Raw genomic sequence first — 144,179 nt, forward strand, 5'->3', positions numbered from 1 at the left:
TAGCTGTGCAGAAGAAGAACAACAAGAAGAAGAAATATCTCGAAATATGTCCGTCAGGCCCCTTCCCTTGAGATAAATCTGCAAATATCTCGGAAACGAAGCGAGCTATGGTAAAATGTTAAGAGACTTTTTTGTAGAGAATTAAGTTTCCTACTTTTTATGTTCTATGATATTTTTTGATCAGATGCGTAGTTCTCGAGATATATCAAGATATTTAAAAGTTCCGAAGCCGCACCAACATAATAGAGATACAGAAACACCGTGGCCCCTTTCTTTGAGATAACTCTGCACTATTGCGAGCTGCAAATGCCACTTCCAGCTTAGCTGTGCAGAAGAAGAACAACAAGAAGAAGAAATATCTCGAAATATGTCCGTCAGGCCCCTTCCCTTGAGATAAATCTGCAAATATCTCGGAAACGAAGCGAGCTATGGCAAAATGTTCACAGACTTTATTTGTAGAGAATTAAGTTTCCTCCTTTTTATGTTCTATGATATTTTTTGATCAGATGCGTAGTTCTCGAGATATATCAAGATATTTAAAAGTTCCGAAGCCGCACCAACATAATAGAGATACAGAAACACCGTGGCCCCTTTCTTTGAGATAACTCTGCACTATTGCGAGCTGCAAATGCCACTTCCAGCTTAGCTGTGCAGAAGAAGAACAACAAGAAGAAGGAATATCTCGAAATATGTCCGTCAGGCCCCTTCCCTTGAAATAAATCTGCAAATATCTCGGAAACGAAGCGAGCTATGGCAAAATGTTAAGAGACCTTTTTCGTAGAGAATTAAGTTTTCTACTCTTTATGTTCCATGATATTTTTTGATCAGATGCGTAATTCTCGAGATATATCAAGATATTTAAAAGTTCCGAAGCCGCACCAACGTAATAGAGATACAGAAACACCGTGGCCCCTTTCTTTGAGATAACTCTGCACTATTGCGAGCTGGAAATGCCACTTCCAGTTTAGCTGTGCAGAAGAAGAACAACAAGAAGAAGAAATATCTCGAAATCTGTCCGTCAGGCCCGTTCCCTTGAGATAAATCTGCAAATATCTCGGAAACGAAGCGAGCTATGGCAAAATGTTAAGAGACCTTTTTTGTAGAGAATTAAGTTTCCTACTTTTTATCTTCTATGATATTTTTTGATCAGGTGCGTAGTTCTCGAGATATATCAAGATATTTAAAAGTTCCGAAGCCGCACCAACATAATAGAGATACAGAAACACCGTGGCCCCTTTCTTTGAGATAACTGTGCACTATTGCGAGCTGCAAATGCCACTACCAGCTTAGCTGTGCAGAAGAAGAACAACAAGAAGAAGAAATATCTCGAAATCTGCCCGTCAGGTCCGTTCCCTTGAGATAAATCTGCAAATATCTCGGAAACGAAGCGAGCTATGGCAAAATGTGAAGAGACCCTTTTTGTGGAGAATTATGTTTCCTACAATTTATGTTCTATGATATTTTTTGATCAGAAGCGCAGTTTTCGAGATATATCGAGATATTTAAAAGTTCCGAAGCCGCACCAACATAATAGAGATACAGAAACACCGTGGCCCCTTTCTTTGAGATAACTCTGCACTATTGCGAGCTGCAAATGCCACTTCCAGCTTAGCTGTGCAGAAGAAGAACAACAAGAAGAAGAAATATCTCGAAATATGTCCGTCAGGCCCCTTCCCTTGAGATAAATCTGCAAATATCTCGGAAACGAAGCGAGCTATGGCAAAATGTTCACAGACTTTATTTGTAGAGAATTAAGTTTCCTCCTTTTTATGTTCTATGATATTTTTTGATCAGATGCGTAGTTCTCGAGATATATCAAGATATTTAAAAGTTCCGAAGCCGCACCAACATAATAGAGATACAGAAACACCGTGGCCCCTTTCTTTGAGATAACTCTGCACTATTGCGAGCTGCAAATGCCACTTCCAGCTTAGCTGTGCAGAAGAAGAACAACAAGAAGAAGGAATATCTCGAAATATGTCCGTCAGGCCCCTTCCCTTGAAATAAATCTGCAAATATCTCGGAAACGAAGCGAGCTATGGCAAAATGTTAAGAGACCTTTTTCGTAGAGAATTAAGTTTTCTACTCTTTATGTTCCATGATATTTTTTGATCAGATGCGTAATTCTCGAGATATATCAAGATATTTAAAAGTTCCGAAGCCGCACCAACGTAATAGAGATACAGAAACACCGTGGCCCCTTTCTTTGAGATAACTCTGCACTATTGCGAGCTGGAAATGCCACTTCCAGTTTAGCTGTGCAGAAGAAGAACAACAAGAAGAAGAAATATCTCGAAATATGTCCGTCAGGCCCCTTCCCTTGAGATAGATCTGCAAATATCTCGGAAACGAAGCGAGCTATGGCAAAATCTTAAGAGACCTTTTTTGCAGAGAATTAAGTTTCCTACTTTTTATGTTCTATGATATTTTTTGATCAGATGCGTAGTTCTCGACATATATCAAGATATTTAAAAGTTCCGAAGCCGCACCAACATAATAGAGAGTCAGAAACACCGTGGCCCCTTTCTTTGAGATAACTCTGCACTAGTGCGAGCCGCAAATGTCACTTCCAGCTTAGCTGTGCAGAAGAAGAACAACAAGAAGAAGAAATATCTCGAAATATGTCCGTCAGGCCCCTTCCCTTGAGATAAATCTGCAAATATCTCGGAAACGAAGCGAGCTATGGCAAAATGTTAAGAGACCTTTTTTGTAGAGAATTAAGTTTCCTACTTTTTATGTTCTATGATATTTTTCGATCAGATGCGTAGTTCTCGAGATATATCAAGATATTTAAAAGTTCCGAAGCCGCACCAACATAATAGAGATACAGAAACACCGTGGCCTCTTTCTTTGAGATAACTCTGCACTATTGCGAGCTGCAAATGCCACTTCCAGCTTAGCTGTGCAGAAGAGGAACAACAAGAAGAAGAAATATCTCGGAATATGTCCGTCAGGCCCCTTCCCTTGAGTTAAATCTGCAAATATCTCGGAAACGATGCCAGCTATGGGAAAATGTTAAGAGACCTTTTTTGTACAGAATTAAGTTTCCTACTTTTTATGTTCTATGATATTTTTTGATCAGATGCGTAGTTCTCGAGATATATCAAGATATTTAAAAGTTCCGAAGCCGCACCAACATAATAGCGATACAGAAACACCGTGGCCCCTTTCTTTCAGATAACTCTGCACTATAGCGAGCTGCAAATGCCACTTCCAGCTTAGCTGTGCAGAAGAAGAACAACAAGAAGAAGAAATATCTCGAAATATGTCCGTCAGGCCCCTTCCCTTGAGATAAATCTGCAAATATCTCGGAAACGAAGCGAGCTATGGCAAAATGTTAAGAGACCTTTTTTGTAGAGAATTAAGTTTCCTACTTTTTATGTTCTATGATATTTTTTGATCACATGCGTAGTTCTCGAGATATATCAAGATATTTAAAAGTTCCGAAGCCGCACCAACGTAATAGAGATACAGAAACACCGTGGCCCCTTTCTTTGAGATAACTCTGCACTATTGCGAGCTGCAAATGCCACTTCCAGCTTAGCTGTGCAGAAGAAGAACAACAAGAAGAAGAAATATCTCGAAATATGTCCGTCAGGCCCGTTCCTTTGAGCTGAATCTGCAAATATCTCGGAAACGAAGCGAGCTATGGCAAAATGTTAAGAGACGTTTTTTGTAGAGAATTATGTTTCCTACTTTTTACGTTCTATGATATTTTTTGATCAGATGCGTAGTTCTCGACATATATCAAGATATTTAAAAGTTCCGAAGCCGCACCAACATAATAGAGATACAGAAGCACCGTGGCCCCTTTCTTTGAGATAACTCTGCAGTATTGCGAGCTGGAAATGCCACTTCCAGTTTAGCTGTGCAGAAGAAGAACAACAAGAAGAAGAAATATCTCGAAATATGTCCGTCAGGCCCCTTCCCTTGAGATATATCTGCAAATATCTCGGAAACGAAACGAGCTATGGCAAAATCTTAAGAGACCTTTTTTGTAGAGAATTATGTTTCCTACAATTTATGTTCTATGATATTTTTTGATCAGATGCGTAGTTCTCGAGATATATCAAGATATTTAAAAGTTCCGAAGCCGCACCAACATAATAGAGATACAGAAACACCGTGGCCCCTTTCTTTGAGATAACTCTGCACTATTGCGAGCTGGAAATGCCACTTCCAGTTTAGCTGTGCAGAAGAAGAACAACAAGAAGAAGAAATATCTCGAAATATGTCCGTCAGGCCCCTTCCCTTGAGATAGATCTGCAAATATCTCGGAAACGAAGCGAGCTATGGCAAAATGTTAAGAGACCTTTTTTGTAGAGAATTAAGTTTCGTACTTTTTATGTTGTATGATATTTTTTGATCAGATGCGTAGTTCTCGAGATATATCAAGATATTTAAAAGTTCGGAAGCCGCACCAACATAATAGAGATACAGAAACACCGTGGCGCCTTTCTTTGAGATAACTGCACTATTGCGAGCTGGAAATGCCACTTCCAGTTTAGCTGTGCAGAAGAAGAACAACAAGAAGAAGAAATATCTCGAAATATGTCCGTCAGGCCCCTTCCCTTGAGATAAATCTGCAAATATCTCGGAAACGAAGCGAGCTATGGCAAAATGTTAAGAGACTTTTTTGTAGAGAATTAAGTTTCCTACTTTTTATGTTCTATGATATTTTTTGATCAGATGCGTAGTTCTCGAGATATATCAAGATATTTAAAAGTTCCGAAGCCGCACCAACATAATAGAGATACAGAAACACCGTGGCCCCTTGTTTGAGATAACTCTGCACTATTGCGAGCTGGAAATGCCACTTCCAGTTTAGCTGTGCAGAAGAAGAACAACAAGAAGAAGAAATATCTCGAAATATGTCCGTCAGGCCCCTTCCCTTGAGATATATCTGCAAATATCTCGGAAACGAAACGAGCTATGGCAAAATCTTAAGAGACCTTTTTTGTAGAGAATTATGTTTCCTACAATTTATGTTCTATGATATTTTTTGATCAGATGCGTAGTTCTCGAGATATATCAAGATATTTAAAAGTTCCGAAGCCGCACCAACATAATAGAGATACAGAAACACCGTGGCCCCTTTCTTTGAGATAACTCTGCACTATTGCGAGCTGCAAATGCCACTTCCAGCTTAGCTGTGCAGAAGAAGAACAACAAGAAGAAGAAATATCTCGAAATATGTCCGTCAGGCCCCTTCCCTTGAGATAAATCAGCAAATATCTCGGAAACGAAGCGAGCTATGGCAAAATGTTCAGAGACTTTATTTGTAGAGAATTAAGTTTCCTCCTTTTTATGTTCTATGATATTTTTTGATCAGATGCGTAGTTCTCGAGATATATCAAGATATTTAAAAGTTCCGAAGCCGCACCAACATAATAGAGATACAGAAACACCGTGGCGCCTTTCTTTGAGATAACTCTGCACTATTGCGAGCTGGAAATGCCACCTCCAGTTTAGCTGTGCAGAAGAAGAACAACAAGAAGAAGAAATATCTCGAAATATGTCCGTCAGGCCCCTTCCCTTGAGATAAATCTGCAAATATCTCGGAAACGAAGCGAGCTATGGCAAAATGTTAAGAGACTTTTTTGTAGAGAATTAAGTTTCCTACTTTTTATGTTCTATGATATTTTTTGATCAGATGCGTAGTTCTCGAGATATATCAAGATATTTAAAAGTTCCGAAGCCGCACCAACATAATAGAGATACAGAAACACCGTGGCCCCTTGTTTGAGATAACTCTGCACTATTGCGAGCTGGAAATGCCACTTCCAGTTTAGCTGTGCAGAAGAAGAACAACAAGAAGAAGAAATATCTCGAAATATGTCCGTCAGGCCCCTTCCCTTGAGATATATCTGCAAATATCTCGGAAACGAAACGAGCTATGGCAAAATCTTAAGAGACCTTTTTTGTAGAGAATTATGTTTCCTACAATTTATGTTCTATGATATTTTTTGATCAGATGCGTAGTTCTCGAGATATATCAAGATATTTAAAAGTTCCGAAGCCGCACCAACATAATAGAGATACAGAAACACCGTGGCCCCTTTCTTTGAGATAACTCTGCACTATTGCGAGCTGCAAATGCCACTTCCAGCTTAGCTGTGCAGAAGAAGAACAACAAGAAGAAGAAATATCTCGAAATATGTCCGTCAGGCCCCTTCCCTTGAGATAAATCAGCAAATATCTCGGAAACGAAGCGAGCTATGGCAAAATGTTCAGAGACTTTATTTGTAGAGAATTAAGTTTCCTCCTTTTTATGTTCTATGATATTTTTTGATCAGATGCGTAGTTCTCGAGATATATCAAGATATTTAAAAGTTCCGAAGCCGCACCAACATAATAGAGATACAGAAACACCGTGGCGCCTTTCTTTGAGATAACTCTGCACTATTGCGAGCTGGAAATGCCACCTCCAGTTTAGCTGTGCAGAAGAAGAACAACAAGAAGAAGAAATATCTCGAAATATGTCCGTCAGGCCCCTTCCCTTGAGATAAATCTGCAAATATCTCGGAAACGAAGCGAGCTATGGCAAAATGTTAAGCGACCTCTTTTGTAGAGAATTATGTTTCCTACAATTTAGGTTCTCTGATATTTTTTGATCAGAAGCGTAGTTTTCGAGATATATCGAGATATTTAAAAGTTCCGAAGCCGCACCAACATAATAGAGATACAGAAACACCGTGGCCCCTTTCTTTGAGATAACTCTGCACTATTGCGACCTGCAAATGCCACTTCCAGCTTAGCAGTGCAGAAGAAGAACAACAAGAAGAAGAAATATCTCGAAATATGTCCGTCAGGCCCCTTCCCTTGAGATAAATCTGCAAATATCTCGGAAACGAAGCGAGCTATGGCAAAATGTTAAGAGACCTTTTTTGTAGAGAATTAAGTTTCCTACTTTTTATGTTCTATGATATTTTTCGATCAGAGGCGTAGTTCTCGAGATATATCAAGATATTTAAAAGTTCCGAAGCCGCACCAACATAATAGAGATACAGAAACACCGTGGCCCCTTTCTTTGAGATAACTCTGCACTAGTGCGACCCGCAAATGCCACTTCCAGCTTAGCTGTGCAGAAGAAGAACAACACGAAGAAGAAATATCTCGAAATATGTCCGTCAGGCCCCTTCCCTTGAGATAAATCTGCAAATATCTCGGAAACGAAGAGAGCTATGGCAAAATGTGAAGAGACCTTTTTTGTAGAGAATTAAGTTTCCTACTTTTTATGTTGTATCATATTTTTTTATCAGATGCGTAGTTCTCGAGATATATCAAGATATTTAAAAGTTCGGAAGCCGCACCAACATAATAGAGATACAGAAACACCGTGGCGCCTTTCTTTGAGATAACTCTGCACTATTGCGAGCTGGAAATGCCACCTCCAGTTTAGCTGTGCTGAAGAAGAACAACAAGAAGAAGAAATATCTCGAAATATGTCCGTCAGGCCCCTTCCCTTGAGATAAATCTGCAAATATCTCGGAAACGAAGCGAGCTATGGCAAAATGTTAAGAGACCTTTTTTGTAGAGAATTATGTTTCCTACAATTTAGGTTCTCTGATATTTTTTGATCAGAAGCGTAGTTTTCGAGATATATCGAGATATTTAAAAGTTCGGAAGCCGCACCAACATAATAGAGATACAGAAACACCGTGGCCCCTTTCTTTGAGATAACTCTGCACTATTGCGACCTGCAAATGCCACTTCCAGCTTAGCAGTGCAGAAGAAGAACAACAAGAAGAAGAAATATCCCAAAATATGTCCGTCAGGCCCCTTCCCTTGAGATAAATCTGCAAATATCTCGGAAACCAAGCGAGCTATGGCAAAATGTTAAGAGACCTTTTTTGTAGAGAATTAAGTTTCCTACTTTTTATGTTCTATGATATTTTTCGATCAGAGGCGTAGTTCTCGAGATATATCAAGATATTTAAAAGTTCCGAAGCCGCACCAACATAATAGAGATACAGAAACACCGTGGCCCCTTTCTTTGAGATAACTCTGCACGATTGCGAGCTGGAAATGCCACTTCCAGTTTAGCTGTGCAGAAGAAGAACAACAAGAAGAAGAAATATCTCGAAATATGTCCGTCAGGCCCGTTCCTTTGAGCTGCATCTGCAAATATCTCGGAAACGAAGCGAGCTATGGCAAAATGTTAAGAGACGTTTTTTGTAGAGAATTATGTTTACTACAACTTATGCTCTATGATATTTTTTGATCAGAAGCGTAGTTTTCGAGATATATCGAGATATTTAAAAGTTCCGAAGCCGCACCAACATAATAGAGATACAGAAACACCGTGGCCCCTTTCTTTGAGATAACTCTGCACTATTGCGAGCTGCAAATGCCACTTCGAGCTTAGCTGTGCAGAAGAAGAACAACAAGAAGAAGAAATATCTCGAAATATGTCCATCAGGACCCTTCCCTTGAGATAAATCTGCAAATATCTCGGAAACGAAGCGAGCTATGGCAAAATGTTGAGAGACCTTTTTTGTAGAGAATTAAGTTTCCTACTTTTTATCTTCTATGATATTTTTTGATCAGATGCGTAGTTCTCGAGATATATCGAGATATTTAAAAGTTCCGAAGCCGCACCAACATAATAGAGATACAGAAACACCGTGGCCCCTTTCTTTGAGATAACTCTGCACTATTGCGAGCTGTAAATGCCACTTCCAGCTTAGCTGTGCAGAAGAAGAACAACAAGAAGAAGAAATATCTCGAAATATGTCCGTCAGGCCCGTTCCTTTGAGCTGCATCTGCAAATATCTCGGAAACGAAGCGAGCTATGGCAAAATGTTAAGAGACGTTTTTTGTAGAGAATTATGTTTCCTACAACTTATGCTCTATGATATTTTTTGATCAGAAGCGTAGTTTTCGAGAGATATCGAGATATTTAAAAGTTCCGAAGCCGCACCAACATAATAGAGATTCAGAAACACCGTGGCCCCTTTCTTTGAGATAACTCTGCACTAGTGCGAGCCGCAAATGCCACTTCCAGCTTAGCTGTGCAGAAGAAGAACAACAAGAAGAAGAAATATCTCGAAATATGTCCGTCAGGCCCCTTCCCTTGAGATAAATCTGCAAATATCTCGGAAACCAAGCGAGCTGTGGCAAAATGTTAAGAGACCTTTTTTGTAGAGAATTAAGTTTCCTACTTTTTATGCTCTATGATATTTTTTGATCAGAAGCGTAGTTTTCGAGATATATCGAGATATTTAAAAGTTCCGAAGCCGCACCAACATAATAGAGATTCAGAAACACCGTGGCCCCTTTCTTTGAGATAACTCTGCACTAGTGCGAGCCGCAAATGCCACTTCCAGCTTAGCTGTGCAGAAGAAGAACAACAAGAAGAAGAAATATCTCGAAATATGTCCGTCAGGCCCCTTCCCTTGAGATAAATCTGCAAATATCTCGGAAACGAAGCGAGGTATGGGAAAATGTTAAGAGACCTTTTTTGTAGAGAATTAAGTTTCCTACTTTTTATGTTCTATGATATTTTTTAATCAGATGCGTAGTTCTCGAGATATATCAAGATATTTAAAAGTTCCGAAGCCGCACCAACATAATACAGATACAGAAACACCGTGGCCCCTTTCTTTGAGATAACTCTGCACTATTGCGAGCTGCAAATGCCACTTCCAGCTTAGCGGTGCAGAAGAAGAACAACAAGAAGAAGAAATATCTCGAAATATGTCCGTCAGGCCCGTTCCTTTGAGCTGAATCTGCAAATATCTCGGAAACGAAGCGAGCTATGGCAAAATGTTAAGAGACCTTTTTTGTAGAGAATTAAGTTTCCTACTTTTTATGTTCTATGATATTTTCTGATCAGATGCGTAGTTCTCGAGATATATCAAGATATTTAAAAGTTCCGAAGCCGCACCAACATAATAGAGATACAGAAACACCGTGGCCCCTTTCTTTGAGATAACTCTGCACTATTGCGAGCTGCAAATGCCAGATCCAGCTTAGCTGTGCAGAAGAAGAACAACAAGAAGGAGAAATATCTCGAAATATGTCCGTCAGGCCCGTTCCTTTGAGCTGAATCTGCAAATATCTCGGAAACGAAGCGAGCTATGGCAAAATGTTGAGAGACCTTTTTTGTAGAGAATTATGTTTCCTACAATTTACGTTCTATGATATTTTTTGATCAGAAGCGTAGGTTTCGAGATATATCGAGATATTTAAAAGTTCCGAAGCCGCACCAACATAATAGAGATACAGAAACACCGTGGCCCCTTTCTTTCAGATAACTCTGCACTATTGCGACCTGCAAATGCCACTTCCAGCTTAGCTGTGCAGAAGAAGAACAACAAGAAGAAGAAATATCTCGAAATATGTCCGTCAGGCCCCTTCCCTTGAGATAAATCTGCAAATATCTCGGAAACGAAGCGAGCTACGGCAAAATGTTAACAGACCTTTTTTGTAGAAAATTAGGTTTCCTACTTTTTATGTTCTATGATATTTTTTTATCAGATGCGTAGTTCTCGAGATATATCAATATATTTAAAAGTTCCGAAGCTGCACCAACATAATAGAGGTACAGAAACACCGTGGCCTCTTTCTTTGAGATAACTCTGCACTATTGCGAGCTGCAAATGCCACTTCCAGCTTAGCTGTGCAGAAGAGGAACAACAAGAAGAAGAAATATCTCGGAATATGTCCGTCAGGCCCCTTCCCTTGAGCTAAATCTGCAAATATCTCGGAAACGATGCCAGCTATGGGAAAATGTTAAGAGACCTTTTTTGTAGAGAATTAAGTTTCCTACTTTTTAGGTTTTATCATATTTTTTGATCAGATGCGTAGTTCTCGAGATATATCAAGATATTTAAAAGTTCCGAAGCCGCACCAACATAATAGAGATACAGAAACACCGTGGCCTCTTTCTTTGAGATAACTCTGCACTATTGCGTGCTGCAAATGCCACTTCCAGCTTAGCTGTGCAGAAGAAGAACAACAAGAAGAAGAAATATCTCGAAATATGTCCGTCAGGCCCCTTCCCTTGAGATATATCTGCAAATATCTCGGAAACGAAGCGAGCTATGGCAAAATGTTGAGAGACCTTTTTTGTAGACAATTATGTTTCCTACAATTTAGGTTCTCTGATATTTTTTGATCAGAAGCGTAGTTTTCGAGATATATCGAGATATTTAAAAGTTCCGAAGCCGCACCAACATAATAGAGATACAGAAACACCGTGGCCCCTTTCTTTGAGATAACTCTGCACTATTGCGACCTGCAAATGCCACTTCCAGCTTAGCTGTGCAGAAGAAGAACAACAAGAAGAAGAAATATCTCGAAATATGTCCGTCAGGCCCGTTCCTTTGAGCTGCATCTGCAAATATCTCGGAAACGAAGCGAGCTATGGCAAAATGTTAAGAGACGTTTTTTGTAGAGAATTATGTTTCCTACAACTTATGCTCTATGATATTTTTTTATCAGAAGCGTAGTTTTCGAGATATATCGAGATATTTAAAAGTTCCGAAGCCGCACCAACATAATAGAGATTCAGAAACACCGTGGCCCCTTTCTTTGAGATAACTCTGCACTAGTGCGAGCCGCAAATGCCACTTCCAGCTTAGCTGTGCAGAAGAAGAACAACAAGAAGAAGAAATATCTCGAAATATGTCCGTCAGGCCCGTTCCCTTGAGATATATCTGCAAATATCTCGGAAACGAAGCGAGCTATGGCAAAATGTTAAGAGACCTTTTTTGTAGAGAATTAAGTTTCCTACTTTTTATGTTCTATGATATTTTTTGATCAGATGCGTAGTTCTCGAGATATATCAAGATATTTAAAAGTTCCGAAGCCGCACCAACATAATAGAGATACAGAAACACCGTGGCCCCTTTCTTTGAGATAACTCTGCACTATTGCGAGCTGCAAATGCCACTTCCAGCTTAGCTGTGCAGAAGAAGAACAACAAGAAGAAGAAATATCTCGAAATATGTCCGTCAGGCCCGTTCCTTTGAGCTGAATCTGCAAATATCTCGGAAACGAAGCGAGCTATGGCAAAATGTTGAGAGACCTTTTTTGTAGAGAATTATGTTTCCTACAATTTACGTTCTATGATATTTTTTGATCAGAAGCGTAGGTTTCGAGATATATCGAGATATTTAAAAGTTCCGAAGCCGCACCAACATAATAGAGATACAGAAACACCGTGGCCCCTTTCTTTCAGATAACTCTGCACTATTGCGACCTGCAAATGCCACTTCCAGCTTAGCTGTGCAGAAGAAGAACAACAAGAAGAAGAAATATCTCGAAATATGTCCGTCAGGCCCCTTCCCTTGAGATAAATCTGCAAATATCTCGGAAACGAAGCGAGCTACGGCAAAATGTTAACAGACCTTTTTTGTAGAAAATTAGGTTTCCTACTTTTTATGTTCTATGATATTTTTTTATCAGATGCGTAGTTCTCGAGATATATCAATATATTTAAAAGTTCCGAAGCTGCACCAACATAATAGAGGTACAGAAACACCGTGGCCTCTTTCTTTGAGATAACTCTGCACTATTGCGAGCTGCAAATGCCACTTCCAGCTTAGCTGTGCAGAAGAGGAACAACAAGAAGAAGAAATATCTCGGAATATGTCCGTCAGGCCCCTTCCCCTGAGCTAAATCTGCAAATATCTCGGAAACGATGCCAGCTATGGGAAAATGTTAAGAGACCTTTTTTGTAGAGAATTAAGTTTCCTACTTTTTAGGTTCTATCATATTTTTTGATCAGATGCGTAGTTCTCGAGATATATCAAGATATTTAAAAGTTCCGAAGCCGCACCAACATAATAGAGATACAGAAACACCGTGGCCTCTTTCTTTGAGATAACTCTGCACTATTGCGCGCTGCAAATGCCACTTCCAGCTTAGCTGTGCAGAAGAAGAACAACAAGAAGAAGAAATATCTCGAAATATGTCCGTCAGGCCCCTTCCCTTGAGATATATCTGCAAATATCTCGGAAACGAAGCGAGCTATGGCAAAATGTTGAGAGACCTTTTTTGTAGACAATTATGTTTCCTACTTTTTATGTTCTATGATATTTTTTGATCAGATGCGTAGTTCTCGAGATACATCAAGATATTTAAAAGTTCCGAAGCCGCACCAACATAATAGAGATACAGAAACACCGTGTCCCCTTTCTTTGAGATAACTCTGCACTATTGCGAGCTGCAAATGCCACTTCCAGCTTAGCTGTGCAGAAGAAGAACAACAAGAAGAAGAAATATCTCGGAATATGTCCGTCAGGCCCCTTCCCTTGAGCTAAATCTGCAAATATCTCGGAAACGATGCCAGCTATGGGAAAATGTTAAGAGACCTTTTTTGTAGAGAATTAAGTTTCCTACTTTTTAGGTTCTATCATAGTTTTTGATCAGATGCGTAGTTCTCGAGATATATCAAGATATTTAAAAGTTCCGAAGCCGCACCAACATAATAGAGATACAGAAACACCGTGGCCCCTTTCTTTGAGATAACTCTGCACTATTGCGAGCTGTAAATGCCACTTCCAGCTTAGCTGTGCAGAAGAAGAACAACAAGAAGAAGAAATATCTCGAAATATGTCCGTCAGGCCCGTTCCTTTGAGCTGAATCTGCAAATATCTCGGAAACGAAGCGAGCTATGGCAAAATGTTGAGAGACCTTTTTTGTAGAGAATTATGTTTCCTACAATTTACGTTCTATGATATTTTTTGATCAGAAGCGTAGGTTTCGAGATATATCGAGATATTTAAAAGTTCCGAAGCCGCACCAACATAATAGAGATACAGAAACACCGTGGCCCCTTTCTTTCAGATAACTCTGCACTATTGCGACCTGCAAATGCCAGTTCCAGCTTAGCTGTGCAGAAGAAGAACAACAAGAAGAAGAAATATCTCGAAATATGTCCGTCAGGCCCCTTCCCTTGAGATAAATCTGCAAATATCTCGGAAACGAAGCGAGCTACGGCAAAATGTTAACAGACCTTTTTTGTAGAAAATTAGGTTTCCTACTTTTTATGTTCTATGATATTTTTTTATCAGATGCGTAGTTCTCGAGATATATCAATATATTTAAAAGTTCCGAAGCTGCACCAACATAATAGAGCTACGGAAATACCGTGGCCTCTTTCTTTGAGATAACTCTGCACTATTGCGAGCTGCAAATGCCACTTCCAGCTTAGCTGTGCAGAAGAGGAACAACAAGAAGAAGAAATATCTCGGAATATGTCCGTCAGGCCCCTTCCCTTGAGCTAAATCTGCAAATATCTCGGAAACGATGCCAGCTATGGGAAAATGTTAAGAGACCTTTTTTGTAGAGAATTAAGTTTCCTACTTTTTAGGATTTATCATATTTTTTGATCAGATGCGTAGTTCTCGAGATATATCAAGATATTTAAAAGTTCCGAAGCCGCACCAACATAATAGAGATACAGAAACACCGTGGCCTCTTTCTTTGAGATAACTCTGCACTATTGCGCGCTGCAAATGCCACTTCCAGCTTAGCTGTGCAGAAGAAGAACAACAAGAAGAAGAAATATCTCGAAATATGTCCGTCAGGCCCCTTCCCTTGAGATATATCTGCAAATATCTCGGAAACGAAGCGAGCTATGGCAAAATGTTGAGAGACGTTTTTGTAGACAATTATGTTTCCTACTTTTTATGTTCTATGATATTTTTTGATCAGATGCGTAGTTCTCGAGATACATCAAGATATTTAAAAGTTCCGAAGCCGCACCAACATAATAGAGATACAGAAACACCGTGGCCCCTTTCTTTGAGATAACTCTGCACTATTGCGAGCTGCAAATGCCACTTCCAGCTTAGCTGTGCAGAAGAAGAACAACAAGAAGAAGAAATATCTCGAAATATGTCCGTCAGGCCCCTTCCCTTGAGATAAATCTGCAAATATCTCGGAAACGAAGCGAGCTATGGCAAAATGTTAAGAGACCTTTTTTGTAGAGAATTAAGTTTCCTACTTTTTATGTTCTATGATATTTTTTGATCAGAAGCGTAGTTCTCGAGATATATCAAGATATTTAAAAGTTCCGAAGCCGCACCAACATAATAGAGATACAGAAACACCGTGGCCCCTTTCTTTGAGATAACTCTGCACTATTGCGAGCTGCAAATGCCACTTCCAGCTTAGCTGTGCAGAAGAAGAACAACAAGAAGAAGAAATATCTCGAAATATGTCCATCAGGACCCTTCCCTTGAGATAAATCTGCAAATATCTCGGAAACCAAGCGAGGTATGGCAAAATGTTAAGAGACCTTTTTTGTAGAGAATTATGTTTCCTACAATTTATGTTCTATGATATTTTTTGATCAGAAGCGTAGTTTTCGAGATATATCGAGATATTTAAAAGTTCCGAAGCCGCACCAACATAATAGAGATACAGAAACACCGTGGCCCCTTTCTTTCAGATAACTCTGCACTATTGCGAGCTGCAAATGCCACTTTGAGCTTAGCTGTGCAGAAGAAGAACAACAAGAAGAAGAAATATCTCGAAATATGTCCGTCAGCCCCCTTCCCTTGAGATAAATCTGCAAATATCTCGGAAACGAAGCGAGCTGTGGCAAAATGTTGAGAGACCTTTTTTGTAGAGAATTATGTTTCCTACAATTTACGTTCTATGATATTTTTTGATCAGAAGCGTAGGTTTCGAGATATATCGAGATATTTAAAAGTTCCGAAGCCGCACCAACATAATAGAGATACAGAAACACCGTGGCCCCTTTCTTTCAGATAACTCTGCACTATTGCGACCTGCAAATGCCACTTCCAGCTTAGCTGTGCAGAAGAAGAACAACAAGAAGAAGAAATATCTCGAAATATGTTCGTCAGGCCCCTTCCCTTGAGATAAATCTGCAAATATCTCGGAAACGAAGCGAGCTACGGCAAAATGTTAACAGACCTTTTTTGTAGAAAATTAGGTTTCCTACTTTTTATGTTCTATGATATTTTTTTATCAGATGCGTAGTTCTCGAGATATATCAATATATTTAAAAGTTCCGAAGCTGCACCAACATAATAGAGGTACAGAAACACCGTGGCCTCTTTCTTTGAGATAACTCTGCACTATTGCGAGCTGCAAATGCCACTTCCAGCTTAGCTGTGCAGAAGAGGAACAACAAGAAGAAGAAATATCTCGGAATATGTCCGTCAGGCCCCTTCCCTTGAGCTAAATCTGCAAATATCTCGGAAACGATGCCAGCTATGGGAAAATGTTAAGAGACCTTTTTTGTAGAGAATTAAGTTTCCTACTTTTTAGGTTCTATCGTATTTTTTGATCAGATGCGTAGTTCTCGAGATATATCAAGATATTTAAAAGTTCCGAAGCCGCACCAACATAATAGAGATACAGAAACACCGTGGCCTCTTTCTTTGAGATAACTCTGCACTATTGCGCGCTGCAAATGCCACTTCCAGCTTAGCTGTGCAGAAGAAGAACAACAAGAAGAAGAAATATCTCGAAATATGTCCGTCAGGCCCCTTCCCTTGAGATATATCGGCAAATATCTCGGAAACGAAGCGAGCTATGGCAAAATGTTGAGAGACCTTTTTTGTAGACAATTATGTTTCCTACAATTTATGTTCTATGATATTTTTTGATCAGAAGCGTAGTTTTCTAGATATATCGAGATATTTAAAAGTTCCGAAGCCGCACCAACATAATAGAGATACGGAAACACCGTGGCCCCTTTCTTTGAGATAACTCTGTACTATTGCGAGCTGCAAATGCCACTTCCAGCTTAGCTGTGCAGAAGAAGAACAACAAGAAGAAGAAATATCTCGAAATATGTCCGTCAGGCCCCTTCCCTTGAGATAAAACTGCACATATCTCGGAAACGAAGCGAGCTATGGCAAAATGTTAAGAGACCTTTTTTGTAGAGAATTATGTTTCCTACAATTTATGTTCTATGATATTTTTTGATCACAAGCGTAGTTTTCGAGATATATCGAGATATTTAAAAGTTCCGAAGCCGCACCAACATAATAGAGATACAGAAACACCGTGGCCCCTTTCTTTGAGATAACTCTGTACTATTGCGAGCTGCAAATGCCACTTCCAGCTTAGCTGTGCAGAAGAAGAACAACAAGAAGAAGATATATCTCGAAATATGTCCGTCAGGCCCCTTCCCTTGAGATAAATCTGCAAATATCTCGGAAACGAAGTGAGCTATGGCAAAATGTTAAGAGACCTTTTTTGTAGAGAATTAAGTTTCCTACTTTTTATGTTCTATGATATTTTTTGATCAGATGCGTAGTTCTCGAGATATATCAAGATATTTAAAAGTTCCGAAGCCGCACCAACATAATAGAGATACAGAAACACCGTGGCCCCTTTCTTTGAGATAACTCTGCACTAATGCGAGCTGTAAATGCCACTTCCAGCTTAGCTGTGCAGAAGAAGAACAACAAGAAGAAGAAATATCTCGAAATATGTCCGTCAGGCCCGTTCCTTTGAGCTGCATCTGCAAATATCTCGGAAACGAAGCGAGCTATGGCAAAATGTTAAGAGACGTTTTTTGTAGAGAATTATGTTTCCTACAACTTATGCTCTATGATATTTTTTGATCAGAAGCGTAGTTTTCGAGATATATCGAGATATTTAAAAGTTCCGAAGCCGCACCAACATAATAGAGATTCAGAAACACCGTGGCCCCTTTCTTTGAGATAACTCTGCACTAGTGCGAGCCGCAAATGCCACTTCCAGCTTAGCTGTGCAGAAGAAGAACAACAAGAAGAAGAAATATCTCGAAATATGTCCGTCAGGCCCCTTCCCTTGAGATAAATCTGCAAATATCTCGGAAACGAAGTGAGCTATGGCAAAATGTTAAGAGACCTTTTTTGTAGAGAATTAAGTTTCCTACTTTTTATGTTCTATGATATTTTTTGATCAGATGCGTAGTTCTCGAGATATATCAAGATATTTAAAAGTTCCGAAGCCGCACCAACATAATAGAGATACAGAAACACCGTGGCCCCTTTCTTTGAGATAACTCTGCACTATTGCGAGCTGCAAATGCCACTTCCAGCTTAGCTGTGCAGAAGAAGAACAACAAGAAGAAGAAATATCTCGAAATATGTCCGTCAGGCCCGTTCCTTTGAGCTGAATCTGCAAATATCTCGGAAACGAAGCGAGCTATGGCAAAATGTTGAGAGACCTTTTTTGTAGAGAATTATGTTTCCTACAATTTACGTTCTATGATATTTTTTGATCAGAAGCGTAGGTTTCGAGATATATCGAGATATTTAAAAGTTCCGAAGCCGCACCAACATAATAGAGATACAGAAACACCGTGGCCCCTTTCTTTCAGATAACTCTGCACTATTGCGACCTGCAAATGCCACTTCCAGCTTAGCTGTGCAGAAGAAGAACAACAAGAAGAAGAAATATCTCGAAGTATGTCCGTCAGGCCCCTTCCCTTGAGATAAATCTGCAAATATCTCGGAAACGAAGCGAGCTACGGCAAAATGTTAACAGATCTTTTTTGTAGAAAATTAGGTTTCCTACTTTTTATGTTCTATGATATTTTTTTATCAGATGCGTAGTTCTCGAGATATATCAATATATTTAAAAGTTCCGAAGCTGCACCAACATAATAGAGGTACAGAAACACCGTGGCCTCTTTCTTTGATATAACTCTGCACTATTGCGAGCTGCAAATGCCACTTCCAGCTTAGCTGTGCAGAAGAGGAACAACGAGAAGAAGAAATATCTCGGAATATGTCCGTCAGGCCCCTTCCCTTGAGCTAAATCTGCAAATATCTCGGAAACGATGCCAGCTATGGGAAAATGTTAAGAGACCTTTTTTGTAGAGAATTAAGTTACCTACTTTTTAGGTTCTATCATATTTTTTGATCAGATGCGTAGTTCTCGAGATATATCAAGATATTTAAAAGTTCCGAAGCCGCACCAACATAATAGAGATACAGAAACACCGTGGCCTCTTTCTTTGAGATAACTCTGCACTATTGCGCGCTGCAAATGCCACTTCCAGCTTAGCTGTGCAGAAGAAGAACAACAAGAAGAAGAAATATCTCGAAATATGTCCGTCAGGCCCCTTCCCTTGAGATATATCTGCAAATATCTCGGAAACGAAGCGAGCTATGGCAAAATGTTGAGAGACCTTTTTTGTAGACAATTATGTTTCCTACTTTTTATGTTCTATGATATTTTTTGATCAGATGCGTAGTTCTCGAGATATATCAAGATATTTAAAAGTTCCGAAGCCGCACCAACATAATAGAGATACAGAAACACCGTGGCCCCTTTCTTTGAGATAACTCTGCACTATTGCGAGCTGCAAATGCCACTTCCAGCTTAGCTGTGCAGAAGAAGAACAACAAGAAGAAGAAATATCTCGAAATATGTCCGTCAGGCCCCTTCCCTTGAGATAAATCTGCAAATATCTCGGAAACGAAGCGAGCTATGGCAAAATGTTAAGAGACCTTTTTTGTAGAGAATTAAGTTTCCTACTTTTTATGTTCTATGATATTTTTTGATCAGAAGCGTAGTTCTCGAGATATATCAAGATATTTAAAAGTTCCGAAGCCGCACCAACATAATAGAGATACAGAAACACCGTGGCCCCTTTCTTTGAGATAACTCTGCACTATTGCGAGCTGCAAATGCCACTTCCAGCTTAGCTGTGCAGAAGAAGAACAACAAGAAGAAGAAATATCTCGAAATATGTCCATCAGGACCCTTCCCTTGAGATAAATCTGCAAATATCTCGGAAACCAAGCGAGGTATGGCAAAATGTTAAGAGACCTTTTTTGTAGAGAATTATGTTTCCTACAATTTATGTTCTATGATATTTTTTGATCAGAAGCGTAGTTTTCGAGATATATCGAGATATTTAAAAGTTCCGAAGCCGCACCAACATAATAGAGATACAGAAACACCGTGGCCCCTTTCTTTGAGATAACTCTGCACTAGTGCGAGCCGCAAATTCCACTTCCAGCTTAGCTGTGCAGAAGAAGAACAACAAGAAGAAGAAATATCTCGAAATATGTCCGTTAGGCCCCTTCCCTTGAGATAAATCTGCAAATATCTCGGAAACGAAGCGAGCTATGGCAAAATATTAAGAGACCTTTTTTGTACAGAATTAAGTTTCCTACTTTTTATGTTCTATGATATTTTTTGATCAGATGCGTAGTTCCCGAGATATATCAAGATATTTAAAAGTTCCGAAGCCGCACCAACATAATAGAGATACAGAAACACCGTGGCCCCTTTCTTTGAGATAACTCTGCACTAGTGCGAGCTGCAAATGCCACTTCCAGCTTAGCTGTGCAGAAGAAGAACAACAAGAAGAAGAAATATCTCGAAATATGTCCGTCAGGCCCCTTCCCTTGAGATATATCTGCAAATATCTCGGAAACGAAGCGAGCTATGGCAAAATCTTAAGAGACCTTTTTTGTAGAGAATTATGTTTCCTACAATTTATGTTCTATGATATTTTTTGATCAGATGCGTAGTTCTCGAGATATATCAAGATATTTAAAAGCTCCGAAGCCGCACCAACATAATAGAGATACAGAAACACCGTGGCCCCTTTCTTTGAGATAACTCTGCACTACTGCGAGCTGTAAATGCCACTTCCAGCTTAGCTGTGCAGAAGAAGAACAACAAGAAGAAGAAATATCTCGAAATATGTCCGTCAGGCTCCTTCCCTTGAGATATATCTGCAAATATCTCGGAAACGAAGTGAGCTATGGCAAAATGCTAAGAGACCTTTTTTGTAGAGAATTAAGTTTCCTACTTTTTATGTTCTATGATATTTTTTGATCAGATGCGTAGTTCTCGAGATATATCAAGATATTTAAAAGTTCCGAAGCCGCACCAACATAATAGAGATACAGAAACACCGTGGCCCCTTTCTTTGAGATAACTCTGCACTATTGCGAGCTGTAAATGCCACTTCCAGCTTAGCTGTGCAGAAGAAGAACAACAAGAAGAAGAAATATCTCGAAATATGTCCGTCAGGCCCGTTCCTTTGAGCTGCATCTGCAAATATCTCGGAAACGAAGCGAGCTATGGCAAAATGTTAAGAGACGTTTTTTGTAGAGAATTATGTTTCCTACAACTTATGCTCTATGATATTTTTTGATCAGAAGCGTAGTTTTCGAGATATATCGAGATATTTAAAAGTTCCGAAGCCGCACCAACATAATAGAGATACAGAAACACCGTGGCCCCTCTCTTTGAGATAACTCTGCTCTATTGCGAGCTGGAAATGCCACTTCCAGTTTAGCTGTGCAGAAGAAGAACAACAAGAAGAAGAAATATCTCGAAATATGTCCGTTAGGCCCCTTCCCTTGTGATATATCTGCAAATATCTCGGAAACGAAGCCAGCTATGGCAAAATATTAAGAGACCTTTTTTGTAGAGAATTATGTTTCCTACAATTAATGTTCTATGATATTTTTTGATCAGAAGCGTAGTTTTCGAGATATATCGAGATATTTAAAAGTTCCGAAGCCGCACCAACATAATAGAGATACAGAAACACCGTGGCCCCTTTCTTTGAGATAACTCTGCACTAGTGCGAGCCGCAAATGCCACTTCCAGCTTAGCTGTGCAGAAGAAGAACAACAAGAAGAAGAAATATCTCGAAATATGTCCGTCAGGCCACTTCCCTTGAGATAAATCTGCAAATATCTCGGAAACGAAGCGAGCTATGGCAAAATGTTAAGAGACCTTTTTTGTAGAGAATTATGTTTCCTACAATTTATGTTGTATGATATTTTTTGATCAGAAGTGTAGTTTTCGAGATATATCGAGATATTTAAAAGTTCCGAAGCCGCACCAACATAATAGAGATACAGAAACACCGTGGCCCCTCTCTTTGAGATAACTCTGCTCTATTGCGAGCTGGAAATGCCACTTCCAGTTTAGCTGTGCAGAAGAAGAACAACAAGAAAAAGAAATATCTCGAAATATGTCCGTTAGGCCCCTTCCCTTGTGATATATCTGCAAATATCTCGGAAACGAAGCCAGCTATGGCAAAATGTTAAGAGACCTTTTTTGTAGAGAATTATGTTTCCTACAATTTATGTTCTATGATATTTTTTGATCAGATGCGTAGTTCTCGAGATATATCAAGATATTTAAAAGTTCCGAAGCCGCACCAACATAATAGAGATACAGAAACACCGTCGCCCCTTTCTTTGAGATAACTCTGCACTATTGCGAGCTGCAAATTCCACTTCCAGCTTAGCTGCGCAGAAGAAGAACAACAAGAAGAAGAAATATCTCGAAATATGTCCGTCAGGCCCCTTCCCTTGAGATAAATCTGCAAATATCTCGGAAACGAAGCGAGCTATGGCAAAATGTTAAGAGACCTTTTTTGTAGAGAATTAAGTTTCCTACTTTCTATGTTCTATGATATTTTTTGATCAGATGCGTAGTTCTCGAGATATATCAAGATATTTAAAAGTTCCGAAGCCGCACCAACATAATAGAGATACAGAAACACCGTGGCCCCTATCTTTGAGATAACTGTGCACTATTGCGAGCTGTAAATGCCACTTCCAGCTTAGCTGTGCAGAAGAAGAACAACAAGAAGAAGAAATATCTCGAAATATGTCCGTCAGGCCCCTTCCCTTGAGATAAATCTGCAAATATCTCGGAAACGAAGCGAGCTATGGCAAAATGTTAAGAGACCTTTTTTGTAGAGAATTAAGTTTCCTACTTTCTATGTTCTATGATATTTTTTGATCAGATGCGTAGTTCTCGAGATATATCAAGATATTTAAAAGTTCCGAAGCCGCACCAACATAATAGAGATACAGAAACACCGTGGCCCCTATCTTTGAGATAACTCTGCACTAGTGCGAGCCGCAAATGCCACTTCCAGCTTAGCTGTGCAGAAGAAGAACAACAAGAAGAAGAAATATCTCGAAATATGTCCGTCAGGCCCCTTCCCTTGAGATAAATCTGCAAATATCTCGGAAACGAAGCGAGCTATGGCAAAATGTTAAGAGACCTTTTTTGTAGAGAATTAAGTTTCCTACTTTTTATGTTCTATGATATTTTTTGATCAGATGCGTAGTTCTCGAGATATATCAAGATATTTAAAAGTTCCGAAGCCGCACCAACATAATAGAGATACAGAAACACCGTGGCCCGTTTCTTTGAGATAACTCTGCACTATTGCGAGCTGGAAATGCCACTTCCAGTTTAGCTGTGCAGAAGAAGAACAACAAGAGGAAGAAATATCTCGAAATATGTCCGTCAGGCCCCTTCCCTTGAGATAAATCTGCAAATATCTCGGAAACGAAGCGAGCTATGGCAAAATGTTAAGAGACCTTTTTTGTAGAGAATTAAGTTTCCTACTTTTTATGTTCTATGATATTTTTTGATTAGATGCGTAGTTCTCGAGATATATCAAGCTATTTAAAAGTTCCGAAGCCGCACCAACATAATAGAGATACAGAAACACCGTGGCCCCTTTCTTTGAGATAACTCTGCACTATTGCGAGCTGGAAATGCCACTTCCAGTTTAGCTGTGCAGAAGAAGAACAACAAGAAGAAGAAATATCTCGAAATATGTCCGTCAGGCCCCTTCCCTTGAGATAAATCTGCAAATATCTCGGAAACGAAGCGAGCTATGGCAAAATGTTAAGAGACCTTTTTTGTAGAGAATTAAGTTTCCTACTTTCTATGTTCTATGATATTTTTTGATCCGATGCGTAGTTCTCGAGATATATCAAGATATTTAAAAGTTCCGAAGCCGCACCTACATAATAGAGATACAGAAACACCGTGGCCCCTTTCTTTGAGATAACTCTGCACTATTGCGAGCTGCAAATGCCACTTCCAGCTTAGCTGTGCAGAAGAAGAACAACAAGAAGAAGAAATATCTCGAAATATGTCCGTCAGGCCCCTTCCCTTGAGATAAATCTGCAAATATCTCGGAAACGAAGCGAGCTATGGCAAAATGTTAAGAGACCCTTTTTGTAGAGAATGAAGTTTCCTACTTTTTATGTTCTATGATATTTTTTGATTAGATGCGTAGTTCTCGAGATATATCCAGATCTTTAAAAGTTCCGAAGCCGCACAAACATAATAGAGATACAGAAACACCGTGGCCCCTTTCTTTGAGATAACTCTGCACTATTGCGAGCTGCAAATGCCACTTCCAGCTTAGCTGTGTAGAAGAAGAACAACAAGAAGAAGAAATATCTCGAAATATGTCCGTCAGGCCCCTTCCCTTGAGATAAATCTGCAAATATCTCGGAAACGAAGCGAGCTATGGCAAAATGATAAGAGACGTATTTTGTAGAGAATTATGTTTCCTACAATTTACGTTCTATGATATTTTTTGATCAGAAGCGTAGTTTTCGAGATATATCGAGATATTTAAAAGTTCCGAAGCCGCACCAACATAATAGAGATACAGAAACACCGTGGCCCCTTTCTTTGAGACAACTCTGCACTATTGCGCGCTGCAAATGCCACTTCCAGCTTAGCTGTGCAGAAGAAGAACAACAAGAAGAAGAAATATCTCGAAATATGTCCGTCAGGCCCCTTCCCTTGAGATAAATCTGCAAATATCTCGGAAACGAAGCGAGCTATGGCAAAATGTTAAGAGACCCTTTTTGTAGAGAATTAAGTTTCCTACTTTTTATGTTCTATGATATTTTTTGATCAGATGCGTAGTTCTCGAGATATATCAAGATATTTAAAAGCTCCGAAGCTGCACCAACATAATAGAGGTACAGAAACACCGTGGCCACTTTCTTTGAGATAACTCTGCACTATTGCGAGCTGCAAATGCCACTTCCAGCTTAGCTGTGCAGAAGAAGAACAACAAGAAGAAGAAATATTTCGAAATATGTCCGTCAGGCCCCTTCCCTTGAGATATATCTGCAAATATCTCGGAAACGAAGCGAGCTATGGCAAAATGTTAAGAGACCTTTTCTGTAGAGAATTAACTTTCCTACTTTTTATGTTCTATGATATTTTTTGATCAGAAGCGTAGTTTTCGAGATATATCGAGATATTTAAAAGTTCCGAAGCCGCACCAACATAATAGAGATACAGAAACACCGTGGCCCCTTTCTTTGAGATAACTCTGCACTAGTGCGAGCCGCAAATGCCACTTCCAGCTTAGCTGTGCAGAAGAAGAACAACAAGAAGAAGAAATATCTCGAAACATGTCCGTCAGGCCCCTTCCCTTGAGATATATCTGCAAATATCTCGGAAACGAAGCGAGCTATGGCAAAATGTTAAGAGACTTCTTTTGTAGAGAATTAAGTTTGCTACATTTTATGCTCTATGATATTTTTTGATCAGACGCGTAGTTCTCGAGATATATTAAGATATTTGAAAGTTCCGAAGCCGCACCAACATAATAGAGATACAGAAACACCGTGGCCCCTTTCTATGAGATAACTCTGCACTACTGCGAGCTGCAAATGCCACTTCCAGCCTAGCTGTGCAGAAGAAGAACAACAAGACGAAGAAATATCTCGAAATATGTCCGTCAGGCCCCTTCCCTTGAGATGTATCTGCAAATATCTCGGAAACGAAGCGAGCTATGGCAAAATATTAAGAGACCTTTTTTGTAGAGAATTAAGTTTCCTACTTTTTATGTTCTATGATATTTTTTGATCAGATGCGTAGTTCTCGAGATATATCAAGATATTTAAAAGTTCCGAAGCCGCACCAACATAATAGAGATACAGAAACACCGTGGCCCCTTTCTTTGAGATAACTCTGCACTATTGCGAGCTGGAAATGCCACTTCCAGTTTAGCTGTGCAGAAGATGAACAACAAGAAGAAGAAATATCTCGAAATATGTCCGTCAGGCCCCATCCCTTGAGATATATCTGCAAATATCTCGGAAACCAAACGAGCTATGGCAAAATCTTAACAGACCTTTTTTGTAGAGAATTATGTTTCCTACAATTTATGTTCTATGATATTTTTTGATCAGAAGCGTAGTTTTCGAGATATATCGAGATATTTAAAAGTTCCGAAGCCGCACCAACATAATAGAGATACAGAAACACCGTGGCCCCTTTCTTTGAGATAACTCTGCACTAGTGCGAGCCGCAAATGCCACTTCCAACTTAGCTGTGCAGAAGAAGAACAACAAGAAGAAGAAATATCTCGAAACATGTCCGTCAGGCCCCTTCCCTTGAGATAAATCTGCAAAAATCTCGGAAACGAAGCGAGCTATGGCAAAATGTTAGGAGACCTTTTTTGTAGAGAATTAAGTTTGCTACTTTTTATGTACTATGATATTTTTTGATCAGACGCGTAGTTCTCGAGATATATCAAGATATTTGAAAGTTCCGAAGCCGCACCAACATAATAGAGATATAGAAACACCGTGGCCCCTTTCTTGAGAGCTGTGCAGAAGAAGAACAACAAGAAGAAGAAATATCTCGAAATATGTCCGTCAGGCCCCTTCCCTTGAGATAAATCTGCACATATCTCGGAAACGAAGCGAGCTATGGCAAAATGTTAAGAGACCTTTTTTATAGAGAATTAAGATTCCTACTTCTTATGTTCTATGATATTTTTTGATCAGATGCGTAGTTCTCGAGATATATCAAGATATTTAAAAGTTCCGAAGCCGCACCAACATAATAGAGATACAGAAACACCGTGGCCCCTTTCTTTGAGATAAATCTGCACTATTGCGAGCTGCAAATGCCACTTCCAGCTTAGCTGTGCAGAAGAAGAACAACAAGAAGAGGAAATATCTCGAAATATGTCCGTCAGGCCCCTTCCCTTGAGATAAATCTGCAAATATCTCGGAAACGAAGCGAGCTATGGCAAAATGTTGAGAGACCTTTTTTGTAGAGAATTAAGTTTCCTACTTTTTACGTTCTATGATATTTTTTTATCAGATGCGTAGTTCTCGAGATATATCAAGATCTTTAAAAGTTCCGAAGCCGCACCAACATAATAGAGATACAGAAACACCGTGGCCCCTTTCTTTGAGATAACTCTGCACTATTGCGAGCTGCAAATGCCACTTCCCGCTTAGCTGCGCAGAAGAAGAACAACAAGAAGAAGAAATATCTCGAAATATGTCCGTCAGGCCCCTTCCCTTGAGATAAATCTGCAAATATCTCGGAAACGAAGCGAGCTATGGCAAAATGATAAGAGACGGTTTTTGTAGAGAATTATGTTTCCTACAATTTATGTTTATGATATTTTTTGATCAGAAGCGTAGTTTTCGAGATATATCGAGATATTTAAAAGTTCCGAAGCCGCACCAACATAATAGAGATTCAGAAACACCGTGGCCCCTTTCTTTGAGATAACTCTGCACTAGTGCGAGCCGCAAATGCCACTTCCAGCTTAGCTGTGCAGAAGAAGAACAACACGAAGAAGAAATATCTCGAAATATGTCCGTCAGGCCCCTTCCCTTGAGATAAATCTGCAAATATCTCGGAAACCAAGAGAGCTATGGCAAAATATTAAGAGACCTTTTTTGTAGAGAATTAAGTTTCCTACTTTTTATGTTCTATCATATTTTTTTATCAGATGCGTAGTTCTCGAGATATATCAAGATATTTAAAAGTTCCGAAGCCGCACCAACATAATAGAGATACAGAAACACCGTGGCCCCTTTCTTTGAGATAACTCTGCACTACTGCGAGCTGTAAATGCCACTTCCAGCTTAGCTGTGCAGAAGAAGAACAACAAGAAGAAGAAATATCTCGAAATATGTCCGTCAGGCTCCTTCCCTTGAGATATATCTGCAAATATCTCGGAAACGAAGCGAGCTATGGCAAAATGTTAACCGACCTTTTTTGTAGAGAATTAAGTTTCCTACTTTTTACGTTCTATGATATTTTTTGATCCGATGCGTAGTTCTCGAGATATATCAAGATATTTAAAAGTTCCGAAGCCGCACCTACATAATAGAGATACAGAAACACCGTGGCCCCTTTCTTTGAGATAACTCTGCACTATTGCGAGCTGCAAATGCCACTTCCAGCTTAGCTGTGCAGAAGAAGAACAACAAGAAGAAGAAATATCTCGAAATATGTCCGTCAGGCCCCTTCCCTTGAGATAAATCTGCAAATATCTCGGAAACGAAGCGAGCTATGGCAAAATGTTAAGAGACCCTTTTTGTAGAGAATGAAGTTTCCTACTTTTTATGTTCTGGGATATTTTTTGATTAGATGCGTAGTTCTCGAGATATATCCAGATCTTTAAAAGTTCCGAAGCCGCACCAACATAATAGAGATACAGAAACACCGAGACCCCTTTCTTTGAGATAACTCTGCACTATTGCGAGCTGCAAATGCCACTTCCAGCTTAGCTGTGCAGAAGAAGAACAACAAGAAGAAGAAATATCTCGAAATATGTCCGTCAGGCCCCTTCCCTTGAGATAAATCTGCAAATATCTCGGAAACGAAGCGAGCTATGGCAAAATGATAAGAGACGTATTTTGTAGAGAATTATGTTTCCTACAATTTAGGTTCTATGATATTTTTTGATCAGAAGCGTAGTTTTCGAGATATATCGAGATATTTAAAAGTTCCGAAGCCGCACCAACATAATAGAGATACAGAAACACCGTGGCCCCTTTCTTTGAGACAACTCTGCACTATTGCGCGCTGCAAATGCCACTTCCAGCTTAGCTGTGCAGAAGAAGAACAACAAGAAGAAGAAATATCTCGAAATATGTCCGTCAGGCCCCTTCCCTTGAGATAAATCTGCAAATATCTCGGAAACGAAGCGAGCTATGGCAAAATGTTAAGAGACCCTTTTTGTAGAGAATTAAGTTTCCTACTTTTTATGTTCTATGATATTTTTTGATCAGATGCGTAGTTCTCGAGATATATCAAGATATTTAAAAGCTCCGAAGCTGCACCAACATAATAGAGGTACAGAAACACCGTGGCCACTTTCTTTGAGATAACTCTGCACTATTGCGAGCTGCAAATGCCACTTCCAGCTTAGCTGTGCAGAAGAAGAACAACAAGAAGAAGAAATATTTCGAAATATGTCCGTCAGGCCCCTTCCCTTGAGATAAATCTGCAAATATCTCGGAAACGAAGCGAGCTATGGCAAAATGTTAAGAGACCTTTTCTGTAGAGAATTAACTTTCCTACTTTTTATGTTCTATGATATTTTTTGATCAGAAGCGTAGTTTTCGAGATATATCGAGATATTTAAAAGTTCCGAAGCCGCACCAACATAATAGAGATACAGAAACACCGTGGCCCCTTTCTTTGAGATAACTCTGCACTATTGCGAGCTGGAAATGCCACTTCCAGTTTAGCTGTGCAGAAGAAGAACAACAAGAAGAAGAAATATCTCGAAATATGTCCGTCAGGCCCCTTCCCTTGAGATAAATCTGCAAATATCGCGGAAACGAAGCGAGCTATGGCAAAATGTTAACAGACCTTTTTTGTAGACAATTAAGTTTCCTACTTTTTATGTTCTATGATATTTTTTGATCAGATGCGTAGTTCTCGAGATATATCAAGATATTTAAAAGTTCCGACGCCGCACCAACATAATAGAGATACAGAAACACCGTGGCCCCTTTCTTTGAGATAACTCTGCGCTATTGCGAGCTGGAAATGCCACTTCCAGTTTAGCTGTGCAGAAGAAGAACAACAAGAAGAAGAAATATCTCGAAATATGTCCGTCAGGCCCCTTCCCTTGAGATAAATCTGCAAATATCTCGGAAACGAAGCGAGCTATGGCAAAATGTTAAGAGACGTTTTTTGTAGAGAATTAAGTTTCCTACTTTTTATGTTCTATGATATTTTTTGATCAGATGCGTAGTTCTCGAGATGTATCCAGATATTTAAAAGTTCCGAAGCCGCACCAACATAATAGAGATACAGAAACACCGTGGCCCCTTTCTTTGAGATAACTCTGCGCTATTGCGAGCTCGAAATGCCACTTCCAGTTTAGCTGTGCAGAAGAAGAACAACAAGAAGAAGAAATATCTCGAAATATGTCCGTCAGGCCCCTTCCCTTGAGATATATCTGCAAATATCTCGGAAACGGAACGAGCTATGGCAAAATGTTAAGAGACCTTTTTTGTAGAGAATTATGTTTCCTACAATTTATGTTCTATGATATTTTTTGATCAGAAGCGTAGTTTTCGAGATATATCGAGATATTTAAAAGTTCCGAAGCCGCACCAACATAATAGAGATACAGAAACACCGTGGCCCCTTTCTTTGAGATAATTCTGCACTAGTGCGAGCCGCCAATGCCACTTCCAGCTTAGCTGTGCAGAAGAAGAACAACAAGAAGAAGAAATATCTCGAAATATGTCCGTCAGGCCCCTTCCCTTGAGATAAATCTGCAAATATCTCGGAAACGAAGCGAGCTATGGCAAAATGTTAAGAGAGGTTTTTTGTAGAGAATTATGTTTCCTACAATTTATGTTCTATGATATTTTTTGATCAGAAGCGTAGTTGTCGAGATATATCGAGATATTTAAAAGTTCCGAAGCCGCTCCAACATAATAGAGATTCAGAAACACCGTGGCCCCTTTCTTTGAGATAACTCTGTACTAGTGCGAGCCGCAAATGCCACTTCCAGCTTAGCTGTGCAGAAGAAGAACAACAAGAAGAAGAAATATCTCGAAATATGTCCGTCAGGCCCGTTCCTTTGAGCTGAATCTGCAAATATCTCGGAAACGAAGCGAGCTATGGCAAAATGTTGAGAGACGTTTTTTGTAGAGAATTATGTTTCCTACAATTTATGTTCTATGATATTTTTTGATCAGAAGCGTAGTTTTCGAGATATATCGAGATATTTAAATGTTCCGAAGCCGCACCAACATAATAGAGATACAGAAACACCGTGGCCCCTTTCTTTGAGATAACTCTGCACTATTGCGAGCTGCAAATGCCACTTCCAGCTTAGCTGTGCAGAAGAAGAACAACAAGTAGAAGAATTATCTCGAAATATGTCCGTCAGGCCCCTTCCCTTGAGATAAATCTGCAAATATCTCGGAAACGAAGCGAGCTATGGCAAAATGTTAAGAGACGTTTTTTGTAGAGAATTATGTTTCCTACAATTTATGTTCTACGATATTTTTTGATCAGAAGCGTAGTTTTCGAGATATATCGAGATATTTAAAAGTTCCGAAGCCGCACCAACATAATAGAGATACAGAAACACCGTGGCCCCTTTCTTTGAGATAACTCTGCACTATTGCGAGCTGCAAATGCCACTTCCAGCTTAGCTGTGCAGAAGAAGAACAACAAGTAGAAGAATTATCTCGAAATATGTCCGTCAGGCCCCTTCCCTTGAGATAAATCTGCAAATATCTCGGAAACGAAGCGAGCTATGGCAAAATGTTAAGAGACGTTTTTTGTAGAGAATTATGTTTCCTACAATTTATGTTCTACGATATTTTTTGATCAGAAGCGTAGTTTTCGAGATATATCGAGATATTTAAAAGTTCCGAAGCCACACCAACATAATAGAGATACAGAAACACCGTGGCCCCTTTCTTTGAGATAGCTCTGCACTATTGCGAGCTGTAAATGCCACTTCCAGCTTAGCTGTGCAGAAGAAGAACAACAAGAAGAAGAAATACCTCGAAATATGTCCGTCAGGCCCTTCCATTGAGATATATCTGCAAATATCTCGGAAACGAAGCGAGCTATGGCAAAATGTTAAGAGACCTTTTTTGTAGAGAATTATGTTTCCTACAATTTATGTTCTATGATATTTTTTGATCAGAAGCGTAGTTTTCGAGATATATCGAGATATTTAAAAGTTCCGAAGCCGCACCAACATAATAGAGATACAGAAACACCGTGGCCCCTTTCTTTGAGATAACTCTGCACTAGTGCGAGCCGCCAATGCCACTTCCAGCTTAGCTGTGCAGAAGAAGAACAACAAGAAGAAGAAATATCTCGAAATATGTCCGTCAGGCCCCTTCCCTTGAGATACATCTGCAAATATCTCGGAAACGAAGCGAGCTATGGCAAAATGTTGAGAGACCTTTTTTGTAGAGAATTATGTTTCCTACAATTTATGTTCTATGATATTTTTTGATCAGAAGCGTAGTTTTCGAGATATATCGAGATATTTAAAAGTTCCGAAGCCGCACCAACATAATAGAGATACAGAAACACCGTGGCCCCTTTCTTTGAGATAACTCTGCACTAGTGCGAGCCGCCAATGCCACTTCCAGCTTAGCTGTGCAGAAGAAGAACAACAAGAAGAAGAAATATCTCGAAATATGTCCGTCAGGCCCCTTCCCTTGAGATAAATCTGCAAATATCTCGGAAACGAAGCGAGCTATGGCAAAATGTTAAGAGAGGTTTTTTGTAGAGAATTATGTTTCCTACAATTTATGTTCTATGATATTTTTTGATCAGAAGCGTAGTTGTCGAGATATATCGAGATATTTAAAAGTTCCGAAGCCGCTCCAACATAATAGAGATTCAGAAACACCGTGGCCCCTTTCTTTGAGATAACTCTGTACTAGTGCGAGCCGCAAATGCCACTTCCAGCTTAGCTGTGCAGAAGAAGAACAACAAGAAGAAGAAATATCTCGAAATATGTCCGTCAGGCCCGTTCCTTTGAGCTGAATCTGCAAATATCTCGGAAACGAAGCGAGCTATGGCAAAATGTTGAGAGACGTTTTTTGTAGAGAATTATGTTTCCTACAATTTATGTTCTATGATATTTTTTGATCAGAAGCGTAGTTTTCGAGATATATCGAGATATTTAAATGTTCCGAAGCCGCACCAACATAATAGAGATACAGAAACACCGTGGCCCCTTTCTTTGAGATAACTCTGCACTATTGCGAGCTGCAAATGCCACTTCCAGCTTAGCTGTGCAGAAGAAGAACAACAAGTAGAAGAATTATCTCGAAATATGTCCGTCAGGCCCCTTCCCTTGAGATAAATCTGCAAATATCTCGGAAACGAAGCGAGCTATGGCAAAATGTTAAGAGACGTTTTTTGTAGAGAATTATGTTTCCTACAATTTATGTTCTACGATATTTTTTGATCAGAAGCGTAGTTTTCGAGATATATCGAGATATTTAAAAGTTCCGAAGCCGCACCAACATAATAGAGATACAGAAACACCGTGGCCCCTTTCTTTGAGATAACTCTGCACTATTGCGAGCTGCAAATGCCACTTCCAGCTTAGCTGTGCAGAAGAAGAACAACAAGTAGAAGAATTATCTCGAAATATGTCCGTCAGGCCCCTTCCCTTGAGATAAATCTGCAAATATCTCGGAAACGAAGCGAGCTATGGCAAAATGTTAAGAGACGTTTTTTGTAGAGAATTATGTTTCCTACAATTTATGTTCTACGATATTTTTTGATCAGAAGCGTAGTTTTCGAGATATATCGAGATATTTAAAAGTTCCGAAGCCACACCAACATAATAGAGATACAGAAACACCGTGGCCCCTTTCTTTGAGATAGCTCTGCACTATTGCGAGCTGTAAATGCCACTTCCAGCTTAGCTGTGCAGAAGAAGAACAACAAGAAGAAGAAATACCTCGAAATATGTCCGTCAGGCCCTTCCATTGAGATATATCTGCAAATATCTCGGAAACGAAGCGAGCTATGGCAAAATGTTAAGAGACCTTTTTTGTAGAGAATTATGTTTCCTACAATTTATGTTCTATGATATTTTTTGATCAGAAGCGTAGTTTTCGAGATATATCGAGATATTTAAAAGTTCCGAAGCCGCACCAACATAATAGAGATACAGAAACACCGTGGCCCCTTTCTTTGAGATAACTCTGCACTAGTGCGAGCCGCCAATGCCACTTCCAGCTTAGCTGTGCAGAAGAAGAACAACAAGAAGAAGAAATATCTCGAAATATGTCCGTCAGGCCCCTTCCCTTGAGATACATCTGCAAATATCTCGGAAACGAAGCGAGCTATGGCAAAATGTTAAGAGACCTTTTTTGTAGAGAATTATGTTTCCTACAATTTATGTTCTATGATATTTTTTGATCAGAAGCGTAGTTTTCGAGATATATCGAGATATTTAAAAGTTCCGAAGCCGCACCAACATAATAGAGATACAGAAACACCGTGGCCCCTTTCTTTGAGATAATTCTGCACTAGTGCGAGCCGCAAATGCCACTTCCAGCTTAGCTGTGTAGAAGAAGAACAACAAGAAGAAGAAATATCTCGAAATATGTCCGTCAGGCCCCTTCCCTTGAGATAAATCTGCAAATATCTCGGAAACAAAGCGAGCTATGGCAAAATGTTAAGAGACCTTTTTTGTAGAGAATTAAGTTTCCTACTTTTTATGTTTTATGATATTTTTTGATCAGATGCGTAGTTTTCGAGATATATCGAGATATTTAAAAGTTTCGAAGCCGCACCAACATAATAGAGATACAGAAACACCGTGGCCCCTTTCTTTGAGATAACTCTGCACTATTGCGAGCTGCAAATGCCACTTCCAGCTTAGCTGTGCAGAAGAAGAACAACAAGAAGAAGAATTATCTCGAAATATGTCCGTCAGGCCCCTTCCCTTGAGATACATCTGCAAATATCTCGGAAACGAAGCGAGCTATGGCAAAATGTTAAGAGACCTTTTTTGTAGAGAATTATGTTTCCTACAATTTATGTTCTATGATATTTTTTGATCAGAAGCGTAGTTTTCGAGATATATCGAGATATTTAAAAGTTCCGAAGCCGCACCAACATAATAGAGATACAGAAACACCGTGGCCCCTTTCTTTGAGATAATTCTGCACTAGTGCGAGCCGCAAATGCCACTTCCAGCTTAGCTGTGTAGAAGAAGAACAACAAGAAGAAGAAATATCTCGAAATATGTCCGTCAGGCCCCTTCCCTTGAGATAAATCTGCAAATATCTCGGAAACAAAGCGAGCTATGGCAAAATGTTAAGAGACCTTTTTTGTAGAGAATTAAGTTTCCTACTTTTTATGTTTTATGATATTTTTTGATCAGATGCGTAGTTTTCGAGATATATCGAGATATTTAAAAGTTCCGAAGCCGCACCAACATAATAGAGATACAGAAACACCGTGGCCCCTTTCTTTGAGATAACTCTGCACTATTGCGAGCTGCAAATGCCACTTCCAGCTTAGCTGTGCAGAAGAAGAACAACAAGAAGAAGAATTATCTCGAAATATGTCCGTCAGGCCCCTTCCCTTGAGATAAATCTGCAAATATCTCGGAAACCAAGCGAGCTATGGCAAAATGTTAAGAGACCTTTTTTGTAGAGAATTAAGTTTGCTACTTTTTATGTTCTATGATATTTTTTGATCAGACGCGTAGTTCTCGAGATATATCAAGATATTTGAAAGTTCCGAAGCCGCACCAACATAATAGAGATACAGAAACACCGTGGCCCCTTTCTTTGAGATAACTCTGCACTATTGCGAGCTGCAAATGCCACTTCCAGCCTAGCTGTGCAGAAGAAGAACAACAAGAAGAAGAAATATCTCGAAATATGTCCGTCAGGCCCCTTCCCTTGAGATAAATCTGCAAATATCTCGGAAACGAAGCGAGCTATGGCAAAATGTTAAGAGACCTTTTTTGTAGAGAATTAAGTTTGCTACTTTTTATGTTCTATGATATTTTTTGATCAGACGCGTAGTTCTCGAGATATATCAAGATATTTGAAAGTTCCGAAGCCGCACCAACATAATAGAGATACAGAAACACCGTGGCCCCTTTCTTTGAGATAACTCTGCACTATTGCGAGCTGCAAATGCCACTTCCAGCTTAGCTGTGCAGAAGAAGAACAACAAGAAGAAGAAATATCTCGAAATATGTCCGTCAGGCCCCTTCCCTTGAGATAAATCTGCAAATATCTCGGAAACGAAGCGAGCTATGGCAAAATGTTAAGGGACATTTTTTGTAGAGAATTAAGTTTGCTACTTTTTATGTTCTATGATATTTTTTGATCAGACGCGTAGTTCTCGAGATATATCAAGATATTTGAAAGTTCCGAAGACGCACCAACATAATAGAGATACAGAAACACCGTGGCCCCTTTCTTTGAGAGAACTCTGCACTATTGCGAGCTGTAAATGCCACTTCCAGCTTAGCTGTGCAGAAGAAGAACAACAAGAAGAAGAAATACCTCGAAATATGTCCGTCAGGCCCCTTCCCTTGAGATATATCTGCAAATATCTCGGAAACGAAGCGAGCTATGGCAAAATGTTAAGAGACCTTTTCTGTAGAGAATTATGTTTCCTACAATTTATGTTCTATGATATTTTTTGATCAGAAGCGTAGTTTTCGAGATATATCGAGATATTTAAAAGTTCCGAAGCCGCACCAACATAATAGAGATACAAAAACACCGTGGCCCCTTTCTTTGAGATAACTCTGCACTAGTGCTAGCCGCAAATGCCACTTCCAGCTTAGCTGTGCAGAAGAAGAACAACAAGAAGAAGAAATATCTCGAAACATGTCCGTCAGGCCCCTTGCCTTGAGATAAATCTGCAAATATCTCGGAAACGAAGCGAGCTATGGCAAAATGTTAAGAGACCTTTTTGGTAGAGAATTAAGTTTGCTACTTTTTATGTTCTATGATATTTTTTGATCAGACGCGTAGTTCTCGAGATATATCAAGATATTTGAAAGTTCCGAAGCCGCACCAACATAATAGAGATACAGAAACACCGTGGGCCCTTTCTTTGAGATAACTCTGCACTATTGCGAGCTGCAAATGCCACTTCCAGCCTAGCTGTGCAGAAGAAGAACAACAAGAAGAAGAAATATCTCGAAATATGTCCGTCAGGCCCCTTCCCTTGAGATAAATCTGCAAATATCTCGGAAACGAAGCGAGCTATGGCAAAATGTTAAGAGACGTTTTTTGTAGAGAATTATGTTTCCTACAATTTATGTTCTACGATATTTTTTCATCAGAAGCGTAGTTTTCGAGATATATCGAGATATTTAAAAGTTCCGAAGCCGCACCAACATAATAGAGATACAGCAACACCGTGGCCCCTTTCTTTGAGATAACTCTGCACTATTGCGAGCTGCAAATGCCACTTCCAGCTTAGCTGTGCAGAAGAAGAACAACAAGTAGAAGAATTATCTCGAAATATGTCCGTCAGGCCCCTTCCCTTGAGATAAATCTGCAAATATCTCGGAAACGAAGCGAGCTATGGCAAAATGTTAAGAGACGTTTTTTGTAGAGAATTATGTTTCCTACAATTTATGTTCTACGATATTTTTTGATCAGAAGCGTAGTTTTCGAGATATATCGAGATATTTAAAAGTTCCGAAGCCACACCAACATAATAGAGATACAGAAACACCGTGGCCCCTTTCTTTGAGATAGCTCTGCACTATTGCGAGCTGTAAAGGCCACTTCCAGCTTAGCTGTGCAGAAGAAGAACAACAAGAAGAAGAAATACCTCGAAATATGTCCGTCAGGCCCTTCCATTGAGATATATCTGCAAATATCTCGGAAACGAAGCGAGCTATGGCAAAATGTTAAGAGACCTTTTTTGTAGAGAATTATGTTTCCTACAATTTATGTTCTATGATATTTTTTGATCAGAAGCGTAGTTTTCGAGATATATCGAGATATTTAAAAGTTCCGAAGCCGCACCAACGTAATAGAGATACAGAAACACCGTGGCCCCTTTCCTTGAGATAACTCTGCACTAGTGCGAGCCGCCAATGCCACTTCCAGCTTAGCTGTGCAGAAGAAGAACAACAAGAAGAAGAAATATCTCGAAATATGTCCGTCAGGCCCCTTCCCTTGAGATATATCTGCAAATATCTCGGAAACGAAGCGAGCTATGGCAAAATGTTAAGAGACCTTTTTTGTAGAGAATTATGTTTCCTACAATTTATGTTCTATGATATTTTTTGATCAGAAGCGTAGTTTTCGAGATATATCGAGATATTTAAAAGTTCCGAAGCCGCACCAACATAATAGAGATACAAAAACACCGTGGCCCCTTTCTCTGAGATAACTCTGCACTGGTGCTAGCCGCAAATGCCACTTCCAGCTTAGCTGTGCAGAAGAAGAACAACAAGAAGAAGAAATATCTCGAAACATGTCCGTCAGGCCCCTTGCCTTGAGATAAATCTGCAAATATCTCGGAAACGAAGCGAGCTATGGCAAAATGTTAAGAGACCTTTTTGGTAGAGAATTAAGTTTGCTACTTTTTATGTTCTATGATATTTTTTGATCAGACGCGTAGTTCTCGAGATATATCAAGATATTTGAAAGTTCCGAAGCCGCACCAACATAATAGAGATACAGAAACACCGTGGGCCCTTTCTTTGAGATAACTCTGCACTATTGCGAGCTGCAAATGCCACTTCCAGCCTAGCTGTGCAGAAGAAGAACAACAAGAAGAAGAAATATCTCGAAATATGTCCGTCAGGCCCCTTCCCTTGAGATAAATCTGCAAATATCTCGGAAACGAAGCGAGCTATGGCAAAATGTTAAGAGACGTTTTTTGTAGAGAATTATGTTTCCTACAATTTATGTTCTACGATATTTTTTGATCAGAAGCGTAGTTTTCGAGATATATCGAGATATTTAAAAGTTCCGAAGCCGCACCAACATAATAGAGATACAGAAACACCGTGGCCCCTTTCTTTGAGATAACTCTGCACTATTGCGAGCTGCAAATGCCACTTCCAGCTTAGCTGTGCAGAAGAAGAACAACAAGTAGAAGAATTATCTCGAAATATGTCCGTCAGGCCCCTTCCCTTGAGATAAATCTGCAAATATCTCGGAAACGAAGCGAGCTATGGCAAAATGTTAAGAGACGTTTTTTGTAGAGAATTATGTTTCCTACAATTTATGTTCTACGATATTTTTTGATCAGAAGCGTAGTTTTCGAGATATATCGAGATATTTAAAAGTTCCGAAGCCACACCAACATAATAGAGATACAGAAACACCGTGGCCCCTTTCTTTGAGATAGCTCTGCACTATTGCGAGCTGTAAAGGCCACTTCCAGCTTAGCTGTGCAGAAGAAGAACAACAAGAAGAAGAAATACCTCGAAATATGTCCGTCAGGCCCTTCCATTGAGATATATCTGCAAATATCTCGGAAACGAAGCGAGCTATGGCAAAATGTTAAGAGACCTTTTTTGTAGAGAATTATGTTTCCTACAATTTATGTTCTATGATATTTTTTGATCAGAAGCGTAGTTTTCGAGATATATCGAGATATTTAAAAGTTCCGAAGCCGCACCAACATAATAGAGATACAGAAACACCGTGGCCCCTTTCCTTGAGATAACTCTGCACTAGTGCGAGCCGCCAATGCCACTTCCAGCTTAGCTGTGCAGAAGAAGAACAACAAGAAGAAGAAATATCTCGAAATATGTCCGTCAGGCCCCTTCCCTTGAGATAAATCTGCAAATATCTCGGAAACGAAGCGAGCTATGGCAAAATGTTAAGAGACCTTTTTTGTAGAGAATTATGTTTCCTACAATTTATGTTGTATGATATTTTTTGATCAGAAGCGTAGTTTTCGAGATATATCGAGATATTTAAAAGTTCCGAAGCCGCACCAACATAATAGAGATACAGAAACACCGTGGCCCCTTTCTTTGAGATAACTCTGCACTAGTGCGAGCCGCCAATGCCACTTCCAGCTTAGCTGTGCAGAAGAAGAACAACAAGAAGAAGAAATATCTCGAAATATGTCCGTCAGGCCCCTTCCCTTGAGATAAATCTGCAAATATCTCGCAAACGAAGCGAGCTATGGCAAAATGTTAAGAGACCTTTTTTGTAGAGAATTAAGTTTGCTACTTTTTATGTACTATGATATTTTTTGATCAGACGCGTAGTTCTCGAGATATATCAAGATATTTGAAAGTTCCGAAGCCACACCAACATAATAGAGATACAGAATCACCGTGGCCCCTTTCTTGAGAGCTGTGCAGAAGAAGAACAACAAGAAGAAGAAATATCTCGAAATATGTCCGTCAGGCCCCTTCCCTTGAGATAAATCTGCACATATCTCGGAAACGAAGCGAGCTATGGCAAAATGTTAAGAGACCTTTTTTGTAGAGAATTAAGTTTCCTACTTTTTATGTTCTATGATATTTTTTGATCAGATGCGTAGTTCTCGAGATATATCGAGATATTTAAAAGTTCCGAAGCCGCACCAACATAATAGAGATACAGAAACACCGTGGCCCCTTTCTTTGAGATAACTCTGCACTATTGCGAGCTGGAAATGCCACTTCCAGTTTAGCTGTGCAGAAGAAGAACAACAAGAAGAAGAAATATCTCGAAATATGTCCGTCAGGCCCCTTCCCTTGAGATAAATCTGCAAATATCTCGGAAACCAAACGAGCTATGGCAAAATCTTAACAGACCTTTTTTGTAGAGAATTATGTTTCCTACAATTTATGTTCTATGATATTTTTTGATCAGAAGCGTAGTTTTCGAGATATATCGAGATATTTAAAAGTTCCGAAGCCGCACCAACATAATAGAGATACAGAAACACCGTGGCCCCTTTCTTTGAGATAACTCTGCACTATTGCGAGCTGGAAATGCCACTTCCAGTTTAGCTGTGCAGAAGAAGAACAACAAGAAGAAGAAATATCTCGAAATATGTCCGTCAGGCCCCTTCCCTTGAGATAAATCTGCAAATATCGCGGAAACGAAGCGAGCTATGGCAAAATGTTAACAGACCTTTTTTGTAGACAATTAAGTTTCCTACTTTTTATGTTCTATGATATTTTTTGATCAGATGCGTAGTTCTCGAGATGTATCAAGATATTTAAAAGTTCCGAAGCCGCACCAACATAATAGAGATACAGAAACACCGTGGCCCCTTTCTTTGAGATAACTCTGCGCTATTGCGAGCTCGAAATGCCACTTCCAGTTTAGCTGTGCAGAAGAAGAACAACAAGAAGAAGAAATATCTCGAAATATGTCCGTCAGGCCCCTTCCCTTGAGATATATCTGCAAATATCTCGGAAACGGAACGAGCTATGGCAAAATGTTAAGAGACCTTTTTTGTAGAGAATTATGTTTCCTACAATTTATGTTCTATGATATTTTTTGATCAGAAGCGTAGTTTTCGAGATATATCGAGATATTTAAAAGTTCCGAAGCCGCACCAACATAATAGAGATACAGAAACACCGTGGCCCCTTTCTTTGAGATAACTCTGCACTATTGCGAGCCGCCAATGCCACTTCCAGCTTAGCTGTGCAGAAGAAGAACAACAAGAAGAAGAAATATCTCGAAATATGTCCGTCAGGCCCCTTCCCTTGAGATGAATCTGCAAATATCTCGGAAACGAAGCGAGCTATGGCAAAATGTTAAGAGACCTTTTTTGTAGAGAATTATGTTTCCTACAATTTATGTTCTATGATATTTTTTGATCAGAAGCGTAGTTTTCGAGATATATCGAGATATTTAAAAGTTCCGACGCCGCACCAACATAATAGAGATACAGAAACACCGTGGCCCCTTTCTTTGAGATAACTCTGCACTATTGCGAGCTGCAAATGCCACTTCCAGCTTAGCTGTGCAGAAGAAGAACAACAAGAAGAAGAAATACCTCGAAATATGTCCGTCAGGCCCTTCCATTGAGATATATCTGCAAATATCTCGGAAACGAAGCGAGCTATGGCAAAATGTTAAGAGACCTTTTTTGTAGAGAATTATGTTTCCTACAATTTATGTTCTATGATATTTTTTGATCAGAAGCGTAGTTTTCGAGATATATCGAGATATTTAAAAGTTCCGAAGCCGCACCAACATAATAGAGATACAGAAACACCGTGGCCCCTTTCCTTGAGATAACTCTGCACTAGTGCGAGCCGCCAATGCCACTTCCAGCTTAGCTGTGCAGAAGAAGAACAACAAGAAGAAGAAATATCTCGAAATATGTCCGTCAGGCCCCTTCCCTTGAGATAAATCTGCAAATATCTCGGAAACGAAGCGAGCTATGGCAAAATGTTAAGAGACCTTTTTTGTAGAGAATTATGTTTCCTACAATTTATGTTGTATGATATTTTTTGATCAGAAGCGTAGTTTTCGAGATATATCGAGATATTTAAAAGTTCCGAAGCCGCACCAACATAATAGAGATACAGAAACACCGTGGCCCCTTTCTTTGAGATAACTCTGCACTAGTGCGAGCCGCCAATGCCACTTCCAGCTTAGCTGTGCAGAAGAAGAACAACAAGAAGAAGAAATATCTCGAAATATGTCCGTCAGGCCCCTTCCCTTGAGATAAATCTGCAAATATCTCGCAAACGAAGCGAGCTATGGCAAAATGTTAAGAGACCTTTTTTGTAGAGAATTAAGTTTGCTACTTTTTATGTACTATGATATTTTTTGATCAGACGCGTAGTTCTCGAGATATATCAAGATATTTGAAAGTTCCGAAGCCACACCAACATAATAGAGATACAGAAACACCGTGGCCCCTTTCTTTGAGATAACTCTGCGCTATTGCGAGCTCGAAATGCCACTTCCAGTTTAGCTGTGCAGAAGAAGAACAACAAGAAGAAGAAATATCTCGAAATATGTCCGTCAGGCCCCTTCCCTTGAGATATATCTGCAAATATCTCGGAAACGGAACGAGCTATGGCAAAATGTTAAGAGACCTTTTTTGTAGAGAATTATGTTTCCTACAATTTATGTTCTATGATATTTTTTGATCAGAAGCGTAGTTTTCGAGATATATCGAGATATTTAAAAGTTCCGAAGCCGCACCAACATAATAGAGATACAGAAACACCGTGGCCCCTTTCTTTGAGATAACTCTGCACTATTGCGAGCCGCCAATGCCACTTCCAGCTTAGCTGTGCAGAAGAAGAACAACAAGAAGAAGAAATATCTCGAAATATGTCCGTCAGGCCCCTTCCCTTGAGATGAATCTGCAAATATCTCGGAAACGAAGCGAGCTATGGCAAAATGTTAAGAGACCTTTTTTGTAGAGAATTATGTTTCCTACAATTTATGTTCTATGATATTTTTTGATCAGAAGCGTAGTTTTCGAGATATATCGAGATATTTAAAAGTTCCGACGCCGCACCAACATAATAGAGATACAGAAACACCGTGGCCCCTTTCTTTGAGATAACTCTGCACTATTGCGAGCTGCAAATGCCACTTCCAGCTTAGCTGTGCAGAAGAAGAACAACAAGTAGAAGAATTATCTCGAAATATGTCCGTCAGGCCCCTTCCCTTGAGATAAATCTGCAAATATCTCGGAAACGAAGCGAGCTATGGCAAAATGTTAAGAGACGTTTTTTGTAGAGAATTATGTTTCCTACAATTTATGTTCTACGATATTTTTTGATCAGAAGCGTAGTTTTCGAGATATATCGAGATATTTAAAAGTTCCGAAGCCACACCAACATAATAGAGATACAGAAACACCGTGGCCCCTTTCTTTGAGATAGCTCTGCACTATTGCGAGCTGTAAAGGCCACTTCCAGCTTAGCTGTGCAGAAGAAGAACAACAAGAAGAAGAAATACCTCGAAATATGTCCGTCAGGCCCTTCCATTGAGATATATCTGCAAATATCTCGGAAACGAAGCGAGCTATGGCAAAATGTTAAGAGACCTTTTTTGTAGGGAATTATGTTTCCTACAATTTATGTTCTACGATATTTTTTGATCAGAAGCGTAGTTTTCGAGATATATCGAGATATTTAAAAGTTCCGAAGCCACACCAACATAATAGAGATACAGAAACACCGTGGCCCCTTTCTTTGAGATAGCTCTGCACTATTGCGAGCTGTAAAGGCCACTTCCAGCTTAGCTGTGCAGAAGAAGAACAACAAGAAGAAGAAATACCTCGAAATATGTCCGTCAGGCCCTTCCATTGAGATATATCTGCAAATATCTCGGAAACGAAGCGAGCTATGGCAAAATGTTAAGAGACCTTTTTTGTAGAGAATTATGTTTCCTACAATTTATGTTCTATGATATTTTTTGATCAGAAGCGTAGTTTTCGAGATATATCGAGATATTTAAAAGTTCCGAAGCCGCACCAACATAATAGAGATACAGAAACACCGTGGCCCCTTTCCTTGAGATAACTCTGCACTAGTGCGAGCCGCCAATGCCACTTCCAGCTTAGCTGTGCAGAAGAAGAACAACAAGAAGAAGAAATATCTCGAAATATGTCCGTCAGGCCCCTTCCCTTGAGATAAATCTGCAAATATCTCGGAAACGAAGCGAGCTATGGCAAAATGTTAAGAGACCTTTTTTGTAGAGAATTATGTTTCCTACAATTTATGTTGTATGATATTTTTTGATCAGAAGCGTAGTTTTCGAGATATATCGAGATATTTAAAAGTTCCGAAGCCGCACCAACATAATAGAGATACAGAAACACCGTGGCCCCTTTCTTTGAGATAACTCTGCACTAGTGCGAGCCGCCAATGCCACTTCCAGCTTAGCTGTGCAGAAGAAGAACAACAAGAAGAAGAAATATCTCGAAATATGTCCGTCAGGCCCCTTCCCTTGAGATAAATCTGCAAATATCTCGCAAACGAAGCGAGCTATGGCAAAATGTTAAGAGACCTTTTTTGTAGAGAATTAAGTTTGCTACTTTTTATGTACTATGATATTTTTTGATCAGACGCGTAGTTCTCGAGATATATCAAGATATTTGAAAGTTCCGAAGCCACACCAACATAATAGAGATACAGAATCACCGTGGCCCCTTTCTTGAGAGCTGTGCAGAAGAAGAACAACAAGAAGAAGAAATATCTCGAAATATGTCCGTCAGGCCCCTTCCCTTGAGATAAATCTGCACATATCTCGGAAACGAAGCGAGCTATGGCAAAATGTTAAGAGACCTTTTTTGTAGAGAATTAAGTTTCCTACTTTTTATGTTCTATGATATTTTTTGATCAGATGCGTAGTTCTCGAGATATATCGAGATATTTAAAAGTTCCGAAGCCGCACCAACATAATAGAGATACAGAAACACCGTGGCCCCTTTCTTTGAGATAACTCTGCACTATTGCGAGCTGGAAATGCCACTTCCAGTTTAGCTGTGCAGAAGAAGAACAACAAGAAGAAGAAATATCTCGAAATATGTCCGTCAGGCCCCTTCCCTTGAGATAAATCTGCAAATATCTCGGAAACCAAACGAGCTATGGCAAAATCTTAACAGACCTTTTTTGTAGAGAATTATGTTTCCTACAATTTATGTTCTATGATATTTTTTGATCAGAAGCGTAGTTTTCGAGATATATCGAGATATTTAAAAGTTCCGAAGCCGCACCAACATAATAGAGATACAGAAACACCGTGGCCCCTTTCTTTGAGATAACTCTGCACTATTGCGAGCTGGAAATGCCACTTCCAGTTTAGCTGTGCAGAAGAAGAACAACAAGAAGAAGAAATATCTCGAAATATGTCCGTCAGGCCCCTTCCCTTGAGATAAATCTGCAAATATCGCGGAAACGAAGCGAGCTATGGCAAAATGTTAACAGACCTTTTTTGTAGACAATTAAGTTTCCTACTTTTTATGTTCTATGATATTTTTTGATCAGATGCGTAGTTCTCGAGATGTATCAAGATATTTAAAAGTTCCGAAGCCGCACCAACATAATAGAGATACAGAAACACCGTGGCCCCTTTCTTTGAGATAACTCTGCGCTATTGCGAGCTCGAAATGCCACTTCCAGTTTAGCTGTGCAGAAGAAGAACAACAAGAAGAAGAAATATCTCGAAATATGTCCGTCAGGCCCCTTCCCTTGAGATATATCTGCAAATATCTCGGAAACGGAACGAGCTATGGCAAAATGTTAAGAGACCTTTTTTGTAGAGAATTATGTTTCCTACAATTTATGTTCTATGATATTTTTTGATCAGAAGCGTAGTTTTCGAGATATATCGAGATATTTAAAAGTTCCGAAGCCGCACCAACATAATAGAGATACAGAAACACCGTGGCCCCTTTCTTTGAGATAACTCTGCACTATTGCGAGCCGCCAATGCCACTTCCAGCTTAGCTGTGCAGAAGAAGAACAACAAGAAGAAGAAATATCTCGAAATATGTCCGTCAGGCCCCTTCCCTTGAGATGAATCTGCAAATATCTCGGAAACGAAGCGAGCTATGGCAAAATGTTAAGAGACCTTTTTTGTAGAGAATTATGTTTCCTACAATTTATGTTCTATGATATTTTTTGATCAGAAGCGTAGTTTTCGAGATATATCGAGATATTTAAAAGTTCCGACGCCGCACCAACATAATAGAGATACAGAAACACCGTGGCCCCTTTCTTTGAGATAACTCTGCCCTATTGCGAGCTGCAAATGCCACTTCCAGCTTAGCTGTGCAGAAGAAGAACAACAAGTAGAAGAATTATCTCGAAATATGTCCGTCAGGCCCCTTCCCTTGAGATAAATCTGCAAATATCTCGGAAACGAAGCGAGCTATGGCAAAATGTTAAGAGACGTTTTTTGTAGAGAATTATGTTTCCTACAATTTATGTTCTACGATATTTTTTGATCAGAAGCGTAGTTTTCGAGATATATCGAGATATTTAAAAGTTCCGAAGCCACACCAACATAATAGAGATACAGAAACACCGTGGCCCCTTTCTTTGAGATAGCTCTGCACTATTGCGAGCTGTAAAGGCCACTTCCAGCTTAGCTGTGCAGAAGAAGAACAACAAGAAGAAGAAATACCTCGAAATATGTCCGTCAGGCCCTTCCATTGAGATATATCTGCAAATATCTCGGAAACGAAGCGAGCTATGGCAAAATGTTAAGAGACCTTTTTTGTAGGGAATTATGTTTCCTACAATTTATGTTCTACGATATTTTTTGATCAGAAGCGTAGTTTTCGAGATATATCGAGATATTTAAAAGTTCCGAAGCCACACCAACATAATAGAGATACAGAAACACCGTGGCCCCTTTCTTTGAGATAGCTCTGCACTATTGCGAGCTGTAAAGGCCACTTCCAGCTTAGCTGTGCAGAAGAAGAACAACAAGAAGAAGAAATACCTCGAAATATGTCCGTCAGGCCCTTCCATTGAGATATATCTGCAAATATCTCGGAAACGAAGCGAGCTATGGCAAAATGTTAAGAGACCTTTTTTGTAGAGAATTATGTTTCCTACAATTTATGTTCTATGATATTTTTTGATCAGAAGCGTAGTTTTCGAGATATATCGAGATATTTAAAAGTTCCGAAGCCGCACCAACATAATAGAGATACAGAAACACCGTGGCCCCTTTCCTTGAGATAACTCTGCACTAGTGCGAGCCGTCAATGCCACTTCCAGCTTAGCTGTGCAGAAGAAGAACAACAAGAAGAAGAAATATCTCGAAATATGTCCGTCAGGCCCCTTCCCTTGAGATAAATCTGCAAATATCTCGGAAACGAAGCGAGCTATGGCAAAATGTTAAGAGACCTTTTTTGTAGAGAATTATGTTTCCTACAATTTATGTTGTATGATATTTTTTGATCAGAAGCGTAGTTTTCGAGATATATCGAGATATTTAAAAGTTCCGAAGCCGCACCAACATAATAGAGATACAGAAACACCGTGGCCCCTTTCTTTGAGATAACTCTGCACTAGTGCGAGCCGCCAATGCCACTTCCAGCTTAGCTGTGCAGAAGAAGAACAACAAGTAGAAGAATTATCTCGAAATATGTCCGTCAGGCCCCTTCCCTTGAGATAAATCTGCAAATATCTCGGAAACGAAGCGAGCTATGGCAAAATGTTAAGAGACGTTTTTTGTAGAGAATTATGTTTCCTACAATTTATGTTCTACGATATTTTTTGATCAGAAGCGTAGTTTTCGAGATATATCGAGATATTTAAAAGTTCCGAAGCCACACCAACATAATAGAGATACAGAAACACCGTGGCCCCTTTCTTTGAGATAGCTCTGCACTATTGCGAGCTGTAAAGGCCACTTCCAGCTTAGCTGTGCAGAAGAAGAACAACAAGAAGAAGAAATACCTCGAAATATGTCCGTCAGGCCCTTCCATTGAGATATATCTGCAAATATCTCGGAAACGAAGCGAGCTATGGCAAAATGTTAAGAGACCTTTTTTGTAGGGAATTATGTTTCCTACAATTTATGTTCTATGATATTTTTTGATCAGAAGCGTAGTTTTCGAGATATATCGAGATATTTGAAAGTTCCGAAGCCGCACCAACATAATAGAGATACAGAAACACCGTGGCCCCTTTCTTTGAGAGAACTCTGCACTATTGCGAGCTGTAAATGCCACTTCCAGCTTAGCTGTGCAGAAGAAGAACAACAAGAAGAAGAAATACCTCGAAATATGTCCGTCAGGCCCCTTCCCTTGAGATATATCTGCAAATATCTCGGAAACGAAGCGAGCTATGGCAAAATGTTAAGAGACCTTTTTTGTAGAGAATTATGTTTCCTACAATTTATGTTCTATGATATTTTTTGATCAGAAGCGTAGTTTTCGAGATATATCGAGATATTTAAAAGTTCCGAAGCCGCACCAACATAATAGAGATACAAAAACACCGTGGCCCCTTTCTTTGAGATAACTCTGCACTAGTGCTAGCCGCAAATGCCACTTCCAGCTTAGCTGTGCAGAAGAAGAACAACAAGAAGAAGAAATATCTCGAAACATGTCCGTCAGGCCCCTTGCCTTGAGATAAATCTGCAAATATCTCGGAAACGAAGCGAGCTATGGCAAAATGTTAAGAGACCTTTTTGGTAGAGAATTAAGTTTGCTACTTTTTATGTTCTATGATATTTTTTGATCAGACGCGTAGTTCTCGAGATATATCAAGATATTTGAAAGTTCCGAAGCCGCACCAACATAATAGAGATACAGAAACACCGTGGGCCCTTTCTTTGAGATAACTCTGCACTATTGCGAGCTGCAAATGCCACTTCCAGCCTAGCTGTGCAGAAGAAGAACAACAAGAAGAAGAAATATCTCGAAATATGTCCGTCAGGCCCCTTCCCTTGAGATAAATCTGCAAATATCTCGGAAACGAAGCGAGCTATGGCAAAATGTTAAGAGACGTTTTTTGTAGAGAATTATGTTTCCTACAATTTATGTTCTACGATATTTTTTGATCAGAAGCGTAGTTTTCGAGATATATCGAGATATTTAAAAGTTCCGAAGCCGCACCAACATAATAGAGATACAGAAACACCGTGGCCCCTTTCTTTGAGATAACTCTGCACTATTGCGAACTGCAAATGCCACTTCCAGCTTAGCTGTGCAGAAGAAGAACAACAAGTAGAAGAATTATCTCGAAATATGTCCGTCAGGCCCCTTCCCTTGAGATAAATCTGCAAATATCTCGGAAACGAAGCGAGCTATGGCAAAATGTTAAGAGACGTTTTTTGTAGAGAATTATGTTTCCTACAATTTATGTTCTACGATATTTTTTGATCAGAAGCGTAGTTTTCGAGATATATCGAGATATTTAAAAGTTCCGAAGCCACACCAACATAATAGAGATACAGAAACACCGTGGCCCCTTTCTTTGAGATAGCTCTGCACTATTGCGAGCTGTAAAGGCCACTTCCAGCTTAGCTGTGCAGAAGAAGAACAACAAGAAGAAGAAATACCTCGAAATATGTCCGTCAGGCCCTTCCATTGAGATATATCTGCAAATATCTCGGAAACGAAGCGAGCTATGGCAAAATGTTAAGAGACCTTTTTTGTAGAGAATTATGTTTCCTACAATTTATGTTCTATGATATTTTTTGATCAGAAGCGTAGTTTTCGAGATATATCGAGATATTTAAAAGTTCCGAAGCCGCACCAACATAATAGAGATACAGAAACACCGTGGCCCCTTTCCTTGAGATAACTCTGCACTAGTGCGAGCCGCCAATGCCACTTCCAGCTTAGCTGTGCAGAAGAAGAACAACAAGAAGAAGAAATATCTCGAAATATGTCCGTCAGGCCCCTTCCCTTGAGATAAATCTGCAAATATCTCGGAAACGAAGCGAGCTATGGCAAAATGTTAAGAGACCTTTTTTGTAGAGAATTATGTTTCCTACAATTTATGTTGTATGACATTTTTTGATCAGAAGCGTAGTTTTCGAGATATATCGAGATATTTAAAAGTTCCGAAGCCGCACCAACATAATAGAGATACAGAAACACCGTGGCCCCTTTCTTTGAGATAACTCTGCACTAGTGCGAGCCGCCAATGCCACTTCCAGCTTAGCTGTGCAGAAGAAGAACAACAAGAAGAAGAAATATCTCGAAATATATCCGTCAGGCCCCTTCCCTTGAGATACATCTGCAAATATCTCGGAAACGAAGCGAGCTATGGCAAAATGTTAAGAGACCTTTTTTGTAGAGAATTATGTTTCCTACAATTTATGTTCTATGATATTTTTTGATCAGAAGCGTAGTTTTCGAGATATATCGAGATATTTAAAAGTTCCGAAGCCGCACCAACATAATAGAGATACAGAAACACCGTGGCCCCTTTCTTTGAGATAACTCTGCACTAGTGCGAGCCGCAAATGCCACTTCCAGCTTAGCTGTGCAGAAGAAGAACAACAAGAAGAAGAAATATCTCGAAATATGTCCGTCAGGCCCCTTCCCTTGAGATAAATCTGCAAATATCTCGGAAACAAAGCGAGCTATGGCAAAATGTTAAGAGACCTTTTTTGTAGAGAATTAAGTTTCCTACTTTTTATGTTTTATGATATTTTTTGATCAGATGCGTAGTTTTCGAGATATATCGAGATATTTAAAAGTTCCGAAGCCGCACCAACATAATAGAGATACAGAAACACCGTGGCCCCTTTCTTTGAGATAACTCTGCACTATTGCGAGCTGCAAATGCCACTTCCAGCTTAGCTGTGCAGAAGAAGAACAACAAGAAGATGAATTATCTCGAAATATGTCCGTCAGGCCCCTTCCCTTGAGATAAATCTGCAAATATCTCGGAAACCAAGCGAGCTATGGCAAAATGTTAAGAGACCTTTTTTGTAGAGAATTAAGTTTGCTACTTTTTATGTTCTATGATATTTTTTGATCAGACGCGTAGTTCTCGAGATATATCAAGATATTTGAAAGTTCCGAAGCCGCACCAACATAATAGAGATACAGAAACACCGTGGCCCCTTTCTTTGAGATAACTCTGCACTATTGCGAGCTGCAAATGCCACTTCCAGCCTAGCTGTGCAGAAGAAGAACAACAAGAAGAAGAAATATCTCGAAATATGTCCGTCAGGCCCCTTCCCTTGAGATAAATCTGCAAATATCTCGGAAACGAAGCGAGCTATGGCAAAATGTTAAGAGACCCTTTTTGTAGAGAATTAAGTTTGCTACTTTTTATGTTCTATGATATTTTTTGATCAGACGCGCAGTTCTCGAGATATATCAAGATATTTGAAAGTTCCGAAGCCGCACCAACATAATAGAGATACAGAAACACCGTGGCCCCTTTCTTTGAGATAACTCTGCACTATTGCGAGCTGCAAATGCCACTTCCAGCTTAGCTGTGCAGAAGAAGAACAACAAGAAGAAGAAATATCTCGAAATATGTCCGTCAGGCCCCTTCCCTTGAGATAAATCTGCAAATATCTCGGAAACGAAGCGAGCTATGGCAAAATGCTAAGGGACATTTTTTGTAGAGAATTAAGTTTGCTACTTTTTATGTTCTATGATATTTTTTGATCAGACGCGTAGTTCTCGAGATATATCAAGATATTTGAAAGTTCCGAAGCCGCACCAACATAATAGAGATACAGAAACACCGTGGCCCCTTTCTTTGAGAGAACTCTGCACTATTGCGAGCTGTAAATGCCACTTCCAGCTTAGCTGTGCAGAAGAAGAACAACAAGAAGAAGGAATATCTCGAAATATGTCCGTCAGGCCCCTTCCCTTGAGATAAATCTGCAAATATCTCGGAAACGAAGCGAGCTATGGCAAAATGTTAGGAGACATTTTTTGTAGAGAATTATGTTTCCTACAATTTATGTTCTACGATATTTTTTGATCAGAAGCGTAGTTTTCGAGATATATCGAGATATTTAAAAGTTCCGAAGCCACACCAACATAATAGAGATACAGAAACACCGTGGCCCCTTTCTTTGAGATAGCTCTGCACTATTGCGAGTTGTAAATGCCACTTCCAGCTTAGCTGTGCAGAAGAAGAACAACAAGAAGAAGAAATACCTCGAAATATGTCCGTCAGGCCCATCCATTGAGATATATCTGCAAATATCTCGGAAACGAAGCGAGCTATGGCAAAATGTTAAGAGACCTTTTTTGTAGAGAATTATGTTTCATACAATTTATGTTCTATGATATTTTTTGATCAGAAGCGTAGTTTTCAAGATATATCGAGATATTTAAAAGTTCCGAAGCCGCACCAACATAATAGAGATACAGAAACACCGTGGCCCCTTTCTTTGAGATAACTCTGCACTAGTGCGAGCCGCAAATGCCACTTCCAGCTTAGCTGTGCAGAAGAAGAACAACAAGAAGAAGAAATATCTCGAAATATGTCCGTCAGGCCCCTTCCCTTGGGATAAATCTGCAAATATCTCGGAAACGAAGCGAGCTATGGCAAAATGTTAAGAGACCTTTTTTGTAGAGAATTATGTTTCCTATAATTTATGTTCTATGATATTTTTTGATCAGAAGCGTAGTTTTCGAGATATATCAAGATATTTAAAAGTTCCGAAGCCGCACCAACATAATAGAGATACAGAAACACCGTGGCCCCATTCTTTGAGATAACTCTGCACTAGTGCGAGCCGCAAATGCCACTTCCAGCTTAGCTGTGCAGAAGAAGAACAACAAGAAGAAGAAATATCTCGAAATATGTCCGTCAGGCCCCTTCCCTTGAGATAAATCTGCAAATATCTCGGAAACGAAGCGAGCTATCGCAAAATGTTAAGAGACCTTTTTTGTAGAGAATTAAGTTTTCTACTTTTTATGTTCTATGATATTTTTTGATCAGATGCGTAGTTCTCGAGATATATCAAGATATTTAAAAGTTCCGAAGCTGCACCAACATAATAGAGGTACAGAAACACCGTGGCCTCTTTCTTTGAGATAACTCTGCACTATTGCGAGCTGCAAATGCCACTTCCAGCTTAGCTGTGCAGAAGAAGAACAGCAAGAAGAAGAAATATCTCGAAATATGTCCGTCAGGCCCCTTCCCTTGAGATAAATCTGCATATATCTCGGAAACGAAGCGAGCTATGGCAAAATGTTAAGAGACCTTTATTGTAGAGAATTAAGTTTCCTACTTTTTATGTTCTATGATATTTTTTTATCAGATGCGTAGTTCTCGAGATATATCAAGATATTTAAAAGTTCCGAAGCCGCACCAACAAAATAGAGATACAGAAACACCGTGGCCCCTTTCTTTGAGATAACTCTGCGCTATTGCGAGCTGGTAATGCCACTTCCAGTTTAGCTGTGCAGAAGAAGAACAGCAAGAAGAAGAAATATCTCGAAATATGTCCGTCAGGCCCCTTCCCTTGAGATATATCTGCAAATATCTCGGAAACGAAACGAGCTATGGCAAAATGCTCAGAGACCTTTTTTGTAGAGAATTATGTTTCCTACAATTTATGTTCTATGATATTTTTTGATCAGAAGCGTAGTTTTCGAGATATATCGAGATATTTAAAAGTTCCGAAGCCGCAACAACATAATAGAGATACAGAAACACCGTGGCCCCTTTCTTTGAGATAACTCTGCACTAGTGCGAGCCGCAAATGCCGCTTCCAGCTTAGCTGTGCAGAAGAAGAACAACAACAACAAGAAATATCTCGCAATATGTCCGTCAGGCCCCTTCCCTTGAGATATATCTGCATATATCTCGGAAACGAAGCGAGCTATTGCAAAATGTTGAGAGACCTTTTTTGTAGAGAATTAAGTTTTCTACTTTTTATGTTCTATGATATTTTTTGATCAGATGCGTAGTTCTCCAGATATATCAAGATATTTAAAAGTTCCGAAGCTGCACCAACATAATAGAGGTACAGAAACACCGTGGCCTCTTTCTTTGAGATAACTCTGCACTATTGCGAGCTGCAAATGCCACTTCCAGCTTAGCTGTGCAGAAGAAGAACAACAAGAAGAAGAAATATCTCGAAATATGTCCGCCAGGCCCCTTCCCTTGTGATAAATCTGCATATATCTCGGAATCGAAGCGAGCTATGGCAAAATGTTAAGAGACCTTTATTGTAGTGAATTATGTTTCCTACAATTTATGTTCTATGATATTTTTTGATCAGAAGCGTAGTTTTCGAGATATATCGAGATATTTAAAAGTTCCGAAGCCGCACCAACATAATAGAGATACAGAAACACCGTGGCCCCTTTCTTTGAGATAACTCTGCACTAGTGCGAGCCGCAAATGCCGCTTCCAGCTTAGCTGTGCAGAAGAAGAACAACAAGAAGAAGAAATATCTCGAAATATGTCCGTCAGGCCCCTTCCCTTGAGATAAATCTGCAAATATCTCGGAAACGAAGCGAGCTATGGCAAAATGTTCAGAAACTTTATTTGTAGAGAATTAAGTTTCCTACTTTTTCTGTTCTATGATATTTTTTGATCAGATGCGTAGTTCTCGAGATATATCAAGATATTTAAAAGTTCCGAAGCCGCACCAACATAATAGAGATACAGAAACACCGTGGCCCCTTTCTTTGAGATAACTCTGCACTATTGCGAGCTGCAAATGCCACTTCCAGCTTAGCTGTGCAGAGGAAGAACAACAAGAAGAAGAAATATCTCGAAATATGTCCGTCAGGCTCCTTCCCTTGAGATATATCTGCAAATATCTCGGAAACGAAGTGAGCTATGGCAAAATGTTAAGAGACCTTATTTGTAGAGAACTAAGTTTCCTACTTTTTATGTTCTATGATATTTTTTGATCAGATGCGTAGTTCTCGAGATATATCAAGATATTTAAAAGTTCCGAAGCTGCACCAACATAATAGAGGTACAGAAACACCGTGGGCCCTTTCTTTGAGATAACTCTGCACTATTGCGAGCTGTAAATGCCACTTCCAGCTTAGCTGTGCAGAAGAAGAACAACGAGAAGAAGAAATATCTCGAAATATGTCCGTCAGGCCCGTTCCTTTGAGCTGAATCTGCAGATATCTCGGAAACGAAACGAGCTATGGCAAAATGTTAAGAGACGTTTTTTGTAGAGAATTATGTTTCCTACAATTTATGTTCTATGATATTTTTTGATCAGAAGCGTAGTTTTCGAGATATATCGAGATATTTAAAAGTTCCGAAGCCGCACCAACATAATAGAGATACAGAAACACCGTGGCCCCTTTCTTTGAGATAACTCTGCACTAGTGCGAGCCGCAAATGCCACTTCCAGCTTAGCTGTGCAGAACAAGAACAACAAGAAGAAGAAATATCTCGAAATATGTCCGTCAGGCCCCTTCCCTTGAGATAAATCTGCAAATATCTCGAAAACGAAGCGAGCTATCGCAAAATGTTAAGAGACCTTTTTTGTAGAGAATTAAGTTTTCTACTTTTTATGGTCTATGATATTTTTTGATCAGATGCGTAGTTCTCGAGATATATCAAGATATTTAAAAGTTCCGAAGCTGCACCAACATAATAGAGGTACAGAAACACCGTGGCCTCTTTCTTTGAGATAACTCTGCACTATTGCGAGCTGCAAATGCCACTTCCAGCTTAGCTGTGCAGAAGAAGAACAACAAGAAGAAGAAATATCTCGAAATATGTCCGTCAGGCCCCTTCCCTTGAGATAAATCTGCATATATCTCGGAAACGAAGCGAGCCATGGCAAAATGTTAAGAGACCTTTATTGTAGAGAATTAAGTTTCCTACTTTTTATGTTCTATGATATTTTTTTATCAGATGCGTAGTTCTCGAGATATATCAAGATATTTAAAAGTTCCGAAGCCGCACCAACATAATAGAGATACAGAAACACCGTGGCCCCTTTCTTTGAGATAACTCTGCGCTATTGCGAGCTGGTAATGCCACTTCCAGTTTAGCTGTGCAGAAGAAGAACAGCAAGAAGAAGAAATATCTCGAAATATGTCCGTCAGGCCCCTTCCCTTGAGATATATCTGCAAATATCTCGGAAACGAAACGAGCTATGGCAAAATGTTCAGAGACCTTTTTTGTAGAGAATTATGTTTCCTACAATTTATGTTGTATGATATTTTTTGATCAGAAGCGTAGTTTTCGAGATATATCGAGATATTTAAAAGTTCCGAAGCGGCAACAACATAATAGAGATACAGAAACACCGTGGCCCCTTTCTTTGAGATAACTCTGCACTAGTGCGAGCCGCAAATGCCGCTTCCAGCTTAGCTGTGCAGAAGAAGAACAACAAGAAGAAGAAATATCTCGAAATATGTCCGTCAGGCCCCTTCCCTTGAGATAAATCTGCAAATATCTCGGAAACGAAGCGAGCTATGGCAAAATGTTCAGAAACTTTATTTGTAGAGAATTAAGTTTCCTACTTTTTCTGTTCTATGATATTTTTTGATCAGATGCGTAGTTCTCGAGATATATCAAGATATTTAAAAGTTCCGAAGCCGCACCAACATAATAGAGATACAGAAACACCGTGGCCCCTTTCTTTGAGATAACTCTGCACTATTGCGAGCTGCAAATGCCACTTCCAGCTTAGCTGTGCAGAGGAAGAACAACAAGAAGAAGAAATATCTCGAAATATGTCCGTCAGGCTCCTTCCCTTGAGATATATCTGCAAATATCTCGGAAACGAAGTGAGCTATGGCAAAATGTTAAGAGACCTTATTTGTAGAGAATTAAGTTTCCTACTTTTTATGTTCTATGATATTTTTTGATCAGATGCGTAGTTCTCGAGATATATCAAGATATTTAAAAGTTCCGAAGCTGCACCAACATAATAGAGGTACAGAAACACCGTGGGCCCTTTCTTTGAGATAACTCAGCACTATTGCGAGCTGTAAATGCCACTTCCAGCTTAGCTGTGCAGAAGAAGAACAACGAGAAGAAGAAATATCTCGAAATATGTCCGTCAGGCCCGTTCCTTTGAGCTGAATCTGCAGATATCTCGGAAACAAAACGAGCTATGGCAAAATGTTAAGAGACGTTTTTTGTAGAGAATTATGTTTCCTACAATTTATGTTCTATAATATTTTTTGATCAGATGCGTAGTTCTCGAGATATATCAAGATATTTAAAAGTTCCGAAGCTGCACCAACATAATAGAGGTACAGAAACACCGTGGCCTCTTTCTTTGAGATAACTCTGCACTATTGCGAGCTGCAAATGCCACTTCCAGCTTAGCTGTGCAGAAGAAGAACAACAAGAAGAAGAAATATCTCGAAATATGTCCGTCAGGCCCCTTCCCTTGAGATAAATCTGCATATATCTCGGAAACGAAGCGAGCTATGGCAAAATGTTAAGAGACCTTTATTGTAGAGAATTAAGTTTCCTACTTTTTATGTTCTATGATATTTTTTTATCTGATGCGTAGTTCTCGAGATATATCAAGATATTTAAAAGTTCCGAAGCCGCACCAACATAATAGAGATACAGAAACACCGTGGCCCCTTTCTTTGAGATAACTCTGCGCTATTGCGAGCTGGTAATGCCACTTCCAGTTTAGCTGTGCAGAAGAAGAACAGCAAGAAGAAGAAATATCTCGAAATATGTCCGTCAGGCCCCTTCCCTTGAGATATATCTGCAAATATCTTGGAAACGAAACGAGCTATGGCAAAATGTTCAGAGACCTTTTTTGTAGAGAATTATGTTTCCTACAATTTATGTTCTATGATATTTTTTGATCAGAAGCGTAGTTTTCGAGATATATCGAGATATTTAAAAGTTCCGAAGCCGCAACAACATAATAGAGATACAGAAACACCGTGGCCCCTTTCTTTGAGATAACTCTGCACTATTGCGAGCTGCAAATGCCACTTCCAGCTTAGCTGTGCAGAAGAAGAACAACAAGAAGAAGAAATATCTCGAAATATGTCCGCCAGGCCCCTTCCCTTGTGATAAATCTGCATATATCTCGGAAACGAAGCGAGCTATGGCAAAATGTTAAGAGACCTTTATTGTAGTGAATTATGTTTCCTACAATTTATGTTCTATGATATTTTTTGATCAGAAGCGTAGTTTTCGAGATATATCGAGATATTTAAAAGTTCCGAAGCCGCACCAACATAATAGAGATACAGAAACACCGTGGCCCCTTTCTTTGAGATAACTCTGCACTAGTGCGAGCCGCAAATGCCGCTTCCAGCTTAGCTGTGCAGAAGAAGAACAACAAGAAGAAGAAATATCTCGAAATATGTCCGTCAGGCCCCTTCCCTTGAGATAAATCTGCAAATATCTCGGAAACGAAGCGAGCTATGGCAAAATGTTCAGAAACTTTATTTGTAGAGAATTAAGTTTCCTACTTTTTCTGTTCTATGATATTTTTTGATCAGATGCGTAGTTCTCGAGATATATCAAGATATTTAAAAGTTCCGAAGCCGCACCAACATAATAGAGATACAGAAACACCGTGGCCCCTTTCTTTGAGATAACTCTGCACTATTGCGAGCTGCAAATGCCACTTCCAGCTTAGCTGTGCAGAGGAAGAACAACAAGAAGAAGAAATATCTCGAAATATGTCCGTCAGGCTCCTTCCCTTGAGATATATCTGCAAATATCTCGGAAACGAAGTGAGCTATGGCAAAATGTTAAGAGACCTTATTTGTAGAGAATTAAGTTTCCTACTTTTTATGTTCTATGATATTTTTTGATCAGATGCGTAGTTCTCGAGATATATCAAGATATTTAAAAGTTCCGAAGCTGCACCAACATAATAGAGGTACAGAAACACCGTGGGCCCTTTCTTTGAGATAACTCTGCACTATTGCGAGCTGTAAATGCCACTTCCAGCTTAGCTGTGCAGAAGAAGAACAACGAGAAGAAGAAATATCTCGAAATATGTCCGTCAGGCCCGTTCCTTTGAGCTGAATCTGCAGATATCTCGGAAACAAAACGAGCTATGGCAAAATGTTAAGAGACGTTTTTTGTAGAGAATTATGTTTCCTACAATTTATGTTCTATAATATTTTTTGATCAGATGCGTAGTTCTCGAGATATATCAAGATATTTAAAAGTTCCGAAGCTGCACCAACATAATAGAGGTACAGAAACACCGTGGCCTCTTTCTTTGAGATAACTCTGCACTATTGCGAGCTGCAAATGCCACTTCCAGCTTAGCTGTGCAGAAGAAGAACAACAAGAAGAAGAAATATCTCGAAATATGTCCGTCAGGCCCCTTCCCTTGAGATAAATCTGCATATATCTCGGAAACGAAGCGAGCTATGGCAAAATGTTAAGAGACCTTTATTGTAGAGAATTAAGTTTCCTACTTTTTATGTTCTATGATATTTTTTTATCTGATGCGTAGTTCTCGAGATATATCAAGATATTTAAAAGTTCCGAAGCCGCACCAACATAATAGAGATACAGAAACACCGTGGCCCCTTTCTTTGAGATAACTCTGCGCTATTGCGAGCTGGTAATGCCACTTCCAGTTTAGCTGTGCAGAAGAAGAACAGCAAGAAGAAGAAATATCTCGAAATATGTCCGTCAGGCCCCTTCCCTTGAGATATATCTGCAAATATCTTGGAAACGAAACGAGCTATGGCAAAATGTTCAGAGACCTTTTTTGTAGAGAATTATGTTTCCTACAATTTATGTTCTATGATATTTTTTGATCAGAAGCGTAGTTTTCGAGATATATCGAGATATTTAAAAGTTCCGAAGCCGCAACAACATAATAGAGATACAGAAACACCGTGGCCCCTTTCTTTGAGATAACTCTGCACTATTGCGAGCTGCAAATGCCACTTCCAGCTTAGCTGTGCAGAAGAAGAACAACAAGAAGAAGAAATATCTCGAAATATGTCCGCCAGGCCCCTTCCCTTGTGATAAATCTGCATATATCTCGGAAACGAAGCGAGCTATGGCAAAATGTTAAGAGACCTTTATTGTAGTGAATTATGTTTCCTACAATTTATGTTCTATGATATTTTTTGATCAGAAGCGTAGTTTTCGAGATATATCGAGATATTTAAAAGTTCCGAAGCCGCACCAACATAATAGAGATACAGAAACACCGTGGCCCCTTTCTTTGAGATAACTCTGCACTAGTGCGAGCCGCAAATGCCGCTTCCAGCTTAGCTGTGCAGAAGAAGAACAACAAGAAGAAGAAATATCTCGAAATATGTCCGTCAGGCCCCTTCCCTTGAGATAAATCTGCAAATATCTCGGAAACGAAGCGAGCTATGGCAAAATGTTCAGAAACTTTATTTGTAGAGAATTAAGTTTCCTACTTTTTCTGTTCTATGATATTTTTTGATCAGATGCGTAGTTCTCGAGATATATCAAGATATTTAAAAGTTCCGAAGCCGCACCAACATAATAGAGATACAGAAACACCGTGGCCCCTTTCTTTGAGATAACTCTGCACTATTGCGAGCTGCAAATGCCACTTCCAGCTTAGCTGTGCAGAGGAAGAACAACAAGAAGAAGAAATATCTCGAAATATGTCCGTCAGGCTCCTTCCCTTGAGATATATCTGCAAATATCTCGGAAACGAAGTGAGCTATGGCAAAATGTTAAGAGACCTTATTTGTAGAGAATTAAGTTTCCTACTTTTTATGTTCTATGATATTTTTTGATCAGATGCGTAGTTCTCGAGATATATCAAGATATTTAAAAGTTCCGAAGCTGCACCAACATAATAGAGGTACAGAAACACCGTGGGCCCTTTCTTTGAGATAACTCTGCACTATTGCGAGCTGTAAATGCCACTTCCAGCTTAGCTGTGCAGAAGAAGAACAACGAGAAGAAGAAATATCTCGAAATATGTCCGTCAGGCCCCTTCCCTTGAGATAAATCTGCAAATATCTCGGAAACGAAGCGAGCTATGGCAAAATGTTAAGAGACCTCTTTGTAGAGAATTATGTTTCCTACTTTTTATATTCTATGATATTTTTTGATGAGATGCGTAGTTCTCGAGATATATCAAGATATTTAAAAGTTCCGAACCCGCACCAACATAATAGAGATACAGAAACACCGTGGCCCCTTTCTTTGAGATAACTCTGCACTAGTGCGAGCCGCCAATGCCACTTCCAGTTTAGCTGTGCAGAAGAAGAACAACAAGAAGAAGAAATATCTCGAAATATGTCCGTCAGGCCCCTTCCCTTGAGATAAATCTGCAAATATCTCGGAAACGAAGCGAGCTATGGCAAAATGTTAAGAGACCTTTTTTGTAGAGAATTAAGTTTCCTACTTTTTATGTTCTGTGATATTTTTTGATCAGATGCGTAGTTCTCGAGATATATCAAGATATTTAAAAGTTCCGAAGCCGCACCAACATAATAGAGATACAGAAACACCGTGGCCCCTTTCTTTGACATAACTCTGCACTATTGCGAGCTGTAAATGCCACTTCCAGCTTAGCTGTGCAGAAGAAGAACAACAAGAAGAAGAAATATCTCGAAATATGTCCGTCAGGCCCCTTCCCTTGAGATAAATCTGCAAATATCTCGGAAACGAAGCGAGCTATGGCAAAATGTTAAGACACCTTTTTTGTAGAGAATTAAGTTTCCTACTTTTTACGTTCTATGATATAGTTTGATCAGATGCGTAGTTCTCGAGATATATCAAGATATTTAAAAGTTCCGAAGCCGCACCAACATAATAGAGATACAGAAACACCGTGGCCCCTTTCTTTGAGATAACTCTGCACTATTGCGAGCTGGAAATGCCACTTCCAGTTTAGCTGTGCAGAAGAAGAACAACAAGAAGAAGAAATATCTCGAAATATGTCGGGCAGGCCCCTTCCCTTGAGATATATCTGCAAATATCTCGGAAACGAAACGAGCTATGGCAAAATCTTAAGAGACCTTTTTTGTAGAGAATTATGTTTCCTACAGTTTATGTTGTATGATATTTTTTGATCAGAAGCGTAGTTTTCGAGATATATCGAGATATTTAAAAGTTCCGAAGCCGCACCAACATAATAGAGATACAGAAACACCGTGGCCCCTTTCTTTGAGATAACTCTGCACTAGTGCGAGCCGCAAAAGCCACTTCCAGCTTAGCTGTGCAGAAGAAGAACAACAAGAAGAAGAAATATCTCGAAATATGTCCGTCAGGCCCCTTCCCTTGCGATAAATCTGCAAATATCTCGGAAACGAAGCGAGCTATGGCAAAATGTTAAGAGACTTTATTTGTAGAGAATTAAGTTTCCTACTTTTTATGTTCTATGATATTTTTTGATCAGATGCGTAGTTCTCGAGATATATCAAGATATTTAAAAGTTCCGAAGCTGCACCAACATAATAGAGGTACAGAAACACCGTGGCCTCTTTCTTTGAGATAACTCTGCACTATTGCGAGCTGCAAATGCCACTTCCAGCTTAGCTGTGCAGAAGAAGAACAACAAGAAGAAGAAATATCTCGAAATATGTCCGTCAGGCCCCTTCCCTTGAGATAAATCTGCACATATCTCGGAAACGAAGCGAGCTATGGCAAAATGGTAAGAGACCTTATTTGTAGAGAATTACGTTTCCTACTTTTTATGTTCTATGATATTTTTTGATCAGACGCGTAGTTTTCGAGATATATCCAGATATTTAAAAGTTCCGAAGCCGCACCAACATAATAGAGATACAGAAACACCGTGGCCCCTTTCTTTGAGATAACTCTGCACTATTGCGAGCTGCAAATGCCACTTCCAGCTTAGCTGTGCAGAAGAAGAACAACAAGAAGAAGAAATATCTCGAAATATGTCCGTCAGGCCCCTTCCCTTGAGATAAATCTGCAAATATCTCGGAAACGAAGCGAGCTATGGCATAATGTTAAGAGACCTTTTTTGTAGAGAATTAAGTGTCCTACTTTTTATGTTCTATGATATTTTTTGATCAGATGCGTAGTTGTCGAGATATATCAAGATATTTAAAAGTTCCGAAGCCGCACCAACATAATAGAGATACAGAAACACCGTGGCCCCTTTCTTTGAGATAAGTCTGCACTAGTGCGAGCTGTAAATGCCACTTCCAGCTTAGCTGTGCAGAAGAAGAACAACAAGAAGAAGAAATATCTCGAAATATGTCCGTCAGGCCCCTTCCCTTGAGACATATCTGCAAATATCTCGGAAACGAAACGAGCTATGGCAAAATGTTAAGAGACCTTTTTTGTAGAGAATTATGTTTCCTACAATTTATGTTCTATGATATTTTTTGATCAGAAGCGTAGTTTTCGAGATATATCGAGATATTTAAAAGATCCGAAGCCGCACCAACATAATAGAGATACAGAAACACCGTGGCCCCTTTCTTTGAGATAACTCTGCACTAGTGCGAGCCGCAAATGCCACTTCCAGCTTAGCTGTGCAGAAGAAGAACAACAAGAAGAAGAAATATCTCGAAATATGTCCGTCAGGCCCCTTCCCTTGAGATATATCTGCAAATATCTCGGAAACGAAGCGAGCTATGGCAAAATGTTCAGAAACTTTATTTGTAGAGAATTAAGTTTCCTACTTTTTATGTTCTATGATATTTTTTGATCAGATGCGTAGTTCTCGAGATATATCAAGATATTTAAAAGTTCCGAAGCCGCACCAACATAATAGAGATACAGAAACACCGTGGCCCCTTTCTTTGAGATAACTCTGCACTAGTGCGAGCCGCAAATGCCACTTCCAGCTTAGCTGTGCAGAAGAAGAACAACAAGAAGAAGAAATATCTCGAAATATGTCCGTCAGGCCCCTTCCCTTGAGATATATCTGCAAATATCTCGGAAACGAAGCGAGCTATGGCAAAATGTTCCGAAACTTTATTTGTAGAGAATTAAGTTTCCTACTTTTTCTGTTCTATGATATTTTTTGATCAGATGCGTAGTTCTCGAGATATATCAAGCTATTTAAAAGTTCCGAAGCCGCACCAACATAATAGAGATACAGAAACACCGTGGCCCCTTTCTTTGAGATAACTCTGCACTATTGCGAGCTGTAAATGCCACTTCCAGCTTAGCTGTGCAGAAGAAGAACAACAAGAAGAAGAAATATCTCGAAATATGTCCGTCAGGCCCCTTCCCTTGAGATAAATCTGCAAATATCTCGGAAACGAAGCGAGCTATGGCATAATGTTAAGAGACCTTTTTTGTAGAGAATTAAGTGTCCTACTTTTTATGTTCTATGATATTTTTTGATCAGATGCGTAGTTCTCGAGATATATCGAGATATTTAAAAGTTCCGAAGCCGCACCAACATAATAGAGATACAGAAACACCGTGGCCCCTTTCTTTGAGATAACTCTGCACTATTGCGAGCTGCAAATGCCACTTCCAGCTTAGCTGTGCAGAAGAAGAACAACAAGAAGAAGAAATATCTCGAAATATGTCCGTCAGGCCCCTTCCCTTGAGATAAATCTGCAAATATCTCGGAAACGAAGCGAGCTATGGCATAATGTTAAGAGACCTTTTTTGTAGAGAATTAAGTTTCCTACTTTTTATGTTCTATGATATTTTTTGATCAGATGCGTTGTTCTCGAGATATATCAAGATATTTAAAAGTTCCGAAGCCGCACCAACATAATAGAGATACAGAAACACCGTGGCCCCTTTCTTTGAGATAACTCTGCACTAGTGCGAGCCGCAAATGCCACTTCCAGCTTAGCTGTGCAGAAGAAGAACAACAAGAAGAAGAAATATCTCGAAATATGTCCGTCAGGCCCCTTCCCTTGAGACATATCTGCAAATATCTCGGAAACGAAACGAGCTATGGCAAAATGTTAAGAGACCTTTTTTGTAGAGAATTATGTTTCCTACAATTTATGTTCTATGATATTTTTTGATCAGAAGCGTAGTTTTCGAGATATATCGAGATATTTAAAAGTTCCGAAGCCGCACCAACATAATAGAGATACAGAAACACCGTGGCCCCTTTCTTTGAGATAACTCTGCACTATTGCGAGCTGCAAATGCCACTTCCAGCTTAGCTGTGCAGAAGAAGAACAACAAGAAGAAGAAATATCTCGAAATATGTCCGTCAGGCCCCTTCCCTTGAGATAAATCTGCAAATATCTCGGAAACGAAGCGAGCTATGGCATAATGTTAAGAGTCCTTTTTTGTAGAGAATTAAGTTTCGTACTTTTTATGTTGTATGATATTTTTTGATCAGATGCGTTGTTCTCGAGATATATCAAGATATTTAAAAGTTCCGAAGCTGCACCAACATAATAGAGGTACAGAAACACCGTGGCCTCTTTCTTTGAGATAACTCTGCACTATTGCGAGCTGCAAATGCCACTTCCAGCTTAGCTGTGCAGAAGAAGAACAACAAGAAGACGAAATATCTCGAAATATGTCCGTCAGGCCCCTTCCCTTGAGATAAATCTGCAAATATCTCGGAAACGAAGCGAGCTATGGCAAAATGTTAAGAGACCTTATTTGTAGAGAATTAAGTTTCCTACTTTTTATGTTCTATGATATTTTTTGATCAGATGCGTAGTTCTCGAGATATATCAAGATATTTAAAAGTTCCGAAGCCGCACCAACATAATAGAGATACAGAAACACCGTGGCCCCTTTCTTTCAGATAACTCTGCACTATTGCGAGCTGGAAATGCCACTTCCAGTTTAGCTGTGGAGAAGAAGAACAACAAGAAGAAGAAATATCTCGAAATATGTCCGTCAGGCCCCTTCCCTTGAGATATATCTGCAAATATCTCGGAAACGAAGCGAGCTATGGCAAAATGGTAAGAGACCTTTTTTGTAGAGAATTAAGTTTCCTACTTTTTATGTTCTATGATATTTTTTGATCAGACGCGTAGTTTTCGAGATATATCGAGATACTTAAAAGTTCCGAAGCCGCACCAACATAATAGAGATACAGAAACACCGTGGCCCCTTTCTTTGAGATAACTCTGCACTATTGCGAGCTGCAAATGCCACTTCCAGCTTAGCTGTGCAGAAGAAGAACAACAAGAAGAAGAAATATCTCGAAATATGTCCGTCAGGCCCCTTCCCTTGAGATAAATCTGCAAATATCTCGGAAACGAAGCGAGCTATGGCATAATGTTAAGAGACCTTTTTTGTAGAGAATTAAGTTTCCTACTTTTTATGTTCTATGATATTTTTTGATCAGATGCGTTGTTCTCGAGATATATCAAGATATTTAAAAGTTCCGAAGCCGCACCAACATAATAGAGATACAGAAACACCGTGGCCCCTTTCTTTGAGATAACTCTGCACTAGTGCGAGCCGCAAATGCCACTTCCAGCTTAGCTGTGCAGAAGAAGAACAACAAGAAGAAGAAATATCTCGAAATATGTCCGTCAGGCCCCTTCCCTTGAGACATATCTGCAAATATCTCGGAAACGAAACGAGCTATGGCAAAATGTTAAGAGACCTTTTTTGTAGAGAATTATGTTTCCTACAATTTATGTTCTATGATATTTTTTGATCAGAAGCGTAGTTTTCGAGATATATCGAGATATTTAAAAGTTCCGAAGCCGCACCAACATAATAGAGATACAGAAACACCGTGGCCCCTTTCTTTGAGATAACTCTGCACTATTGCGAGCTGCAAATGCCACTTCCAGCTTAGCTGTGCAGAAGAAGAACAGCAAGAAGAAGAAATATCTCGAAATATGTCCGTCAGGCCCCTTCCCTTGAGATAAATCTGCAAATATCTCGGAAACGAAGCGAGCTATGGCAAAATGTTAAGAGACTTTATTTGTAGAGAATTAAGTTTCCTACTTTTTATGTTCTATGATATTTTTTGATCAGATGCGTAGTTCTCAGGATATATCGAGATATTTAAAAGTTCCGAAGCCGCACCAACATAATAGAGATACAGAAACACCGTGGCCCCTTTCTTTGAGATAACTCTGCACTAGTGCGAGCCGCGAATGCCACTTCCAGCTTAGCTGTGCAGAAGAAGAACAACAAGAAGAAGAAATATCTCGAAATATGTCCGTCAGGCCCCTTCCCTCGAGATAAATCTGCAAATATCTCGGAAACGAAGCGAGCTATGGCAAAATGTTAAGAGACCTTTGTTGTAGAGAATTAAGTTTCCTACTTTTTATGTTCTATGATATTTTATGATCAGATGCGTTGTTCTCGAGATATATCAAGATATTTAAAAGTTCCGAAGCCGCAACAACATAATAGAGATACAGAAACACCGTGGCCCCTTTCTTTGAGATAACTCTGCACTAGTGCGAGCCGCAAATGCCACTTCCAGCTTAGCTGTGCAGAAGAAGAACAACAAGAAGAAGAAATATCTCGAAATATGTCCGTCAGGCCCCTTCCCTTGAGATATATCTGCAAATATCTCGGAAACGAAGCGAGCTATGGCAAAATGTTCAGAAACTTTATTTGTAGAGAATTAAGTTTCCTACTTTTTCTGTTCTATGATATTTTTTGATCAGATGCGTAGTTCTCGAGATATATCAAGATATTTAAAAGTTCCGAAGCCGCACCAACATAATAGAGATACAGAAACACCGTGGCCCCTTTCTTTGAGATAACTCTGCACTATTGCGAGCTGTAAATGCCACTTCCAGCTTAGCTGTGCAGAAGAAGAACAACAAGAAGAAGAAATATCTCGAAATATGTCCGTCAGGCCCCTTCCCTCGAGATAAATCTGCAAATATCTCGGAAACGAAGCGAGCTATGGCAAAATGTTAAGAGACCTTTTTTGTAGAGAATTAAGTTTCCTACTTTTTACGTTCTATGATATTTTTTGATCAGATGCGTAGTTCTCGAGATATATCAAGATATTTAAAAGTTCCGAAGCCGCACCAACATAATAGAGATACAGAAACACCGTGGTCCCCTTCTTTGAGATAACTCTGCACTATTGCGAGCTGCACATGCCACTTCCAGCTTAGATGTGCAGAAGAAGAACAACAAGAAGAAGAAATATCTCGAAATATGTCCGTCAGGCCCCTTCCCTTGAGATATATCTGCAAATATCTCGGAAACGAAGCGAGCTATGGCAAAATGTTCAGAAACTTTATTTGTAGAGAATTAAGTTTCCTACTTTTTCTGTTCTATGATATTTTTTGATCAGATGCGTAGTTCTCGAGATATATCAAGATATTTAAAAGTTCCGAAGCCGCACCAACATAATAGAGATACAGAAACACCGTGGCCCCTTTCTTTGAGATAACTCTGCACTATTGCGAGCTGTAAATGCCACTTCCAGCTTAGCTGTGCAGAAGAAGAACAACAAGAAGAAGAAATATCTCGAAATATGTCCGTCAGGCCCCTTCCCTCGAGATAAATCTGCAAATATCTCGGAAACGAAGCGAGCTATGGCAAAATGTTAAGAGACCTTTTTTGTAGAGAATTAAGTTTCCTACTTTTTACGTTCTAGGATATTTTTTGATCAGATGCGTAGTTCTCGAGATATATCAAGATATTTAAAAGTTCCGAAGCCGCACCAACATAATAGAGATACAGAAACACCGTGGTCCCCTTCTTTGAGATAACTCTGCACTATTGCGAGCTGCAAATGCCACTTCCAGCTTAGCTGTGCAGAAGAAGAACAACAAGAAGAAGAAGTATTTCGAAATATGTCCGTCAGGCTCCTTCCCTTGAGATATATCTGCAAATATCTCGGAAACGAAGTGAGCTATGGCAAAATGTTAAGAGGCCTTTTTTGTAGAGAATTAAGTTTTCTACTTTTTATGTTCTATGATATTTTTTGATCAGATGCGTTGTTCTCGAGATATATCAAGATATTTAAAAGTTCCGAAGCTGCACCAACATAATAGAGGTACAGAAACACCGTGGCCTCTTTCTTTGAGATAACTCTGCACTATTGCGAGCTGCAAATGCCACTTCCAGCTTAGCTGTGCAGAAGAAGGACAACAAGAAGAAGAAATATCTCGAAATATGTCCGTCAGGCCCCTTCCCTTGAGATAAATCTGCAAATATCTCGGAAACGAAGCGAGCTATGGCAAAATGTTAAGAGACTTTATTTGTAGAGAATTAAGTTTCCTACTTTTTATGTTGTATGATATTTTTTTATCAGATGCGTAGTTCCCGAGATATATCATGATATTTATAAGTTCCGAAGCCGCACCAACATAATAGAGATACAGAAACACCGTGGCCCCTTTCTTTGAGATAACTCTGCGCTATTGCGAGCTGTAAATGCCACTTCCAGCTTAGCTGTGCAGAAGAAGAACAACAAGAAGAAGAAATATCTCGAAATATGTCCGTCAGGCCCCTTCCCTCGAGATAAATCTGCAAATATCTCGGAAACGAAGCGAGCTATGGCAAAATGTTAAGAGACCTTTTTTGTAGAGAATTAAGTTTCCTACTTTTTACGTTCTATGATATTTTTTGATCAGACGCGTAGTTTTCGAGATATATCGAGATATATAAAAGTTCCGAAGCCGCACCAACATAATAGAGATACAGAAACACCGTGGCCCCTTTCTTTGAGATAACTCTGCACTATTGCGAGCTGCAAATGCCACTTCCAGCTTAGCTGTGCAGAAGAAGAACAACAAGAAGAAGAAATATCTCGAAATATGTCCGTCAGGCCCCTTCCCTTGAGATAAATCTGCAAATATCTCGGAAACGAAGCGAGCTATGGCATAATGTTAAGAGACCTTTTTTGTAGAGAATTTAGTTTCGTACTTTTTATGTTCTATGATATTTTTTGATCAGATGCGTAGTTCTCGAGATATATCGAGATATTTAAAAGTTCCGAAGCCGCACCAACATAATAGAGATACAGAAACACCGTGGCCCCTATCTTTGAGATAACTCTGCACTAGTGCGAGCCGCAAATGCCACTTCCAGCTTAGCTGTGCAGAAGAAGAACAACAAGAAGAAGAAATATCTCGAAATATGTCCGTCAGGCCCCTTCCCTCGAGATAAATCTGCAAATATCTCGGAAACGAAGCGAGCTATGGCAAAATGTTAAGAGGCCTTTTTTGTAGAGAATTAAGTTTTCTACTTTTTATGTTCTATGATATTTTTTGATCAGATGCGTTGTTCTCGACATATATCAAGATATTTAAAAGTTCCGAAGCTGCACCAACATAATAGAGGTACAGAAACACCGTGGCCTCTTTCTTTGAGATAACTCTGCACTATTGCGAGCTGCAAATGCCACTTCCAGCTTAGCTGTGCAGAAGAAGGACAACAAGAAGAAGAAATATCTCGAAATATGTCCGTCAAGCCCCTTCCCTTGAGATAAATCTGCAAATATCTCGGAAACGAAGCGAGCTATGGCAAAATGTTAAGAGACTTTATTTGTAGAGAATTAAGTTTCCTACTTTTTATGTTGTATGATATTTTTTTATCAGATGCGTAGTTCCCGAGATATATCAAGATATTTAAAAGTTCCGAAGCCGCACCAACATAATAGAGATACAGAAACACCGTGGCCCCTTTCTTTGAGATAACTCTGCGCTATTGCGAGCTGTAAATGCCACTTCCAGCTTAGCTGTGCAGAAGAAGAACAACAAGAAGAAGAAATATCTCGAAATATGTCCGTCAGGCCCCTTCCCTCGAGATAAATCTGCAAATATCTCGGAAACGAAGCGAGCTATGGCAAAATGTTAAGAGACCTTTTTTGTAGAGAATTAAGTTTCCTACTTTTTACGTTCTATGATATTTTTTGATCAGATGCGTAGTTCTCGAGATATATCAAGATATTTAAAAGTTCCGAAGCCGCACCAACATAATAGAGATACAGAAACACCGTGGCCCCTTTCTTTGAGATAACTCTGCACTAGTGCGAGCCGCAAATGCCACTTCCAGCTTAGCTGTGCAGAAGAAGAACAACAAGAAGAAGAAATATCTCGAAATATGTCCGTCAGGCCCCTTCCCTTGAGACATATCTGCAAATATCTCGGAAACGAAACGAGCTATGGCAAAATGTTAAGAGACCTTTTTTGTAGAGAATTATGTTTGCTACAATTTATGTTCTATGATATTTTTTGATCAGAAGCGTAGTTCTCGAGATATATCGAGATATTTAAAAGTTCCGAAGCCGCACCAACATAATAGAGATACAGAAACACCGTGGCCCCTTTCTTTGAGATAACTCTGCACTAGTGCGAGCCGCAAATGCCACTTCCAGCTTAGCTGTGCAGAAGAAGAACAACAAGAAGAAGAAATATCTCGAAATATGTCCGTCAGGCCCCTTCCCTTGAGATATATCTGCAAATATCTCGGAAACGAAGCGAGCTATGGCAAAATGTTCAGAGACTTTATTTGTAGAGAATTAAGTTTCCTACTTTTTATGTTGTATGATATTTTTTTATCAGATGCGTAGTTCCCGAGATATATCAAGATATTTAAAAGTTCCGAAGCCGCACCAACATAATAGAGATACAGAAACACCGTGGCCCCTTTCTTTGAGATAACTCTGCGCTATTGCGAGCTGTAAATGTCACTTCCAGCTTAGCTGTGCAGAAGAAGAACAACAAGAAGAAGAAATATCTCGAAATATGTCCGTCAGGCCCCTTCCCTCGAGATAAATCTGCAAATATCTCGGAAACGAAGCGAGCTAAGGCAAAATGTTAAGAGACCTGTTTTGTAGAGAATTAAGTTTCCTACTTTTTACGTTCTATGATATTTTTTGATCAGATGCGTAGTTCTCGAGATATATCAAGATATTTAAAAGTTCCGAAGCCGCACCAACATAATAGAGATACAGAAACACCGTGGCCCCTTTCTTTGAGATAACTCTGCACTAGTGCGAGCCGCAAATGCCACTTCCAGCTTAGCTGTGCAGAAGAAGAACAACAAGAAGAAGAAATATCTCGAAATATGTCCGTCAGGCCCCTTCCCTTGAGACATATCTGCAAATATCTCGGAAACGAAACGAGCTATGGCAAAATGTTAAGAGACCTTTTTTGTAGAGAATTATGTTTCCTACAATTTATGTTCTATGATATTTTTTGATCAGAAGCGTAGTTTTCGAGATATATCGAGATATTTAAAAGTTCCGAAGCCGCACCAACATAATAGAGATACAGAAACACCGTGGCCCCTTTCTTTGAGATAACTCTGCACTAGTGCAAGCCGCAAATGCCACTTCCAGCTTAGCTGCGCAGAAGAAGAACAACAAGAAGAAGAAATATCTCGAAATATGTCCGCCAGGCCCCTTCCCTCGAGATAAATCTGCAAATATCTCGGAAACGAAGCGAGCTATGGCAAAATGTTAAGATACCTTTTTGGTAGAGAATTAAGTTTCCTACTTTTTGCGTTCTATGATATTTTTTGATCAGATGCGTAGTTCTCGAGATATATCAAGATATTTAATAGTTCCGAAGCCGCACCAACATAATAGAGATACAGAAACACCGTGGCCCCTTTCTTTGAGATAACTCTGCACTAGTGCGAGCCGCAAATGCCACTTCCAGCTTAGCTGTGCAGAAGAAGAACAACAAGAAGAAGAAATATCACGAAATATGTCCGTTAGGCCCCTTCCCTTGAGATAAATCTGCAAATATCTCGGAAACGAAGCGAGCTATGGCAAAATGTTAACAGGCCTTTTTTGTAGAGAACTAAGTTTTCTACTTTTTATGTTCTATGATATTTTTTGATCAGATGCGTTGTTCTCGAGATATATCAAGATATTTAAAAGTTCCGAAGCTGCACCAACATAATAGAGGTACAGAAACACCGTGGCCTCTTTCTTTGAGATAACTCTGCACTACTGCGAGCTGCAAATGCCACTTCCAGCTTAGCTGTGCAGAAGAAGAACAACAAGAAGAAGAAATATCTCGAAATATGTCCGTCAGGCCCCTTCCCTTGAGATAAATCTGCAAATATCTCGGAAACGAAGCGAGCTATGGCAAAATGTTAAGAGACTTTACTTGTAGAGAATTAAGTTTCCTACTTTTTATGTTCTATGATATTTTTTTATCAGATGCGTAGTTCCCGAGATATATCAAGATATTTAAAAGTTCCGAAGCCGCACCAACATAATAGAGATACAGAAACACCGTGGCCCCTTTCTTTGAGATAACTCTGCGCTATTGCGAGCTGTAAATGCCACTTCCAGCTTAGCTGTGCAGAAGAAGAACAACAAGAAGAAGAAATATCTCGAAATATGTCCGTCAGGCCCCTTCCCTCGAGATAAATCTGCAAATATCTCGGAAACGAAGCGAGCTATGGCAAAATGTTAAGAGACCTTTTTTGTAGAGAATTAAGTTTCCTACTTTTTACGTTCTATGATATTTTTTGATCAGATGCGTAGTTCTCGAGATATATCAAGATATTTAAAAGTTCCGAAGCCGCACCAACATAATAGAGATACAGAAACACCGTGGCCCCTTTCTTTGAGATAACTCTGCACTATTGCGAGCTGTAAATGCCACTTCCAGCTTAGCTGTGCAGAAAAAGAACAACAAGAAGAAGAAATATCTCGAAATATGTCCGTCAGGCCCCTTCCCTCGAGATAAATCTGCAAATATCTCGGAAACGAAGCGAGCTATGGCAAAATGTTAAGAGACCTTTTTTGTAGAGAATTAAGTTTCCTACTTTTTACGTTCTATGATATTTTTTGATCAGATGCGTAGTTCTCGAGATATATCAAGATATTTAAAAGTTCCGAAGCCGCACCAACATAATAGAGATACAGAAACACCGTGGTCCCCTTCTTTGAGATAACTCTGCACTATTGCGAGCTGCAAATGCCACTTCCAGCTTAGCTGTGCAGAAGAAGAACAACAAGAAGAAGAAATATTTCGAAATATGTCCGTCAGGCTCCTTCCCTTGAGATATATCTGCAAATATCTCGGAAACGAAGTGAGCCATGGCAAAATGTTAAGAGACCTTTTTTGTAGAGAATTAAGTTTCGTACTTTTTATGTTCTATGATATTTTTTGATCAGATGCGTAGTTCTCGAGATATATCGAGATATTTAAAAGTTCCGAAGCCGCACCAACATAATAGAGATACAGAAACACCGTGGCCCCTTTCTTTGAGATAACTCTGCACTAGTGCGTGCCGCAAATGCCACTTCCAGCTTAGCTGTGCAGAAGAAGAACAACAAGAAGAAGAAATATCTCGAAATATGTCCGTCAGGCCCCTTCCCTCGAGATAAATCTGCAAATATCTCGGAAACGAAGCGAGCTATGGCAAAATGTTAAGAGACCTTTGTTGTAGAGAATTAAGTTTCCTACTTTTTATGTTCTATGATATTTTTTGATCAGATGCGTTGTTCTCGAGATATATCAAGATATTTAAAAGTTCCGAAGCCGCACCAACATAATAGAGATACAGAAACACCGTGGTCCCCTTCTTTGAGATAACTCTGCACTATTGCGAGCTGCAAATGCCACTTCCAGCTTAGCTGTGCAGAAGAAGAACAACAAGAAGAAGAAATATTTCGAAATATGTCCGTCAGGCTCCTTCCCTTGAGATATATCTGCAAATATCTCGGAAACGAAGTGAGCTATGGCAAAATGTTAAGAGACCTTATTTGTAGAGAATTTAGTTTCGTACTTTTTATGTTCTATGATATTTTTTGATCAGATGCGTAGTTCTCGAGATATATCGAGATATTTAAAAGTTCCGAAGCCGCACCAACATAATAGAGATACAGAAACACCGTGGCCCCTTTCTTTGAGATAACTCTGCACTATTGCGAGCTGCAAATGCCACTTCCAGCTTAGCTGTGCAGAAGAAGAACAACAAGAAGAAGAAATATTACGAAATATGTCCGTTAGGCCCCTTCCCTTGAGATAAATCTGCAAATATCTCGGAAACGAAGCGAGCTATGGCAAAATGTTGAGAGGAATTTTTTGTAGAGAATTAAGTTTTCTACTTTTTATGTTGTATGATATTTTTTGATCAGATGCGTAGTTCTCGAGATATATCAAGATATTTAAAAGTTCCGAAGCCGCACCAACATAATAGAGATACAGAAACACCGTGGCCCCTTTCTTTAAATTAACTCTGCACTATTGCGAGCTGCAAATGCCACTTCCAGCTTAGCTGTGCAGAAGAAGAACAACAAGAAGAAGAAATATCTCGAAATATGTCCGTCAGGCCCCTTCCCATGAGATAAATCTGCAAATATCTCGGAAACGAAGCGAGCTATGGCATAATGTTAAGAGACCTTTTTTGTAGAGAATTAAGTTTCCTACTTTTTATGTTCTATGATATTTTTTGATCAGACGCGTAGTTTTCGAGATATATCGAGATATTTAAAAGTTCCGAAGCCGCACCAACATAATACAGATACAGAAACACCGTGGCCCCTTTTTTTGAGATAACTCTGCACTATTGCGAGCTGTAAATGCCACTTCCAGCTTAGCTGTGCAGAAGAAGAACAACAAGAAGAAGAAATATCTCGAAATATGTCCGTCAGGCCCCTTCCCTTGAGATAAATCTGCAAATATCTCGGAAACGAAGCGAGCTATGGCAAAATGTTAAGAGACCTTTTTTGTAGAGAATTAAGTTTCCTACTTTTTATGTTCTATGATATTTTTTGATCAGATGCGTAGTTCTCGAGATATATCAAGATATTTAAAAGTTCCGAAGCCGCACCAACATAATAGAGATACAGAAACACCGTGGCCCCTTTCTTTGAGATAACTCTGCACTATTGCGAGCTGCAAATGCCACTTCCAGCTTAGCTGTGCAGAAGAAGAACAACAAGAAGAAGAAATATCTCGAAATATGTCCGTCAGGCCCCTTCCCTTGAGATATATCTGCAAATATCTCGGAAACGAAGCGAGCTATGGCAAAATGTTAAGAGACTTTATTTGTAGAGAATTAAGTTTCCTACTTTTTATGTTCTATGATATTTTTCGATCAGATGCGTAGTTCTCGAGATATATCAAGATATTTAAAAGTTCCGAAGCCGCACCAACATAATAGAGATACAGAAACACCGTGGCCCCTTTCTTTGAGATAACTCTGCACTATTGCGAGCTGCAAATGCCACTTCCAGCTTAGCTGTGCAGAAGAAGAACAACAAGAAGAAGAAATATCTCGAAATATGTCCGTCAGGCCCCTTCCCTTGCGATGTATCTGCAAACATCTCGGAAACAAAGCGAGCTATGGCAAAATGTTAAGAGACCTTTTTTGTAGAGAATTATGTTTCCTACAATTTATGTTCTATGATATTTTTTGATCAGAAGCGTAGTTTTCGAGATATATCGAGATATTTAAAAGTTCCGAAGCCGCACCAAAATAATAGAGATACAGAAACACCGTGGCCCCTTTCTTTGAGATAACTCTGCACTAGTGCGAGCCGCAAATGCCACTTCCAGCTTAGCTGTGCAGAAGAAGAACAACAAGAAGAAATATCTCGAAATATGTCCGTCAGGTACCTTCCCTTGAGAGAAATCTGCAAATATCTCGGAAACGGAGCGAGCTATGGGAAAATGTTAAGAGACCTTTTTTGTAGAGAATTATGTTTCCTACTTTTTATGTTCTATGATATTCTTTGATCAGACGCGTAGTTCTCGAGATATATCAAGATATTTAAAAGTTCCGAAGCCGCACCAACATAATAGAGATACAGAAACACCGTGGCCCCTTTCTTTGAGATAACTCTGCACTATTGCGAGCTGCAAATGCCACTTCCAGCTTAGCTGTGCAGAAGAAGAACAACAAGGAGAAGAAATATCTCGAAATATGTCCGTCAGGCCCCTTCCCTTGAGATAAATCTGCAAACATCTCGGAAACGAAGCGAGCTATGGCAAAATGTTAAGAGACCTTTTTTGTAGAGAATTATGTTTCCTACAATTTATGTTCTATGATATTTTTTGATCAGAAGCGTAGTTTTCGAGATATATCGAGATATTTAAAAGTTCCGAAGCCGCACCAACATAATAGAGAGACAGAAACACCGTGGCCCCTTTCTTTGAGATAACTCTGCACTATTGCGAGCTGCAAATGCCACTTCCAGCTTAGCTGTGCAGAAGAAGAACAACAAGAAGAAGAAATATCTCGAAATATGTCCGTCAGGCCCCTTCCCTTGAGATGTATCTGCAAATATCTCGGAAACAAAGCGAGCTATGGCAAAATGTTAAGAGACCTTTTTTGTAGAGAATTATGTTTCCTACAATTTATGTTCTATGATATTTTTTGATCAGAAGCGTAGTTTTCGAGATATATCGAGATATTTAAAAGTTCCGAAGCCGCACCAACATAATAGAGATACAGAAACACCGTGGCCCCTTTCTTTGAGATAACTCTGCACTAGTGCGAGCCGCAAATGCCACTTCCAGCTTAGCTGTGCAGAAGAAGAACAACAAGAAGAAATATCTCGAAATATGTCCGTCAGGCCCCTTCCCTTGAGATAAATCTGCAAATATCTCGGAAACGAAGCGAGCTATGGCAAAATGTTAAGAGATCTTATTTGTAGAGAATTAAGTTTCCTACTTTTTATGGTGTATGATATTTTTTGATCAGATGCGTAGTTCTCGAGATATATCAAGATATTTAAAAGTTCCGAAGCCGCACCAACATAATAGAGATACAGAAACACCGTGGCCCCTTTTTTTGAGATAACTCTGCACTAGTGCGAGCCGCAAATGCCACTTCCAGCTTAGCTGTGCAGAAGAAGAACAACAAGAAGAAGAAATATCTCGAAATATGTCCGTCAGGTACCTTCCCTTGAGATAAATCTGCAAATATCTCGGAAACGAAGCGAGCTATGGCAAAATGTTAAGAGACCTTTTTTGTAGAGAATTAAGTTTAATACTTTTTATGTTCTATGATATTTTTTGATCAGATGCGTAGTTCTCGAGATATATCAAGATATTTAAAAGTTCCGAAGCCGCACCAACATAATAGAGATACAGAAACACCGTGGCCCCTTTCTTTGAGATAACTCTGCACTATTGCGAGCTGCAAATGCCACTTCCGGCTTAGCTGTGCAGAAGAAGAACAACAAGGAGAAGAAATATCTCGACATATGTCCGTCAGGCCCCTTCCCTTGAGATAAATCTGCAAACATCTCGGAAACGAAGCGAGCTATGACAAAATGTTAAGAGACCTTTTTTGTAGAGAATTATGTTTCCAACAATTTATGTTCTATGATATTTTTTGATCAGAAGCGTAGTTTTCGAGATATATCGAGATATTTAAAAGTTCCGAAGCCGCACCAACATAATAGAGATACAGAAACACCGTGGCCCCTTTCTTTGAGATAACTCTGCACTATTGCGAGCTGCAAATGCCAGTTCCAGCTTAGCTGTGCAGAAGAAGAACAACAAGAAGAAGAAATATCTCGAAATATGTCCGTCAGGCCCCTTCCCTTGCGATGTATCTGCAAATATCTCGGAAACAAAGCGAGCTATGGCAAAATGTTAAGAGACCTTTTTTGTAGAGAATTATGTTTCCTACAATTTATGTTCTATGATATTTTTTGATCAGAAGCGTAGTTTTCGAAATATATCGAGATATTTAAAAGTTCCGAAGCCGCACCAACATAATAGAGATACAGAAACACCGTGGCCCCTTTCTTTGAGATAACTCTGCACTAGTGCGAGCCGCAAATGCCACTTCCAGCTTAGCTGTGCAGAAGAAGAACAACAAGAAGAAATATCTCGAAATATGTCCGTCAGGCCCCTTCCCTTGAGATAAATCTGCAAATATCTCGGAAACGAAGCGAGCTATGGCAAAATGTTAAGAGACCTTTTTTGTAGAGAATTAAGTTTCCTACTTTTTATGTTCTATGATATTTTTTGATCAGAAGCATAGTTTTCGAGATATATCGAGATATTTAAAAGTTCCGAAGCCGCACCAACATAATAGAGATACAGAAACACCGTGGCCCCTTTCTTTGAGATAACTCTGCACTAGTGCGAGCCGCAAATGCCACTTCCAGCTTAGCTGTGCAGAAGAAGAACAACAAGAAGAAATATCTCGAAATATGTCCGTCAGGCCCCTTCCCTTGAGATAAATCTGCAAATATCTCGGAAACGAAGCGAGCTATGGCAAAATGTTAAGAGACCTTTTTTGTAGAGAATTAAGTTTCCTACTTTTTATGTTCTATCATATTTTTTGATCAGATGCGTAGTTCTCGAGATATATCAAGATATTTAAAAGTTCCGAAGCCGCACCAACATAATAGAGATACAGAAACACCGTGGCCCCTTTCTTTGAGATAACTCTGCACTATTGCGAGCTGCAAATGCCACTTCCAGCTTAGCTGTGCAGAAGAAGAACAACAAGGAGAAGAAATATCTCGACATATGTCCGTCAGGCCCCTTCCCTTGAGATAAATCTGCAAACATCTCGGAAACGAAGCGAGCTATGACAAAATGTTAAGAGACTTTTTTTGTAGAGAATTATGTTTCCTACAATTTATGTTCTATGATATTTTTTGATCAGAAGCGTAGTTTTCGAGATATATCGAGATATTTAAAAGTTCCGAAGCCGCACCAACATAATAGAGATACAGAAACACCGTGGCCCCTTTCTTTGAGATAACTCTGCACTATTGCGAGCTGCAAATGCCACTTCCAGCTTAGCTGTGCAGAAGAAGAACAACAAGAAGAAGAAATATCTCGAAATATGTCCGTCAGGCCCCTTCCCTTGAGATAAATCTGCAAATATCTCGGAAACGGAGCGAGCTATGGGAAAATGTTAAGAGACCTTTTTTGTAGAGAATTATGTTTCCTACTTTTTATGTTCTATGATATTCTTTGATCAGACGCGTAGTTCTCGAGATATATCAAGATATTTAAAAGTTCCGAAGCCGCACCAACATAATAGAGACACAGAAACACCGTGGCCCCTCTCTTTGAGATAACTCTGCACTATAGCGAGCTGCAAATGCCACTTCCAGCTTAGCTGTGCAGAAGAAGAACAACAAGGAGAAGAAATATCTCGAAATATGTCCGTCAGGCCCCTTCCCTTGAGATAAATCTGCAAATATCTCGGAAACGAAGCGAGCTATGGCAAAATGTTAAGCGACCTTATTTGTAGAGAATTAAGTTTCCTACTTTTTATGTTCTATGATATTTTTTGATCAGATGCGTAGTTCTCGAGATATATCAAGATATTTAAAAGTTCCGAAGCCGCACCAACATAATAGAGATACAGAAACACCGTGGCCCCTTTCTCTGAGATAACTCTGCACTAGTGCGAGCCGCAAATGCCACTTCCAGCTTAGCTGTGCAGAAGAAGAACAACAAGAAGAAGAAATATCTCGAAATATGTCCGTCAGGTACCTTCCCTTGAGATAAATCTGCAAATATCTCGGAAACGGAGCGAGCTATGGGAAAATGTTAAGAGACCTTTTTTGTAGAGAATTATGTTTCCTACTTTTTATGTTGTATGATATTTTTTGATCAGACGCGTAGTTCTCGAGATATATCAAGATATTTAAAAGTTCCGAAGCCGCACAAACATAATAGAGATACAGAAACACCGTGGCCCCTTTCTTTGAGATAACTCTGCACTATTGCGAGCTGCAAATGCCACTTCCAGCTTAGCTGTGCAGAGGTAGGACAACAAGAAGAAGAAATATCTCGAAATATGTCCGTCAGGCCAGTTCCTTGGAGCTGAATCTGCAAATATCTCGGAAACCAAGCGAGCTATGGCAAAATGTTAAGAGCCGTTTTTTGTAGAGAATTATGTTTCCTACAATTTATGTTCTACGATATTTTTTGATCAGAAGCGTAGTTTTCGAGATATATCGAGATATTTAAAAGTTCCGAAGCCGCACCAACATAATAGAGATACAGAAACACCGTGGCCCCTTTCTTTGAGATAACTCTGCACTAGTGCGAGCCGCAAATGCCACTTCCAGCTTAGCTGTGCAGAAGAAGAACAACAAGAAGAAGAAATATCTCGAAATATGTCCGTCAGGCCCCTTCCCTTGAGATAAATCTGCAAATATCTCGGAAACGAAGCGAGCTATGGCAAAATGTTAAGAGACCTTTTTTGTAGAGAATTAAGTTTCCTACTTTTTATGTTCTATGATATTTTTTGATCAGATGCGTAGTTCTCGAGATATATCAAGATATTTAAAAGTTCCGAAGCTGCACCAACATAATAGAGATACAGAAACACCGTGGCCCCTTTCTTTGAGATAACTCTGCACTATTGCGAGCTGCAAATGCCACTTCCAGCTTAGCTGTGCAGAGGTAGAACAACAAGAAGAAGAAATATCTCGAAATATGTCCGTCAGGCCAGTTCCTTTGAGCTGAATCTGCAAATATCTCGGAAACGACGCGAGCTATGGCAAAATGTTAAGAGACCTTTTTTGTAGAGAATTAAGTTTCCTACTTTTTATGTTCTATGATATTTTTTGATCAGATGCGTAGTTCTCGAGATATATCCAGATATTTAAAAGTTCCGAAGCCGCACCAACATAATAGAGATACAGAAACACCGTGGCCTCTTTCTTTGAGATAACTCTGCACTAGTGCGAGCCGCAAATGCCACTTCCAGCTTAGCTGTGCAGAAGAAGAACAACATGAAGAAGAAATATCTCGAAATATGTCCGTCAGGCCCCTTCCCTTGAGATAAATCTGCAAATATCTCGGAAACGGAGCGAGCTATGGGAAAATGTTAAGAGACCTTTTTTGTAGAGAATTATGTTTCCTACTTTTTATGTTGTATGATATTTTTTGATCAGATGCGTAGTTCTCGAGATATATCAAGATATTTAAAAGTTCCGAAGCCGCACCAACATAATAGAGATACAGAAACACCGTGGCCCCTCTCTTTGAGATAACTCTGCACTATAGCGAGCTGCAAATGCCACTTCCAGCTTAGCTGTGCAGAAGAAGAACAACAAGGAGAAGAAATATCTCGAAATATGTCCGTCAGGCCCCTTCCCTTGAGATAAATCTGCAAATATCTCGGAAACGAAGCGAGCTATGGCAAAATGTTAAGCGACCTTATTTGTAGAGAATTAAGTTTCCTACTTTTTATGTTCTATGATATTTTTTGATCAGATGCGTAGTTCTCGAGATATATCAAGATATTTAAAAGTTCCGAAGCCGCACCAACATAATAGAGATACAGAAACACCGTGGCCCCTTTCTCTGAGATAACTCTGCACTAGTGCGAGCCGCAAATGCCACTTCCAGCTTAGCTGTGCAGAAGAAGAACAACAAGAAGAAGAAATATCTCGAAATATGTCCGTCAGGTACCTTCCCTTGAGATAAATCTGCAAATATCTCGGAAACGGAGCGAGCTATGGGAAAATGTTAAGAGACCTTTTTTGTAGAGAATTATGTTTCCTACTTTTTATGTTGTATGATATTTTTTGATCAGACGCGTAGTTCTCGAGATATATCAAGATATTTAAAAGTTCCGAAGCCGCACAAACATAATAGAGATACAGAAACACCGTGGCCCCTTTCTTTGAGATAACTCTGCACTATTGCGAGCTGCAAATGCCACTTCCAGCTTAGCTGTGCAGAGGTAGGACAACAAGAAGAAGAAATATCTCGAAATATGTCCGTCAGGCCAGTTCCTTGGAGCTGAATCTGCAAATATCTCGGAAACGAAGCGAGCTATGGCAAAATGTTAAGAGCCGTTTTTTGTAGAGAATTATGTTTCCTACAATTTATGTTCTACGATATTTTTTGATCAGAAGCGTAGTTTTCGAGATATATCGAGATATTTAAAAGTTCCGAAGCCGCACCAACATAATAGAGATACAGAAACACCGTGGCCCCTTTCTTTGAGATAACTCTGCACTAGTGCGAGCCGCAAATGCCACTTCCAGCTTAGCTGTGCAGAAGAAGAACAACAAGAAGAAGAAATATCTCGAAATATGTCCGTCAGGCCCCTTCCCTTGAGATAAATCTGCAAATATCTCGGAAACGAAGCGAGCTATGGCAAAATGTTAAGAGACCTTTTTTGTAGAGAATTAAGTTTCCTACTTTTTATGTTCTATGATATTTTTTGATCAGATGCGTAGTTCTCGAGATATATCAAGATATTTAAAAGTTCCGAAGCTGCACCAACATAATAGAGATACAGAAACACCGTGGCCCCTTTCTTTGAGATAACTCTGCACTATTGCGAGCTGCAAATGCCACTTCCAGCTTAGCTGTGCAGAGGTAGAACAACAAGAAGAAGAAATATCTCGAAATATGTCCGTCAGGCCAGTTCCTTTGAGCTGAATCTGCAAATATCTCGGAAACGACGCGAGCTATGGCAAAATGTTAAGAGACCTTTTTTGTAGAGAATTAAGTTTCCTACTTTTTATGTTCTATGATATTTTTTGATCAGATGCGTAGTTCTCGAGATATATCCAGATATTTAAAAGTTCCGAAGCCGCACCAACATAATAGAGATACAGAAACACCGTGGCCTCTTTCTTTGAGATAACTCTGCACTAGTGCGAGCCGCAAATGCCACTTCCAGCTTAGCTGTGCAGAAGAAGAACAACATGAAGAAGAAATATCTCGAAATATGTCCGTCAGGCCCCTTCCCTTGAGATAAATCTGCAAATATCTCGGAAACGGAGCGAGCTATGGGAAAATGTTAAGAGACCTTTTTTGTAGAGAATTATGTTTCCTACTTTTTATGTTGTATGATATTTTTTGATCAGATGCGTAGTTCTCGAGATATATCAAGATATTTAAAAGTTCCGAAGCCGCACCAACATAATAGAGATACAGAAACACCGTGGCCCCTCTCTTTGAGATAACTCTGCACTATAGCGAGCTGCAAATGCCACTTCCAGCTTAGCTGTGCAGAAGAAGAACAACAAGGAGAAGAAATATCTCGAAATATGTCCGTCAGGCCCCTTCCCTTGAGATAAATCTGCAAATATCTCGGAAACGAAGCGAGCTATGGCAAAATGTTAAGCGACCTTATTTGTAGAGAATTAAGTTTCCTACTTTTTATGTTCTATGATATTTTTTGATCAGATGCGTAGTTCTCGAGATATATCAAGATATTTAAAAGTTCCGAAGCCGCACCAACATAATAGAGATACAGAAACACCGTGGCCCCTTTCTCTGAGATAACTCTGCACTAGTGCGAGCCGCAAATGCCACTTCCAGCTTAGCTGTGCAGAAGAAGAACAACAAGAAGAAGAAATATCTCGAAATATGTCCGTCAGGTACCTTCCCTTGAGATAAATCTGCAAATATCTCGGAAACGGAGCGAGCTATGGGAAAATGTTAAGAGACCTTTTTTGTAGAGAATTATGTTTCCTACTTTTTATGTTGTATGATATTTTTTGATCAGACGCGTAGTTCTCGAGATATATCAAGATATTTAAAAGTTCCGAAGCCGCACAAACATAATAGAGATACAGAAACACCGTGGCCCCTTTCTTTGAGATAACTCTGCACTATTGCGAGCTGCAAATGCCACTTCCAGCTTAGCTGTGCAGAGGTAGGACAACAAGAAGAAGAAATATCTCGAAATATGTCCGTCAGGCCAGTTCCTTGGAGCTGAATCTGCAAATATCTCGGAAACGAAGCGAGCTATGGCAAAATGTTAAGAGCCGTTTTTTGTAGAGAATTATGTTTCCTACAATTTATGTTCTACGATATTTTTTGATCAGAAGCGTAGTTTTCGAGATATATCGAGATATTTAAAAGTTCCGAAGCCGCACCAACATAATAGAGATACAGAAACACCGTGGCCCCTTTCTTTGAGATAACTCTGCACTAGTGCGAGCCGCAAATGCCACTTCCAGCTTAGCTGTGCAGAAGAAGAACAACAAGAAGAAGAAATATCTCGAAATATGTCCGTCAGGCCCCTTCCCTTGAGATAAATCTGCAAATATCTCGGAAACGAAGCGAGCTATGGCAAAATGTTAAGAGACCTTTTTTGTAGAGAATTAAGTTTCCTACTTTTTATGTTCTATGATATTTTTTGATCAGATGCGTAGTTCTCGAGATATATCAAGATATTTAAAAGTTCCGAAGCTGCACCAACATAATAGAGATACAGAAACACCGTGGCCCCTTTCTTTGAGATAACTCTGCACTATTGCGAGCTGCAAATGCCACTTCCAGCTTAGCTGTGCAGAGGTAGAACAACAAGAAGAAGAAATATCTCGAAATATGTCCGTCAGGCCAGTTCCTTTGAGCTGAATCTGCAAATATCTCGGAAACGACGCGAGCTATGGCAAAATGTTAAGAGACCTTTTTTGTAACGAATTAAGTTTCCTACTTTTTATGTTCTATGATATTTTTTGATCAGATGCGTAGTTCTCGAGATATATCCAGATATTTAAAAGTTCCGAAGCCGCACCAACATAATAGAGATACAGAAACACCGTGGCCTCTTTCTTTGAGATAACTCTGCACTAGTGCGAGCCGCAAATGCCACTTCCAGCTTAGCTGTGCAGAAGAAGAACAACATGAAGAAGAAATATCTCGAAATATGTCCGTCAGGCCCCTTCCCTTGAGATAAATCTGCAAATATCTCGGAAACGGAGCGAGCTATGGGAAAATGTTAAGAGACCTTTTTTGTAGAGAATTATGTTTCCTACTTTTTATGTTGTATGATATTTTTTGATCAGATGCGTAGTTCTCGAGATATATCAAGATATTTAAAAGTTCCGAAGCCGCACCAACATAATAGAGATACAGAAACACCGCGGCCCCTCTCTTTGAGATAACTCTGCACTATTGCGAGCTGCAAATGCCACTTCCAGCTTAGCTGTGCAGAAGAAGAACAACAAGAAGAAGAAATATCTCGAAATATGTCCGTCAGGCCCCTTCCCTTGAGATAAATCTGCAAATATCTCGGAAACGAAGCGAGCTATGGCAAAATGTTTAGAGACCTTTCTTGTAGAGAATTAAGTTTCCTACTTTTTATGTAGTATGATATTTTTTGATCAGATGCGTAGTTCTCGAGATATATCAAGATATTTAAAAGTTCCGAAGCCGCACCAACATAATAGAGATACAGAAACACCGTGGCCCCTTTCTTTGAGATAACTCTGCACTAGTGCGAGCCACAAATGCCACTTCCAGCTTAGCTGTGCAGAAGAAGAACAACAAGAAGAAGAAATATCTCGAAATATGACCGTCAGGCCCCTTCCCTTGAGATAAATCTGCAAATATCTCGGAAACGAAGCGAGCTATGGCAAAATGTTAAGAGACCTTTTTTGTAGAGCATTAAGTTTCCTACTTTTTATGTTCTATGATATTTTTTGATCAGATGCGTAGATCTCGAGATATATCAAGATATTTAAAAGTTCCGAAGCCGCACCAACATAATAGAGATACAGAAACACCGTGGCCCCTTTCTTTGAGATAACTCTGCACTAGTGCGAGCCGCAAATGCCACTTCCAGCTTAGCTGTGCAGAGGTAGGACAACAAGAAGAAGAAATATCTCGAAATATGTCCGTCAGGCCAGTTCCTTGGAGCTGAATCTGCAAATATCTCGGAAACGAAGCGAGCTATGGCAAAATGTTAAGAGCCGTTTTTTGTAGAGAATTATGTTTCCTACAATTTATGTTCTACGATATTTTTTGATCAAAAGCGTAGTTTTCGAGATATATCGAGATATTTAAAAGTTCCGAAGCCGCACCAACATAATAGAGATACAGAAACACCGTGGCCCCTTTCTTTGAGATAACTCTGCACTAGTGCGAGCCGCAAATGCCACTTCCAGCTTAGCTGTGCAGAAGAAGAACAACAAGAAGAAGAAATATCTCGAAATATGTCCGTCAGGCCCCTTCCCTTGAGATAAATCTGCAAATATCTCGGAAACGAAGCGAGCTATGGCAAAATGTTAAGAGACCTTTTTTGTAGAGAATTAAGTTTCCTACTTTTTATGTTCTATGATATTTTTTGATCAGATGCGTAGTTCTCGAGATATATCAAGATATTTAAAAGTTCCGAAGCTGCACCAACATAATAGAGATACAGAAACACCGTGGCCCCTTTCTTTGAGATAACTCTGCACTATTGCGAGCTGCAAATGCCACTTCCAGCTTAGCTGTGCAGAGGTAGAACAACAAGAAGAAGAAATATCTCGAAATATGTCCGTCAGGCCAGTTCCTTTGAGCTGAATCTGCAAATATCTCGGAAACGACGCGAGCTATGGCAAAATGTTAAGAGACCTTTTTTGTAGAGAATTAAGTTTCCTACTTTTTATGTTCTATGATATTTTTTGATCAGATGCGTAGTTCTCGAGATATATCCAGATATTTAAAAGTTCCGAAGCCGCACCAACATAATAGAGATACAGAAACACCGTGGCCTCTTTCTTTGAGATAACTCTGCACTAGTGCGAGCCGCAAATGCCACTTCCAGCTTAGCTGTGCAGAAGAAGAACAACATGAAGAAGAAATATCTCGAAATATGTCCGTCAGGCCCCTTCCCTTGAGATAAATCTGCAAATATCTCGGAAACGGAGCGAGCTATGGGAAAATGTTAAGAGACCTTTTTTGTAGAGAATTATGTTTCCTACTTTTTATGTTGTATGATATTTTTTGATCAGATGCGTAGTTCTCGAGATATATCAAGATATTTAAAAGTTCCGAAGCCGCACCAACATAATAGAGATTCAGAAACACCGCGGCCCCTCTCTTTGAGATAACTCTGCACTATTGCGAGCTGCAAATGCCACTTCCAGCTTAGCTGTGCAGAAGAAGAACAACAAGAAGAAGAAATATCTCGAAATATGTCCGTCAGGCCCCTTCCCTTGAGATAAATCTGCAAATATCTCGGAAACGAAGCGAGCTATGGCAAAATGTTTAGAGACCTTTCTTGTAGAGAATTAAGTTTCCTACTTTTTATGTAGTATGATATTTTTTGATCAGATGCGTAGTTCTCGAGATATATCAAGATATTTAAAAGTTCCGAAGCCGCACCAACATAATAGAGATACAGAAACACCGTGGCCCCTTTCTTTGAGATAACTCTGCACTAGTGCGAGCCACAAATGCCACTTCCAGCTTAGCTGTGCAGAAGAAGAACAACAAGAAGAAGAAATATCTCGAAATATGACCGTCAGGCCCCTTCCCTTGAGATAAATCTGCAAATATCTCGGAAACGAAGCGAGCTATGGCAAAATGTTAAGAGACCTTTTTTGTAGAGCATTAAGTTTCCTACTTTTTATGTTCTATGATATTTTTTGATCAGATGCGTAGATCTCGAGATATATCAAGATATTTAAAAGTTCCGAAGCCGCACCAACATAATAGAGATACAGAAACACCGTGGCCCCTTTCTTTGAGATAACTCTGCACCATTGCGAGCTGCAAATGCCACTTCCAGCTTAGCTGTGCAGAAGAAGAACAACAAGAAGAAGAAATATCTCGCAATATGTCCGTCAGGCCCCTTCCCTTGAGATGTATCTGCAAATATCTCGGAAACAAAGCGAGCTATGGCAAAATGTTGAGAGACCTTTTTTGTAGAGAATTATGTTTCCTACAATTTATGTTCTATGATATTTTTTGATCAGAAGCGTAGTTTTCGAGATATATCGAGATATTTAAAAGTTCCGAAGCCGCACCAACATAATAGAGATACAGAAACACCGTGGCCCCTTTCTTTGAGATAACTCTGCACTAGTGCGAGCCGCAAATGCCACTTCCAGCTTAGCTGTGCAGAAGAAGAACAACAAGAAGAAATATCTCGAAATATGTCCGTCAGGCCCCTTCCCTTGAGATGTATCTGCAAATATCTCGGAAACAAAGCGAGCTATGGCAAAATGTTAAGAGACCTTTTTTGTAGAGAATTATGTTTCCTACAATTTATGTTCTATGATGTTTTTTGATCAGAAGCGTAGTTTTCGAGATATATCGAGATATTTAAAAGTTCCGAAGCCGCACCAACATAATAGAGATACAGAAACACCGTGGCCCCTTTCTTTGAGATAACTCTGCACTAGTGCGAGCCGCAAATGCCACTTCCAGCTTAGCTGTGCAGAAGAAGAACAACAAGAAGAAATATCTCGAAATATGTCCGTCAGGCCCCTTCCCTTGAGATAAATCTGCAAATATCTCGGAAACGAAGCGAGCTATGGCAAAATGTTAAGAGACCTTTCTTGTAGAGAATTAAGTTTCCTATTTTTTATGTTCTATGATATTTTTTGATCAGATGCGTAGTTCTCGAGATATATCAAGATATTTAAAAGTTCCGAAGCCGCGGCAACATAATAGAGATACAGAAACACCGTGGCCCCTTTCTTTGAGATAACTCTGCACTTTTGCGAGCTGCAAATGCCACTTCCAGCTTAGCTGTGCAGAAGAAGAACAACAAGAAGAAGAAATATCTCGAAATATGTCCGTCAGGCCCCTTCCCTTGAGATACATCTGCAAATATCTCGGAAACGAAGAGCGCTATGGCAAAATGTTAAGAGACCTTTTTTGTAGACAATTAAGTTTCCTACTATTTATGTTCTATGATATTTTTTGATCAGATGCGTAGTTCTTCAGATATATCAAGATATTTAAAAGTTCCGAAGCCGCACCAACATAATAGAGATACAGAAACACCGTGGCCCCTTTCTTTGAGATAACTGTGCACTATTGCGAGCTGCAAATGCCACTTCCAATTTCGCTGTGCAGAAGAAGAACAACAAGAAGAAGAAATATCTCGAAATATGTCCGTCAGGCCCCTTCCCTTGAGATATATCTGCAAATATCTCGGAAACGAAGCGAGCTATGGCAAAATGTTAAGAGACCTTTTTTGTAGAGAATTATGTTTCCTACAATTTAGGTTCTATGATATTTTTTGATCAGAAGCGTAGTTTTCGAGATACATCGAGATATTTAAAAGTTCCGAAGCCACACCAACATAATAGAGATACAGAAACACCGTGGCCCCTTTCTTTGAGATAACTCTGCACTAGTGCGAGCCGCAAATGCCACTTCCAGCTTAGCTGTGCAGAAGAAGAACAACAAGAAGAAATATCTCGAAATATGTCCGTCAGGCCCCTTCCCTTGAGATAAATCTGCAAATATCTCGGAAACGAAGCGAGCTATGGCAAAATGTTAAGAGACCTTTCTTGTAGAGAATTAAGTTTCCTATTTTTTATGTTCTATGATATTTTTTGATCAGATGCGTAGTTCTCGAGATATATCAAGATATTTAAAAGTTCCGAAGCCGCGGCAACATAATAGAGATACAGAAACACCGTGGCCCCTTTCTTTGAGATAACTCTGCACTTTTGCGAGCTGCAAATGCCACTTCCAGCTTAGCTGTGCAGAAGAAGAACAACAAGAAGAAGAAATATCTCGAAATATGTCCGTCAGGCCCCTTCCCTTGAGATACATCTGCAAATATCTCGGAAACGAAGAGCGCTATGGCAAAATGTTAAGAGACCTTTTTTGTAGACAATTAAGTTTCCTACTATTTATGTTCTATGATATTTTTTGATCAGATGCGTAGTTCTTCAGATATATCAAGATATTTAAAAGTTCCGAAGCCGCACCAACATAATAGAGATACAGAAACACCGTGGCCCCTTTCTTTGAGATAACTGTGCACTATTGCGAGCTGCAAATGCCACTTCCAGTTTCGCTGTGCAGAAGAAGAACAACAAGAAGAAGAAATATCTCGAAATATGTCCGTCAGGCCCCTTCCCTTGAGATATATCTGCAAATATCTCGGAAACGAAGCGAGCTATGGCAAAATGTTAAGAGACCTTTTTTGTAGAGAATTATGTTTCCTACAATTTAGGTTCTATGATATTTTTTGATCAGAAGCGTAGTTTTCGAGATACATCGAGATATTTAAAAGTTCCGAAGCCGCACCAACATAATAGAGATACAGAAACACCGTGGCCCCTTTCTTTGAGATAACTCTGCACTAGTGCGAGCCGCAAATGCCACTTCCAGCTTAGCTGTGCAGAAGAAGAACAACAAGAAGAAATATCTCGAAATATGTCCGTCAGGCCCCTTCCCTTGAGATAAATCTGCAAATATCTCGGAAACGAAGCGAGCTATGGCAAAATGTTAAGAGACCTTTCTTGTAGAGAATTAAGTTTCCTATTTTTTATGTTCTATGATATTTTTTGATCAGATGCGTAGTTCTCGAGATATATCAAGATATTTAAAAGTTCCGAAGCCGCGGCAACATAATAGAGATACAGAAACACCGTGGCCCCTTTCTTTGAGATAACTCTGCACTTTTGCGAGCTGCAAATGCCACTTCCAGCTTAGCTGTGCAGAAGAAGAACAACAAGAAGAAGAAATATCTCGAAATATGTCCGTCAGGCCCCTTCCCTTGAGATACATCTGCAAATATCTCGGAAACGAAGAGCGCTATGGCAAAATGTTAAGAGACCTTTTTTGTAGACAATTAAGTTTCCTACTATTTATGTTCTATGATATTTTTTGATCAGATGCGTAGTTCTTCAGATATATCAAGATATTTAAAAGTTCCGAAGCCGCACCAACATAATAGAGATACAGAAACACCGTGGCCCCTTTCTTTGAGATAACTGTGCACTATTGCGAGCTGCAAATGCCACTTCCAGTTTCGCTGTGCAGAAGAAGAACAACAAGAAGAAGAAATATCTCGAAATATGTCCGTCAGGCCCCTTCCCTTGAGATATATCTGCAAATATCTCGGAAACGAAGCGAGCTATGGCAAAATGTTAAGAGACCTTTTTTGTAGAGAATTATGTTTCCTACAATTTAGGTTCTATGATATTTTTTGATCAGAAGCGTAGTTTTCGAGATACATCGAGATATTTAAAAGTTCCGAAGCCGCACCAACATAATAGAGATACAGAAACACCGTGGCCCCTTTCTTTGAGATAACTCTGCACTAGTGCGAGCCGCAAATGCCACTTCCAGCTTAGCTGTGCAGAAGAAGAACAACAAGAAGAAATATCTCGAAATATGTCCGTCAGGCCCCTTCCCTTGAGATAAATCTGCAAATATCTCGGAAACGAAGCGAGCTATGGCAAAATGTTAAGAGATCTTATTTGTAGAGAATTAAGTTTCCTACTTTTTACGGTGTATGATATTTTTTGATCAGATGCGTAGTTCTCGAGATATATCAAGATATTTAAAAGTTCCGAAGCCGCACCAACATAATAGAGATACAGAAACACCGTGGCCCCTTTTTTTGAGATAACTCTGCACTAGTGCGAGCCGCAAATGCCACTTCCAGCTTAGCTGTGCAGAAGAAGAACAACAAGAAGAAGAAATATCTCGAAATATGTCCGTCAGGTACCTTCCCTTGAGATAAATCTGCAAATATCTCGGAAACGAAGCGAGCTATGGCAAAATGTTAAGAGACCTTTTTTGTAGAGAATTAAGTTTAATACTTTTTATGTTCTATGATATTTTTTGATCAGATGCGTAGTTCTCGAGATATATCAAGATATTTAAAAGTTCCGAAGCCGCACCAACATAATAGAGATACAGAAACACCGTGGCCCCTTTCTTTGAGATAACTCTGCACTATTGCGAGCTGCAAATGCCACTTCCAGCTTAGCTGTGCAGAAGAAGAACAACAAGGAGAAGAAATATCTCGACATATGTCCGTCAGGCCCCTTCCCTTGAGATAAATCTGCAAACATCTCGGAAACGAAGCGAGCTATGACAAAATGTTAAGAGACCTTTTTTGTAGAGAATTATGTTTCCTACAATTTATGTTCTATGATATTTTTTGATCAGAAGCGTAGTTTTCGAGATATATCGAGATATTTAAAAGTTCCGAAGCCGCACCAACATAATAGAGATACAGAAACACCGTGGCCCCTTTCTTTGAGATAACTCTGCACTATTGCGAGCTGCAAATGCCACTTCCAGCTTAGCTGTGCAGAAGAAGAACAACAAGAAGAAGAAATATCTCGAAATATGTCCGTCAGGCCCCTTCCCTTGCGATGTATCTGCAAATATCTCGGAAACGAAGCGAGCTATGGCAAAATGTTAAGAGACCTTTTTTGTAGAGAATTATGTTTCCTACAATTTATGTTCTATAATATTTTTTGATCAGAAGCGTAGTTTTCGAGATATATCGAGATATTTAAAAGTTCCGAAGCCGCACCAACATAATAGAGATACAGAAACACCGTGGCCCCTTTCTTTGAGATAACTCTGCACTAGTGCGAGCCGCAAATGCCACTTCCAGCTTAGCTGTGCAGAAGAAGAACAACAAGAAGAAATATCTCGAAATATGTCCGTCAGGCCCCTTCCCTTGAGATAAATATGCAAATATCTCGGAAACGGAGCGAGCTATGGGAAAATGTTAAGAGACCTTTTTTGTAGAGAATTATGTTTCCTACTTTTTATGTTGTATGATATTTTTTGATCAGACGCGTAGTTCTCGAGATATATCAAGATATTTAAAAGTTCCGAAGCCGCACAAACATAATAGAGATACAGAAACACCGTGGCCCCTTTCTTTGAGATAACTCTGCACTATTGCGAGCTGCAAATGCCACTTCCAGCTTAGCTGTGCAGAGGTAGGACAACAAGAAGAAGAAATATCTCGAAATATGTCCGTCAGGCCAGTTCCTTGGAGCTGAATCTGCAAATATCTCGGAAACGAAGCGAGCTATGGCAAAATGTTAAGAGCCGTTTTTTGTAGAGAATTATGTTTCCTACAATTTATGTTCTACGATATTTTTTGATCACAAGCGTAGTTTTCGAGATATATCGAGATATTCAAAAGTTCCGAAGCCGCACCAACATAATAGAGATACAGAAACACCGTGGCCCCTTTCTTTGAGATAACTCTGCACTAGTGCGAGCCGCAAATGCCACTTCCAGCTTAGCTGTGCAGAAGAAGAACAACAAGAAGAAGAAATATCTCGAAATATGTCCGTCAGGCCCCTTCCCTCGAGATAAATCTGCAAATATCTCGGAAACGAAGCGAGCTATGGCAAAATGTTAAGATACCTTTTTGGTAGAGAATTAAGTTTCCTACTTTTTGCGTTCTATGATATTTTTTGATCAGATGCGTAGTTCTCGAGATATATCAAGATATTTAATAGTTCCGAAGCCGCACCAACATAATAGAGATACAGAAACACCGTGGCCCCTTTCTTTGAGATAACTCTGCACTAGTGCGAGCCGCAAATGCCACTTCCAGCTTAGCTGTGCAGAAGAAGAACAACAAGAAGAAGAAATATCACGAAATATGTCCGTTAGGCCCCTTCCCTTGAGATAAATCTGCAAATATCTCGGAAACGAAGCGAGCTATGGCAAAATGTTAAGAGGCCTTTTTTGTAGAGAATTAAGTTTTCTACTTTTTATGTTCTATGATATTTTTTGATCAGATGCGTTGTTCTCGAGATATATCAAGATATTTAAAAGTTCCGAAGCTGCACCAACATAATAGAGGTACAGAAACACCGTGGCCTCTTTCTTTGAGATAACTCTGCACTATTGCGAGCTGCAAATGCCACTTCCAGCTTAGCTGTGCAGAAGAAGAACAACAAGAAGAAGAAATATCTCGAAATATGTCCGTCAGGCCCCTTCCCTTGAGATAAATCTGCAAATATCTCGGAAACGAAGCGAGCTATGGCAAAATGTTAAGAGACTTTACTTGTAGAGAATTAAGTTTCCTACTTTTTATGTTCTATGATATTTTTTTATCAGATGCGTAGTTCCCGAGATATATCAAGATATTTAAAAGTTCCGAAGCCGCACCAACATAATAGAGATACAGAAACACCGTGGCCCCTTTCTTTGAGATAACTCTGCGCTATTGCGAGCTGTAAATGCCACTTCCAGCTTAGCTGTGCAGAAGAAGAACAACAAGAAGAAGAAATATCTCGAAATATGTCCGTCAGGCCCCTTCCCTCGAGATAAATCTGCAAATATCTCGGAAACGAAGCGAGCTATGGCAAAATGTTAAGAGACCTTTTTTGTAGAGAATTAAGTTTCCTACTTTTTACGTTCTATGATATTTTTTGATCAGATGCGTAGTTCTCGAGATATATCAAGATATTTAAAAGTTCCGAAGCCGCACCAACATAATAGAGATACAGAAACACCGTGGCCCCTTTCTTTGAGATAACTCTGCACTATTGCGAGCTGTAAATGCCACTTCCAGCTTAGCTGTGCAGAAAAAGAACAACAAGAAGAAGAAATATCTCGAAATATGTCCGTCAGGCCCCTTCCCTCGAGATAAATCTGCAAATATCTCGGAAACGAAGCGAGCTATGGCAAAATGTTAAGAGACCTTTTTTGTAGAGAATTAAGTTTCCTACTTTTTACGTTCTATGATATTTTTTGATCAGATGCGTAGTTCTCGAGATATATCAAGATATTTAAAAGTTCCGAAGCCGCACCAACATAATAGAGATACAGAAACACCGTGGTCCCCTTCTTTGAGATAACTCTGCACTATTGCGAGCTGCAAATGCCACTTCCAGCTTAGCTGTGCAGAAGAAGAACAACAAGAAGAAGAAATATTTCGAAATATGTCCGTCAGGCTCCTTCCCTTGAGATATATCTGCAAATATCTCGGAAACGAAGTGAGCCATGGCAAAATGTTAAGAGACCTTTTTTGTAGAGAATTAAGTTTCGTACTTTTTATGTTCTATGATATTTTTTGATCAGATGCGTAGTTCTCGAGATATATCGAGATATTTAAAAGTTCCGAAGCCGCACCAACATAATAGAGATACAGAAACACCGTGGCCCCTTTCTTTGAGATAACTCTGCACTAGTGCGTGCCGCAAATGCCACTTCCAGCTTAGCTGTGCAGAAAAAGAACAACAAGAAGAAGAAATATCTCGAAATATGTCCGTCAGGCCCCTTCCCTCGAGATAAATCTGCAAATATCTCGGAAACGAAGCGAGCTATGGCAAAATGTTAAGAGACCTTTGTTGTAGAGAATTAAGTTTCCTACTTTTTATGTTCTATGATATTTTTTGATCAGATGCGTTGTTCTCGAGATATATCAAGATATTTAAAAGTTCCGAAGCCGCACCAACATAATAGAGACACAGAAACACCGTGGTCCCCTTCTTTGAGATAACTCTGCACTATTGCGAGCTGCAAATGCCACTTCCAGCCTAGCTGTGCAGAAGAAGAACAACAAGAAGAAGAAATATTTCGAAATATGTCCGTCAGGCTCCTTCCCTTGAGATATATCTGCAAATATCTCGGAAACGAAGTGAGCTATGGCAAAATGTTAAGAGACCTTATTTGTAGAGAATTTAGTTTCGTACTTTTTATGTTCTATGATATTTTTTGATCAGATGCGTAGTTCTCGAGATATATCGAGATATTTAAAAGTTCCGAAGCCGCACCAACATAATAGAGATACAGAAACACCGTGGCCCCTTTCTTTGAGATAACTCTGCACTATTGCGAGCTGCAAATGCCACTTCCAGCTTAGCTGTGCAGAAGAAGAACAACAAGAAGAAGAAATATTACGAAATATGTCCGTTAGGCCCCTTCCCTTGAGATAAATCTGCAAATATCTCGGAAACGAAGCGAGCTATGGCAAAATGTTGAGAGGACTTTTTTGTAGAGAATTAAGTTTTCTACTTTTTATGTTGTATGATATTTTTTGATCAGATGCGTAGTTCTCGAGATATATCAAGATATTTAAAAGTTCCGAAGCCGCACCAACATAATAGAGATACAGAAACACCGTGGCCCCTTTCTTTGAGATAACTCTGCACTATTGCGAGCTGGAAATGCCACTTCCAGTTTAGCTGTGCAGAAGAAGAACAACAAGAAGAAGAAATATCTCGAAATATGTCCGTCAGGCCCCTTCCCTTGAGATACATCTGCAAATATCTCGGAAACGAAGCGAGCTATGGCAAAATGTTAAGAGACCTTTTTTGTAGAGAATTAAGTTTCCTACTTTTTATGTTCTATGATATTTTTCGATCAGATGCGTAGTTCTCGAGATATATCAAGATATTTAAAAGTTCCGAAGCCGCACCAACATAATAGAGATACAGAAACACCGTGGCCCCTTTTTTTGAGATAACTGTGCACTATTGCGAGCTGTAAATGCCACTTCCAGCTTAGCTGTGCAGAAGAAGAACAACAAGAAGAAGAAATATCTCGAAATATGTCCGTCAGGCCCCTTCCCATGAGATAAATCTGCAAATATCTCGGAAACGAAGCGAGCTATGGCAAAATGTTAAGAGACCTTTTTTGTAGAGAATTAAGTTTCCTACTTTTTATGTTCTATGATATTTTTTGATCAGATGCGTGGTTCTCGAGATATATCAAGGTATTTAAAAGTTCCGAAGCCGCACCAACATAATAGAGATACAGAAACACCGTGGCCCCTTTCTTTGAGATAACTCTGCACTAGTGCGAGCCGCAAATGCCACTTCCAGCTTAGCTGTGCAGAAGAAGAACAACAAAAAGAAGAAATATCTCGAAATATTTCCGTCAGGCCCCTTCCCTCGAGATAAATCTGCAAATATCTCGGAAACGAAGCGAGCTATGGCAAAATGTTAAGAGACCTTTGTTGTAGAGAATTAAGTTTCCTACTTTTTATGTTCTATGATATTTTTTGATCAGATGCGTAGTTCTCGAGATATATCGAGATATTTAAAAGTTCCGAAGCCGCACCAACATAATAGAGATACAGAAACACCGTGGCCCCTTTCTTTAAATTAACTCTGCACTATTGCGAGCTGCAAATGCCACTTCCAGCTTGGCTGTGCAGAAGAAGAACAACAAGAAGAAGAAATATCTCGAAATATGTCCGTCAGGCCCCTTCCCTTGAGATAAATCTGCAAATATCTCGGAAACGAAGCGAGCTATGGCATAATGTTAAGAGACCTTTTTTGTAGAGAATTAAGTTTCCTACTTTTTATGTTCTATGATATTTTTTGATCAGACGCGTAGTTTTCGAGATATATCGAGATATTTAAAAGTTCCGAAGCCGCACCAACATAATACAGATACAGAAACACCGTGGCCCCTTTTTTTGAGATAACTCTGCACTATTGCGAGCTGTAAATGCCACTTCCAGCTTAGCTGTGCAGAAGAAGAACAACAAGAAGAAGAAATATCTCGAAATATGTCCGTCAGGCCCCTTCCCTTGAGATAAATCTGCAAATATCTCGGAAACGAAGCGAGCTATGGCAAAATGTTAAGAGACCTTTTTTGTAGAGAATTAAGTTTCCTACTTTTTATGTTCTATGATATTTTTTGATCAGATGCGTAGTTCTCGAGATATATCAAGATATTTAAAAGTTCCGAAGCCGCACCAACATAATAGAGATACAGAAACACCGTGGCCCCTTTCTTTGAGATAACTCTGCACTATTGCGAGCTGCAAATGCCACTTCCAGCTTAGCTGTGCAGAAGAAGAACAACAAGAAGAAGAAATATCTCGAAATATGTCCGTCAGGCCCCTTCCCTTGAGATATATCTGCAAATATCTCGGAAACGAAGCGAGCTATGGCAAAATGTTAAGAGACTTTATTTGTAGAGAATTAAGTTTCCTACTTTTTATGTTCTATGATATTTTTTGATCAGATGCGTAGTTCTCGAGATATATCAAGATATTTAAAAGTTCCGAAGCCGCACCAACATAATAGAGATACAGAAACACCGTGGCCCCTTTCTTTGAGGTAACTCTGCACTATTGCGAGCCGGAAATGCCACTTCCAGTTTAGCTGTGCAGAAGAAGAACAACAAGAAGAAGAAATATCTCGAAATATGTCCGTCAGGCCCCTTCCCTTGAGATAAATCTGCAAATATCTCGGAAACGAAGCGAGCTATGGCAAAATGTTAAGAGACCTTTTTTGTAGAGAATTAAGTTTCCTACTTTTTATGTTCTATGATATTTTTCGATCAGATGCGTAGTTCTCGAGATATATCAAGATATTTAAAAGTTCCGAAGCCGCACCAACATAATAGAGATACAGAAACACCGTGGCCCCTTTTTTTGAGATAACTCTGCACTATTGCGAGCTGCAAATGCCACTTCCAGCTTAGCTGTGCAGAAGAAGAACAACAAGAAGAAGAAATATCTCGAAATATGTCCGTCAGGCCCCTTCCCATGAGATAAATCTGCAAATATCTCGGAAACGAAGCGAGCTATGGCAAAATGTTAAGAGACCTTTTTTGTAGAGAATTAAGTTTCCTACTTTTTATGTTCTATGATATTTTTTGATCAGATGCGTAGTTCTCGAGATATATCAAGATATTTAAAAGTTCCGAAACCGCACCAACATAATAGAGATACAGAAACACCGTGGCCCCTTTCTTTGAGATAACTCTGCACTATTGCGAGCTGCAAATGCCACTTCCAGCTTAGCTGTGCAGAAGAAGAACAACAAGAAGAAGAAATATCTCGAAATATGTCCGTCAGGCCCCTTCCCTCGAGATAAATCTGCAAATATCTCGGAAACGAAGCGAGCTATGGCAAAATGTTAAGCGACCTTTTTTGTAGAGAATTAAGTTTCCTACTTTTTATGTTCTATGATATTTTTTGATCAGACGCGTAGTTTTCGAGATATATCGAGATATTTAAAAGTTCCGAAGCCGCACCAACATAATAGAGATACAGAAACACCGTGGCCCCTTTCTTTAAATTAACTCTGCACTATTGCGAGCTGCAAATGCCACTTCCAGCTTGGCTGTGCAGAAGAAGAACAACAAGAAGAAGAAATATCTCGAAATATGTCCGTCAGGCCCCTTCCCTTGAGATAAATCTGCAAATATCTCGGAAACGAAGCGAGCTATGGCATAATGTTAAGAGACCTTTTTTGTAGAGAATTAAGTTTCCTACTTTTTATGTTCTATGATATTTTTCGATCAGATGCGTAGTTCTCGAGATATATCAAGATATTTAAAAGTTCCGAAGCCGCACCAACATAATAGAGATACAGAAACACCGTGGCCCCTTTCTTTGAGATAACTCTGCACTATTGCGAGCTGGAAATGCCACTTCCAGTTTAGCTGTGCAGAAGAAGAACAACAAGAAGAAGAAATATCTCGAAATATGTCCGTCAGGCCCCTTCCCTTGAGATAAATCTGCAAATATCTCGGAAACGAAGCGAGCTATGGCAAAATGTTAAGAGACCTTTTTTGTAGAGAATTAAGTTTCCTACTTTTTATGTTCTATGATATTTTTTGATCAGATGCGTAGTTCTCGAGATATATCAAGATATTTAAAAGTTCCGAAGCCGCACCAACATAATAGAGATACAGAAACACCGTGGCCCCTTTCTTTGAGATAACTCTGCACTATTGCGAGCTGCAAATGCCACTTCCAGCTTAGCTGTGCAGAAGAAGAACAACAAGAAGAAGAAATATCTCGAAATATGTCCGTCAGGCCCCTTCCCTTGAGATATATCTGCAAATATCTCGGAAACGAAGCGAGCTATGGCAAAATGTTAAGAGACTTTATTTGTAGAGAATTAAGTTTCCTACTTTTTATGTTCTATGATATTTTTTGATCAGATGCGTAGTTCTCGAGATATATCAAGATATTTAAAAGTTCCGAAGCCGCACCAACATAATAGAGATACAGAAACACCGTGGCCCCTTTCTTTGAGATAACTCTGCACTATTGCGAGCCGGAAATGCCACTTCCAGTTTAGCTGTGCAGAAGAAGAACAACAAGAAGAAGAAATATCTCGAAATATGTCCGTCAGGCCCCTTCCCTTGAGATAAATCTGCAAAGATCTCGGAAACGAAGCGAGCTATGGCAAAATGTTAAGAGACCTTTTTTGTAGCGAATTAAGTTTCCTACTTTTTATGTTCTATGATATTTTTTGATCAGATGCGTAGTTCTCGAGATATATCGAGATATTTAAAAGTTCCGAAGCCGCACCAACATAATAGAGATACAGAAACACCGTGGCCCCTTTCTTTAAATTAACTCTGCACTATTGCGAGCTGCAAATGCCACTTCCAGCTTGGCTGTGCAGAAGAAGAACAACAAGAAGAAGAAATATCTCGAAATATGTCCGTCAGGCCCCTTCCCTTGAGATAAATCTGCAAATATCTCGGAAACGAAGCGAGCTATGGCATAATGTTAAGAGACCTTTTTTGTAGAGAATTAAGTTTCCTACTTTTTATGTTCTATGATATTTTTTGATCAGACGCGTAGTTTTCGAGATATATCGAGATATTTAAAAGTTCCGAAGCCGCACCAACATAATACAGATACAGAAACACCGTGGCCCCTTTTTTTGAGATAACTCTGCACTATTGCGAGCTGTAAATGCCACTTCCAGCTTAGCTGTGCAGAAGAAGAACAATAAGAAGAAGAAATATCTCGAAGTATGTCCGTCAGGCCCCTTCCCTTGAGATATATCTGCAAATATCTCGGAAACGAAGCGAGCTATGGCAAAATGTTAAGAGACCTTTTTTGTAGAGAATTATGTTTCCTACAATTTATGTTCTATGATATTTTTTGATCAGAAGCGTAGTTTTCGAGATATATCGAGATATTTAAAAGTTCCGAAGCCGCACCAACATAATACAGATACAGAAACACCGTGGCCCCTTTTTTTGAGATAACTCTGCACTAGTGCGAGCCGCAAATGCCACTTCCAGCTTAGCTGTGCAGAAGAAGAACAACAAGAAGAAGAAATATCTCGAAATATGTCCGTCAGGTACCATCCCTTGAGATAAATCTGCAAATATCTCGGAAACGAAGCGAGCTATGGCAAAATGTTAAGAGACCTTTTTTGTAGAGAATTAAGTTTAATACTTTTCGTGTTGTCTGATATTTTTTGATCAGATGCGTAGTTCTCGAGATATATCAAGATATTTAAAAGTTCCGAAGCCGCACCAACATAATAGAGATACAGAAACACCGTGGCCCCTTTTTTTGAGATAACTCTGCACTAGTGCGAGCCGCAAATGCCACTTCCAGCTTAGCTGTGCAGAAGATGAACAACAAGAAGAAGAAATATCTCGAAATATGTCCGTCAGGTACCTTCCCTTGAGATAAATCTGCAAATATCTCGGAAACGAAGCGAGCTATGGCAAAATGTTAAGAGACGTTTTTTGTAGAGAATTAAGTTTAATACTTTTTATGTTCTATGATATTTTTTGATCAGATGCGTAGTTCTCGAGATATATCAAGATATTTAAAAGTTCCGAAGCCGCACCAACATAATAGAGATACAGAAACACCGTGGCCCCTTTTTTTGAGATAACTCTGCACTAGTGCGAGCCGCAAATGCCACTTCCAGCTTAGCTGTGCAGAAGAAGAACAACAAGAAGAAGAAATATCTCGAAATATGTCCGTCAGGTACCTTCCCTTGAGATAAATCTGCAAATATCTCGGAAACGAAGCGAGCTATGGCAAAATGTTAAGAGACCTTTTTTGTAGAGAATTAAGTTTAATACTTTTTATGTTCTATGATATTTTTTGATCAGATGCGTAGTTCTCGAGATATATCAAGATATTTAAAAGTTCCGAAGCCGCACCAACATAATAGAGATACAGAAACACCGTGGCCCCATTCTTTGAGATAACTCTGCACTATTGCGAGCTGCAAATGCCACTTCCAGCTTAGCTGTGCAGAAGAAGAACAACAAGGAGAAGAAATATCTCGAAATATGTCCGTCAGGCCCCTTCCCTTGAGATAAATCTGCAAACATCTCGGAAACGAAGCGAGCTATGGCAAAATGTTAAGAGACCTTTTTTGTAGAGAATTATGTTTCCTACAATTTATGTTCTATGATATTTTTTGATCAGAAGCGTAGTTTTCGAGATATATCGAGATATTTAAAAGTTCCGAAGCCGCACCAACATAATAGAGAGACAGAAACACCGTGGCCCCTTTCTTTGAGATAACTCTGCACTATTGCGAGCTGCAAATGCCACTTCCAGCTTAGCTGTGCAGAAGAAGAACAACAAGAAGAAGAAATATCTCGAAATATGTCCGTCAGGCCCCTTCCCTTGAGATGTATCTGCAAATATCTCGGAAACAAAGCGAGCTATGGCAAAATGTTAAGAGACCTTTTTTGTAGAGAATTATGTTTCCTACAATTTATGTTCTATGATATTTTTTGATCAGAAGCGTAGTTTTCGAGATATATCGAGATATTTAAAAGTTCCGAAGCCGCACCAACATAATAGAGATACAGAAACACCGTGGCCCCTTTCTTTGAGATAACTCTGCACTAGTGCGAGCCGCAAATGCCACTTCCAGCTTAGCTGTGCAGAAGAAGAACAACAAGAAGAAATATCTCGAAATATGTCCGTCAGGCCCCTTCCCTTGAGATAAATCTGCAAATATCTCGGAAACGAAGCGAGCTATGGCAAAATGTTAAGAGACCTTTCTTGTAGAGAATTAAGTTTCCTATTTTTTATGTTCTATGATATTTTTTGATCAGATGCGTAGTTCTCGAGATATATCAAGATATTTAAAAGTTCCGAAGCCGCGGCAACATAATAGAGATACAGAAACACCGTGGCCCCTTTCTTTGAGATAACTCTGCACTTTTGCGAGCTGCAAATGCCACTTCCAGCTTAGCTGTGCAGAAGAAGAACAACAAGAAGAAGAAATATCTCGAAATATGTCCGTCAGGCCCCTTCCCTTGCGATGTATCTGCAAATATCTCGGAAACAAAGCGAGCTATGGCAAAATGTTAAGAGACCTTTTTTGTAGAGAATTATGTTTCCTACAATTTATGTTCTATGATATTTTTTGATCAGAAGCGTAGTTTTCGAAATATATCGAGATATTTAAAACTTCCGAAGCCGCACCAACATAATAGAGATACAGAAACACCGTGGCCCCTTTCTTTGAGATAACTCTGCACTAGTGCGAGCCGCAAATGCCACTTCCAGCTTAGCTGTGCAGAAGAAGAACAACAAGAAGAAATATCTCGAAATATGTCCGTCAGGCCCCTTCCCTTGAGATAAATCTGCAAATATCTCGGAAACGAAGCGAGCTATGGCAAAATGTTAAGAGACCTTTTTTGTAGAGAATTAAGTTTCCTACTTTTTATGTTCTATCATATTTTTTGATCAGATGCGTAGTTCTCGAGATATATCAAGATATTTAAAAGTTCCGAAGCCGCACCAACATAATAGAGATACAGAAACACCGTGGCCCCTTTCTTTGAGATAACTCTGCACTATTGCGAGCTGCAAATGCCACTTCCAGCTTAGCTGTGCAGAAGAAGAACAACAAGGAGAAGAAATATCTCGACATATGTCCGTCAGGCCCCTTCCCTTGAGATAAATCTGCAAACATCTCGGAAACGAAGCGAGCTATGACAAAATGTTAAGAGACTTTTTTTGTAGAGAATTATGTTTCCTACAATTTATGTTCTATGATATTTTTTGATCAGAAGCGTAGTTTTCGAGATATATCGAGATATTTAAAAGTTCCGAAGCCGCACCAACATAATAGAGATACAGAAACACCGTGGCCCCTTTCTTTGAGATAACTCTGCACTATTGCGAGCTGCAAATGCCACTTCCAGCTTAGCTGTGCAGAAGAAGAACAACAAGAAGAAGAAATATCTCGAAATATGTCCGTCAGGCCCCTTCCCTTGAGATAAATCTGCAAATATCTCGGAAACGGAGCGAGCTATGGGAAAATGTTAAGAGACCTTTTTTGTAGAGAATTATGTTTCCTACTTTTTATGTTCTATGATATTCTTTGATCAGACGCGTAGTTCTTGAGATATATCAAGATATTTAAAAGTTCCGAAGCCGCACCATCATAATAGAGACACAGAAACACCGTGGCCCCTCTCTTTGAGATAACTCTGCACTATAGCGAGCTGCAAATGCCACTTCCAGCTTAGCTGTGCAGAAGAAGAACAACAAGGAGAAGAAATATCTCGAAATATGTCCGTCAGGCCCCTTCCCTTGAGATAAATCTGCAAATATCTCGGAAACGAAGCGAGCTATGGCAAAATGTTAAGAGACCTTATTTGTAGAGAATTAAGTTTCCTACTTTTTATGTTCTATGATATTTTTTGATCAGATGCGTAGTTCTCGAGATATATCAAGATATTTAAAAGTTCCGAAGCCGCACCAACATAATAGAGATACAGAAACACCGTGGCCCCTTTCTCTGAGATAACTCTGCACTAGTGCGAGCCGCAAATGCCACTTCCAGCTTAGCTGTGCAGAAGAAGAACAACAAGAAGAAGAAATATCTCGAAATATGTCCGTCAGGTACCTTCCCTTGAGATAAATCTGCAAATATCTCGGAAACGGAGCGAGCTATGGGAAAATGTTAAGAGACCTTTTTTGTAGAGAATTATGTTTCCTACTTTTTATGTTGTATGATATTTTTTGATCAGACGCGTAGTTCTCGAGATATATCAAGATATTTAAAAGTTCCGAAGCCGCACAAACATAATAGAGATACAGAAACACCGTGGCCCCTTTCTTTGAGATAACTCTGCACTATTGCGAGCTGCAAATGCCACTTCCAGCTTAGCTGTGCAGAGGTAGGACAACAAGAAGAAGAAATATCTCGAAATATGTCCGTCAGGCCAGTTCCTTGGAGCTGAATCTGCAAATATCTCGGAAACGAAGCGAGCTATGGCAAAATGTTAAGAGCCGTTTTTTGTAGAGAATTATGTTTCCTACAATTTATGTTCTACGATATTTTTTGATCAGAAGCGTAGTTTTCGAGATATATCGAGATATTTAAAAGTTCCGAAGCCGCACCAACATAATAGAGATACAGAAACACCGTGGCCCCTTTCTTTGAGATAACTCTGCACTAGTGCGAGCCGCAAATGCCACTTCCAGCTTAGCTGTGCAGAAGAAGAACAACAAGAAGAAGAAATATCTCGAAATATGTCCGTCAGGCCCCTTCCCTTGAGATAAATCTGCAAATATCTCGGAAACGAAGCGAGCTATGGCAAAATGTTAAGAGACCTTTTTTGTAGAGAATTAAGTTTCCTACTTTTTATGTTCTATGATATTTTTTGATCAGATGCGTAGTTCTCGAGATATATCAAGATATTTAAAAGTTCCGAAGCTGCACCAACATAATAGAGATACAGAAACACCGTGGCCCCTTTCTTTGAGATAACTCTGCACTATTGCGAGCTGCAAATGCCACTTCCAGCTTAGCTGTGCAGAGGTAGAACAACAAGAAGAAGAAATATCTCGAAATATGTCCGTCAGGCCAGTTCCTTTGAGCTGAATCTGCAAATATCTCGGAAACGACGCGAGCTATGGCAAAATGTTAAGAGACCTTTTTTGTAGAGAATTAAGTTTCCTACTTTTTATGTTCTATGATATTTTTTGATCAGATGCGTAGTTCTCGAGATATATCCAGATATTTAAAAGTTCCGAAGCCGCACCAACATAATAGAGATACAGAAACACCGTGGCCTCTTTCTTTGAGATAACTCTGCACTAGTGCGAGCCGCAAATGCCACTTCCAGCTTAGCTGTGCAGAAGAAGAACAACATGAAGAAGAAATATCTCGAAATATGTCCGTCAGGCCCCTTCCCTTGAGATAAATCTGCAAATATCTCGGAAACGGAGCGAGCTATGGGAAAATGTTAAGAGACCTTTTTTGTAGAGAATTATGTTTCCTACTTTTTATGTTGTATGATATTTTTTGATCAGATGCGTAGTTCTCGAGATATATCAAGATATTTAAAAGTTCCGAAGCCGCACCAACATAATAGAGATACAGAAACACCGCGGCCCCTCTCTTTGAGATAACTCTGCACTATTGCGAGCTGCAAATGCCACTTCCAGCTTAGCTGTGCAGAAGAAGAACAACAAGAAGAAGAAATATCTCGAAATATGTCCGTCAGGCCCCTTCCCTTGAGATGTATCTGCAAATATCTCGGAAACAAAGCGAGCTATGGCAAAATGTTAAGAGACCTTTTTTGTAGAGAATTATGTTTCCTACAATTTATGTTCTATGATGTTTTTTGATCAGAAGCGTAGTTTTCGAGATATATCGAGATATTTAAAAGTTCCGAAGCCGCACCAACATAATAGAGATACAGAAACACCGTGGCCCCTTTCTTTGAGATAACTCTGCACTAGTGCGAGCCGCAAATGCCACTTCCAGCTTAGCTGTGCAGAAGAAGAACAACAAGAAGAAATATCTCGAAATATGTCCGTCAGGCCCCTTCCCTTGAGATAAATCTGCAAATATCTCGGAAACGAAGCGAGCTATGGCAAAATGTTAAGAGACCTTTCTTGTAGAGAATTAAGTTTCCTATTTTTTATGTTCTATGATATTTTTTGATCAGATGCGTAGTTCTCGAGATATATCAAGATATTTAAAAGTTCCGAAGCCGCGGCAACATAATAGAGATACAGAAACACCGTGGCCCCTTTCTTTGAGATAACTCTGCACTTTTGCGAGCTGCAAATGCCACTTCCAGCTTAGCTGTGCAGAAGAAGAACAACAAGAAGAAGAAATATCTCGAAATATGTCCGTCAGGCCCCTTCCCTTGAGATACATCTGCAAATATCTCGGAAACGAAGAGCGCTATGGCAAAATGTTAAGAGACCTTTTTTGTAGACAATTAAGTTTCCTACTATTTATGTTCTATGATATTTTTTGATCAGATGCGTAGTTCTTCAGATATATCAAGATATTTAAAAGTTCCGAAGCCGCACCAACATAATAGAGATACAGAAACACCGTGGCCCCTTTCTTTGAGATAACTGTGCACTATTGCGAGCTGCAAATGCCACTTCCAGTTTCGCTGTGCAGAAGAAGAACAACAAGAAGAAGAAATATCTCGAAATATGTCCGTCAGGCCCCTTCCCTTGAGATATATCTGCAAATATCTCGGAAACGAAGCGAGCTATGGCAAAATGTTAAGAGACCTTTTTTGTAGAGAATTATGTTTCCTACAATTTAGGTTCTATGATATTTTTTGATCAGAAGCGTAGTTTTCGAGATACATCGAGATATTTAAAAGTTCCGAAGCCGCACCAACATAATAGAGATACAGAAACACCGTGGCCCCTTTCTTTGAGATAACTCTGCACTAGTGCGAGCCGCAAATGCCACTTCCAGCTTAGCTGTGCAGAAGAAGAACAACAAGAAGAAATATCTCGAAATATGTCCGTCAGGCCCCTTCCCTTGAGATAAATCTGCAAATATCTCGGAAACGAAGCGAGCTATGGCAAAATGTTAAGAGATCTTATTTGTAGAGAATTAAGTTTCCTACTTTTTATGGTGTATGATATTTTTTGATCAGATGCGTAGTTCTCGAGATATATCAAGATATTTAAAAGTTCCGAAGCCGCACCAACATAATAGAGATACAGAAACACCGTGGCCCCTTTTTTTGAGATAACTCTGCACTAGTGCGAGCCGCAAATGCCACTTCCAGCTTAGCTGTGCAGAAGAAGAACAACAAGAAGAAGAAATATCTCGAAATATGTCCGTCAGGTACCTTCCCTTGAGATAAATCTGCAAATATCTCGGAAACGAAGCGAGCTATGGCAAAATGTTAAGAGACCTTTTTTGTAGAGAATTAAGTTTAATACTTTTTATGTTCTATGATATTTTTTGATCAGATGCGTAGTTCTCGAGATATATCAAGATATTTAAAAGTTCCGAAGCCGCACCAACATAATAGAGATACAGAAACACCGTGGCCCCTTTCTTTGAGATAACTCTGCACTATTGCGAGCTGCAAATGCCACTTCCAGCTTAGCTGTGCAGAAGAAGAACAACAAGGAGAAGAAATATCTCGACATATGTCCGTCAGGCCCCTTCCCTTGAGATAAATCTGCAAACATCTCGGAAACGAAGCGAGCTATGACAAAATGTTAAGAGACCTTTTTTGTAGAGAATTATGTTTCCTACAATTTATGTTCTATGATATTTTTTGATCAGAAGCGTAGTTTTCGAGATATATCGAGATATTTAAAAGTTCCGAAGCCGCACCAACATAATAGAGATACAGAAACACCGTGGCCCCTTTCTTTGAGATAACTCTGCACTATTGCGAGCTGCAAATGCCACTTCCAGCTTAGCTGTGCAGAAGAAGAACAACAAGAAGAAGAAATATCTCGAAATATGTCCGTCAGGCCCCTTCCCTTGCGATGTATCTGCAAATATCTCGGAAACAAAGCGAGCTATGGCAAAATGTTAAGAGACCTTTTTTGTAGAGAATTATGTTTCCTACAATTTATGTTCTATAATATTTTTTGATCAGAAGCGTAGTTTTCGAGATATATCGAGATATTTAAAAGTTCCGAAGCCGCACCAACATAATAGAGATACAGAAACACCGTGGCCCCTTTCTTTGAGATAACTCTGCACTAGTGCGAGCCGCAAATGCCACTTCCAGCTTAGCTGTGCAGAAGAAGAACAACAAGAAGAAATATCTCGAAATATGTCCGTCAGGCCCCTTCCCTTGAGATAAATCTGCAAATATCTCGGAAACGGAGCGAGCTACGGGAAAATGTTAAGAGACCTTTTTTGTAGAGAATTATGTTTCCTACTTTTTATGTTGTATGATATTTTTTGATCAGACGCGTAGTTCTCGAGATATATCAAGATATTTAAAAGTTCCGAAGCCGCACAAACATAATAGAGATACAGAAACACCGTGGCCCCTTTCTTTGAGATAACTCTGCACTATTGCGAGCTGCAAATGCCACTTCCAGCTTAGCTGTGCAGAGGTAGGACAACAAGAAGAAATATCTCGAAATATGTCCGTCAGGCCCCTTCCCTTGAGATAAATCTGCAAATATCTCGGAAACGGAGCGAGCTACGGGAAAATGTTAAGAGACCTTTTTTGTAGAGAATTATGTTTCCTACAATTTATGTTCTATAATATTTTTTGATCAGAAGCGTAGTTTTCGAGATATATCGAGATATTTAAAAGTTCCGAAGCCGCACCAACATAATAGAGATACAGAAACACCGTGGCCCCTTTCTTTGAGATAACTCTGCACTAGTGCGAGCCGCAAATGCCACTTCCAGCTTAGCTGTGCAGAAGAAGAACAACAAGAAGAAATATCTCGAAATATGTCCGTCAGGCCCCTTCCCTTGAGATAAATCTGCAAATATCTCGGAAACGGAGCGAGCTACGGGAAAATGTTAAGAGACCTTTTTTGTAGAGAATTATGTTTCCTACTTTTTATGTTGTATGATATTTTTTGATCAGACGCGTAGTTCTCGAGATATATCAAGATATTTAAAAGTTCCGAAGCCGCACAAACATAATAGAGATACAGAAACACCGTGGCCCCTTTCTTTGAGATAACTCTGCACTATTGCGAGCTGCAAATGCCACTTCCAGCTTAGCTGTGCAGAGGTAGGACAACAAGAAGAAGAAATATCTCGAAATATGTCCGTCAGGCCAGTTCCTTGGAGCTGAATCTGCAAATATCTCGGAAACGAAGCGAGCTATGGCAAAATGTTAAGAGACCTTTTTTGTAGAGAATTACGTTTCCTACTTTTTATGTTCTATGATATTTTTTGATCAGATGCGTAGTTCTCGAGATATATCAAGATATTTAAAAGTTCCGAAGCTGCACCAACATAATAGAGATACAGAAACACCGTGGCCCCTTTCTTTGAGATAACTCTGCACTATTGCGAGCTGCAAATGCCACTTCCAGCTTAGCTGTGCAGAGGTAGAACAACAAGAAGAAGAAATATCTCGAAATGTGTCCGTCAGGCCAGTTCCTTTGAGCTGAATCTGCAAATATCTCGGAAACGACGCGAGCTATGGCAAAATGTTAAGAGACCTTTTTTGTAGAGAATTAAGTTTCCTACTTTTTATGTTCTATGATATTTTTTGATCAGATGCGTAGTTCTCGAGATATATCAAGATATTTAAAAGTTCCGAAGCCGCACCAACATAATAGAGATACAGAAACACCGTGGCCCCTTTCTTTGAGATAACTCTGCACTAGTGCGAGCCACAAATGCCAGTTCCAGCTTAGCTGTGCAGAAGAAGAACAACAAGAAGAAGAAATATCTCGGATTATGACCGTCAGGCCCCTTCCCTTGAGATAAATCTGCAAATATCTCGGAAACGAAGCGAGCTATGGCAAAATGTTAAGAGACCTTTTTTGTAGAGCATTAAGTTTCCTACTTTTTATGTTCTATGATATTTTTTGATCAGATGCGTAGATCTCGAGATATATCAAGATATTTAAAAGTTCCGAAGCCGCACCAACATAATAGAGATACAGAAACACCGTGGCCCCTTTCTTTGAGATAACTCTGCACTATTGCGAGCTGCAAATGCCACTTCCAGCTTAGCTGTGCAGAAGAAGAACAACAAGAAGAAGAAATATCTCGAAATATGTCCGTCAGGCCCCTTCCCTTGAGATAAATCTGCAAATATCTCGGAAACGAAGCGAGCTATGGCAAAATGTTAAGAGCCCTTTTTTGTATAGAATTAAGTTTCCTACTTTTTATCTTCTATGATATTTTTTGATCAGATGCGTAGTTCTCGAGACATATCAAGATATTTAAAAGTTCCGAAGCCGCACCAACATAATAGAGATACAGAAACACCGTGGCCCCTCTCTTTGAGATAACTCTGCACTATTGCGAGCTGGAAATGCCACTTCCAGTTTAGCTGTGCAGAAGAAGAACAACAAGAAGAAGAAATATCTCGAAATATGTCCGTTAGGCCCCTTCCCTTGAGATAAATCTGCAAATATCTCGGAAACGAAGCGAGCTATGGCAAAATGTTAAGAGACCTTATTTGTAGAGAATTAAGTTTCCTACTTTTTATATTCTATGATATTTTTTGATCAGATGCGTAGTTCTCGAGATATATCAAGATATTTAAAAGTTCCGAAGCCGCACCAACATCATAGAGATACAGAAACACCGTGGCCCCTTTCTTTGAGATAACTCTGCACTATTGCGAGCTGCAAATGCCACTTCCAGCTTAGCTGTGCAGAAGAAGAACAACAAGAAGAAGAAACATCTCGAAATATGTCCGTCAGGCCCCTTCCCTTGAGATAAATCTGCAAATATCTCGGAAACGAAGCGAGCTATGGCAAAATGTTTAGAGACCTTTCTTGTAGAGAATTAAGTTTCCTACTTTTTATGTAGTATGATATTTTTTGATCAGATGCGTAGTTCTCGAGATATATCAAGATATTTAAAAGTTCCGAAGCCGCACCAACATAATAGAGATACAGAAACACCGTGGCCCCTTTCTTTGAGATAACTCTGCACTAGTGCGAGCCACAAATGCCACTTCCAGCTTAGCTGTGCAGAAGAAGAACAACAAGAAGAAGAAATATCTCGAAATATGACCGTCAGGCCCCTTCCCTTGAGATAAATCTGCAAATATCTCGGAAACGAAGCGAGCTATGGCAAAATGTTAAGAGACCTTTTTTGTAGGGAATTATGTTTCCTACAATTTATGTTCTATGATATTTTTTGATCAGAACCGTAGTTTTCGAGATATATCGAGATATTTAAAAGTTCCGAATGCCGCACCAACATAGTAGAGATACAGAAACACCGTGGCCCCTTTCTTTGAGATATCTCTGCACTAGTGCGAGCCGCAAATGCCACTTCCAGCTTAGCTGTGCAGAAGAAGAACAACAAGAAGAAGAAATATCTCGAAATATGTCCGTCAGGCCCCTTCCCTCGAGATAAATCTGCAAATATCTCGGAAACGAAGCGAGCTATGGCAAAATGTTAAGAGACCTTTTTTGTAGATCATTAAGTTTCCTACTTTTTATGTTCTATGATATTTTTTGATCAGACGCGTAGTTCTCGAGATATATCAAGATATTTAAAAGTTCCGAAGCCGCACCAACATAATAGAGATACAGAAACACCGTGGCCCCTTTCTTTGAGATAACTCTGCACTATTGCGAGCTGCAAATGCCACTTCCAGCTTAGCTGTGCAGAAGAAGAACAACAAGAAGAAGGAATATCTCGAAATATGTCCGTCAGGCCCCTTCCCTTGAGATAGATCTGCAAATATCTCGGAAACGAAGCGAGCTATGGCAAAATGTTAAGAGACCTTTTTTGTAGAGAATTAAGTTTCCTACTTTTTATGTTCTATGATATTTTTTGATCAGATGCGTAGTTCTCGAGATATATCAAGATATTGAAAAGTTCCGAAGCCGCACCAACATAATAGAGATACAGAAACACCGTGGCCATTTTCTTTGAGATAACTCTGCACTATTGCGAGCTGCAAATGCCACTTCCAGCTTAGCTGTGCAGAGGTAGAACAACAAGAAGAAGAAATATCTCGAAATATGTCCGTCAGGCCATTTCCTTTGAGCTGAATCCGCAAATATCTCGGAAACGAAGCGAGCTATGGCAAAATGTTAAGCGACGTTTTTTGTAGAGAATTATGTTTCCTACAATTTATGTTCTACGATATTTTTTGATCAGAAGCGTAGTTTTCGAGATATATCGAGATATTTAAAAGTTCCGAAGCCGCACCAACATAATAGAGATACAGAAACACCGTGGCCCCTTTCTTTGAGATAACTCTGCACTATTGCGAGCTGGAAATGCCACTTCGGGTTTAGCTGTGCAGAAGAAGAACAACAAGAAGAAGAAATATCTCGAAATATGTCCGTCATGCCCGTTCCTTTGAGCTGAATCTGCAAATATCTCGGAAACGAAGCGAGCTATGGCAAAATGTTAAGAGACGTTTTTTGTAGAGAATTATGTTTCCTACAATTTATGTTCTATGATATTTTTTGATCAGAAGCGTAGTTTTCGAGATATATCGAGATATTTAAAAGTTCCGAAGCCGCACCAACATAATAGAGATACAGAAACACCGTGGCTCCTTTCTTTGATATAACTCTGCACTAGTCCGAGCCGCAAATGCCACTTCCAGCTTAGCTGTGCAGAAGAAGAACAACAAGAAGAAGAAATATCTCGAAATATGTCCGTCAGGCCCCTTCCCTTGAGATACATCTGCAAATATCTCGGAAACGAAGCGAGCTATGGCAAAATGTTTAGAGACCTTTCTTGTAGAGAATTAAATTTCCTACTTTTTATGTAGTATGATATTTTTTGATCAGATGCGTAGTTCTCGAGATATATCAAGATATTTAAAAGTTCCGAAGCCGCACCAACATAATAGAGATACAGAAACACCGTGGCCCCTTTCTTTGAGATAACTCTGCACGTTTGCGAGCTGGAAATGCCACTTCCAGTTTAGCTGTGCAGAAGAAGAACAACAAGAAGAAGGAATATCTCGAAATATGTCCGTCAGGCCCCTTCCCTTGAGATAAATCTGCAAATATCTCGGAAACGAAGCGAGCTATGGCAAAATGTTAAGAGACCTTTTTTGTGGAGAATTAAGTTTCCTACTTTTTATGTTCTATGATATTTTTTGATCAGATGCGAAGTTCTCGAGATATATCAAGATATTTAAAAGTTCCGAAGCCGCACCAACATAATAGAAATACAGAAACACCGTGGCCCCTTTCTTTGAGATAACTCTGCACTATTGCGAGCTGCAAATGCCACTTCCAGCTTAGCTGTGCAGAAGAAGAACAACAAGAAGAAGAAATATCTCGAAATATGTCCGTCAGGCCCCTTCCCTTGAGATATATCTGCAAATATCTCGGAAACGAAGCGAGCTATGGCAAAATGTTAAGAGACCTTTTTTGTCGAGAATTATGTTTCCTACAATTTATGTTCTATGATATTTTTTGATCAGAAGCGTAGTTTTCGAGATATATAGAGATATTTAAAAGTTCCGAAGCCGCACCAACATAATAGAGATACAGAAACACCGTGGCCCCTTTCTTTGAGATAACTCTGCACTAGTGCGAGCCGCAAATGCCACTTCCAGCTTAGCTGTGCAGAAGATGAACAACAAGAAGAAGAAATATCTCGAAATATGTCCGTCAGGCCCCTTCCCTTGAGATAAATCTGCAAATATCTCGGAAACGAAGCGAGCTATGGCAAAATGTTAAGAGACCTTTTTTGTAGAGAATTATCTTTCCTACTTTTTATGTTGTATGATATTTTTTGATCAGATGCGTAGTTCTCGAGATATATCAAGATATTTAAAAGTTCCGAAGCCGCACCAACATAATAGAGATACAGAAACACCGTGGCCCCTTTCTTTGAGATAACTCTGCACTATTGCGAGCTGCAAATGCCACTTCCAGCTTAGCTGTGCAGAAGAAGAACAACAAGAAGAAGAAATATCTCGAAATATGTCCGTCAGGCCCGTTCCTTTGAGCTGAATCTGCAAATATCTCGGAAACGAAGCGAGCTATGGCAAAATGTTAACAGACGTTTTTGGTAGAGAATTATGTTTCCTACAATTTATGTTCTATGATATTTTTTGATCAGAAGCGTAGTTTTCGAGATATATCGAGATATTTAAAAGTTCCGAAGCCGCACCAACATAATAGAGATACAGAAACACCGTGGCCATTTTCTTTGAGATAACTCTGCACTATTGCGAGCTGCAAATGCCACTTCCAGCTTAGCTGTGCAGAGGTAGAACAACAAGAAGAAGAAATATCTCGAAATATGTCCGTCAGGCCATTTCCTTTGAGCTGAATCCGCAAATATCTCGGAAACGAAGCGAGCTATGGCAAAATGTTAAGCGACGTTTTTTGTAGAGAATTATGTTTCCTACAATTTATGTTCTACGATATTTTTTGATCAGAAGCGTAGTTTTCGAGATATATCGAGATATTTAAAAGTTCCGAAGCCGCACCAACATAATAGAGATACAGAAACACCGTGGCCCCTTTCTTTGAGATAACTCTGCACTATTGCGAGCTGGAAATGCCACTTCGGGTTTAGCTGTGCAGAAGAAGAACAACAAGAAGAAGAAATATCTCGAAATATGTCCGTCATGCCCGTTCCTTTGAGCTGAATCTGCAAATATCTCGGAAACGAAGCGAGCTATGGCAAAATGTTAAGAGACGTTTTTTGTAGAGAATTATGTTTCCTACAATTTATGTTCTATGATATTTTTTGATCAGAAGCGTAGTTTTCGAGATATATCGAGATATTTAAAAGTTCCGAAGCCGCACCAACATAATAGAGATACAGAAACACCGTGGCTCCTTTCTTTGATATAACTCTGCACTAGTCCGAGCCGCAAATGCCACTTCCAGCTTAGCTGTGCAGAAGAAGAACAACAAGAAGAAGAAATATCTCGAAATATGTCCGTCAGGCCCCTTCCCTTGAGATACATCTGCAAATATCTCGGAAACGAAGCGAGCTATGGCAAAATGTTTAGAGACCTTTCTTGTAGAGAATTAAATTTCCTACTTTTTATGTAGTATGATATTTTTTGATCAGATGCGTAGTTCTCGAGATATATCAAGATATTTAAAAGTTCCGAAGCCGCACCAACATAATAGAGATACAGAAACACCGTGGCCCCTTTCTTTGAGATAACTCTGCACGTTTGCGAGCTGGAAATGCCACTTCCAGTTTAGCTGTGCAGAAGAAGAACAACAAGAAGAAGGAATATCTCGAAATATGTCCGTCAGGCCCCTTCCCTTGAGATAAATCTGCAAATATCTCGGAAACGAAGCGAGCTATGGCAAAATGTTAAGAGACCTTTTTTGTGGAGAATTAAGTTTCCTACTTTTTATGTTCTATGATATTTTTTGATCAGATGCGAAGTTCTCGAGATATATCAAGATATTTAAAAGTTCCGAAGCCGCACCAACATAATAGAAATACAGAAACACCGTGGCCCCTTTCTTTGAGATAACTCTGCACTATTGCGAGCTGCAAATGCCACTTCCAGCTTAGCTGTGCAGAAGAAGAACAACAAGAAGAAGAAATATCTCGAAATATGTCCGTCAGGCCCCTTCCCTTGAGATATATCTGCAAATATCTCGGAAACGAAGCGAGCTATGGCAAAATGTTAAGAGACCTTTTTTGTCGAGAATTATGTTTCCTACAATTTATGTTCTATGATATTTTTTGATCAGAAGCGTAGTTTTCGAGATATATAGAGATATTTAAAAGTTCCGAAGCCGCACCAACATAATAGAGATACAGAAACACCGTGGCCCCTTTCTTTGAGATAACTCTGCACTAGTGCGAGCCGCAAATGCCACTTCCAGCTTAGCTGTGCAGAAGATGAACAACAAGAAGAAGAAATATCTCGAAATATGTCCGTCAGGCCCCTTCCCTTGAGATAAATCTGCAAATATCTCGGAAACGAAGCGAGCTATGGCAAAATGTTAAGAGACCTTTTTTGTAGAGAATTAACTTTCCTACTTTTTATGTTGTATGATATTTTTTGATCAGATGCGTAGTTCTCGAGATATATCAAGATATTTAAAAGTTCCGAAGCCGCACCAACATAATAGAGATACAGAAACACCGTGGCCCCTTTCTTTGAGATAACTCTGCACTATTGCGAGCTGCAAATGCCACTTCCAGCTTAGCTGTGCAGAAGAAGAACAACAAGAAGAAGAAATATCTCGAAATATGTCCGTCAGGCCCGTTCCTTTGAGCTGAATCTGCAAATATCTCGGAAACGAAGCGAGCTATGGCAAAATGTTAACAGACGTTTTTGGTAGAGAATTATGTTTCCTACAATTTATGTTCTATGATATTTTTTGATCAGAAGCGTAGTTTTCGAGATATATCGAGATATTTAAAAGTTCCGAAGCCGCACCAACATAATAGAGATTCAGAAACACCGTGGCCCCTTTCTTTGAGATAACTCTGCACTATTGCGAGCTGGAAATGCCACTTCCAGTTTAGCTGTGCAGAAGAAGAACAACAAGAAGAAGAAATATCTCGAAATATGTCCGTCAGGCCCCTTCCCTTGAGATAAATCTGCAAATATCTCGGAAACGAAGCGAGCTATGGCAAAATGTTAAGAGACCTTTTTTGTAGGGAATTATGTTTCCTACAATTTATGTTCTATGATATTTTTTGATCAGAACCGTAGTTTTCGAGATATATCGAGATATTTAAAAGTTCCGAAGCCGCACCAACATAATAGAGATACAGAAACACCGTGGCCCCTTTCTTTGAGATAACTCTGCACTAGTGCGAGCCGCAAATGCCACTTCCAGCTTAGCTGTGCAGAGGAAGAACAACAAGAAGAAGAAATATCTCGAAATATGTCCGTCAGGCCCCTTCCCTCGAGATAAATCTGCAAATATCTCGGAAACGAAGCGAGCTATGGCAAAATGTTAAGAGACCTTTTTTGTAGAGAATTAAGTTTCCTACTTTTTATGTTCTATGATATTTTTTGATCAGACGCGTAGTTCTCGAGATATATCAAGATATTTAAAAGTTCCGAAGCCGCACCAACATAATAGAGATACAGAAACACCGTGGCCCCTTTCTTTGAGATAACTCTGCACTATTGCGAGCTGCAAATGCCACTTCCAGCTTAGCTGTGCAGAAGAAGAACAACAAGAAGAAGAAATATCTCGAAATATGTCCGTCAGGCCCCTTCCCTTGAGATAAATCTGCAAATATCTCGGAAACGAAGCGAGCTATGGTAAAATGTTAAGAGACCTTTTTTGTAGAGAATTAAGTTTCCTACTTTTTATGTTCTATGATATTTTTTGATCAGATGCGTAGTTCTCGAGATATATCAAGATATTTAAAAGTTCCGAAGCCACACCAACATAATAGAGATACAGAAACACCGTGGCCCCTTTCTTTGAGATAACTCTGCACTATTGCGAGCTGGAAATGCCACTTCCAATTTAGCTGTGCGGAAGAAGAACAACAAGAAGAAGAAATATCTCGAAATATGTCCGTCAGGCCCCTTCCCTTGAGATAAATCTGCAAATATCTCGGAAACGAAGCGAGCTATGGCAAAATGTTAAGAGACCTTTTTTGTAGAGAATTAAGTTTCCTACTTTTTATGTTCTATGATATTTTTTGATCAGATGCCTAGTTCTCGAGATATATCAAGATATTTAAAAGTTCCGAAGCCGCACCAACATAATTGAGATACAGAAACTCCGTGGCCCCTTTCTTTGAGATAGCTCTGCACTATTGCGAGCTGTAAATGCCACTTCCGGTTTAGCTGTGCAGAAGGAGAACAACAAGAAGAAGAAATATCTCGAAATATGTCCGTCAGGCCCCTTCCCTTGAGATAAATCTGCAAATATTTCGGAAACGAAGCGAGCGATGGCAAAATGTTAAGAGACCTTTTTTGTAGAGAATTAAGTTTCCTACTTTTTATGTTCTATGATATTTTTTGATCAGATGCGTAGTTCTCGAGATATATCAAGATATTTAAAAGTTCCGAAGCCGCACCAACATAATAGAGATACAGAAACACCGTGGCCCCTTTCTTTGAGATAACTCTGCACTATTGCGAGCTGCAAATGCCACTTCCAGCTTAGCTGTGCAGAGGTAGAACAACAAGAAGAAGAAATATCTCGAAATATGTCCGTCAGGCCAGTTCCTTTGAGCTGAATCTGCAAATATCTCGGAAACGAAGCGAGCTATGGCAAAATGTTGAGAGACGTTTTTTGTAGAGAATTATGTTTCCTACAATTTATGTTCTACGATATTTTTTGATCAGAAGCGTAGTTTTCGAGATATATCGAGATATTTAAAAGTTCCGAAGCCGCACCAACATAATAGAGATACAGAAACACCGTGGCCCCTTTCTTTGATATAACTCTGCACTAGTCCGAGCCGCAAATGCCACTTCCAGCTTAGCTGTGCAGAAGAAGAACAACAAGAAGAAGAAATATCTCGAAATATGTCCGTTAGGCCCCTTCCCATGAGATAAATGTGCAAATATCTCGGAAACGAAGCGAGCTGTGGCAAAATGTTGAGAGACCTTTTTTGTAGAGAATTAAGTTTCCTACTTTTTATGTTCTATGATATTTTTTGATCAGATGCGTAGTTCTCGAGATATATCAAGATATTTAAAAGTTCCGAAGCCGCACCAACATAATAGAGATACAGAAACACCGTGGCCCCTTTCTTTGAGATAACTCTGCACTAGTGCGAGCCGCAAATGCCACTTCCAGCTTAGCTGTGCAGAAGAAGAACAACAAGAAGAAGAAATATCTCGAAATATGTCCGTCAGGCCCCTTCCCTCGAGATAAATCTGCAAATATCTCGGAAACGAAGCGAGCTATGGCAAAATGTTAAGAGACCTTTTTTGTAGAGAATTAAGTTTCCTACTTTTTATGTTCTATGATATTTTTTGATCAGACGCGTAGTTCTCGAGATATATCAAGATATTTAAAAGTTCCGAAGCCGCACCAACATAATAGAGATACAGAAACACCGTGGCCCCTTTCTTTGATATAACTCTGCACTAGTCCGAGCCGCAAATGCCACTTCCAGCTTAGCTGTGCAGAAGAAGAACAACAAGAAGAAGAAATATCTCGAAATATGTCCGTTAGGCCCCTTCCCATGAGATAAATGTGCAAATATCTCGGAAACGAAGCGAGCTGTGGCAAAATGTTGAGAGACCTTTTTTGTAGAGAATTAAGTTTCCTACTTTTTATGTTCTATGATATTTTTTGATCAGATGCGTAGTTCTCGAGATATATCAAGATATTTAAAAGTTCCGAAGCCGCACCAACATAATAGAGATACAGAAACACCGTGGCCCCTTTCTTTGAGATAACTCTGCACTATTGCGAGCTGGAAATGCCACTTCCAGTTTAGCTGTGCAGAAGAAGAACAACAAGAAGAAGAAATATCTCGAAATATGTCCGTCAGGCCCGTTACTTTGAGATGAATCTGCAAATATCTCGAAAACGAAGCGAGCTATGGCAAAATGTTAAGAGACGTTTTTTGTAGAGAATTATGTTTCCTACAATTTATATTCTATGATATTTTTTGATCAGAAGCGTAGTTTTCGAGATATATCGAGATATTTAAAAGTTCCGAAGCCGCACCAACATAATAGAGATACAGAAACACCGTGGCCCCTTTCTTTGAGATAACTCTGCACTAGTGCGAGCCGCAAATGCCACTTCCAGCTTAGCTGTGCAGAAGATGAACAACAAGAAGAAGAAATATCTCGAAATATGTCCGTCAGGCCCCTTCCCTTGAGATAAATCTGCAAATATCTCGGAAACGAAGCGAGCTATGGCAAAATGTTAAGAGACCTTTTTTGTAGAGAATTATGTTTCCTACAATTTATGTTCTATGATATTTTTTGATCAGAAGCGTAGTTTTCGAGATATATCGAGATATTTAAAAGTTCCGAAGCCGCACCAACATAATAGAGATACAGAAACACCGTGGCCCCTTTCTTTGAGATAACTCTGCACTAGTGCGAGCCGCAAATGCCACTTCCAGCTTAGCTGTGCAGAAGATGAACAACAAGAAGAAGAAATATCTCGAAATATGTCCGTCAGGCCCCTTCCCTTGAGATAAATCTGCAAATATCTCGGAAACGAAGCGAGCTATGGCAAAATGTTAAGAGACCTTTTTTGTAGAGAATTATGTTTCCTACAATTTATGTTCTATGATATTTTTTGATCAGAAGCGTAGTTTTCGAGATATATCGAGATATTTAAAAGTTCCGAAGCCGCACCAACATAATAGAGATACAGAAACACCGTGGCCCCTTTCTTTGAGATAACTCTGCACTAGTGCGAGCCGCAAATGCCACTTCCAGCTTAGCTGTGCAGAAGATGAACAACAAGAAGAAGAAATATCTCGAAATATGTCCGTCAGGCCCCTTCCCTTGAGATAAATCTGCAAATATCTCGGAAACGAAGCGAGCTATGGCAAAATGTTAAGAGACCTTTTTTGTAGAGAATTAAGTTTCCTACTTTTTATGTTGTATGATATTTTTTGATCAGATGCGTAGTTCTCGAGATATATCAAGATATTTAAAAGTTCCGAAGCCGCACCAACATAATAGAGATACAGAAACACCGTGGCCCCTTTCTCTGAGATAACTCTGCACTATTGCGAGCTGTAAATGCCACTTCCAGCTTAGCTGTGCAGAAGAAGAACAACAAGAAGAAGAAATATCTCGAAATATGTCCGTCAGGCCCCTTCCCTTGAGATAAATCTGCAAATATCTCGGAAACGAAGCGAGCTATGGCAAAATGTTTAGAGACCTTTCTTGTAGAGAATTAAGTTTCCTACTTTTTATGTAGTATGATATTTTTTGATCAGATGCGTGGTTCTCGAGATATATCAAGATATTTAAAAGTTCCGAAGCCGCACCAACATAATAGAGATACAGAAACACCGTGGCCCCTTTCTTTGAGATAACTCTGCACTAGTGCGAGCCGCAAATGCCACTTCCAGCTTAGCTGTGCAGAAGAAGAACAACAAGAAGAAGAAATATCTCGAAATATGTCCGTCAGGCCCCTTCTCTTCAGATATATCTGCAAATATCTCGGAAACGAAGCGAGCTATGGCAAAATGTTAAGAGACCTTTTTTGTAGAGAATTATGTTTCCTACAATTTATGTTCTATGATATTTTTTGATCAGAAGCGTAGTTTTCGAGATATATCGAGATATTTAAAAGTTCCGAAGCCGCACCAACATAATAGAGATACAGAAACACCGTGGCCCCTTTCTTTGAGATAACTCTGCACTATTGCGAGCTGTAAATGCCACTTCCAGCTTAGCTGTGCAGAAGAAGAACAACAAGAAGAAGAAATATCTCGAAATATGTCCGTCAGGCCCCTTCCCTTGAGATAAATCTGCAAATATCTCGGAAACGAAGCGAGCTATGGCAAAATGTTTAGAGACCTTTCTTGTAGAGAATTAAGTTTCCTACTTTTTATGTAGTATGATATTTTTTGATCAGATGCGTAGTTCTCGAGATATATCAAGATATTTAAAAGTTCCGAAGCCGCACCAACATAATAGAGATACAGAAACACCGTGGCCCCTCTCTTTGAGATAACTCTGCCCTATTGCGAGCTGCAAATGCCACTTCCAGCTTAGCGGTGCAGAAGAAGAACAACAAGAAGAAGAAATATCTAGAAATATGTCCGTCAGGCCCCTTCCCTTGAGATAAATCTGCAAATATCTCGGAAACGAAGCGAGCTATGGCAAAATGTTTAGAGACCTTTCTTGTAGAGAATTAAGTTTCCTACTTTTTATGTAGTATGAAATTTTTTGATCAGATGCGTAGTTCTCGAGATATATCAAGATATTTAAAAGTTCCGAAGCCGCACCAACATAATAGAGATACAGAAACACCGTGGCCCCTCTCTTTGAGATAACTCTGCACTATTGCGAGCTGCAAATGCCACTTCCAGCTTAGCTGTGCAGAAGAAGAACAACAAGAAGAAGAAATATCTCGAAATATGTCCGTCAGGCCCCTTCCCTTGAGATAAATCTGCAAATATCTCGGAAACGAAGCGAGCTATGGCAAAATGTTTAGAGACCTTTCTTGTAGAGAAATAAGTTTCCTACTTTTTATGTAGTATGATATTTTTTGATCAGATGCGTAGTTCTCGAGATATATCAAGATATTTAAAAGTTCCGAAGCCGCACCAACATAATAGAGATACAGAAACACCGTGGCCCCTTTCTTTGAGATAACTCTGCACTAGTGCGAGCCGCAAATGCCACTTCCAGCTTAGCTGTGCAGAAGAAGAACAACAAGAAGAAGAAATATCTCGAAATATGTCCGTCAGGCCCCTTCTCTTCAGATATATCTGCAAATATCTCGGAAACGAAGCGAGCTATGGCAAAATGTTAAGAGACCTTTTTTGTAGAGAATTATGTTTCCTACAATTTATGTTCTATGATATTTTTTGATCAGACGCGTAGTTTTCGAGATATATCGAGATATTTAAAAGTTCCGAAGCCGCACCAACATAATAGAGATACAGAAACACCGTGGCCCCTTTCTTTGAGATAGCTCTGCACTATTGCGAGCTGTAAATGCCACTTCCAGTTTAGCTGAGCAGAAGGAGAACAACAAGAAGAAGAAATATCTCGAAATATGTCCGTCAGGCCCCTTCCCTTGAGATAAATCTGCAAATATTTCGGAAACGAAGCGAGCGATGGCAAAATGTTAAGAGACCTTTTTTGTAGAGAATTAAGTTTCCTACTTTTTATGTTCTATGATATTTTTTGATCAGATGCGTAGTTCTCGAGATATATCAAGATATTTAAAAGTTCCGAAGCCGCACCAACATAATAGAGATACAGAAACACCGTGGCCCCTTTCTTTGAGATAACTCTGCACTATTGCGAGCTGCAAATGCCACTTCCAGCTTAGCTGTGCAGAAGAAGAACAACGAGAAGAAGAAATATCTCGAAATATGTCCGTCAGGCCCCTTCCCTTGAGATAAATCTGCAAATATCTCGGAAACGAAGCGAGCTATGGCAAAATGTTAAGAGAGCCTTTTTGTAGAGAATTAAGTTTCCTACAATTTATGTTCTATGATATTTTTTGATCAGATGCGTAGTTCTCGAGATATATCAAGATATTTAAAAGTTCCGAAGCCGCACCAACATAATAGAGATACAGAAACACCGTGGCCCCTCTCTTTGAGATAACTCTGCACTATTGCAAGCTGCAAATGCCACTTCCAGCTTAGCTGTGCAGAAGAAGAACAACAAGAAGAAGAAATATCTCGAAATATGTCCGTCAGGCCCCTTCCCTTGAGATAAATCTGCAAATATCTCGGAAACGAAGCGAGCTATGGCAAAATGTTTAGAGACCTTTCTTGTAGAGAATTAAGTTTCCTACTTTTTATGTAGTATGAAATTTTTTGATCAGATGCGTAGTTCTCGAGATATATCAAGATATTTAAAAGTTCCGAAGCCGCACCAACATAATAGAGATACAGAAACACCGTGGCCCCTTTCTTTGAGATAACTCTGCACTAGTGCGAGCCGCAAATGCCACTTCCAGCTTAGCTGTGCAGAAGAAGAACAACAAGAAGAAGAAATATCTCGAAATATGTCCGTCAGGCCCCTTCTCTTCAGATATATCTGCAAATATCTCGGAAACGAAGCGAGCTATGGCAAAATGTTAAGAGACCTTTTTTGTAGAGAATTATGTTTCCTACAATTTATGTTCTATGATATTTTTTGATCAGAAGCGTAGTTTTCGAGATATATCGAGATATTTAAAAGTTCCGAAGCCGCACCAACATAATACAGATACAGAAACACCGTGGCCCCTTTCTTTGAGATAACTCTGCACTATTGCGAGCTGTAAATGCCACTTCCAGCTTAGCTGTGCAGAAGAAGAACAACAAGAAGAAGAAATATCTCGAAATATGTCCGTCAAGCCCCTTCCCTTGAGATAAATCTGCAAATATCTCGGAAACGAAGCGAGCTATGGCAAAATGTTAAGATACCTTTTTTGTAGAGAATTAAGTTTCCTACTTTTTATGTTCTATGATATTTTTTGATCAGATGCGTAGTTCTCGAGATATATCAAGATATTTAAAAGTTCCGAAGCTGCACCAACATAATAGAGGTACAGAAACACCGTGGCCCCTTTCTTTGAGATAACTCTGCACTATTGCGAGCTGCAAATGCCACTTCCAGCTTAGCTGTGCAGAAGAAGAACAACAAGAAGAAGAAATATCTCGAAATATGTCCGTCAGGCCCCTTCCCTTGAGATAGATCTGCAAATATCTCGGAAACGAAGCGAGCTATGGCAAAATGTTTAGAGACCTTTCTTGTAGAGAATTAAGTTTCCTACTTTTTATGTAGTATGATATTTTTTGATCAGATGCGTAGTTCTCGAGATATATCAAGATATTTAAAAGTTCCGAAGCCGCACCAACATAATAGAGATACAGAAACACCGTGGCCCCTTTCTTTGAGATAACTCTGCACTAGTGCGAGCCGCAAATGCCACTTCCAGCTTAGCTGTGCAGAAGAAGAACAACAAGAAGAAGAAATATCTCGAAATATGTCCGTCAGGCCCCGTCCCTTGAGATATATCTGCAAATATCTCGGAAACGAAGCGAGCTATGGCAAAATGTTAAGAGACCTTTTTTGTAGAGAATTATGTTTCCTACAATTTATGTTCTATGATATTTTTTGATCAGAAGCGTAGTTTTCGAGATATATCGAGATATTTAAAAGTTCCGAAGCCGCACCACCATAATAGAGATACAGAAACACCGTGGCCCCTTTCTTTGAGATAACTCTGCACTAGTGCGAGCCGCAAATGCCACTTCCAGCTTAGCTGTGCAGAAGAAGAACAACAAGAAGAAGAAATATCTCGAAATATGTCCGTCAGGCCCCTTCCCTTGAGATATATCTGCAAATATCTCGGAAACGAAGCGAGCTATGGTAAAATGTTGAGAGACCTTTTTTGTAGAGAATTAAGTTTCCTACTTTTTATGTTCTATGATATTTTTTGATCAGATGCGTAGTTCTCGAGATATATCAAGATATTTAAAACTTCCGAAGCCATACCAACATAATAGAGATACAGAAACACCGTGGCCCCTTTCATTGAGATAACTCTGCACTATTGCGAGCTGCAAATGCCACTTCCAGCTTAGCTGTGCAGAAGAAGAACAACAAGAAGAAGGAATATCTCGAAATATGTCCGTCAGGCCCCTTCCCTTGAGATAGATCTGCAAATATCTCGGAAACGAAGCGAGCTATGGCAAAATGTTAAGAGACCTTTTTTGTAGAGAATTAAGTTTCCTACTTTTTATGTTCTATGATATTTTTTGATCAGATGCGTAGTTCTCGAGATATATCAAGATATTTAAAAGTTCCGAAGCCGCACCAACATAATAGAGATACAGAAACACCGTGGCCCCTTTCTTTGAGACAACTCTGCACTATTGCGAGCTGGAAATGCCACTTCCAGTTTAGCTGTGCAGAAGAAAAACAACAAGAAGAAGAAATATCTCGAAATATGTCCGTCAGGCCCCTTCCCTTGAGATATATCTGCAAATATCTCGGAAACGAAGCGAGCTATGGCAAAATGTTAAGAGACCTTTTTTGTAGAGAATTAAGTTTCCTACTTTTTATGTAGTATGATATTTTTTGATCAGATGCGTAGTTCTCGAGATATATCAAGATATTTAAAAGTTCCGAAGCCGCACCAACATAATAGAGATACAGAAACACCGTGGCCCCTTTCTTTGAGATAACTCTGCACTCGTGCGAGCCGCAAATGCCACTTCCAGCTTAGCTGTGCAGAAGAAGAACAACAAGAAGAAGAAATATCTCGAAATATGTCCGTCAGGCCCCTTCTCTTCAGATATATCTGCAAATATCTCGGAAACGAAGCGAGCTATGGCAAAATGTTAAAAGACCTTTTTTGTAGAGAATTATGTTTCCTACAATTTATGTTCTATGATATTTTTTGATCAGAAGCGTAGTTTTCGAGATATATCGAGATATTTAAAAGTTCCGAAGCCGCACCAACATAATAGAGATACAGAAACACCGTGGCCCCTTTCTTTGAGATAACTCTGCACTATTGCGAGCTGTAAATGCCACTTCCAGCTTAGCTGTGCAGAAGAAGAACAACAAGAAGAAGAAATATCTCGAAATATGTCCGTCAGGCCCCTTCCCTTGAGATAAATCTGCAAATATCTCGGAAACGAAGCGAGCTATGGCAAAATGTTTAGGAACCTTTCTTGTAGAGAATTAAGTTTCCTACTTTTTATGTAGTATGATATTTTTTGATCAGATGCGTAGTTCTCGAGATATATCAAGATATTTAAATGTTCCGAAGCCGCACCAACATAATAGAGATACAGAAACACCGTGGCCCCTTTCTTTGAGATAACTCTGCACTAGTGCGAGCCGCAAATGCCACTTCCAGCTTAGCTGTGCAGAAGAAGAACAACAAGAAGAAGAAATATCTCGAAATATGTCCGTCAGGCCCCTTCTCTTCAGATATATCTGCAAATATCTCGGAAACGAAGCGAGCTATGGCAAAATGTTAAGAGACCTTTTTTGTAGAGAATTATGTTTCTTACAATTTATGTTCTATGATATTTTTTGAGCAGAAGCGTAGTTTTCGAGATATATCGAGATATTTAAAAGTTCCGAAGCCGCACCAACATAATAGAGATACAGAAACACCGTGGCCCCTTTCTTTGAGATAACTCTGCACTATTGCGAGCTGTAAATGCCACTTCCAGCTTAGCTGTGCAGAAGAAGAACAACAAGAAGAAGAAATATCTCGAAATATGTCCGTCAAGCCCCTTCCCTTGAGATAAATCTGCAAATATCTCGGAAACGAAGCGAGCTATGGCAAAATGTTAAGATACCTTTTTTGTAGAGAATTAAGTTTCCTACTTTTTATGTTCTATGATATTTTTTAATCAGATGCGTAGTTCTCGAGATATATCAAGATATTTAAAAGTTCCGAAGCTGCACCAACATAATAGAGGTACAGAAACACCGTGGCCCCTTTCTTTGAGATAACTCTGCACTATTGCGAGCTGCAAATGCCACTTCCAGCTTAGCTGTGCAGAAGAAGAACAACAAGAAGAAGAAATATTTCGAAATATGTCCGTCAGGCCCCTTCCCTTGAGATAAATCTGCAAATATCTCGGAAACGAAGCGAGCTACGGCAAAATGTTAAGAGACCTTTTTTGTAGGAAATTAGGTTTCCTACTTTTTATGTTCTATGATATTTTATGATTAGATGCGTAGTTCTCGAGATATATCAAGATATTTAAAAGTTCCGAAGCCGCACCAACATAATAGAGATACAGAAACACCGTGGCCCCTCTCTTTGAGATAACTCTGCACTATTGCGAGCTGCAAATGCCACTTCCAGCCTAGCTGTGCAGAAGAAGAACAACAAGAAGAAGAAATATCTAGAAATATGTCCGTCAGGCCCCTTCCCTTGAGATAAATCTGCAAATATCTCGGAAACGAAGCGAGCTATGGCAAAATGTTTAGAGACCTTTCTTGTAGAGAATTAGGTTTCCTACTTTTTATGTAGTATGAAATTTTTTGATCAGATGCGTAGTTCTCGAGATATATCAAGATATTTAAAAGTTCCGAAGCCGCACCAACATAATAGAGATACAGAAACACCGTGGCCCCTCTCTTTGAGATAACTCTGCACTATTGCGAGCTGCAAATGCCACTTCCAGCTTAGCTGTGCAGAAGAAGAACAACAAGAAGAAGAAATATCTCGAAATATGTCCGTCAGGCCCCTTCCCTTGAGATAAATCTGCAAATATCTCGGAAACGAAGCGAGCTACGGCAAAATGTTGAGAGACCTTTTTTGTAGAAAATTAGGTTTCCTACTTTTTATGTTCTATGATATTTTATGATCAGATGCGTAGTTCTCGAGATATATCAAGATATTTAAAAGTTCCGAAGCCGCACCAACATAATAGAGATACAGAAACACCGTGGCCCCTCTCTTTGAGATAACTCTGCACTATTGCGAGCTGCAAATGCCACTTCCAGCTTAGCTGTGCAGAAGAAGAACAACAAGAAGAAGAAATATCTCGAAATATGTCCGTCAGGCCCCTTCCCTTGAGATAAATCTGCAAATATCTCGGAAACGAAGCGAGCTATGGCAAAATGTTTAGAGACCTTTCTTGTAGAGAATTAAGTTTCCTACTTTTTATGTAGTATGATATTTTTTGATCAGATGCGTAGTTCTCGAGATATATCAAGATATTTAAAAGTTCCGAAGCCGCACCAACATAATAGAGATACAGAAACACCGTGGCCCCTTTCTTTGAGATAACTCTGCACTAGTGCGAGCCGCAAATGCCACTTCCAGCTTAGCTGTGCAGAAGAAGAACAACAAGAAGAAGAAATATCTCGAAATATGTCCGTCAGGCCCCGTCCCTTGAGATATATCTGCAAATATCTCGGAAACGAAGCGAGCTATGGCAAAATGTTAAGAGACCTTTTTTGTAGAGAATTATGTTTCCTACAATTTATGTTCTATGATATTTTTTGATCAGAAGCGTAGTTTTCGAGATATATCGAGATATTTAAAAGTTCCGAAGCCGCACCACCATAATAGAGATACAGAAACACCGTGGCCCCTTTCTTTGAGATAACTCTGCACTAGTGCGAGCCGCAAATGCCACTTCCAGCTTAGCTGTGCAGAAGAAGAACAACAAGAAGAAGAAATATCTCGAAATATGTCCGTCAGGCCCCTTCCCTTGAGATATATCTGCAAATATCTCGGAAACGAAGCGAGCTATGGTAAAATGTTGAGAGACCTTTTTTGTAGAGAATTAAGTTTCCTACTTTTTATGTTCTATGATATTTTTTGATCAGATGCGTAGTTCTCGAGATATATCAAGATATTTAAAACTTCCGAAGCCATACCAACATAATAGAGATACAGAAACACCGTGGCCCCTTTCTTTGAGATAACTCTGCACTATTGCGAGCTGCAAATGCCACTTCCAGCTTAGCTGTGCAGAAGAAGAACAACAAGAAGAAGGAATATCTCGAAATATGTCCGTCAGGCCCCTTCCCTTGAGATAGATCTGCAAATATCTCGGAAACGAAGCGAGCTATGGCAAAATGTTAAGAGACCTTTTTTGTAGAGAATTAAGTTTCCTACTTTTTATGTTCTATGATATTTTTTGATCAGATGCGTAGTTCTCGAGATATATCAAGATATTTAAAAGTTCCGAAGCCGCACCAACATAATAGAGATACAGAAACACCGTGGCCCCTTTCTTTGAGACAACTCTGCACTATTGCGAGCTGGAAATGCCACTTCCAGCTTAGCTGTGCAGAAGAAGAACAACAAGAAGAAGAAATATCTCGAAATATGTCCGTCAGGCCCCTTCCCTTGAGATAAATCTGCAAATATCTCGGAAACGAAGCGAGCTATGGCAAAATGTTTAGAGACCTTTCTTGTAGAGAATTAAGTTTCCTACTTTTTATGTAGTATGATATTTTTTGATCAGATGCGTGGTTCTCGAGATATATCAAGATATTTAAAAGTTCCGAAGCCGCACCAACATAATAGAGATACAGAAACACCGTGGCCCCTTTCTTTGAGATAACTCTGCACTAGTGCGAGCCGCAAATGCCACTTCCAGCTTAGCTGTGCGGAAGAAGAACAACAAGAAGAAGAAATATCTCGAAATATGTCCGTCAGGCCCCTTCTCTTCAGATATATCTGCAAATATCTCGGAAACGAAGCGAGCTATGGCAAAATGTTAAGAGACCTTTTTTGTAGAGAATTATGTTTCCTACAATTTATGTTCTATGATATTTTTTGATCAGAAGCGTAGTTTTCGAGATATATCGAGATATTTAAAAGTTCCGAAGCCGCACCAACATAATAGAGATACAGAAACACCGTGGCCCCTTTCTTTGAGATAACTCTGCACTATTGCGAGCTGTAAATGCCACTTCCAGCTTAGCTGTGCAGAAGAAGAACAACAAGAAGAAGAAATATCTCGAAATATGTCCGTCAGGCCCCTTCCCTTGAGATAAATCTGCAAATATCTCGGAAACGAAGCGAGCTATGGCAAAATGTTTAGAGACCTTTCTTGTAGAGAATTAAGTTTCCTACTTTTTATGTAGTATGATATTTTTTGATCAGATGCGTAGTTCTCGAGATATATCAAGATATTTAAAAGTTCCGAAGCCGCACCAACATAATAGAGATACAGAAACACCGTGGCCCCTTTCTTTGAGATAACTCTGCACTCGTGCGAGCCGCAAATGCCACTTCCAGCTTAGCTGTGCAGAAGAAGAACAACAAGAAGAAGAAATATCTCGAAATATGTCCGTCAGGCCCCTTCTCTTCAGATATATCTGCAAATATCTCGGAAACGAAGCGAGCTATGGCAAAATGTTAAAAGACCTTTTTTGTAGAGAATTATGTTTCCTACAATTTATGTTCTATGATATTTTTTGATCAGAAGCGTAGTTTTCGAGATATATCGAGATATTTAAAAGTTCCGAAGCCGCACCAACATAATAGAGATACAGAAACACCGTGGCCCCTCTCTTTGAGATAACTCTGCACTATTGCGAGCTGCAAATGCCACTTCCAGCTTAGCTGTGCAGAAGAAGAACAACAAGAAGAAGAAATATCTCGAAATATGTCCGTCAGGCCCCTTCCCTTGAGATAAATCTGCAAATATCTCGGAAACGAAGCGAGCTATGGCAAAATGTTTAGAGACCTTTCTTGTAGAGAAATAAGTTTCCTACTTTTTATGTAGTATGATATTTTTTGATCAGATGCGTAGTTCTCGAGATATATCAAGATATTTAAAAGTTCCGAAGCCGCACCAACATAATAGAGATACAGAAACACCGTGGCCCCTTTCTTTGAGATAACTCTGCACTAGTGCGAGCCGCAAATGCCACTTCCAGCTTAGCTGTGCAGAAGAAGAACAACAAGAAGAAGAAATATCTCGAAATATGTCCGTCAGGCCCCTTCTCTTCAGATATATCTGCAAATATCTCGGAAACGAAGCGAGCTATGGCAAAATGTTAAGAGACCTTTTTTGTAGAGAATTATGTTTCCTACAATTTATGTTCTATGATATTTTTTGATCAGACGCGTAGTTTTCGAGATATATCGAGATATTTAAAAGTTCCGAAGCCGCACCAACATAATAGAGATACAGAAACACCGTGGCCCCTTTCTTTGAGATAGCTCTGCACTATTGCGAGCTGTAAATGCCACTTCCAGTTTAGCTGAGCAGAAGGAGAACAACAAGAAGAAGAAATATCTCGAAATATGTCCGTCAGGCCCCTTCCCTTGAGATAAATCTGCAAATATTTCGGAAACGAAGCGAGCGATGGCAAAATGTTAAGAGACCTTTTTTGTAGAGAATTAAGTTTCCTACTTTTTATGTTCTATGATATTTTTTGATCAGATGCGTAGTTCTCGAGATATATCAAGATATTTAAAAGTTCCGAAGCCGCACCAACATAATAGAGATACAGAAACACCGTGGCCCCTTTCTTTGAGATAACTCTGCACTAGTGCGAGCCGCAAATGCCACTTCCAGCTTAGCTGTGCAGAAGAAGAACAACAAGAAGAAGAAATATCTCGAAATATGACCGTCAGGCCCCTTCTCTTCAGATATATCTGCAAATATCTCGGAAACGAAGCGAGCTATGGCAAAATGTTAAGAGACCTTTTTTGTAGAGAATTATGTTTCCTACAATTTATGTTCTATGATATTTTTTGATCAGACGTGTAGTTTTCGAGATATATCGAGATATTTAAAAGTTCCGAAGCCGCACCAACATAATAGAGATACAGAAACACCGTGGCCCCTTTCTTTGAGATAGCTCTGCACTATTGCGAGCTGTAAATGCCACTTCCAGTTTAGCTGAGCAGAAGGAGAACAACAAGAAGAAGAAATATCTCGAAATATGTCCGTCAGGCCCCTTCCCTTGAGATAAATCTGCAAATATCTCGGAAACGAAGCGAGCTATGGCAAAATGTTAAGAGACCTTTTTTGTAGAGAATTAAGTTTCCTACTTTTTATGTTCTATGATATTTTTTGATCAGATGCGTAGTTCTCGAGATATATCAAGATATTTAAAAGTTCCGAAGCCGCACCAACATAATAGAGATACAGAAACACCGTGGCCCCTTTCTTTGAGACAACTCTGCACTATTGCGAGCTGGAAATGCCACTTCCAGTTTAGCTGTGCAGAAGAAGAACAACAAGAAGAAGAAATATCTCGAAATATGTCCGTCAGGCCCCTTCCTTGAGATATATCTGCAAATATCTCGGAAACGAAGCGAGCTATGGCAAAATGTTAAGAGACCTTTTTTGTAGAGAATTAAGCTTCCTACTTTTTATGTTCTATGATATTTTTTGATCAGATGCGTAGTTCTCGAGATATATCAAGATATTTAAAAGTTCCGAAGCCGCACCAACATAATAGAGATACAGAAACACCGTGACCCCTTTCTTTGAGATAACTCTGCACTATTGCGAGCTGTAAATGCCACTTCCAGCTTAGCTGTGCAGAAGAAGAACAACAAGAAGAAGAAATATCTCGAAATATGTCCGTCAGGCCCCTTCCCTTGAGATAAATCTGCAAATATCTCGGAAACCAAGCGAGCTATAGTAAAATGTTAAGAGACCTTTTTTGTAGAGAATTATGTTTCCTACAATTTATGTTCTATGATATTTTTTGATCAGAAGCGTAGTTTTCGAGATATATCGAGATATTTAAAAGTTCCGAAGCCGCACCAACATAATAGAGATACAGAAACACCGTGGCCCCTTTCTTTGAGATAACTCTGCACTATTGCGAGCTGCAAATGCCACTTCCAGCTTAGCTGTGCAGAAGAAGAACAACGAGAAGAAGAAATATCTCGAAATATGTCCGTCAGGCCCCTTCCCTTGAGATAAATCTGCAAATATTTCGGAAACGAAGCGAGCGATGGCAAAATGTTAAGAGACCTTTTTTGTAGAGAATTAAGTTTCCTACTTTTTATGTTCTATGATATTTTTTGATCAGATGCGTAGTTCTCGAGATATATCAAGATATTTAAAAGTTCCGAAGCCGCACCAACATAATAGAGATACAGAAACACCGTGACCCCTTTCTTTGAGATAACTCTGCACTATTGCGAGCTGTAAATGCCACTTCCAGCTTAGCTGTGCAGAAGAAGAACAACAAGAAGAAGAAATATCTCGAAATATGTCCGTCAGGCCCCTTCCCTTGAGATAAATCTGCAAATATCTCGGAAACGAAGCGAGCTATGGCAAAATGTTAACAGACCTTTTTGTAGAGAATTAAGGTTCCTACTTTTTATGTTCTACGATATTTTTTGATCAGATGGGTAGTTCTCGAGATATATCAAGATATTTAAAAGTTCCGAAGCCGCACCAACATAATAGAGATACAGAAACACCGTGGCCCCTTTCTTTGAGATAACTCTGCACTATTGCGAGCTGGAAATGCCACTTCCAGTTTAGCTGTGCAGAAGAAGAACAACAAGAAGAAGAAGTATCTCGAAATATGTCCGTCAGGCCCCTTCCCTTGAGATAAATCTGCAAATATCTCGGAAACCAAGCGAGCTATAGTAAAATGTTAAGAGACCTTTTTTGTAGAGAATTATGTTTCCTACAATTTATGTTCTATGATATTTTTTTATCAGAAGCGTAGTTTTCGAGATATATCGAGATATTTAAAAGTTCCGAAGCCGCACCAACATAATAGAGATACAGAAACACCGTGGCCCCTTTCTTTGAGATAACTCTGCACTATTGCGAGCTGCAAATGCCACTTCCAGCTTAGCTGTGCAGAAGAAGAACAACAAGAAGAAGAAATATCTCGAAATATGTCCGTCAGGCCCCTTCCCTTGAGATATATCTGCAAATATCTCGGAAACGAAGCGAGCTATGGCAAAACGTTAAGAGACCCTTTTTGTAGAGAATTAAGTTTCCTACAATTTATGTTCTATGATATTTTTTGATCAGATGCGTAGTTCTCGAGATATATCAAGATATTTAAAAGTTCCGAAGCCGCACCAACATAATAGAGATACAGAAACACCGTGGCCCCTCTCTTTGAGATAACTCTGCACTATTGCAAGCTGCAAATGCCACTTCCAGCTTAGCTGTGCAGAAGAAGAACAACAAGAGGAAGAAATATCTCGAAATATGTCCGTCAGGCCCCTTCCCTTGAGATAAATCTGCAAATATCTCGGAAACGAAGCGAGCTATGGCAAAATGTTTAGAGACCTTTCTTGTAGAGAATTAAGTTTCCTACTTTTTATGTAGTATGAAATTTTTTGATCAGATGCGTAGTTCTCGAGATATATCAAGATATTTAAAAGTTCCGAAGCCGCACCAACATAATAGAGATACAGAAACACCGTGGCCCCTTTCTTTGAGATAACTCTGCACTAGTGCGAGCCGCAAATGCCACTTCCAGCTTAGCTGTGCAGAAGAAGAACAACAAGAAGAAGAAATATCTCGAAATATGTCCGTCAGGCCCCTTCTCTTCAGATATATCTGCAAATATCTCGGAAACGAAGCGAGCTATGGCAAAATGTTAAGAGACCTTTTTTGTAGAGAATTATGTTTCCTACAATTTATGTTCTATCATATATTTTTTGATCAGAAGCGTAGTTTTCGAGATATATCGAGATATTTAAAAGTTCCGAAGCCGCACCAACATAATACAGATACAGAAACACCGTGGCCCCTTTCTTTGAGATAACTCTGCACTATTGCGAGCTGTAAATGCCACTTCCAGCTTAGCTGTGCAGAAGAAGAACAACAAGAAGAAGAAATATCTCGAAATATGTCCGTCAAGCCCCTTCCCTTGAGATAAATCTGCAAATATCTCGGAAACGAAGCGAGCTATGGCAAAATGTTAAGATACCTTTTTTGTAGAGAATTAAGTTTCCTACTTTTTATGTTCTATGATATTTTTTGATCAGATGCGTAGTTCTCGAGATATATCAAGATATTTAAAAGTTCCGAAGCTGCACCAACATAATAGAGGTACAGAAACACCGTGGCCCCTTTCTTTGAGATAACTCTGCACTATTGCGAGCTGCAAATGCCACTTCCAGCTTAGCTGTGCAGAAGAAGAACAACAAGAAGAAGAAATATCTCGAAATATGTCCGTCAGGCCCCTTCCCTTGAGATAGATCTGCAAATATCTCGGAAACGAAGCGAGCTATGGCAAAATGTTTAGAGACCTTTCTTGTAGAGAATTAAGTTTCCTACTTTTTATGTAGTATGATATTTTTTGATCAGATGCGTAGTTCTCGAGATATATCAAGATATTTAAAAGTTCCGAAGCCGCACCAACATAATAGAGATACAGAAACACCGTGGCCCCTTTCTTTGAGATAGCTCTGCACTATTGCGAGCTGTAAATGCCACTTCCAGTTTAGCTGAGCAGAAGGAGAACAACAAGAAGAAGAAATATCTCGAAATATGTCCGTCAGGCCCCTTCCCTTGAGATAAATCTGCAAATATTTCGGAAACGAAGCGAGCGATGGCAAAATGTTAAGAGACCTTTTTTGTAGAGAATTAAGTTTCCTACTTTTTATGTTCTATGATATTTTTTGATCAGATGCGTAGTTCTCGAGATATATCAAGATATTTAAAAGTTCCGAAGCCGCACCAACATAATAGAGATACAGAAACACCGTGGCCCCTTTCTTTGAGATAACTCTGCACTAGTGCGAGCCGCAAATGCCACTTCCAGCTTAGCTGTGCAGAAGAAGAACAACAAGAAGAAGAAATATCTCGAAATATGACCGTCAGGCCCCTTCTCTTCAGATATATCTGCAAATATCTCGGAAACGAAGCGAGCTATGGCAAAATGTTAAGAGACCTTTTTTGTAGAGAATTATGTTTCCTACAATTTATGTTCTATGATATTTTTTGATCAGACGCGTAGTTTTCGAGATATATCGAGATATTTAAAAGTTCCGAAGCCGCACCAACATAATAGAGATACAGAAACACCGTGGCCCCTTTCTTTGAGATAGCTCTGCACTATTGCGAGCTGTAAATGCCACTTCCAGTTTAGCTGAGCAGAAGGAGAACAACAAGAAGAAGAAATATCTCGAAATATGTCCGTCAGGCCCCTTCCCTTGAGATAAATCTGCAAATATCTCGGAAACGAAGCGAGCTATGGCAAAATGTTAAGAGACCCTTTTTGTAGAGAATTAAGTTTCCTACAATTTATGTTCTATGATATTTTTTGATCAGATGCGTAGTTCTCGAGATATATCAAGATATTTAAAAGTTCCGAAGCCGCACCAACATAATAGAGATACAGAAACACCGTGGCCCCTCTCTTTGAGATAACTCTGCACTATTGCAAGCTGCAAATGCCACTTCCAGCTTAGCTGTGCAGAAGAAGAACAACAAGAGGAAGAAATATCTCGAAATATGTCCGTCAGGCCCCTTCCCTTGAGATAAATCTGCAAATATCTCGGAAACGAAGCGAGCTATGGCAAAATGTTTAGAGACCTTTCTTGTAGAGAATTAAGTTTCCTACTTTTTATGTAGTATGAAATTTTTTGATCAGATGCGTAGTTCTCGAGATATATCAAGATATTTAAAAGTTCCGAAGCCGCACCAACATAATAGAGATACAGAAACACCGTGGCCCCTTTCTGCGAGATAACTCTGCACTATTGCGAGCTGCAAATGCCAGTTCCAGCTTAGCTGTGCAGAAGAAGCACAATAAGAACAAGAAATATCTCGGATTAAGTCCGTCAGGCCCCTTCCCTTGAGCTAAATCTGCAAATATCTGGGAATCAATGCGAGCTATGGCAAAATATTAAGAGATCTTTTTTGTAGGAAATTAAGTTTCCTACTATTTATGTTCTATGATATTTTTTGATCAGATGCGTAGTTCGCGAGATATATCAAGATATTTAAAAGTTCCGAAGCCGCACCAACATAATAGAGATACAGAAACAGCGTGGCCCCTTTCTGCGAGATAACACTGCACCATTGCGAGCTGGAAATGCCACTTCCAGTTTAGCTGTGCAGACGAAGAACAACAAGAAGAAGAAATATCTCGAAATATGTCCGTCAGGCCCGATCCTTTGAGCTGAATCTGCAAATATCTCGGAAACAATGCGAGCTATGGCAAAACGTTGAGAGACCTTTTTTGTAGGAAATTAAGTTTCCTACTTTTTATGTTCTATGATATTTTTTGATCAGATGCGTAGTTCTCGAGATATATCAAGATATTTAAAAGTTCCGAAGCCGCACCAACATAATAGAGATACAGAAACACCGTGGCCCCTTTCTTTGAGATAACTCTGCACTATTGCGAGCTGTAAATGCCACGTCCAGCTTAGCTGTGCAGAAGAAGAACAACAAGAAGAAGAAATATCTCGAAATATGTCCGTCAGGCCCGTTCCTTTGAGCTGAATCTGCAAATATCTCGGAAACGAAGCGAGCTATGGAAAAATGTTAAGAGACGTTTTTTGTAGAGAATTATATTTGCTACAATTTATGTTCTATGATATTTTTTGATCAGAAGCGTAGTTTTCGAGATATATCGAGATATTCAAAAGTTCCGAAGCCGCACCAACATAATAGAGATTCAGAAACACCGTGGCCCCTTTCTTTGAGATCACTCTGCACTAGTGCGAGCCGCAAATGCCACTTCCAGCTTAGCTGTGCAGAAGAAGAACAACAAGAAAAAGAAATATCTCGAAATATGTCCGTCAGGCCCCTTCCCTTGAGATAAATCTGCAAATATCTCGGAAACGAAGCGAGCTATGGCAAAATGTTAAGAGACCTTTTTTGTAGAGAATTAAGTTTGCTACTTTTTATGTTCTATGATATTTTTTAATCAGATTCGTAGTTCTCGAGATATATCAAGATATTTAAAAGTTCCGAAGCCGCACCAACATAATAGAGATACAGAAACACCGTGGCCCCTTTCTTTGAGATAACTCTGCACTATTGCGAGCTGCAAATGCCACTTCCAGCTTAGCTGTGCAGAAGAAGAACAACAAGAAGAAGAAATATCTCGAAATATGTCCGTCAGGCCCCTTCCCTTGAGATGTATCTGCAAATATCTCGGAAACGAAGCGAGCTATGGCAAAATGTTAAGAGACCTTTTTTGTAGAGAATTATGTATCCTACAATTTATGTTCTATGATATTATTTGATCAGAAGCGTAGTTTTCGAGATATATCAAGATATTTAAAAGTTCCGAAGCCGCACCAACATAATAGAGATACAGAAACACCGTGGCCCCTTTCTTCGAGATAACTCTGCACTAGTGCGAGCCGCAAATGCCGCTTCCAGCTTAGCTGTGCAGAAGAAGAACAACAAGAAGAAGAAATATCTCGAAATATGTCCGTCAGGCCCCTTCCCTTGAGAGAAATCTGCAAATATCTCGGAAACAATGCGAGCTATGGCAAAATGTTAAGATACCTTTTTTGTAGAGAATTAAGTTTCCTACTTTTTATGTTCTATGATATTTTTTGATCAGATGCGTAGTTCTCGAGATATATCAAGATATTTAAAAGTTCCGAAGCTGCACCAACATAATAGAGGTACAGAAACACCGTGGCCCCTTTCTTTGAGATAACTCTGCACTATTGCGAGCTGCAAATGCCACTTCCAGCTTAGCTGTGCAGAAGAAGAACAACAAGAAGAAGAAATATCTCGAAATATGTCCGTCAGGCCCCTTCCCTTGAGATAGATCTGCAAATATCTCGGAAACGAAGCGAGCTATGGCAAAATGTTTAGAGACCTTTCTTGTAGAGAATTAAGTTTCCTACTTTTTATGTAGTATGATATTTTTTGATCAGATGCGTAGTTCTCGAGATATATCAAGATATTTAAAAGTTCCGAAGCCGCACCAACATAATAGAGATACAGAAACACCGTGGCCCCTTTCTTTGAGATAGCTCTGCACTATTGCGAGCTGTAAATGCCACTTCCAGTTTAGCTGAGCAGAAGGAGAACAACAAGAAGAAGAAATATCTCGAAATATGTCCGTCAGGCCCCTTCCCTTGAGATAAATCTGCAAATATCTCGGAAACGAAGCGAGCTATGGCAAAATGTTAAGAGACCCTTTTTGTAGAGAATTAAGTTTCCTACAATTTATGTTCTATGATATTTTTTGATCAGATGCGTAGTTCTCGAGATATATCAAGATATTTAAAAGTTCCGAAGCCGCACCAACATAATAGAGATACAGAAACACCGTGGCCCCTCTCTTTGAGATAACTCTGCACTATTGCAAGCTGCAAATGCCACTTCCAGCTTAGCTGTGCAGAAGAAGAACAACAAGAGGAAGAAATATCTCGAAATATGTCCGTCAGGCCCCTTCCCTTGAGATAAATCTGCAAATATCTCGGAAACGAAGCGAGCTATGGCAAAATGTTTAGAGACCTTTCTTGTAGAGAATTAAGTTTCCTACTTTTTATGTAGTATGAAATTTTTTGATCAGATGCGTAGTTCTCGAGATATATCAAGATATTTAAAAGTTCCGAAGCCGCACCAACATAATAGAGATACAGAAACACCGTGGCCCCTTTCTGCGAGATAACTCTGCACTATTGCGAGCTGCAAATGCCAGTTCCAGCTTAGCTGTGCAGAAGAAGCACAATAAGAACAAGAAATATCTCGGATTAAGTCCGTCAGGCCCCTTCCCTTGAGCTAAATCTGCAAATATCTGGGAATCAATGCGAGCTATGGCAAAATATTAAGAGATCTTTTTTGTAGGAAATTAAGTTTCCTACTATTTATGTTCTATGATATTTTTTGATCAGATGCGTAGTTCGCGAGATATATCAAGATATTTAAAAGTTCCGAAGCCGCACCAACATAATAGAGATACAGAAACAGCGTGGCCCCTTTCTGCGAGATAACACTGCACCATTGCGAGCTGGAAATGCCACTTCCAGTTTAGCTGTGCAGACGAAGAACAACAAGAAGAAGAAATATCTCGAAATATGTCCGTCAGGCCCGATCCTTTGAGCTGAATCTGCAAATATCTCGGAAACAATGCGAGCTATGGCAAAACGTTGAGAGACCTTTTTTGTAGGAAATTAAGTTTCCTACTTTTTATGTTCTATGATATTTTTTGATCAGATGCGTAGTTCTCGAGATATATCAAGATATTTAAAAGTTCCGAAGCCGCACCAACATAATAGAGATACAGAAACACCGTGGCCCCTTTCTTTGAGATAACTCTGCACTATTGCGAGCTGTAAATGCCACGTCCAGCTTAGCTGTGCAGAAGAAGAACAACAAGAAGAAGAAATATCTCGAAATATGTCCGTCAGGCCCCTTCCCTTGAGAGAAATCTGCAAATATCTCGGAAACAATGCGAGCTATGGCAAAACGTTGAGAGACCTTTTTTGTAGGAAATTAAGCTTCCTACTTTTTATGTTCTATGATATTTTTTGATCAGATGCGTAGTTCTCGAGATATATCAAGATATTTAAAAGTTCCGAAGCCGCACCAACATAATAGAGATACAGAAACACCGTGGCCCCTTTCTTTGAGATAACTCTGCGCTTTTGCGAGCTGGTAATGCCACTTCCAGTTTAGCTGTGCAGAAGAAGAACAACAAGAAGAAGAAATATCTCGAAATATGTCCGTCAGGCCCCTTCCCTTGAGATATATCTGCAAATATCTCGGAAACGAAACGAGCTATGGCAAAATGTTAAGAGACCTTTTTTGTAGAGAATTATGTTTCCTACAATTTATGTTCTATGATATTTTCTGATCAGAAGCGTAGTTTTCGAGATATATCGAGATTTTTAAAAGTTCCGAAGCCGCACCAACATAATAGAGATACAGAAACACCGTGGCCCCTTTCTTCGAGATAACTCTGCACTAGTGCGGGCCGCAAATGCCGCTTCCAGCTTAGCTGTGCAGAAGAAGAACAACAAGAAGAAGAAATATCTCGAAATATGGCCGTCAGGCCCCTTCCCTTGAGAGAAATCTGCAAATATCTCGGAAACAATGCGAGCTATGGCAAAACGTTGAGAGACCTTTTTTGTAGGAAATTAAGCTTCCTACTATTTATGTTCTATGATATTTTTTGATCAGATGCGTAGTTCTCGAGATATATCAAGATATTTAAAAGTTCCGAAGCCGCACCAACATAATAGAGATACAGAAACACCGTGGCCCCTTTCTTTGAGATAACTCTGCGCTTTTGCGAGCTGGTAATGCCACTTCCAGTTTAGCTGTGCAGAAGAAGAACAACAAGAAGAAGAAATATCTCGAAATATGTCCGTCAGGCCCCTTGCCTTGAGATATATCTGCAAATATCTCGGAAACGAAACGAGCTATGGCAAAATGTTAAGAGACGTTTTTTGTAGAGAATTAAGTTTCCTACTTTTTATGTTCTATGATATTTTTTAATCAGATGCGTAGTTCTCGAGATATATCAAGATATTTAAAAGTTCCGAAGCCGCACCAACATAATAGAGATACAGAAACACCGTGGCCCCTTTCTTTGAGATAAATCTGCACTATTGCGAGCTGCAAATGCCACTTCCAGCTTAGCTGTGCAGAAGAAGAACAACAAGAAGAAGAAATATCTCGAAATATGTCCGTCAGGCCCCTTCCCTTGAGATGTATCTGCAAATATCTCGGAAACGAAGCGAGCTATGGCAAAATGTTAAGAGACCTTTTTTGTAGAGAATTATGTTTCCTACAATTTATGTTCTATGATATTTTTTGATCAGAAGCGTAGTTTTCGAGATATATCGAGATATTTAAAAGTTCCGAAGCCGCACCAACATAATAGAGATACAGAATCACCGTGGCCCCTTTCTTTGAGATAACTCTGCACTAGTGAGAGCCGCAAATGCCACTTCCAGCTTAGCTGTGCAGAAGAAGAACAACAAGAAGAAGAAATATCTCGAAATATGTCCGTCAGGCCCCTTCCCTTGAGATAAATCTGCAAATATCTCGGAAACGAAGCGAGCTATGGCAAAATGTTAAGAGACCTTTTTTGTAGAGAATTAAGTTTCCTACTTTTTATGTTCTATGATATTTTTTGATCAGATGCGTAGTTCTCGAGATATATCAAGATATTTAAAAGTTCTGAAGCCGCACCAACATAATAGAGATACAGAAACACCGTGGCCCCTTTCTTTGAGATAACTCTGCTCTATTGCGAGCTGCAAATGCCACTTCCAGCTTAGCTGTGCAGAAGAAGAACAACAAGAAGAAGAAGTATCTCGAAATATGTCCGTCAGGCCCGTTCCTTTGAGCTGAATCTGCAAATATCTCGGAAACGAAGCGAGCTATGGAAAAATGTTAAGAGACGTTTTTTGTAGAGAATTATATTTGCTACAATTTATGTTCTATGATATTTTTTGATCAGAAGCGTAGTTTTCGAGATATATCGAGATATTCAAAAGTTCCGAAGCCGCACCAACATAATAGAGATTCAGAAACACCGTGGCCCCTTTCTTTGAGATCACTCTGCACTAGTGCGAGCCGCAAATGCCACTTCCAGCTTAGCTGTGCAGAAGAAGAACAACAAGAAAAAGAAATATCTCGAAATATGTCCGTCAGGCCCCTTCCCTTGAGATAAATCTGCAAATATCTGGGAAACGAAGCGAGCTATGGCAAAATGTTAAGAGACCTTTTTTGTAGAGAATTAAGTTTGCTACTTTTTATGTTCTATGATATTTTTTAATCAGATTCGTAGTTCTCGAGATATATCAAGATATTTAAAAGTTCCGAAGCCGCACCAACATAATAGAGATACAGAAACACCGTGGCCCCTTTCTTTGAGATAACTCTGCACTATTGCGAGCTGCAAATGCCACTTCCAGCTTAGCTGTGCAGAAGAAGAACAACAAGAAGAAGAAATATCTCGAAATATGTCCGTCAGGCCCCTTCCCTTGAGATGTATCTGCAAATATCTCGGAAACGAAGCGAGCTATGGCAAAATGTTAAGAGACCTTTTTTGTAGAGAATTATGTATCCTACAATTTATGTTCTATGATATTATTTGATCAGAAGCGTAGTTTTCGAGATATATCAAGATATTTAAAAGTTCCGAAGCCGCACCAACATAATAGAGATACAGAAACACCGTGGCCCCTTTCTTCGAGATAACTCTGCACTAGTGCGAGCCGCAAATGCCGCTTCCAGCTTAGCTGTGCAGAAGAAGAACAACAAGAAGAAGAAATATCTCGAAATATGTCCGTCAGGCCCCTTCCCTTGAGAGAAATCTGCAAATATCTCGGAAACAATGCGAGCTATGGCAAAACGTTCAGAGAC

Source organism: Osmia lignaria, unplaced genomic scaffold (genome assembly GCF_051020975.1).
Source record: "Osmia lignaria lignaria isolate PbOS001 unplaced genomic scaffold, iyOsmLign1 scaffold0012, whole genome shotgun sequence".
In the NCBI taxonomy this organism is placed as follows: domain Eukaryota; kingdom Metazoa; phylum Arthropoda; class Insecta; order Hymenoptera; family Megachilidae; genus Osmia; species Osmia lignaria.